Source organism: Scardinius erythrophthalmus, assembly GCF_964197995.2.
Source record: "Scardinius erythrophthalmus genome assembly, chromosome: 18".
Lineage (NCBI taxonomy): Eukaryota > Metazoa > Chordata > Actinopteri > Cypriniformes > Leuciscidae > Scardinius > Scardinius erythrophthalmus.
In genome coordinates, this window is record NC_138238.1 from 7,903,018 (window position 1) to 8,047,196 (window position 144,179).

The 144,179-nt window shown below is 38.3% G+C and overlaps 3 protein-coding genes across 3 annotated transcripts in view; 1 reads left to right on the forward strand and 2 right to left on the reverse strand.

Annotated features, from left to right (window-relative positions):
• Positions 1 to 28,550: 28,550 nt before the first annotated feature.
• hs3st3b1b (heparan sulfate (glucosamine) 3-O-sulfotransferase 3B1b) lies at positions 28,551 to 48,546 on the reverse strand. The gene is made up of 2 exons (XM_081393599.1): positions 47,670 to 48,546; positions 28,551 to 31,509 (listed from the first exon to the last, which is right to left on the reverse strand). Exons 1-2 carry the CDS (start codon positions 48,245 to 48,247, stop codon positions 30,891 to 30,893), a joined length of 1,197 nt encoding a protein of 398 aa, XP_081249725.1. The 5' UTR covers positions 48,248 to 48,546; the 3' UTR covers positions 28,551 to 30,890.
• Positions 48,547 to 52,946: 4,400 nt separating this feature from the next.
• cox10 (cytochrome c oxidase assembly factor heme A:farnesyltransferase COX10) lies at positions 52,947 to 93,511 on the reverse strand. Its single transcript, XM_081392588.1, has 7 exons — positions 93,370 to 93,511; positions 92,579 to 92,721; positions 92,006 to 92,294; positions 91,521 to 91,645; positions 63,721 to 63,791; positions 56,576 to 56,808; positions 52,947 to 54,274 (listed from the first exon to the last, which is right to left on the reverse strand). Exons 1-7 carry the CDS (start codon positions 93,422 to 93,424, stop codon positions 53,850 to 53,852), a joined length of 1,341 nt encoding a protein of 446 aa, XP_081248714.1. The 5' UTR covers positions 93,425 to 93,511; the 3' UTR covers positions 52,947 to 53,849.
• Positions 93,512 to 143,746: 50,235 nt separating this feature from the next.
• Positions 143,747 to 144,179, forward strand: part of LOC308707278 (heparan sulfate glucosamine 3-O-sulfotransferase 3A1) — a 35,022-nt gene continuing 34,589 nt past the window's right edge. Inside the window, exon 1 of the mRNA XM_081393604.1 lies at positions 143,747 to 144,179. This exon is cut by the window's right edge and continues 553 nt beyond it. Within this exon, the coding sequence (XP_081249730.1) occupies positions 144,146 to 144,179 (34 nt within the window). The 5' untranslated portion in view covers positions 143,747 to 144,145.

A 144,179-nucleotide genomic window follows, 5' to 3' on the forward strand; every position in this document is an offset into this window, starting at 1 on the left:
ATTCGTACGAATTGGTCGTGAGATAGCGTTGGAAAATTCAGAACACACGTCAAACAAACCACCTTTTGTGGACTCTTTCTGGTCATTTTAGATTATGACAGCCTCATTCCTCATTAATTTTCATTATAATGAAATTACTGGTAAGGAATATTCTTCAAAAAAATCACCTTTTGTGTTCCACAAAAGAAAGAAAGTCATACGAGTTATATTTGGGAATGAATAATGATGGAATTTTCATTTCCGGCTGATATATTTCTTTGAAAACATACAAAATATTTGAAGATGCATTTAGTCTGGACTTTTCATGTTTCACTGTTGGAAACCAAGAAGAACAAGTGAATAATCCAGATCAAGTACATTTCAAAAGACTGGACGGACTGATAGACATTGATGGGATACAGCTGGTTAAAGGGTATTTGGCTTTCTCTTGTTCTCTCTTTCTCACACCATTGTGCTGGCTCTATTGACAGAACATGAATGAGTTCATCAATCAATTGACTGCATTATTAAGCAGGTCTTAATTATGCCTCGAATAACAACCCTGCAGTAATGCGCAATTAAGACAGAATACAAAACAAAAGAACATATGGATTCCAGACACTCTTTATATTTACTTTTACCAATTTTTTTTATTTTTTTTATTCAGTTTGGAACTTGTGAACAGATCTTTATTTATTTATTTATTGACTTACAAACCATGCAAAATGGATTTATTCAGCAGTCTGAAACAAACACTTTAATCATGGTTGCAATCAGCCCTAAACTTCCTCTTGGCAAGTGGACTAAACTTTTTGGCTTCTTTACAAATAAAGAGAGAGAGAGGAAGGTACAGATGAGTACTTTTCCATTCATTTAAATCACAGTGCCATTTTCCTTGGAAGGTAGGAATTTCCCAGCAAATGAGCCAATAACGGGCTGGTGATGCACTATTGGTGTGATTCATTGGTTGTTGAAAATTTAACAGACGTTTCGTTACCAGGACATTTGTCTTGTTCAATGCCTTCCTAATGTGCCAAATTTTGGTTTGTGGCACTCTAAATGTGGATAGGCAACTTAAATGCCAACTTCAACTTCAAATTCATCATGCTTTGCTTTTTGCTTGTGTATAAATTCACAAAAGAAGTTCATTTCCATTCCTCAACCTCTCAAGCATTTGAGATGATAATAAACATTGGGGTCATTTTAGGTACTTTAATGCTGTCATCTTACCAATTACAACAAAAGAGAATGAGGAAGATTTTACATGAATCAAAACAATTTGGTTTGATGTCACTCACATTAAATTAATTGTGAAGTAATGTGGGATTTCCCTCACTTTTGATGATGATTGACAGGTCCCACCCACGTCCCCTGGCTGTCCGGCACTTCACTGTGAAATCACACAGATACAAAGGAAAATTTAATTTAGCATGGGCTACACCAACATTCAGAGAAATGTAGTCTTTTAATTATGTGCAGTATTTCTCACTTACGCATACACGCAAAGTCACATAGAGACTTTTTTAATTTCAGAAATAACCTCTTATTTCAAAATGATTTTAAATTGTCATTCTGACAGATTCATTCAAACTCCTTTGACCAATTATTTAAGATTGAAACCTTTTTGTACCACAAAAGATTGTGTTGTTGTTATTTGGTATATTAATGTTGCTACTGTTGAGTTGTTTAATCCTGCAAATAGACAAATGGCTAAACTGTTCATTTACAGTGAGTACACCAAAAAGAATGAAAATAATTTCATTTAATCATGCTTTTATACCTAAGGGACCCCAAATAGACATATTTTTTTCATGGAGGATTTGATTTATCAAATTTACATTTGGTTTATAATTAGTTCTTAGAAAAATTGGAAAAGTCATGAATTATCAACCCAATACTTACTGATGTTAAGTATATATTTTTTTGAAAATAGCTTTTTGGGTAATTCAGACATAATATAAAAAAAGCATGAGGGTTAAGAAAATGTGAACAATACACTCTAAAAAATGCTGGGTTGTTTTAACCCAATGTTGAGTCAAATATGGACTAACCCAACGTTGGGTTAAAAAGTGCAGTTTAAAAATGGACAAATTGCATTTTGGACAAAATCAAAAATGGACAAAAATGCAATTTAAAAATTGACAAATTGCATTGGTTACATTAAAAATGTAACCCAACGGCTGGGTTTGTCCATTTTTAAATTGCCTTTTTAACCCAACGTTGGGTTAGTCCATATTTGACCCAACATTGGGTTAAAATAACCCAGCATTTTTTAGAGTGTATCATACCGTATTCTGTAGAAAAACAATTAAATTAAAATTATACCGTGCTTTCAAACTGTGAACTTCAAGTGGATATAACTATGGCTACTAGAAAATAATAGTGTTCTAAACAGATTTCTTTCTTTTTTTATGAACTGTTAAAAGCTCTTTAGATAGGACTCTGTGACAGCCAGTGCATTAAGCTCAGTCGCACCTTGTAGATTGAAGATTGAAGAAGGCCATATCACTTGGTGCCCTTGTGTGGATGCCAAGAAACCGACAGTGGCCCCTTGGTTCAGGCTGTTACAAGAGGAGAGAAGGGTAAATATAGCAAAGCAAGAGCCAGTGTGTCTCAGGAAGGATAAGGGTGGAAACTGTGAATCCATTGCTTTCACCCTCCCAGTGAGTCTTATCTGTCCCACTGAGGGTGACAACGGAGAGGCTAATGGTACTTACAGGTCCAAGCTGAAGTTTGGAAGAAAATCCAGACAACAGACGCTGCAGACTATAATCTGAAGTGCGTTGGCCTACTCAGAGGGATTTTAAAGCCCTACTGCTTGAGATTAGATAACAATGAGTACAGACGATAAGAGGAGATGGACTTCAGAGGCAAGCTGGGAAAGTGCTGTAAGGGGCACAGGAAGATAATCTGTGAGGGGTTTGAAGAGGTTCACTAGGGTAATTAACAACACAGACAATGGGTGTCATTCACTATCCATGCATACACACATATTTGTGCAAATCATGATTCATCAATATACACTGTTTAATGTTATGCATTTAAATGCAAGCATTAAAACATTTGCACCTGTCCAACTCCTCATATGGAAATGGTTTGTGCGTGGAGCATACAATTTACACCATTTTAATTCAGGCAGTTCAGTGGACGTGGTGAAATGTCGGAGGCACATACTGAAATCTGAAGAGCCAGTTCTCTAAACCAAACCATCACAGCCACATATAGAGAAACAGATGAGTGAATTGGTATGCTGCTGAAAGATATCAAGACAACATAAGTGGCTGGATTTCAGAACTATCAAAGTTGTGCCTCGAGCAAAAGAAGATGGTTTACTTCCTTCCGAAGGAACCAGCTTTTTTGGCAATGCTCATGAGAAAATACAACCATGTGTGGATGTTGTGTGATGTGGATGGTTTGGTGTGCGTGTGTTAGAGACTAAAGGAGGGGAAGTATGGTTCCATCTGTTTTGTCCATCTGTCCGTCAGTTTCGGTTCATTCTTTTAGACTGTAGCCAGTCTCTCTTTTTTCTCTTTACTGTCAATGTTAATGTTTATATGGCGATAAGTCTAAATTTTTGGGTTTGTGTTCTTTTTAGTGCATGATTGCTACTTAGTTTTATGTGTGTATTGCACTGAAGGCATCTGGCTTTTTAGTGTTCTCATATGTACTGTATTTTTGTGTATGTAATTGACGGAATATCGGTCTCAACATTCCAAACCTATTCTTTTGGAAGAACAGCTCTGATAGGGGAAGTGATCGCCTGTGGCCAGGAAGTGCTCCTTCAACACCAGCTCTCTTGTCATCAGTCTCCCAGACTTTTTGCTCAGTTGTGGCTAGCCTTAAATGCCCCATTCCTGCATTGTGTTTCTGCCTGCTTGTGTCATGGTTGCTCTTGACAAGAAACAACTTGACCCTCACTGTGGGAAATTAAAAAGAGGAAAAAAACTAAGAAACCAATATTTCCTCAAAAAAAAAAAAAAGAAGAAGAAGCTAACAGCTTGTCCCATTTTCCTTGAGCATGGATTGTTGACAACACAAGTGTAACTCAACAAGGCAAAAAAAAAAACAAAAAAAAAAAACAGGAACACTGACCTGACTAAATGTTCATCCGTCCATTCATCTGTAAGCATATTAAATGACAGATTTTTAAGAAAAGTTTTGCCAGTCACTATAGGAGCTAATATCACTCAATACTCAATTTGGCTGCTGTATAAATTCTGTAATCAATGAAAGTTTTGATAGAAGCATTGCCGGTCTTTACTCTAGAACATGCATTAGCTGCACCAGCCTAAAAATCTATGTTTTTGTTAGTGTTATTTGACCTTAAATCTATGCCCAAGTTTACTGCTGAGATGAAATCTATTATTGAAACATAATTTTGACACAATTTTGGACATTTCATTATTTCCCCATTCAAGTAAATAAGAGCTGTTCTTGTATGCCGGTTGCTTACATAAAAAAATTGCTTCCTGAGGGTGTTACCAAGACAGTCACCGAGTGACTTTGGTACAAGATTCCATTAGACATGAAGGAATGGTTACAGCCAGACAACAGCTTGCTTAGTTGTCCTTCTGTAAATGAAAAAGGGGAGGGGTGGGAGTGATTGTGCAGGCATTTTGCATGCTGTTAAGGCTTTTGTATCATTATTGTCTAAGCTCATGTGTTTTGCTGTTCACTGAAGCTTGTAAGCCCCAAAGACATTGCATGTATTTAATGTATTTGGGTATTACGGTCTTATCAAGCCGGATATGGAGACACATTAAAGGGAAATATTTTAACTGCTCTTTAAATCCGGAGGATCAACAACCATATGTGAAGTCCACTAATCTTATTTGAAAAGGCCTGAAGCATCGAGAGCAACAGTATGGTTTGTATTAGCCAACTGAAACTGATTTACCAAACGCTCCAGCCAAATGTACAGGAGATTAGGGGAAAATAAAGAAATGGGATTCACGGGCGGGGCGTAAGCTATGGTTTTGACAAATCCAGGGAACACAAGCTCTGCTCTGTGTATTAAACATGTTTACATTTGTGAACATGTTCAGTTTAGCGCTATAATCTGCAATAAAGTAAATAAATAAAAAAGCATTGGAAATCTTTACTTAAAGGAAGTTATTTTAGCACAATCCTCCTACTGGGAGAAAAATAGAGAATGAATCAAACAAACGTAATTCATCACAGACTTCCAGCCTTCTCTTCCGAACCAACTGGAAAAACTTTGTACAAAATGGAAAGCCTAAGTGATGTCAAAACATCTAAATGAAGTGGCCTGTGAGCCTACTGACAGTAATGTGATCATAAACCAAACAATAGTAGAATTAAATATCTATGATATTTATAGTGAATCTGAGGCTTGCACAGCGGTGTTTAGACTTCCCATGTGGAGGAATGGAAAATCCTGGTAGGATGAGTGTGCCTTTTGTGTGCTGCTCTTTCAAACATGAAAGGGACTCCAGGGATTCCACTCCAGATTCAGCAATATTGAGCATCTGTGAGCATGAAACCACAGAAAAAAAAAATCTTTGTGTTGACAAGAGTTATTTAATGTGAAGGATGGAGTGCACTTGCAGGCGCATTTCAGAACGGCGAAGAATTGACTTAATGCAGAGTCAATACAGAAAGAGGTAATGAAAGCTACATTGGATTTAAAGCGTTTGGGTATAATGTCAGAGTTTTGTCAAACAGTCTGTTTAAATGATGGATTTAAAGCACAATGTGCAGAATCTGATATTATAGTAACTACACAAGGGGTTGGCAGCTTAACTGATCGAATTACACGTCCAATAACCTAAATGTCTAGATTAGTGGTCTCAACTGGTTTGTTTTAGGATTCAGATTTTACGTTGGACATTAAGCGGTGACTCAACACAGCAGAAAAATTGTTTACTGTATGAAGTGCATAAAAAAAGTCCTAGATATCTAACATACACTACCGTTCAAAAGTTTGAGGCTGGTAAGAATTTAGGGGTTTGAAAGATATCGGTTTCACTTACCAAGGCTGTATTTGATCAAAAATACAGTAAAAACAGAAATATTGTGAAATATTATTACAATTTAAAATGACTGCAATTTATTCCTGTGATGGCAAAGCTGAATTTTCAGCATCATTACTTCAGTCTCTAGTGTCACATGATCCTTCAGAAATCATTCCAATATGCTCAAAAATATTAAGCAGTAAACTATTCTCAACATTATAATAATAAGAAATATCCTGCTTTCTTGTGGAAAGCAGGATACAGTTTTTTTTCAGGATTCTTTTATGAATAGAAAGTTCAAAAGAACAGAATATCTTTGTATTAGATTTTTTTTTTTTTTGTAATAATGTAAAAGTATTTACTGTCACTTTTGATCAGTTTAATGTGTGAAAAAGTATTCATTTTGAATATTTTGTTTTCAAAAAACAATCTGATGCCAAAATTGTAACATTATAGTGTAAATATGAAGAATATATTTGTATATAATATTGCAATGAACTGAACCAAGCAATATGCATATGTTTCTAATAATAAAAGTTTATTTTAAAAGTAAAAGTCCTCCTCAGTATTTTGTTCCAATCACCTGGATTTGCTAATTAGCAGTTTTTTTCAGCCAGAAGATTAATTAGTGAAATCAGCTGGCTGAGTTAATGGGTAGAATAAACATATGGCAGGACTTTTACTTTCTGACCCCTGGACTTTACACCTCTGATTATTTAACAATCCACACAAGACGAAAATCATTCGCCATGCTGGTAATTTCAGTAAATGTGGTACTACTAAAATTAATTCTGTAATCGGTTTGCAACGAACTAAGCTTGATATGTGAGATACTCCAGAATTGAGATATAAAGAACAGTGGAAAGAATCCTTGGGCTTGGAAGCTTTGGCTTTATCATTGCAAATTTCAATATATCATTTTATACAGACATTTATGGCAGTATTAATCATGGATAACTATTAGAACAGAACGTCCATACATCCGGCATTCCAGAAAAGGTCTCCATGCCGTTTTCATTGGATGTGTACATTCATGGGCATCAGTGAACCATCCATCACTGGAGCACAGGGAATGAATGAAACATGGCAAACAACTGAAAGAGGAACTACAGTGAGAGCAGATGGATGCCAATAGCAATGTGTTGATTCGATCGAGGAAGTGATTCTGGAACGCAGTTTAGTAGTGAGGAAGATGTACAGTAGAGGTTCAGTAAAAACCGTAGAGCCCAGACAGCTGGTGCTGCTGTTTCGAACCGAGACCAGATTGGCGGAGGGGGGAAAAAACTAACCCACGAGACCGAAACCAGGCAGTTGTTTAAGACATTACCGAGGAATACACTATGAATGAAGGGATGAACTTGATTTAAAGCATGACACTTCATGACACTTGTTTTTTCCATCATCTTAGCACTAGGAAAGACAAATGAACCTTTGTGTATACAGAAGACGACATTCAGCCATTAAAATCTAAATAAACATGAATTTAAAGGATGCATGTCTCGAAATTCAACTGATGCTTTCAGTACATGGTCTGTTGGTTCCTGCTGGTGTATTAAAGAAATGAAAAGTGCTGAGAACCAAATATTCGCTCCGCAATTAAGCGGAAAACATAATTTCTCAGCCCAGATGTTCTGGCCATTCCCAGAGCTCATGCCTTTCTAGAACTTACTGAGACACTGAAATGCCTGCAAAAAAAAAAAAAAAGACAAAACTATAAACAAGCAAACAGTGAGTATAGACTTCTGGTCACCAACCTTGTCCTCATCTGGCCCATAAGGTTGGATATTCGGCTATTATAATTCATTTTATATAATAAATAATTCTTAAGTAATATTATTAAAACATGTCTCCTCCTGGTCAATGATTTTACCTTACATATTATAAAATCCTCCCATCTCTCATACTCCCTCCTTCCTTTATGCTTATACATCCCACAACCCCCTTCCGCCTTCTCTTTGCTGACCAATGTTCTTCAGGAGATGCTGACCTCTGACCTCTGTCTGCTCTGGTGGTCAGTGTTGAGGCCGTTGAGAAGCCATTGTTTGGCCCTGAGGAGGGGGCAGAGCTTTGTGCGCCTGGGACATGACTGATGCTGCGTGACCCCTGTAGTAGTTGACTACGTACCCTGATGCCGGGGGAAGCTTCTGTAATTAGCTGGGATTAGTCCCCTGACAGGCCAAAGTCACGGCCCTCCCACGCTCCGAACAACATTATGCTCTCATTGCAGAAGTGCAGGGACTGGGTGATCATGATTTACACTTTTGATGCTGGCTCAGGGTGTTAGGGTATGCACATGAAGAGGTGGTGAATATGATTAAGACAATTGTGTCAATTTCACTGAGCCTAGTTACCCATCAAAACCATCCTTTCCATAAAAACACCAAATTAAAGGGATAGTTCACCCAAAAATGAAAATGATGTCATTAATTACTCACCCTCATGTCAATTCAAACCCGTAACACTTTGTTCATCTTTGGAACCCAAATGAAGATCATTTTGGCAAAATCAAATAGCTTTCTGTACCTCCAGCTATGCAACTACCACTTTGACACTTCAAAAAGTTCATAAAGAGATCATAAAACTAATCCATATGAATTGAGCTTAAATAAATACATTTTGTCTTTTATTCACAAATAAACATTGATCAGCGAACATAAGCAGAAGCTCAACCAAACCTACTTGACACACGAGAACAAACCTCATTGGTTCTTGAGGAAGCTCAAACGTGCTGCGTAACACGAGAATGAACCGCATTGGTTCTCACACGTAAAGAAAGCATGCTTGAGCTTCTGTTTACCACAACTGATGTGTGAGTTCATGAATGTTTGACGAACAAGTCTTACGACATGAGGGTGAGTAATTAATGACAGAATTTTAATTTTTGGGTGGACTATCCCCTTTAATACAATTATTGCTACTATAAAATAATATATTGAAATCTCCGTCAAACAAGTTAAGCTTTCAGAATCTATTGTGGAAAAAAAGTTGTTGTTTTTTAAATCAGCAGAAACAACACTAACTTTCTGTGTGCCTTCCTCTTAGAGAGTAGTTGGTATTTGGTAGATATCTCTTCTCCTCCTCTCTTCTGTCCATTAGGCAGTTTTCCCAGAGCGTCAGCAGAGTGGCATCAAGCCGCCGTCTCTCCGTTTCTCTCCGCAGAGCTCTTCAGAGTTCACGCCACCCAGGCAGAGCTGTGAACTGATGAAGTGGGAAACATATTCAGCATATGGTGTTTTAGATGAGACACTTCACTTTCCAGTCATCACAGCCACTGTGAGGCGTTGCCTAAGGGTATGAACACTTGCCTGCCTTCGCTCAATTTTAGGAACAACAGGATTCTCCTTGTTAATTTAGATGAAGTTTTAATGTTTTTACATCTTTTAATCTAAACAACCTATGCTAGCCTACTTTGGAACAGTTTATCTGTTCAAACGTGTCTGTTTGGATGAGTCAAAGACAGTCTTTGGACAGTCAACGAATTAACTTCCAGTTCCAGTGGGAAAACACATTCTGGAGGGATGCCAATTTTGAGAAAGAGGATATTGATTATTAAACCAGTTCTCCACATGAACAATGCATGTTCTGCAGATGGATGGTTTGTATCGTATGACCCAAACGTGTCGAGGTGATTCTTATACAATAGTGCTATACATCCAAACAGAAGCTGTCATGTGCGATGCTGACAGCCCGTCCAGACCCCTTGAGCTCCTGAAGAATGATTATGTAAATGCAGGCATTCCCCACTCACGCCTCTTCTTGTGCCATTGTTTTTGTCTTATATGCAAATGATAAATAATCTATTGATCAGTCATTTATCCTTCAAGCTGTTCAGGGCCTGACAGGGCACCTAGGGCACGAGTCGCACCACCCCTTGAGGTCAGGATGGGCACTGATATCGGTTACTGGGTAGGCCTTGCAACAACAACATGTGCAAAGTTACAAGTCCGCACGTGTTTGCAAGCGGGTGATTGGGCGTGTAAGTGTGAGCGAGCCCATAAAGAGAGTGAGAGTGTGTGTGTATGTATTAGACCATGCAGAGAACAGACTGCGTCTAGAAAACAACAGGGTTCCAGTTGGGAATTGATCAGTTAACACCAATAAACCCCGCAGGACTCCAGAGACGGCAAGCTACTACAGACAGACTGAAAAACGTCTCCGCAATGTTTATTCAACCTGCCTCACCTGTCTAAACTCAATTTCAAAATGTCTTTTTAAAGCTTAACAAATGTACTGTGTCCCAATATAAGAGTAAATCTGACCCTAACAAGAATGCTATTAAAATTCTACTTCTAATTGGATCAAACAATAATCCTCTTGTAATCCAATAAATTCCAGCTGGAGTTAAGTTTATGTTTTTAGGGGTGTCAATTGATTGCATTTAAATAACACATCAAATTAATGATATGCAAATTAAATAATTAAATTAATCACAAATATAAATATTTGGTGAGAAAAGCCCATATATATATATAAAAAAATATATATAAATATAAATATATATGTATATATATTTCTAAATAATAACATTAAATTAATGTTAAATTAAAAGCATATCCATTATTTATTAATTATTATTATTCTGCTGCTTTATTTGAGGAGGACTCTTTAGATCTTAGTAAATACCATTAGTATTTATTTTAAATTATGAAAGTAGCATTAGCATTCATTCCGTTACATTATTATTGTTGTTATTTTTTGTACATGAATGCCTTGTGTTATCAGATACTGAAGATCTCTTCAAAAACGTAGTGAGTTGCCCACCAAAACATAATTTTAAGGCACCAATTTCAACTAATTTGTCCAAATTGACTATTTTATCCAATATTATTTGTCTACTAATGTCTTTTTTACACTTGGCAACATGCTAACTGTGAACTGTAATGGAAAAAACTGTCTTTAGAATGCCTTATAAAGTCGCTGCCAGTGTATGGGGCAGACTAAAGTCTCCGGTTGTGCAGTATATCTTTGTAATTGTGAACGTCAAGCACATCATACTAGATTAGAATGGAGATTCGGTTTACATTAATGGAATAATTGATTTCCATGGGAGCGGGTCATTTATGAGACAGAGAACCTGAATTCCCTTGTCACGTTGTCACGCTATTACATATAACAATCTGAGAAATCACAGAGTAGATTTCATGCATTTTACAACAAATGGAAAAAAATTCAATTACATGCAAATAAGCACAGCGGAAAACACACCCTAACATGAGCACATTATAACAAATGAGAAGAATCTGGCCTCAGACGGCTCCATCGCTGGGGAGAAGGGCCCAAGTTTTGTCATAAATGCCTCCTCTCCTTAAGGGGCCCTGAAAAACAAAAGGCTTCAAATGACTTGCATACGACTGTGAAATTAGGTCTTTTGGAATTAAAAAGGAGAAGACACGCTAAAGAACCACTAGCCCCCTGCACAATCAGTTGGAAATGAGTAAAATCCCCTGAACAGATGGTGAGGACTACAGACATGTGTGCTCATGCCATGATTGGATTTGTATTATAATTCTATATTAACTGCTATAAAGACTGTTAATATGGCACTATAGTCTTATCTTTTTTATATTTGGACCCACAAGATTCAAGTCATAACAAGCATCACTTTTACCTTTGCAATCTGCCCAACATATTGCCAATGTTGGCACCACCCATATGCAACCATGCAGAACACCCTACAAGCACCAAAATTTCCCAACATCTTAAAATCCACTCTGAAAACCTTACCAACCACAAAATATTAGTATTTATTTTAGACTTTGGACAAAATACACTTATTTAAGATAAAAAAAAACTATCTATAGCCTAATATCTTATGCAGTGATTCTCTAAAGAGATATAAATTATGTTTTAAGGATTTGTACATATTTATACAAGAAAAATAATATATTATAATTGAATAAAATATTTCAGTTTTCCTGCTTAAGATATATTCCTGTATATCTAAAAATATGAAAAAATATATTATGAATATTTGATAAGGATAAGAGGAAGAAACAAGACCCGGAATGATGCAAGCTATTATCTTACATACTGTACAGAAGCAACACAACCCAGCATGCCCAGTGCTAGACTTACGTTTTTATTCCAAGGTCTTCAGATTATGAATTGGACAATTCAAACATTTAACAAAACAAAATACCCAGTTTGTTGCTATCCCATCCTCCCTGACTTGTTCTCAGGAGTCCAGAAGGGACAACATTATCTTCAAGGCCAGTGGGAGTTGAAACATGGAAAGAATGTCTTTAAAAAAAAAAAAAAAAAATGACTGTGTGAGAAAAGAGAGAAAGCTGGAGTCTCTGCACCTGTTGTCATACACTGCTGGGGTCCAGGTCGATCACTGGACAGGGCTAGCCAATAGTTCAGGGGGGCTGGGAAGGCCAGTGGAATTCTAAACCTTAAATGACAGCTATGGCTGGGTCAACACCCCTCACGTTACTGACAGCAGGAGTGTGTGTGTGTGTGTGTGTGTGTGTGTGTGTGTGTGTGTGTGTGTGTGTGTGTGTGTGTGTGTGTGTGTGTGTGAAAGAGAGAGAGTTTCACCTTGTTCATCGAGGTGGCCCAGGGTTGAAGTAATGTTTGTGGCATGTTAAATATTAGCTTAGCTGTTAAAGCCATTAGCAGTGATTTCATTTAGCCACCTGTTACGCTGTTACACAGTTAGAGGGTGCTTCAGTCTGCCGGCGTGGAGGGAATGTAACCCAGCGTCCTTCTTTTCAAAACAGATCCTGCATGTGAAAATATAGGCTGGGGTTCTCCATCTGGACGTCTTTCCTTTGAGTTTATCAGTTCAGATGTTTCACAAGTTCTTCTACTTAGGTTATGGTGTTGCCACATTTCAGAATCCCAGAATAAATTTTCTCTCTCAAATCAGTCCAATCCAATTAAATATGGATAGCATTGGCTAGGCATAATTAAGGAGTAATATATAGATTGTATTTTAAACTACAGTAAATGTTCACATTTTCATGTGGTAACACTTAACAATAAGGTTTAACTTGTAAACATTAGTTCAATCATGACAAATAGGTTTAGCATGTAATTGAAATGGCAATGTTAATGTATTTGGTCTTGGTGGACTAGGGCCACATTTACACATAGCCGGGTATTTAGAGAAACGAATATTTCTCCCCCTCCGTTTTCAAAAATAACATCGTGCACACAACATCGTTTTCAAAAAAAGTTGTCGTTTACATCAACCCGCATAAATACAATGGGCGGCAGTGTAGGGAGAAGGATAAAGCCATGCAAGCCAATCAGAATCCTCAAAATCGACAACAACGAATAGCACGAGCGACTTCCTGTTCCTTTCAAAACAACAGACATGGCGCGAGGTTCGTTCGTGTGGACAGACAGCGAAGCAAATGCAAACAGGCCAAAAGTGTTTGCACAAAAGTAAAAATGAGTACCACTTTAACAGCATCCATGATCAAATAGTAGCCAAACAAACTCTAAACATAGGGCGCTCACATGACGTAAGCATTTTCTGGCGCATAATGTGACGTTTGAGAACCTAAAACCCCGTTTCTCCCAGTTGACACGGCAACACATAACCGGCGTTTTCAGAAATCTCCACTTTGGCCGGAGTTTTTAGAAATAATCGTTTTCTGGGATAAAAACGGCGTTTTCGTGTAAATGACAGGCCAAAACGCAGGGAAATATCTGCGTTTTCCCATCGTGTAAACGGGGCCTAGATCTGCTATGCTACTGCTGCTTTTGATTATTTTTGCTGCATAGCAAGTATGGACTTGCTACTGATAACAGATACACAAACACACTGCAGTGAGCATGCAAGATGTGCATACATAGCAATACATAAATCCCGTAGCATCCAGGCAGGTGGAGCTGGGGGAGGTGGAGGGTTTCAGAAAAAAATCTGATAGCACACTGCAGGACTAGCCTACAGCAAACAACGAACCAGACTATTTAAATAGTGAGGAGCAAGCAATCACATTGGCTGCAGGATCAGCAGAGGCCAATCAGCTTGTGCCATGCAACAATGATGTGATTGCTTGGAGATTGCTTGGAGATTGCATGTAAAGGACCAACCAGCCTTTCAAAAAGAAATCTCATCTATACTTCTAAAACCATCTGACAGATTTTTTTGTGAGAAAGGAAATAAATAAAGAAAATCCTTGACAGTCATGGTCACTATTCACTTTAAAGGAGAACTCTGCAACTCTAGCGAACTCTAGTCACTTCTTCGCTGATTTTCCCTTTTGTTGTCGCATGTTTTCCCCACGAGCTCCCCCTACAGCTGTGGGGGGGCGTATATTTCACAACACAGTCGTAAAAAACTCACTTGCGGCGACCTACTCCCCTTCTCTACCGCTGCTCATGTGCGTTTGTTTTGATCGGAGCAAGCCAACTGTATCGTGTGGAGCTATGTCTACCGAGGTGGGTAATCTGGTAATACATCATACATGCGTGTTTGTTTATGTCGAATTGCAGTAAAGCAATTCGTGTTTCGCGCTCGTTCTCATTCTCGTTCTCACTTCTCACGAGACTTCCAATTTCTATCTTGCCGGGACGGTAGTCCCCAAGTTGCAAGGTTGGTTTTCCGCCTGGGAACGCTGGGGGGAGCGGGGAAAGTCACCAATATCACCAGAACAGGTTGTTTAACCATCCAAATGATTTCTAGACAGTTTTATTAAGTTAAAAAGGTTACCAAGTTCTGCTTTAAATAAAAGGAAAGGAGCTGCTTGGGCATTCTGCTATTAATAACCCCTAAAAGAATGAAAGTCATTCAGGTTTAAAGACACGAGGGTGAGAAAATGGGTAATTTGGGTAAACTATCCCTTTAAATGAGTAAATAAGTATTCAATTGTTTGTTGAACTGCTGTATTTACTATTTAATCAATCATTTTCATGTCTTTGTTCCTTTGTGCTGATCCTCTGCGTGTCTTTTGCAACCACATATTTAGAGATTCAGAGACTCCAGGCTCAATTATTCATGTGTGCTCAGCGCTGTGCTGTAATCCTGGCCGACACTAAAAGTCTGTCTAGATTTAGCATCATGAAATTTTCATGGTTAAAAGAGAGGCTCTTTCTCCATCTTTTCACATCTCCGCTCTACCCTTTTCTCTCACTCCACGTACAACAGTCTGCGCAGACTGTTTTATGGTTTCATATTCTCCTCTCACTCTCTCTGTCAGAAACACACGCCCACTTGCACACCTTACACTTCTTTCTGCGCTGATGATGGACAAGGCCTTGAGCCCTGAGGCGAGTAAACCAGGTCACTGAAACACATCTGGGTTTATTTAGTTTCCCTTCAGCAGACACACTGCATTCAGCTTCACAAGGTCCTATATATTTTAATTAAGATGGCCTTATACTCTGTGAAGTCCACTTTCAGGGTATTATGGGGCAATCGGAACACATATCCTGACAGAAACCGAAGGGAAGTTTTCAACTAGTCATAAATAACGTAATGTGTGTTTTTGTTGAAACTGCACACCTGGTTGGATTTGTTCTGCTTCTGTCTTTGGTTCCCTGAACTGTCTTTTTCCCTGAGCAGCTTTAGCGTGCATTAGTCTATCGGAGCAACATATCAGATCATCAAGATCCAGCCAAGTGGTTATGTGGCACCCGTGTGCTTCGCTAACTAGAATCATTCAGTTCTGATTTTGTCTGTCATGAAGACATCTGCTTCCTGTTCTCCAGCTCATCAAATGAAGGGGAAAAAAATACTCTAGGTTTAGGTTCCTCTGTAAAATTCCTAAGGATGAAAGGGTAGATTCTTCAAGTTTACTGGAAGGGTTCACACCTGTAACAGCCATATATCTTCTTTGTCTTCTTTTTTTTTCTTCACAGAAAGATAGAACATGCTCTTAATTTCCCTGAACCCAAGAGCAGCAATCCCCCCCATCTCTTGACAAATCATAAATACATCATTTATCATCCTGAAAATGGCTCCAACTGAGCACTTAGATGGAGATCATTTTTATGATTTAGAAGTGCAGCTCATTTTTGCTTTTAATATGAAGCTCTAAATCAAACCCAGCTGCCTTTTCCTAATAAAGCTCATTTTCAGTGTCTTTCTGAAAACCAAATCACAATTTTCACTCTTTTTTCCTCTTACCTCAAAAGAAATCCATCACAAGTGAAAATGTACACATGAGACCATTGCGAAGTGGCTAACAAAAAATAGTGACATTTCATGGTAGCATTATTTTTTCAGTACCTCAGTGACGAATTCTTGCAATTTTTCTTGCAACTTCTCACGGGACTAGGTTGCCTAATACACAAACAGCTCAAAACCAAGCAAACTGAAAAAAAAAAAAAGCCATCAAATTCATTTTCAGTGCTAATCATCTGACATTAATCTCTGGAGCGATGCCAATATTAGCGTAGCATCATTAGCAGTTTCTCCTGTTATCTCAGTGGAAAAGATTGTGTGGGAGAAAAACAAGGCCTGCAATTTGCCGCTATTGTAATTTCACTCCTCAAACTCCAGAATCGTGGCGCAGAGCAGCAATGGAGATCAGCCGATAACTCACAATGAGTTTTTCTAATTATAACACGAACCCTCATCTGCCTTCCTCATCTTCCTCACCATCATTAGCCCACCCACTCCACAGCAATCCAACGTAATTGGAAAAAACCAAGACATGATTACGGCGGACGTTTGGTTTAAACAGAAAATCCGCCCTTTGGATAGTTCCGTTCCAAAACCTAGTGAGTCGCCAGGAAATCCTGGAATTAAAAAGAGATTTTCAAGACTTTTATGAAATTAATGAAATCTTAAAGAGTCATGGAAAAAACATGAGCAATTTGAGAAGTTATGCTAAGCTCTAAAATATTTAATCAGCTAGAAATTCCTTTTTGTGAGTAATTTATTGAAATTATTTAATTGATTTATTTATTTTAAAGAAACAACTGCATCACAGAAATTGGTTAGGCAGTTTTTGGAAGTGAGCCATAGTTTCTAACTTCTGTACATGGCCATTTTCATAAACAATTTCATATTTCATTAATATGGGAGGGCTTTTAAGCTAAAACAAGTTTATAAAGTTATATTTCTCTCTTCTAAACCCAGTTGAGTAAAGAAGAACAAGTTTTCAAGGGTGTTTTTGAGCAGTTTGTTCCTCTCATTCCATTTCCCAGAAGCCCTGAAGCCTGTGAATCCATCTCACCGAACCCTATCGACAGAGTTAAGTATGCATGGTCAAGCATTTTTTCTTATGGCTGGTTTTATAGGCCACATTTTATGCAGGTTCATTTTGCACTTAGCAACACAGAAGAAAACCAACAGCCTTCACCTCTCTCCATCTCTCTCTCTCTCTGTGGCCCTCCTTTAAGAGACCCATTAAGCCTCCATTTTCTTATTTAAAATGCTAGGTGTAGAAGCATGTCAAGTCTACACCTAAGATGTGCTTTATGAGCCTGGATATACAGCAGTGCATCTACTGTCACGGCCTTGTCACTTCAACTGTTTAAGAAAACGCCTCGGGTTATGATGCGAGACTGAGCCACAAAATGCTACTAAGCAAGCAATTTTGCAGGAAAAATATGAAGACAGGAATCCCACACACAATAGCTACGTTTACACAAATACAAATAATCTGGTCAAATTGAGACTAATAGCTCAATGAAAATGGAAAAATATCCAATAGGAAAAAGTGATCTGACTGAGTTTGATCCGAATGAAATTTCTGTGTTCAGGAGGTGGTGCAGAATCTTAAATAATCAGTTGAGAAGAATATAACTGCCATGTAAGCATGACTATTTGACTATTTTATTAAATTAAGATTAGCTAATCATGCAACCCAGATCATAGTCAAAACTAAATTTTACTGTGTGCATTTTTATTGTATTTATTGTAGTTTATTTATTGTACACTGTGTTTAAGTACAGTGAGTCACCATGCAGTCCAAACTGGCGATTCGTATTTTTTAACCCTTTCGCATGTAAATTTAAAATAGTTTGCACTGTACGTTCTAATACACTCCAGTGACCAGCCTAGAGTGATCACGTGATGGTGGGTTTTGGAATATTGCAGGTTTTGTTATAAATGATTTAATATACCTGTGCACATCGTTTTTTTGAAAATTCATGTGCCCTTGTAATCTATGATAAAAATAACTCTCCCACAATGATATCTCTTCTCTGACTTTGATGACATTGCGCAGCATTTAGCAAACAACAGTGATCCAACAATCAAATCAATTCCCGATACACAAAATCAAGCCCATCCTACATTTTTTTTCTTGTTTATGAGGCCGTTTCATTCAATATACACGTCACTATAGGGAAGAAAAGACGATCGCAATTTAGTTTCATGGTGATTTTAAGAGGAGCACTAGCATGGTCTAATTAGTTCAACTATTAAATATGAAATCCTTATAAACAGTCACTAACATGAACTATAATAAGCATCTAACTGATGCTAAATGATATGTTTACTAACTCCCTGCGTTAGTGTCTGATCATAGTTTGCAGGATGAGTACAGATGTCAGTACACACACACACACACACACGGTTTCTAGTGAGACTAATCCTTCAGTGAGACACACAACATGAGGGATGAGGCCACCCAGAGCCTCTCTACACTCTTCTACAAATCATCAGGTTTTTCTCTTCTTCTTGCCATTTCACAAGCCTTGTGAGCTCTTGAACAACAGTTTTGAGGTCTGAACTCACTCAATTACAGTTTAAAATATTTCCACATAGAAAACAGTTATTTTAAATTGTAATAATATTCCACAATATTACTGTTTTACTATATTTTTTATCAAATAAATTCAGCCTGGGTGAGCATAAAAGACTTCTTTCAACAAAAAATCTTAATTATTCCAAATTGTTGACTGGTAGTGTAGCATGAACTTACCATTTACGTCAAAAATAGGACCTCATCCTATTTCTTTTCTTTGATTTTTATTTGTATTTTTTTTTTTTGTACATGATCATAAAAAACAATGACGTGAATGTATAAAAAAATATAAATATCACATAAAGGCCCTGTATTTGGGTTCCCTCGCCTCCAAAATCCCAATACTGCATCTACAGGACTACTTATATCAGCCAAATCAAATATTCAGTCAGTTAAGAAATTCTATACATTTCCTTTCTAAATAACATCCAATCTTCTCTGTATTTTACAACTGTAATATATTATTAAAATATACCCAGGCTATTTATGCTAGGAAGATTCAAAAACGTCCAATTTTTTGCATGAATGGAAGCCTGCCAGCACGGACTCTTATCATAAATGTTTATGCATATCTAAAGTGACTTTGGCCGTGTGCTATAGTTATGGCAGGTATGTAATGATGCATGCCTGAACTAGTTTTGGTTGAGTGATGACATGCCATTTCTGTAATTTTCACAAACCTACACATGACTGAATACACAATCTCACCCAGTCTGTAAACATCAGCAACTGTCCCCTTATTGCTTTAGGTGGTTCGGTCAATAAAGGCCAGGTGGGAGATGCAGATGTTAAATGGCTGGAGGTAATATATCGACTTCATTCTGTCCTGAAATGGCATTTTGATGGCACACAGCCATGCATTGGTCCCAGGATGGGGAGCATTGGGAGATACACACACACACACACACACATACACATACCCAAACACAGGTTTTTGGGCCCCATTTCCAGCAGTGAAACTTCTCCCAATCCCAGTAGTCCGATGTCAGTAGCTTATTAAAGGGGGGTGACCAGCCCTGTAGGCGCAAGAATATATGAATAAATTTATTACACTAATGCAATGACCTTCAAACTGCAAGAGGCATTCACACTCTCAACCATCTATTGATGTAATGGTTATAAGTTTAAAATGCATAACGTCACAATCACCTGGAGAAACTGTAGACCACATTCTATCCTACAAAGGATTGGGGGATTAAAATGCAGGAACAAAGAGAGTCATGCAATGAGAGTGAACATAGAGGAGAGAGACTGCAACAACCATTGTTTCTTTTCCATTTATGCTGAAATGTGAACAAAAACGCTAAACACTATTATTCCGATTTCATTATTAGATGTACTATTCTATAGCTATAGCTATGGTTAGTGGTTTTTAAAAACTCTATAACATGAACAGAAAATTTTATGATGTATCTTATTCTAAACAGATGTCCGGTTGTTTTTTTAAACAATTAAATATACAATATCAAACAATACAGAAACACTATCGTTCAAAAGTTTGGGGTTGGTACGATTTTTTTATGTTTATGAAATAAGTTTCTAATACTTACCAAAGTACTATACTATTAAATTAAAAAAAAAGTAAATAATTAATTAAAAATCTTATTCCTGTGATGGCTAACAGTTGTGCTGGTTAATATTTGTGTAAATCATGAATTTAATGACGGTATGAAGTTAAAAAAAAAACAGCATTTATTTGAAACCAGCTATTCAGATCAACCTAGGATTCCCCAAGACACCCTAGCATGAAGACAACCTATTTTGCATGGGTAAATAGTAACAACACTCAAATTTTCTTCAGAAAGTGTAAAAGTCTTAATGCTGATAATGTGATCACCATTACTGAGCATGAGTACTAGTGAAATCAGAAACAATAATGGACAATGAACTATTGGAACAGCGGGGTTTCTTTACCTATCACACACGCACAGACTGCAATGCATCAACGGCGATAATGTGCTTGATAGACTGTCTAATACCTATGAATGTTTTTACCATTAGATGTACAGCCACACACACACACACGAATATGAACCACACACTCCACTCGATCCGCTCATTAGGGCTTTGCTGAGCCTCCGGCCTCTGAGAACGGATAGAGTCTCATCAGACAGTAAATTAGACTCATCCATTCGTCTGTGCAAGAGAGACTTCCTGCGGGGACACAAGTCAATTGTCCCATCACCGTGCGCGCACACAACCAAAAATTTTCCTGCTCTCTGAATTATTGATGGATGTCAGTCAGTGTGTCTGACCACATTTAAGTGTTTCCACGGGGGGTCCAAAAGCAATCAAAACACACATGCACACGCACGAGCACAGCTGGTCGTTTGCTATCTTCAGTCGTCTTTTGTTATGACCCCACGCCACTCGTTGCTATTGATGTTCGCTAGTAGGATACAAAATTAAACTTGTATTTGACACGTGCTTCAATATGCCATCTTAATCTGATAAGATAATCATGCATGCGCACATCATGCATGCACGTATACTGCCTACTGTATTTTTAAAGATAGTAAGCACTATGCGATGATAGATGTAGTATACTAGATTGTTGTCACGTGACCTCATTGTCCAATTATCATTTTGGAAATCAAATTATCATTTTATTTTCTTTCTTTCTCTTTTTTTAGACAAAAAGTCTTGAAGGAATGCTCTTATTTAAGTACGTACAGGTTCAACTGACAGCATTAACAGAAAATTATTTTGATACATCTATGCACCATACGTCTATTCACTTGCAATGGAAGAAAACAGCCAATAAATATTAAAATACATACTGATTAAAGACACAAGTACAGTATAGCAACAATATTTTTATAGTAGGCCATCCAGATATCGACTTCCAACAGAGATGTATATTCATGCTGAAATATAATTCATTATGTGTAATTGGCTTTCGTGATTTATGTTACGTGCTTCAGAACGTCCGTTAAGTAGTGAGCATCAATGCTCCCTGGTTTACAATGTGCAATGTGGGACTTTTTATGGAGTGAACGTTTCAGTGCACTGGAAGGCATTTTTGCGATTTAGACCGCCCTTAAAATGGCCGACTCCCCGGTCTAGTGCCTTGACTACTGAACTAGGGAGCTTATTGAGACACACCCAAGGTCTTACTAGAAAGGTTGGAGCTAAACTCTGTAGGAAAGTGGACCTCGAGGACCAGAGTTGAGAACCCTTGGTGAATACTGTGCAGTATTCCATTCCAAACACAACCAGAAAGAAGTTCTAAATTCTAATTTATTTTTTTTAAATCGCATGCCCTAGTCACGCTGCATGTGTATAATCCAGTCATCATCTTGAAAATAAAAATGGTTTTGTTGTAGCCTGGGAAAACCCAGACTACTTCCGGCGAATTTTAATTCTCTCTCCAGGATAGTCTGGAGAAGAGCCCATTCAAACTCATTTCTGTGCCGCCGAAATCGCGGCACCAATCAGAAACGTTTGGGGAGGGATTTACATGATGACCACAGCGCAGCGACGCTGAAGGAGATTTCATTACAAAGATGGATGCCACTGTGGAACATCACTCGTTCGAATCAGTTATCGCGTCTGTTTTGAGCGATTTAAACTTACCGTTTTCGTTAAAACCGGAGCAAAGAACAACACTCGAAGCATACATCATCTCCTTCATCGATCTGATTGGTTTTAAGACTATCCAATTGCGCCCAGAGGAATTTGAGCTACGTCGGTTGGTGACGCCCCTTTGGAAATGATTTGTCTACATAGCTTCGCCAGACCCTACACTCAGTTTCAACTGAGAAGGGTCTGGTTTAAACCAGGCTAGTTCTGTTGTGTTCTTTTAATGCAGTTTTGTGTAAAAATGACCAAACTTTTGTCAGTCCAATCAAAAAATAGTCAAAAGAGGCAGTGGCTGAATTTGGAACAGCACTCTCATACTACTAAGATATAGCAGAAATAGTAGGAGAAGTTTGCTAGTTGAGCACATTGCATTATAGTGATATCTACTGCACTCTATGTAGAATAATGCACATTTTATCAAATGTTGTAGGCCTTCCAGGTATTCAATGCATATAGATGTGTACATACTGCACAGAGTTTAAATAAATACTGCATACTGCAAAAACAGTATGAGTAGAGAAAAATAGTAAGAGCCTCTCTCGTTCTATGTCTGAGCTGCAAAAAACGATTGTGGGAGTAACAGCAGTAAGGTTCATGCTCAAGGTTAAAAATCACACAGCTCCATCTACCTTTCATTTTCAAATCCTCTTTTTTCTCTGTCCATCTGTCCCCAAATTCTTACATACAATGCCATATGTTTATATTTCCTCTCTTATGTCTGCACTAAAACCAACTCCACCATATAAAAGACAGTTGCATGATCCAGCATGCTGCTTCCTTCAATAGTTACCCAATCCTAAACCTCAGTGAGATCCTGCACAGGTAACGTACACTGTTACCTGTCAATCTGTTTAGCCAAATCGTCCTCAATAGTCCCATATACATGGACATTTGATATTTTTATAAGTAAGAGATGTTTAATCTGGTTGGCAAAAGGACCTCGTGTAGGCCTAGATTTTATCCTCTGAAAGGAAGTACGCAAGCATATTAAATGTAGTAACACACATTCTGAGAGAGCCAAATCTAAGGAAACACCTGTGGGTGTTGAATGTCACATTGAGAGGACAGTTCCTTTACTTCTAAGTGTGATTCACAACAAACACAAACTTCTAGTGGAATTTCAAAGACATTTAGAAAGCATTATTTAAACTCCAGGATAACTTATTTATTTGCTCCCTCACAAATTTTGAGAAATGCAGCCATAAGGTCTTGAACTGAATTAGCCAAACCTTACTCGAAGTTGAACTGGAATTTGAATGAAATTAAGTGTTCTTCCACCCCATCCATCGTCAGAAAGATCGCATTTATGAGTCGAACACACATGAAGGCCACCATCTTTGAGCCCCAAGGTTGTGACCAGAGAGAAAATAACAGATGCAATGGATGCAGTGTCTACTCTGTATTGACTGTGTGTTTGTTGTAATTTAATTTCCAATAAAACTAGGTAACTTGCAAGTACAAAATATGAGAGCATTGCATAATTACGATATATAACGATTCAGCACCATGGTTTACAGCACCATGAATTGGATTAAAACATAAAAAAGCAAAACCATGCCTGATGCGCACTCTTTATTCATTTTAGATGTGAAAATGTGATTTTTAACGCACTTGACGTCGTAATTACGACTTCCCAATGCGGAAATGCAAACTTTCCAGGTGGACTTGAACACACCATCTATCTAACATTTTAGTTCATTTCAATTGAAATTCAAATTGCTTTTCTGCATCCAGTTTGCTATCTTAAATTTAGAAATTCTCTGTTCACTTCTGAAAGGCGCACAACCCTGATGTGAACGGTCCTCCTGCCCTTTCCGTGCTGTCATCATGGAATTTACAGCCAGTTCTCTTTCGCTCATCCTTGACACATGTGTAATAAAATAAAGACTAGGTCAGTTACATTCCCAGCCATAACGTGCCACTTTTAAAACATAAAATGTCATGAAAGCGCACTACGTATGTACCACTCTTTAATAGAAAGCAGCATGTAGTTCATGAACTAATGTGGTATCAAGGGGGCTGAGCGGGCTGAATTATTGATTCCTCCTCTTTTCTGTAAGGCATGTTTTCCTCTGTGGTGGACCTTCAATAATAATTTTAGTCTAAAGCCAGCCAGATCAAATATGCTAGAAAGCAACCATTAAGGGGGGTCTATAAATGAGGCATAGGGGATTCGCGTGTCAAGAAAAGGTGTTTGCACCTATCCAAACCTCGAAAACAACAGTAGTCATACCCACAACAGCCCCGCGGCTGCTGTGACGACAGCAAGTCATCGGTTAAGAGTAAAGTAGCAATTACTGGATCCCATTCAGTGCTCAGAGCTTAACAGCAGCAGCATAAACACTTCCTCTGAAGGTGTATTGGCTCTGAGCCCTCATGTCTTAAAGGAAGAGGCCTAATCAGGATCATCATTTATCGGGATAGGTCATGCCAACAGATTTTTTTCAGAGGTTTTGAATGCATGCCAGTAAAGTCAGAATGGTGTAAACAGACTAACCGGAATGAAGTCTACACTTCGGCTTGCGATGAGCAATTATCTAGTCTCAGACATGCCGGTGTTGTCTGTTCTCTTGATGAAAGGAAAACAATTATGGAAAAACGCAGAAAAATGGAAAGCCGAGACATGTTTGGCTCTTTACGAGGCCAAGTTCGTTCCCTCATGGCGTCATTTTCGGCTATCTCTAACAGGGATTGTCAATTAGCTAAATACGTGACAAGTTCTAGCAGGAATGATTTGAGTTAAATATTCGAAATCTTTCCACCTAGCAATTACCGGAACAATAAGCAAGTGAGCGATTTTCAGGATTAAATTACAATGTCGTAGATTCACAAAAACAACGTGGATGTGTTGTCGTGTGTGCCACAGTCTCCCTGTTGTTTACAGTAGAGCATATGGCTTTTGTCCTCGTCTCCGTTCCCTAGAATGCTTCGCTCCCGGGAGGACGGAGGAGTCACCCAAGGCTCGGCTTTGCTCTATTCCAGCCAAGGATCTCTAAGATCGGGTAACACCTCAGCCCCATAGGGGGTCCCCAGGGCCAGCTGTGTTTTCAGTTCATGTCAACCCGACCGAGTGTCAGCCGGCCCTTAGAGTGGAAAAAGAGCTGGAAACACAGACGATGACAAGGGTCACTATGGGAATAGAGTAGTACGATAAAATGTAATAGGCAAGTATTTGATAAAAAGGGTCTGTAAACAATCTTAAAACAATAAAAAAAAGTATATATGTCTTTAGACTTTACATTTTTTATTCAAGCATTTGGCTATCATAAGCTGGGTTTCCATCCACATATGTTATGCAATTTTTGAGATATCAACAACCACAAAAAAAGAATGACTACTTTGACCTTTATCATCCCAGATGCTAAATACAACTATTGAAAATGGTCTAAAGAGGAACAATACAGTAAAAACATGTTGGCCTTTTGTGTCAGTAGCTATTTTTTTGGATTACTGCATAAATGTTTTTTAAATGAATCACCAAGACACAAATTTGACATAATTTCCAAAATTCATTTAGAAAAATATATGCTTGCTTGCATGAGGTGGAAACATGTTTTATTAGGTACAAACAGGAATATAAGGAAAACAAATTAAATTGGCCATGACATAAGGAATCAAATTTGCTTTGATCTTTTGACATAGCTTTTTTAACATTAAAACATCCTGCAAGTTCCAGAGCTTAAAAGATCTTCCTCATTATAAACAAAACATTTATTTAATCAATCTCCAAAAACAGTTCATTTCGATATTTTTGCGGGATCTGTGTCGTGACATTGGCAAATAATACATCGTTGCACAATAGGCCCCGCCCACTGGCGTTCAGTCACTTAACGACTGACACTTGCCTACACTGGCAGGTGTCGCATCAAAAGTTAATATAACCCATTATAATCACTAACGCTGTCAACACTGGATACAGTATACAGATGCGCGTTCAATGTCTGACATACTCCACACACTTTAGTCTGTCGACAAATGGAAGAATGTGAAAGAATGTTTGCTTTGACATGTCCATTTCAAACCGCTTGTTTACATCTCTGTACAGATTTCAGATGGATCACCTCCGGATCACGTCGGAGGATTATATGTTTGTTCGGAGCATTTTGTTTTGTAAATGAGGCACAGTTTAATGAAGAGTTTGCAAAGAAACTTTTGTTGAAAGATGAAGCCGCCAACTGTATTTTATCTGACAGCAGCTGCATCTAAATGATTTCATAATGCTTTACCTGTAAATCACGGTTTTATATGGATAATGTTGTCAAAAGACTTTACTAACTTAACGTCTTCACTCGCGTTTACTAACAAGCCTTAAAGGAGACGCTCCTTAAAAACAGATCATTTCAGATAGATGGTCCGAATGAAGGTTGAAAATAAATGTCATGACCCCTTGAAATATCAAAAATATGCATCAAAGTCATGTGATTTTAAGTCATGTGAATAATTTCCTCAGATTATTGGCTACTATGAGCTCCCAGAACTGTCGGTTTGGTTGTCTTGAACAAGTAAAAGCTGCTTAGCCTAACTGACAAATGAAATATACTTGGATGAAAACAAAGCATTTGATTGCAAGTAATACAATATACTGGCCAGTAATATATTCAATATTCCCACTTTTGAACTTTGAATCTGCCTATAGATATGGCACATACATTCCATGACAAACTTTTTTAGGAAATAAAGTAGTTTGAGGCAACCTGCACCACCAGCATAACTCAAAAGATCCCTCATACATCCTCAGGTGACCCATATAGGGCTTTGTAAGGTTTTAATGTCCATGGCAGATGCTGCTCCACCACACTTTCTAACCCAGGTGCAAATCACCTGTCCCCAGAGACTGCACTGCCCGAAAAAGTAGAACTGCAGTCTTGTTTGATAGGCTGGTGGCTCTGACCAGCAATAAACACACCAGTGTGCTGGTGGATCTCACCACAGGTACATGGACAGAGATCTCCTTTCATTAGAGGGTCAGTGGGTGGGCTACAGGAATGTATCCACTGACTGTCTCCTCTATTTATGAGGCAATATGGAGAAAGAAGCTGTAGGCCTACTAGGTGCTGAACTACTTGATGCTGCCCAAATCCTTCTCTGAATCATTTGGAAAGAAACTACAAAAACATACAGTGCTTTTCAGGTGCTACAGCCTGATTTAACTACATCTTAGAACAACAGAAACCATACTGTAAAGACTTGCTACAAACAAACAAACAATAAATACAGTCCTTCACAGGTGCTGAGGACAATATACAGATCGTTAGTACAAAATGTTGCAGCAACATTTAAGCAACAAAACGAAGTCAAACTGTAAAATGGATCACAAAGCAAGCCATTAAGCAAAACAGCGTTCCGCGTTAATGAATCTTCAGCGTCACGGCAAAAGAAATGATATCTTACCTGTGTTTTGAATGTGAATTCATCATCTCTAATGAATTTGATGCAATAACAATATTATACCCCAACATGGCAAGAAAGGCATTTCTATGTTGTTATCCTAGCGTTTTACACTAGCAAAAATAACATAATCTACAAAGCGACCAGAGTAGTCACCTGTTCATTTTAGTGGATCAAAAACATACAGAGCGATCAGTGTCCGATTCCCGAATGAAAGACTCGTAAGAGCCGATTCTGTTTAGTGAATCAAACATATGGATTGACCGATTGACCAGTTCAGTGTAGACCGGTTCACAAACGAATGACTCTTATGAGCTGGTTCTTTAGTTTGAATCTTCTGATTAATCTTTTACTTGACTGCATCAGAGCGGTTACTGAATCAATATTTGACTCACTTTTTGAACATATACATATACATTATAGTCTAGATTTGCTTCATTATAGATTTTTTTATAGATTTTACTAGGCCTATATTTATTTTATATTAGCCTATAGGGTGAAAGGGTGGATGGGAGCTCAAAAGGGTCATAGGGTGACCTCATATGACCTTTCAGTGATGAAAAAGATTTTAAATATTCAATAAATCACATAATGTATAATTGTATAATTAACATACGTTTATTAAATAATATGAAAAAAGTTTGACTGTATATGGTTTGCACTTTTTTTTTGTCCACAAACTGAATTTCAAGTGCCTAAAAAAAAACGTTAATTCTTAAAGAAAAAGTAGGTTAAGAATTGTAGTAAGTCTAACAACTTTGTAAAATGCCAATCAAAACTTTTTCAAAGTTTTTTTTTCATTTTTTTTTCTTTCAGAAGGAACCAAAAAAAAAACTTGTGAAGGAACAAGAATTCTGACAATTCTGTCAGAAACACATTCTCATATAGTATAATAGCAATTTTTTTTATCTCGTCTCACACTACCAAAAGACACATTACTTAACATCCGAGTCAAGACAGAGTCAATTAGTTTGGTAAAATATATATTTTATTTTATTCTTCATACAAAGCAAAAGTATGAATGTTCAGTATTTAATTATCTAGAAACATCTGTTTCATTTTTCTCTTTCATGGTGTAAAATTAATTTTTGATACCACAAAATACTTGGTTTACATGCCTTCCTCATCATTTGTACATAAAGCTCATTTCTAGTCTATTTATTTCTGTTATACTCAGAGTAAGACAAACATTTTTTTAACATCTGGATATCTCTATGAAGTTGAATAAAACTCAACCATTAAACAGATGCATCAGCACACACTGCCTGACCATGAGCGAAGATATGAAGCTTTGCTCACAACAACTTTTGACAGATCAGAATTCATATGCAGTTCACATGTAATCAGTGACTAACTTTACCCAGAAAATGCCTTGACATCTTGGGACAGTTGTTTCTGAACCAAAAAAAAAAAACAAAAAAACAATTGCACTGGTAAAAATCACAGGAGGCCCCATGGGTGAGCATTTGATGACAATTTGCTCGACCCTATTCAGTATCCAGTTCCATAATCCAACTGATTTGCTTTTAAATGAAATGCGAATGCAAGAAACAAGCTTTGATGATTTGATTACAGTTGGAGGAGAAATTTCACATTGTTTCTCTTTTGACTCCTCAGAACATCTGATTACTTGATGAATTGAATAAAGTAGGAAAAATGCCCAAGGAAATTTCCCTCAGCTTCCACCGCTTAATTCATACTTGAAGGCCAACAAGAATCGTATGGCTGTGTTCTCACAGCTGATAAATATTACAATCTCCTCTCTAAACGAAAGGAAGTTGGCTTATCATAGCACAGGTTTGAGGCACAGCATGTTGTAAAACAAACCAAAAATCAGTGAGCTGATACAGAACGCTTTCTTTTTGTTTGTTTTCTTTTCAAATGCATCCATCCGTCCCTCTGCATTTCATTTTCCAGTATATTAAACAGGGGTGAAAAATGGGAAGTTTCAGTACATTCGTAATGCAATATTCTGCCTTGAAACCTCCCGGTGACCTCACCCCTTGAATTCTGGTCCAGGTACAGCATCTCAGCCTGACGTTCAAGCTGAGGCGTAAAAAGTGAAATGTTGGCTCCATGCACCCTTCAAACCCTACACCTTAACCTGACATCGAGAGCTGATCCTGAATCAGGTGCTCCAAATGAACAGTAACCAGAGCTGTACCAAAGCACAGTCATTCATCTTGCCTTCGAGACAGCCGCCATGGGATGAATTTCACAGATAAAGAGCGGCCGACTGTTTCTCCTCGCTTTCAAGTAGAAAGACAAACAAAAGCACATGGAGGCTTGCATGAGAAAAAGATGAACAATGAGGCATCTCAATGCAAGCTTGTTAAAATTTGGCAAGAAGAGGAGAACTGAGATGTAGTGGAAAACGCGCTTCGATGGGATGAATGAGAAACGTTACCCTTCACGTTATGGGGTTTATTTTCTAGTATGAGTCACATTTGGGTAAAGCTTCTTAATACAAATGCGGGCCTGCCATCTATGAGGCGCATGACATGTCATTTGGCTCTTGCTTTTTAAACAAATCCAGTTCCTTTCAATGCTATCTTGACCTTTGAACCTTTCAGACAGGGCAGCAAGCCATTTCTGAGGCTGGAGAAACACAATCGATCAGTTCAGATATGTTACGCGATTAACATAATGTCGACAAGCTGCTTTGCTGTTGTCCAAGATACGATTTAGCCATCGATGGATTGGTCATTTATTACAGGAACCTGCGAGTGAAAGCCCAGCGATTGACTCTAAACATGAGTGACACTGTAAGTAGCAATTAGGGCTATTGATCGTCATGTTATTGAGTAAAGGGACACATTGAATCAGCTCTCTTGCTTATCAGATGACCATAGTAGGACTTGGGCCAATATGGAGTGTAATGAAACACGAAATGCGGTCGGAGAGTGAAATATAGTTCATTACCCTCTGTCGCAAAGGTACATATTATGGACATTCAGAACTGAATGAATTGCAAATGTCGCTATTGGTTTGTAAATGCACGATACCCGTAACAAACAGTTTTTTTGTTTGTCAAACCATGTTCTAATTCGGAAGCACCATTAAATTCATTGTGAATGGAAACAAGCACAGCAAATCAAAAACGTGGAATGTCGGTGGTGAGACTAGAGTTGGGCCAGACGTTATGTACAATATGGTTAGGCAGCTTAGTGAATTAATTGCTTAGAAATTAAAAATAAATTATTATAAAATAGATTTCTGTACATTTTACATATATATAGCAATCATCTCAATGTCTTTTTGCCATTTCAAATACACAGAAAAAGAAAGAAAACAACGGGTCCTCCATTCACGGTTAATCCCAACCAAAGTTATGCCCAGTCATCTGGTAGAACTTCATGTTGAAAGGCCTGTAGAAGTCTCGAAGTCTCTGCACGACCTCAGGGTCAATGTTTGGGTGGGTCCGCCCTTTGGTTTTACCCAGGCAATGGGGCTTGCTGCTGCCCTCGGCCTTTTTGAGACAAGGGAAGCCCTTGGTCTGGTTGAAGTAGAAGTGTTTGTCTGTGATGATCCTCTTGAGCCCCAAGAAGTCCTGCACGCGGCCCAGCTCTCCGGCCGGGTCGCTGATCAGCCGTTCTCCGCTCACGAACAGGATCTGGCTCATGGGGAAGAACTGCAGCCAGTTGTCCAGGTGTTTGGCGTAGATGCCGATCTGAATGGCGCTCCACGAGGTGTCGATCAACCCTGTAGTCCTGTTTTTGAACGTCAGGCTCTCAAAAGTAGGAATGTCAGGCTTCTTGGACAGTGTCTGCGTGTAGTCAGAGATGGCCCGTGTGACGGGGTCCCGGACCACCACGATCAGTTTGGTGTCGCGGGACAGGGCGTAGATCCGAGCCGGAGCCTCGCGGGTCACAAAGTAGCTTGGTGTTTTCTCCATGGTGATCTGGCCCTCCAGGGTCTTAGGCATCAGGTCCCTATGGGGAGAGAGAGAGAGAAAGGAGAGAGGGTTAAGAGTGAGGTCTAATGAAAACTAAACTTTGCATAATGCAATCAAAACAGATGGAGCATGTGGTGCTCCTCAATCAATGAACCAATTCAAGGCCATGATTCTGAGTCAAATATGATTAGCATCGGTTGCTAAACAAAACGTGCATTCAAACGTCACAGATGCACAAACCATGTTAAATGGCATGGCTCCTTAATAGCGAAGGCTTTCTAATATAATACAAAATCTTTCAGAAGCTTTGGAGAAATGTTATTCAGCAGATCTTTTGGCTTTGTTCTCTCTTAAAATCATGTTCCTGATTATGCCTACAGCTATAGGTCAACCAATACTGCATTTTTAAAACAAATTTTGATACAGACTACAACTACAACAACAAAAAACATATGTTTGATTATCAGTCTGTCTCTACTTGGTGACCAGCAGATAGAAAATCATCGTCAAAACAAGGTTACTAATTGGTACAAATTGGGTAATCCACTCAGTACATAGCCAGCTGTGCTTTAAAGCCCACTCTGAATCCGATTCCAATAGTGTTCTAATGTATGACCTCAGCGATGGTATTATACTGCTGACCACCCAGACCTAAACAATGATTTATACTTCAAAGGGGGGCTAACGCAAATGACCATACACTAAGCAAAGCAAAAACATTCCGCATGAAAGTTCTTCAGCCTTGTTTATAGAGAGAAAGCAGCTCTTAAGGCAGTTACAGGGTGAAATGGATAGGGTACATGCAGGACCGCAATCAAGGGACATTTTTAAATGAAAAGTGAACATGCATGTTAACGCCAAACAGGCTTGGGTTTCACAACCCTGCTCGATCAGGAAGAGTGGATTATACTGGAAGAGGCGATAACAGAGGACTTTGATGGACACATGGGGGTATGGATCCCATTTCATTGGCACACGCTCTCACAAACATTGGCATGTCAAAATGTATGGAAACTGAAGAAAGTTCAGCTTCCGCTGTCTGAAAATTTCAAGGCATAAAATATATGTGATGAGAAACAAACCAAAGAAAATAGAGTAACAAACTTAATGGGTAGGGATAGCTAAAGATAACAAAGTGTGAATTTCAGCCACATTTAGATGTCAACAGACGCAGAATGAGCCTCTTTAGGGTATCAGTGTGCAGAGAGATAAAGCTCTTGTTGGGCTGTTGTCTCTGGAGTATCGAGCCCTGTTGTTAGCACCAGCGCTAATTTACTGCTGTATTGTGAAGTGCGCTGTCAGCATCTAGTGTAATCCTGCTTTGCGTGTTTACACCCTGCGGAAACGAGGCTACGAGCAATTCAAGAGTCTGCAAACAATTTGTTGAAGGATATCACAGGCACTTCAGTGGATCACAGTTTGTTCTATCTCTAGGCAGTCTTGAGTAAAAGCCTATTTTTAACACTGGTGTTCACTAGTTAGAGGTGAGAACCCCTAAGCACCAGAGCAGAGAGTGGTGTTATGATAAACAAAACCCACGGAGAGCGTTTCAATGCGGACATAAATTTCAAACCGATGTGTGTGTGTGCACCAGGTGCTGCTGTAGACCTAGATTTTTGCTGCATTCTGCTGTTTTTTGCCTAACAGCACCTGCAAAGCACCAACTCTCTACGCTAAAGGATTTTTCAAGATCACACAACTGACACTATGTGCGAAAAATCCTATTTTGCAAGTGAAAATCAGGCAGCGCTCAATTCAGAAAGCGAGAACAGCCTAAAGCTGCGGGAGGTAACGTGTTGATTTATATGATGGAAAACTGTTGGCAGATTTGTGTGGTTACATGGCTTCTCTAAAGAGCTGGCCACAGATCCAATTATGATAATATCAGTTTGATTACTGCTCTGTCAGAACACTGGAGTGAGAGTTTGAGCGAAAGAACACAGGGGGAAAAAAAACTCATTAATCTCTGTGAAATGAAAACAGATTATGCAAGTGCCTTTTTATGCAATGACACACTCACACCCGCATCTGCACAGTTTAACTGTTTATTTCTAGTATGGAGGTAATATGAATGTGTTGGCTTACTAATATTTAGCCTGTGTGTGTGTGTTTTTTTTAAGTTTATTTAAGTTTTGCACAATATGAGCAAACCAGCAGTATATGTGCATGTGTGGTGCTAATGAGGCGAGAGATAACGCAGGCATTTACTGTTAAATGAACCACCCACAAATACTGTGCTGGGGAGAACCCCACCCCCCACCCCCACCAAAGCACCAAAAAATATATATATGCCACTACTAATATTAAGCTGCTCTGCCTAAACCTGAGGTTATAAAGAATACGGTCGAAAAGCATGATGCTGAGTAAACTGCAGCTTTAGGATGCTTTCACATTACAGGTGCATTTGATGTTTCACGTCAGAATTTGGTTTGTTTGGGTGGTGTTCAAACTCAAACGCGCACGTGAAACATGTGGAGTCCAGTATGCTTTGCAATTGGTGTAAAAGCAATCCAGACTTACTTTCTAATGTGAACCGCTACCCATGACGCAAAAGGACTAAACTACCTAGCTGCAATGATAAACAGCTGCCGAGAAAAGTGGGAGAAGAAAAAGTTAAAAGACACAAAAAACTTAAAAACCTGCAACAATCCCCTCACCTCACTTTTACTTTGGCAAAAGAAGAAGGGAGGGAGGGAGTTAAGGAAGACAAGTAGGCAAGCTCTAGGAAGAACAATAGCCTTTCTTGCCTGTTTTGATTTATGAGGTGCTTCTTTTTAGACATTCCGCCAGCAAACAGGCAATGCTTTGACACCGAGGCCCTCTTTTTTCCCCTCTTCTTTGAAAACCGAGCATTGTCCTTCAATGATCTGAAAGAGCAAGGGCCGTGGAGAGGCCAGAGAGGAAAGGGGGAGGGTGACCATTGAAGGATGAGTGGAAAGCACTTCTCCAGCTCTCAGGGCGAGGCGAGAGGAGGCTGTGGAGAGCTCTTGAGCCGAACGTGTGCCTCAAGTGCCTCGCCGGCACACGCTGCCACTGGAGCAGGTAAAGATACGCTGCGTATCAATTATTAAAACAGGGATTAGAAAGTGGATATGAGTGCTCGAAATGATTCTACTGATAAAAAAGGTCAGTCCTCTCAAGTGATAAAGCAAGGTCAAAGATTGCTCCTGCCTCTTGGGTTTTCTGTCGTAATTCATTCCTACGACTATTCCGCACATGGCCTGATGGTCATCGCTGCTCTGGATCAACTTTGTACTGCCGAAGACTTGTTTAGGCAAGAGAGAATGATAAATCAGGAAGTTAGCTTTCTTTTAAGATCAGAATGGCCCTGAGGGCCATGTTGAAAGACTTTTTATCCAGCAGAGATAAACTGACAAAGGGAGAAAATGACAGACAAAAGCACAAGAGAGAACAAAAGACACATAAGGGAATTTTTATAACAATGTTTTTGTCTTCTGTCGAATTTGATTTGTTAAGAAGAGCCTGTTTTGCTTAGGATAGACACAGTAGCCCCAAAAAGCCCCCTAAGCCTGCTTTATCTATGATCTCATTGCTTTCAAGTGACAAGCGTTTTAGAATATCTGTCTTTCAACTCTGGCATTGTTATGGTTATATTCTGGCCGGCATTTTTATTCTTTTGCTGTGCGTTTTTTCTTTTTGTATACGCAAACTGATATAGACTAGAAGCATGTTTTATATCTAGGGCTTTAAAGTCTTGGAGGGATCAGAGAAACACAGCCGTACCTGCACTTTGGTTCTGAAGAGCAAGTCAAAACAGACACAACCTTGGAACACCTGTGCGTGCATCTTTGATAGACATCTCCTAAGCGTATAGAACTCGCCGATGTTGCAGTGGCGGTGAGTTGAAGAGCTGTTAGAGTAAGCTGCAGTGTAATAAAGTCTCAGCAGTCAAATAAACTTAAATTAATTGCCAATGATTTTAACAGCTCAGCTGCTTGGGCTTGGCATACTAGAAAGATAAAGAACAGAGCCGCAAAGCAGTTACAATGATGTAAAATGGCAGTCCTTGTGCCAGAATGGTAGTGTGAGAGTTTGCCTGTGCATGAGAATGAAAGAGTGTCATAATCAAATGACTTTCAGTGAGCACAAAAGAAGTTAAGCAGGATGTTTGTGCTGCTCATTCAAAGAAAGTGATACTGGATGGATGATTTGAGCACCAAAAGAAATTCTAGTATCATAAAATAATTTATCTAGGCAAGTTTGAAATGTTAACAATATAAGAACAACAGATGTCTCTTTCTCTGGAAATTTTGGAACAGCATGTGGGTAAGAAGACAAAAAGTTATCTGCATCTGCAACCAGTAGTTCACACACTCTGTTTCATAGTCAGACTATTGATTGCAGTGTTCTAACACCAGACTACCAGTGTCTCAAGGATCTGAGCATTTGAGTGACACTTCACCCTACCAAAGGCTACAGCGCTAGCTTTCCGACCCTGCCACTCTTACCCCTTGCACTTTAGACTATTAGAAGTGGAGGATGGAAAAAACAACAGACGTGACATTCATGCATGAACAGATGATGGCTAATACAAGAAAAGAAACAAGGCTTGTTTAGGAAAAGGTCCACTGCTACTTCATGAACGAGTGAGACTGAGTCGATAGTGATAAGTGATTGTCTCTCTTTGGGCTGAATCATCTTATGACTCAATAGTGTTTTTGACCTTCTCAAAGTTCTGAGGCACTAGTTTGACACTTGAAGTAGCTAATTCTGACATCAAGCGGCCACTGGAACATTACTCTGTGAGATCAGGGTCAGTTTTATCCCGTGTCTGGAGATCATGCCGGGAAATATGGATTCTGTCTTCAATGGAGGCCGTGTGGCTACATCTGGTAAATCCAGGCACCTCCCAGGTCGCTCCATACAGACAATATTTTCTGTGCTTTGTCGTCATAGAGACCTGAGCGAGGCTGTAGTTTTGAAATACACCCCGCGGAGTCTGGAGCCTTGACATTATATTTAACCGCAGAGCAAAACTGCAGCCGTAAATCTATGGAGCAAAAGCTGGGTTTTATAGCACAAGCACCGAGAGAATGGTAATGGGGTGGCGAGGGGAGAAAAGAAAGAGAAAAATAGCGCGAGACAGAGCCAGGATGAGCATGTGTGCAGCAGCTTTAAGTTACCGCTATATTTTAAGAGGTACACAGCCACTTAGAGCCTCCTGACGGTTGGTTTCCTTAGTGAAAATTTCCAGAGATCTCCTCTTAACCTGGGATGCTGAAGCCAAGAGCCATTAGATAGCACATGCGAAAGGGTTTTATGAATATCCCAGCTTCTAACGGCTATACTTTACCTTTCCTCACCTAACCTTTCTCGTTCTCTGACTAGCTCTTCCTCAGGTTTCTCCTCAGCCTCTAATCTTTGCCATGTAAACCCTGACATGAACATAAAGTGGTGTAAATGACCGTCTCAGTCAGGCCTGTCTAAGGTGTTGGTGTGTCTTAGCTTCAGTTTCTGACATTCTCGCTGACGGATCACGTCACTGGATCCACATTCAATGGACGGAGAAAGCCTCTCTCACGTGGAGTGACTGCTCTGATGGATAAATAATAAAGGAACGGGGAGGATTGCAGACACTTCTGACCTGCCTTTGTCTGGAGATTAGACACACTCTTCCTTTAGAGTCATCTCTAAAAAGGGTTATACCTTAATGCTGATCTAGTTTTTCATTAAATTATTATGCCCGAGATGGACTTTCTGAAAACTACTTTATCGGTGCTTTTAAAGCGAAAAACATCTGCTTATAACTGAACAGTTGGACCCCCAACACTAAAGAGAAACATTGCAATGTTTAATCTATAGATTTTCTCTCTCAGAGCCGGGGGCTTTGGTTTTGGGAAGACTGGTCTGCTTTAGGGTGTCAAGGGCAGAAAAATATATTTATGTCTCCCTGCAGTGCTGTATATATAAAGACATTCGACATAAAGTGAGTATCGTGAGAGAGGGTATCTACTCAGCAATCATACTGAGGTCTAGGCTCTTCTTGTGCCAACCACAATTTCAGGCCCATTTTCTTTCTTCTTTTCTTTCTCTCTCTCTCGCTCTCAAACTCATTCAAAACCACAGCAGCCTCTGAGAAGGGCAGAACATGCATAAATCACAGAGACCTCGGGCTCTGTACGTTGCAATCTGCCCAGACTCCGTTTCAGCGTTATTTGCTGCCATTCAACACCTACCAAAATCTCTTTAAAACAAGGGGTAGGGTGTGTTTTCTGCTGTCTGGGCAGCACATTAAGTTACTGCCCTACGGGTCTGCCAGCTGAGTGGAATTACTGTGTGTTAGGGACAAGGCTGCGCAAGAAGAGGCTGCCATCAGCTCTGAATAAAAGATGTAGGGATGAGACGGGGTAATAAAGTGCACTTTTCTCTTTCTCACTCAGGTTGTGCATTTTGCAGAGCTATAATGTGTACTGAAGAGATGTTTGTAGGACTGGCTACTTTGAACCTATTGAACAGGTGTTTCTGTGATATTACAGTCAAACCTAAAAAAAATTATTATGTGATATTAGGGTCATATCTAAAAATGTAACTAGGATGAATTTATCACTGCTCACCTGGCCCAAGTCAAAAGAGTCCAATCCTAAGTCTCTATGATATTCTAATATACAATGCAATTTATGAGATTTTTTAACGTCTTTCGGATGAAAATCACAAGTTTGATCACTTACAAAAGTAATAATTTAGCATACAATGTCCTGCAAAATGTGATGTTTTGGACAATATTAGCATAAATCCTTATTTTGTAAATGACTCCATTGAAAGAAGACAAAAAAAAGTGATTTTTTTTAAATTAAATACAAAATAAATTCCGAAAATATAAAAACCTGAATTTCTAATAACCAAGTTAAATCCAGTAACCCTCATAGCTGTCAAAATTACTCGCCTGACTGTGACATATGTATATATATTACTATTATTACGAAAATAAATTTTTTTTATTGCTGGCATGATAATTGCATGCTACTTTAATGTATTTACAACAAGAAATTATAAGGATTTATGCTGATTTTAACCAATGGTATTTTCAAGTGCCTTATGTACACTTGCAGTAATTCCACAAACACTAGCCTTCCCATTGAATCTACCCTTGAGTTATTAGCAGTGATCAAGCCAATACCAGTGTTTATCTTGCTCTTGCTAATCCGCAGTGATAAGCTTGTTTACTTTGGGTGTTTGTAGAGGGTGTTAACGGACTCAGTCCCACACTTCATTTACATTCCCACTGAGTGACACAAAGAGTCTCTAGACTGTTAGTGGTGTTTAGTGTAACTAGCCATGATGAGGTTTTAGCTTGTTTACCAAGCTATAAAGGCTATTAACAAAGCTACAAAGCCAAAGCATCAGTCTTGAAATAGTAAGGGACGGGGTAAATATGATGTATTAGAATTTATAAAGTTGCATCATTTATATCTGCCTTTTGTTTTAATTAACTGGCAAATGTTTTGACTCACTATGAATGACGTTGGACATGCCAAAAAGATAATCTCATCTGACAGTATAGGATATCTCACTCACTGAATTGTTGTAAAATTGGCACGAAGACTTCAAAAAGACTTTTTTCCCCACTTTTCAAAGCCATCATGCTCAGACACAAGAACACACATGCATGCACCTATTACATCCTGTTTTGCTTGGCACACAGTCTCCTCCAGCTGAGGAGCTTTTGAAGACAGGTGAGCTTTAAAGAGCTGGGAATTTCCTCCAAGTCTGTCAAGCCGTTACATCAGAAGCTTACAGCACAGCTGCATTACTTTGACGCTACGGGTTAATGGTTTACAAATTCCTCCAGACTAGTATTCTTCATTGCTAACCCACAATTAGCAAAATTATGTGGTGATAGCACCAGAGCTGACAATTAAACTGCACATATAAGACAAGAAGACTAACAAGAGCGTACAGCTCTCTCCTGAGGCAATTCTGCGAACGTTTTTTGGATGATAGCCTAGTTACAGTCCGCTCTGGTATCTCAGCGCCCGCTGAAGACAATATAACTGGCGTGAAGCACAAAGAGATCACTGTCAAACGCTTCTGCTGAAAGTAATCAGCCGAGTGCGGATGTCACAGGTGTAATTTGATTTCAGGGGCTGCTATTTCAGCAGGCATGTTGATGTATTGCGAGTACGATGACAAATGTTTTTGCTTTCCATTCTCTCTGCTGTCTGTGTTCCAGAAGGCCTTACAGTCCCACAAGAAACACAATCTGGAGTCAATGTGCCAAGAGAACAAGCCATTCAACCACATAATGCAGATTTGAAGAGACATTTGAGAAATGGGCTATGAAACTAAGAAACAAAAAGTGACAATAACTCGGTTTGTTTTCAAATAGTAAAAAATATTTTCCTACTAATCCTGATTTGACTACAACTAATGATAAAAACATACAGTACTATGGAGTAATGATGCAGTTAGGCATGCAATAATACTAAAATTCTAATAAATATATAAGCTGATAATTATTTTCATGTTGTGACCAACAAATGAATCAAATGTTAAAAGTGTCATCAAATTATTCACATTTTTAAAGAATAACTGACAGAAAAGGTAATCTAAACTTGAAAATCGGGAAAATCAACGTACATAATTGAATATCCAATATTAAAAAATAGTGATTAATTAAAAACTAATACTGGCAGATACATAGAATACATAATATATATACAGACAATGTGGAAAAGTAAAATTATCACCATAAAAAAGATGACATACAGACTTTTACCACAGTTCTTATTGTCTAGCTGATCCTTTTCCTAGAAGAGCGAGAGAGAAAGCACACAATGCAAAAGGCTAACAAGAGAAAGTGTGAGGACAAAAGTAGTGACAGTTCCTGGGCTACGGGGAGAAACTGGCTTTGTTGCCCTGGAGCTCAGCTCATGCTGTGCTCCTCTGGGCACATCAGCAGTGTGTGTGTGTTCCTTTAATTGTCTGCTCTTTTCTCACTGCGGTTAATGGAAACCTCAGGGGGTCTCTACTTCTGCCTGATCCTCTACCTTTCACTTTTTTTTCACAGAGAGACAGACAGACACACACAAACAAACAGTGTCTCATAGTAAATATTCATCTACGATCAGCTTTTATATTATATCATCAAGTTCCTTTCTACACTTTTCTCACTCCTAATTATCCTCCTTGGGGTTTCAAACTTTCAGAAAATGAGCTCTGATGATCACACACTTGGGAGGAAATGGACCTGGTGGGAGACATGGGCCAACAATCACCGGACCATACAGACAGCCTTGCGCTGGAGCTCCCAGGCTCCTGTAAATGCTGTGTATTTACCAACAATGGATGAGCATTTACTTTATGAAGGCGAAGGGATAGCATTATTCTGACATCCGACATCCAAATTATCACCTTGTTTAAAAAGAGTCCAATTCAAGGCAAGCACAGAGGGTGGGTCTGTACACAAAAGACCATTGAAATAAAAGGTGAAAGGGGAAGGGTTTTATTATCTTGTACTTTTCTCTTTATCCCTCATTTTAGCTGTCCAATCAACCAGAGAAAGTAGGCCTATGCATAAACAATTTCCCAATACAAGGAAGAAAAAAGTCGAATGAACAGTTATAAACAAGCTCCCTTCCCTTATTGGTCACTTGTTGCCTATGTTGGGTGTTTGTATGTGTGTATGAGAGACAATATTTCAGTAGGAGGGTAGAAACACGAGCGCTTGACATCGAGTTCCTGTCTGCCTTGATTTTATCCTTCAGCGGGAGGTTCCTGCTGAGGGCGGCCATGTTATTTTGCTTTTCTCTGGAGGAGACCGTAGCTTCTCAATGGCAGACCACCACAGTGGGCCTCTACTGTCTGTCTCTCCCCAGGCCATCCCTTTCACAATTAGCCAGTGGTAATTTGATGAATGAAAGCCCCTTTCTCCAGACTAAGACCCACCCTGCTTGGTCTACCCCACTGGTAAAGCCATGCCAGCTCAAGTAGGGGCCCACTTTCACTCTCGTCCTCTCTTTGCTGACCAGTGTACCCAGTTGGGGGTGGCCTTATGTGGACACTGAGGCCTACAACAGCCCCGCCTCTGATGGGGGAACTAGAGCTTGATGTGGAGCCCGGCTCTAATATGGAATACAAGGGGAGAAGACACAAACACAGACACAGAGGATCGTTGTATAAGCTCTTCTACAATCACACAATAATATTAGAGACAAAATGTGTGGAAAAATGAAGAGACCAAGAAATGCAAGAGAAGTTAAGCCGGACAGAAATAGGCAATGCAAGCAGTCTACTTCTCTGAAATGTAAGAGATGATTTCCAAAGCTGAGGCCGAGCACAAAAGCAGAGTAATCCTGTGGTTTAAAGGATGCTGAGCAGTTTAGCCAACACTAAAGCATCATTCGGAGGCAGTCCATTGAATGTCCTCACTCAGCTCTGCGCAGGCTCTCAATAGAGGATGTCAACCTGCTGACTGCTGAATGGATGACCGGTCAAGGTTCAGATCCAGCTGAGTGGAGGAAGTCTATTCTACCATGAGACTGAACAGTTTTCATGGATGCTGCTCCTTAATATTGGGACCTGGGATCAGTTTATAGTTTCAATTTACAGCAATCACCAAATTAACTGCAGGCAAAAAAACAAAAAAAGTAAAAAGACAAAATAATAATAATTTGAAACAAATGTTTACGATTTGCTCTTGCATTTAATTCCCATTAGTTTTGGGGTCTAATGACCAGAGACCCCAAAAAAGTGTGTGTGTTCAGCAAGGATGAGGGGTTGATCGGGTCTCACCTGCAGTGCAGATGGTCTTTACAGAGACAATGTTGCTCAACTGATTTGTAGATAACCAGAGCCACAAAGACCTTTAACCCTACACCACACAGTGCCCGCCACAGCGTAAACTAATCAATACATGTAGTCCCACGCGGTCTAAGCTGGCTTGAGTCATTACTTTGTGCTTATCTGAAGCATAAAGGCATAAGTTTCTGCTACAGCAGTCACCAACCATCATATTGCACACAAATCATACTGCAACAACAACAAAAGTCAAAAACAGTAGGGTAAAACTGGTTTTGCAATCATTCGCAATCTTCATTTAAACAATGGTGATTTCTAAATCCTCAGAATGATCTATTACCTCATGTCAGCGTGGCAAGAAAACACATTTGTCCTCATGGACTGCACGCAATTACATACAATAGTGTACACCGATTCACAAACAAATGACTCTTTTAAACTGACAAAACAACACAAAATAATAAATAAACTGAATGAAATCAGTAGTCAAGTTTTAAGATGAAATTTAAAAGTACCTATCAACTGTGCTTCCCAAATATAATATAATATAATATAATATAATATAATATAATATAATATAATATAATATAATATAATATAATATAATATAATATAATATAATATAATATAATATAATATATATGCAAAAAAATAGACATTAAAACTGAAATATGCCCAAATGAATGGGCATATTTCCTCTGCTAAAAAGGTATGTATATATATATATATGTATATATATGTATATATATATATATATATATATATATATATATATGCAAAAAAATAGACATTAAAACTGAAATATGCCCAAATGAATGGGATCTAATTATATTGAGCGCTTGTGAATCAAAATCGGAAAAAAATCTGGATATCTGTATCAATACCAAGCCCTAGCAGTCAACCACAGCTCACTGTTTATAAACACACCCTGTATCTACAGCCAAACTTGGGTTTGATCTCATCCGGCACCACTTAGACAATGCGGTCCCTTGCTTTGTACAAGCAGGAAGGAGGGGGTCACTGGCCACAGCGTCCGTATGGGTCACCTACACGGTGGCGTGAACACCCCATGGAGTGTGGGTACAAAAGCTGAGGCATCCATCCAGAACTAGCCATTCCATGGATGGAAGTGCTCATCTGTACAAGGTGGCAGGGGGTCGTAGCCCTCCAAGCACTTCAGAACTTTCAAGTGACATGCTTCCGAGAACGTTCCCCGGACCAATAGCGGAACAGGACTTTCTGCGGAGGATTTCACTCTTACAGAACAATGCTCCACTTGTCCTTTTGTTGGTCGGCAGTTACGGACCATGTTGTTAAATGGCTGCTATTCAGAAAACACACCCTTAATCTCAGGATGGACTCGGGGATTGCACACTAAAGAGTGAACTGCATTTTCCTACTACATACCTTTTTAGCAGAGGAAATAAAACCTAACCTTCAAACACAGATGGGAAAAGATGCTTAGAAACGCAGACTAAATGTTATCAGTTCTATGAAGACTGTAGGTTTACTACCATCAAGGAAGAGTCGACTATAAAAACTGCTCTGGTAGATTTGAAAATTATGCAACAATAAGACAAACGCAGCGCCAGGGCCTTCACAACGTTCACCGTTCCAGTTGGGACCCTGTCTGGCTGGCTGGCTGGGTGGGATTTTTGAGAAGCAAACTTAACTGCTTATTAAATCATCAGAGTCTCCGCAAAAAAACGGTAAAAGCAAAAAAAAAAAAAAAATGCAGATTTTGCAAGGTCCCACAAATCAGAAAAGCAGTTGAAACTGAAAACTGCGAAAAGAGAATTGCCAAAGTTATTACTCAACAATTCAACCCACTACGACTCCAGCTATTCATACTGTAATATATCTTACAAATAAACTGGCACTTGTTATAAACTCTACATTGACCAGACGTTCTTGAGAGAAGAGCATAACAAATAAACAGTAGAAATGTGAAGCGCCTGCAGATAATCCTTTTTGACTGTGAATCATACTCTTACAGTGTCTAAAACAGGTCTAACCAGTATTGAGGAACAAAAGCTCATCTGCCATGTCTTTCTCTGGCTCTCTGTAGCACAGAAAGGTCTAAAAAGGTCAATCACGACTTTTGATAAACAGAGATTTTAAAAAACTACAGTAAAACTGACTTGCATGCTTACCATGCACTATACTTTAAAATGCTATAAACTATATTTTCCATTACAAAGCAAATCACTTCAAGTATTAGACACTCTAAAACTGAGAATCAGAGTCATGCTCAGTCCCTTGAGAGAGACAATTCTAAGAAAGTAACAATTTGAATATATCACTTCTTTAAAAAGACAAGAAAGGACCAAACGGACATGTCAGCGTTGAGGGTCTGTCTGGACAAACTGTCCAACACTGTTTTAGATTAGGTCACATGGAGATGTCGTGACAGAATAAAGAGCAAAAGTTAAAAAAGCAAGTCTGCATTTGTTTGTGCCCTGTATATTCAGCCCAAACAGCAGTGGCCAGATATAGAATTTCGCTGTGGCATCGCATGTCCAACTCAGACCAGCTGCAATGGCATGTGAATCCTGTAAAACTTGAGACAGAAAACTTTCTCGAACGGGTGGAACACAAGCATTATACCCTTCAACACCCAGTGTTTTATATATTCTGGATTTTATATGTAATTTATCGCTTATTTTTAACCAACAGAAGCTTTTGAAAAATTACTTTCAATCAACGATATAACTTGGTGAAAGCTCATTTTTCAAAATTTTGAAAGGGACAAATTAGGATAAAAAAGCATTTTAGAGGAAAATCCTCGGGTTTCAAATACTGACCAGACAACTTCACTTTTTCCAGGCTAAAAGAAAACTAAGTTGAATTTTAAAAAAAACGTACTAGTGCTCTTTTCAGCAAAAAAAAAAAAAATCTTACTTTCTGGTACAACTTTACTAGGAATAACACATCTGACCAATTTCTTTTCTTTTTCTACTTCAAAATCTTAATAGCATAATCCACGCAATCAATTAATTCAGTTTGAAAATGAAGGACATGTTTAAAGAATCTGAAGATTTTTGGGAAAATCTTGCCTGATTCTGCTGGACCAGCTTGAATTTGCATTAGACTGAAGTGAGGCCCCGCATTTAAATAATTAATCAAATAAATCTTTTTCTCTCAACATGCACGAATATAATTCCCTTTTCATCTAAGCTGGACTACCAAGCATTCACTACAACGCCCATTCTTTCATCCGTCCTGTTTTTTTGTTATAGGGGCCCTGAAATGTTGCATATATTTAAAAGCACTGGGCTTTCACCCCCTCAAACCTTTGCAAATCCATTTAGAGAGACAGGCGTGCAGTCCAGGACTGTTTTATAAACTTATTGAGGGTTTCTTTCCGCTCGGTGTCTGGGGTAAACAGGGACAGACTCTGGGGCAATAAATCCCCCTTTCTCAGCTATTTATTTCAATACATTTTACTGTGGAACATTAATAATGTTAACAAATAGTTAATCAAAATGTCATCACATTTAAATAACTGCAACACATAAGTAACAAAAAAAAAAAACACACACAAAAAAATAAAAAATAAAACTAAAGTTGATCTGAAACAAATGTCTGGAGTTCTGGGTGAATTGCAGCTAGTGTAGCCTAATGAATTCATGAGCTCTCACTGTGTTCTGGCAGTTGATAAAACAAAATGGGCCAAATAATAATGTCCAAAACACGCTCAAAAGAAACAGCAATGCACTCTTAATAGAAATGCTTTTTCAAATACAAGCCGAAATGTTTAACACATTTACGGTTTGTAAGAACAACACAAAAAGAGAAACACAGCTGCACGGAACTAAACAGACTTTAACACATTATTAACAAGAGTAATTCACAAGCTATTCATTTTGTTGATCCCGTTTTTCTCCTGATAGACTGCCATTACTTGCGCAACGAAAATTAAGGTAGTCACACTACTACTCTCGGTCACTCATTATTTATCCAAACCATTTAAATCGACAGGTCATAATTTCAGACATTTCCACCCATGGGTTTTCAGAAGAAAAAAAGTTTCCAAAACTGCAATTAAAGCAAAGTAATTTGATTTAGGCTAGTTAAAACTGAGACATCAGCTAAACTTCACTTTTCCATTTGCTTTAATTCTGTTGTATCCGTATTTTAGACAATTGTAAAGTAAAAAAAAAAAAAAATGTAAAAAAAAAATACATTGAAAAGTTCTAAAAGACGGAAAGCAGAGGTCCGGTAACCTGCAATGATCCAGTGTGTCCGACAGAGATCACTGCGTCATCACGCGGTCGGATATGAGTCATCTCTCAAGATATTACAATCACAAATACATACATACCGAACTATTGTGTTTATTTGAAAAATATCCGTTTGAATTAATGTGTATTTAAAGGACCGTGTTCAATATTTCAGCCCTCAAAACTCCGAGTCTGACAGTTCGACAACAGCAGGAACAGTGAACCCAAAGTAAATGTTTGAACTGGAATCTGAAAACTAGCGCTACAGCAACTCTGCCTTTCTAGATGGCTCAGTGCAAACCATATAGGCTACAGAACATCAATTTACATAATAATTAAATTTGATTTCCAACAAAAAACTAGGAAACACGGGGTACTATGGTGTTTTAAAAAGGAAGGTTTGAGAACAAGCCAAAGGGTAAAATTACATAATGAATGACAGATACAAAAAGGCCAACTCATGACGGAGGACAAACTCCATTCTTCAAAAACAAAATGTGAAAAAGGCGCCTATTAAATAACAGTGTATGTTTAATTAATGTTGTTTATTAGGCCTAATGATAAGCAACATGCAGAAGCCAAACTATTAAAACATGAATTGAGTAAATAAATAGAATGTATGAATCATAAATCCGTAGCCCATTCTATAGCCTATGAATTGTATGAATATTTTGAATATCTCGGATTTCTTATTTCATAGAAAGAATTAAAAAGTTGTATTTCGTTCTTTTTACGTAGGCTATCACAACAGGCTATTCAGTTTTAATTAACGATTTCACAAGTTTTCAGAGTTTCAACTCTGAATTTTCGTAGTAGTTAAGTTCAATTCAAATTGACAGAAAAGAGGCAAGTTATTAATGTAGATTGGTCGATATAATTGTACTTAAATGTAGCAATTAAACTCAAGTTAAATTATAACGGGCTTGTAATTTACAGCTCAAGTCTCGTTTTTCTCGTGGGAATTATGCCAACACGAATATTGCAATAAATAATAAATAAATAAATTTGAGAAGCACACAAATAATGCCTTAAATTAAAATCCATTAAATAGCCTGCTGAAAAAAGAAAGAAAGAAAAAAAAGAAAGAAAAAGCTAGTTAAGGATAGGTCAGTCGTCAATGTGTCGTTATTGTGCTCTACTTCACTGAAAAACAATACAAGTCAATGGAAGTATAGGACGTATAAATTAGTGTACTATTTATTGTTTACGCTCTTACCTGTACCAGTCCAGTCCGTTGTCATAGTTACGGTCGAAGAAGTGCGGCTCCGCTCCGACCGCGCGAATATCTGGATGCACGCGCAGAAACTCCAGCAGCGCGCGCGTCCCGCCCTTCTTCACGCCGATGATGATCGCCTGAGGCAGCTTCTTGTTGCCCGAGCCGTTGGAGAAACTTGACAGCGAAGAAACTCTCCGCCCGTCGTCCCACTCCTCAGCTCGGTCTACGTCCCCTTCATCTTTAGAGAAGTCTCTGGGAGCTCTCCTGACCGAAGGCTCATCATAATCTGACTCCACGTCCGTCCACGCGCTCTGCGGTCTGGACAGGAGCTTGGACATCATCAGGTCCGGCCGGCCACTTTCTGCCTCAGCATATTTCCCGAGGAAATCCGTCTCCTTCGCTCGATTATTATTATTATTGTCCACAACTAAACCTGGTGGCATAGTGGCACAGTAGCCCACGCAGGAGTACAGCATGTAGACCCAGAGGAGCAGCATGATGAAGAGGAGCCCGAGTTTCTTCTTCACGGGACTGACGGAGAGCGCGTAAAAATGGTGACAGAACAGGCTATATTCCATAAGCCCTGTGCATGCAGACCATCACACTCCAGCTGGACATATTGACAGGTAGGTACAGTTCCGTCCAGGTCCAGGCTCGGGAATCCTTCTCAAGAGTCTTTAAACGCCATTGAAGTTCACAATAAAATCCTTACACGTGAAATGAACTAGCCCAAAGTGGATGGGGACATCTAGGAATGCGATTTTAGTCAGCTGTCCTCGTTCATTTCTGCGAAAGAATACGAGAAAACTGATGAGAATGACCGGTGCACTTGATTCCCAGCCGGAGAAGCTGCTCCCGGCCGCATCCTCGAGTGTCTGAGCGCTTTCGAGAGAGTGGATCTTATACAGCGCTGATGTGTGTGATTGACAGCAGGGCCAGCCTACCGCTGCGCACTGATTTGAATAAAGGCGGGGTTGATTAAATATGCCTGCCAATCAGGGGGCGACGTAGGCGGGGATTTTAGACAAGACACTTGGTCGCGAGCCGATTAAACGCTCTTATTGGATAGAGGAACATTAGACCGGAATCCTTTTATTCCAGTTTTTGGGAGTTTCCAAAGAGTTACAAATTTTACGCAACTGAACGGTTTAGAAAGGAATCAGGATTTGGAATGTCATACAAAGTTTCCGTTCAAGCTATAGGCTACGCCTGCATGTGTTTGATAAAGTTATCATTTAAAAAAAACGCATATGTAATTCATATATTTAAAAGACACATCTATAGGCCGGTATAGGGCCTATATTTGTATTTTTTTTTTATTACACAATTTTCAATGAATGAAACGACAGTATTTTTTTGTAAAATGTCTACTTCAATAGGCTAATCATTGTTTTATTTACAACTTCGAAAAATATGTTTTTTTTTTTTGTGCGGTGTGGGCAACGTCTTTTATCTACTCAAATTTGATATCAACTAGTTCATCAATTAAAAATATATTCAATTGGTTCAGACAAACGTAAAATGAACAAAGTAGTCTACATTTTTAAATGTGTTTTTAATAGTTATTTAGCTATATCCAAAAGGCTTTAAAAGACAAAGCGTCGGGGAAAAAACATTTAAACGTCTTAAACAAGAGCAGGGCAACAAGAAAATCTGCATATCGCATTAAAATAAAATAAAATAGCCTATATCGTCACTTTAAATCTGTATCTGCAAAGTAATGTGAACTAATGCAAGTAAAAAAAAAGTAACACGATATTTTCCCCCCAAATGTCTTAACTCTAAAGAAAGCTTTCGAATTTTGCAAAACAGTGATGACATTTTAAATTAGGCTAAATCAAATAAGCTAAAAACTTTATTAAAATATGAAATAATAATTTTATCATCACTTTTTAATGTAATATATATTCACCGTGTATTTTTTTTATAAGTAGGCCTACATATTATAGTAAAGGAGTTCAATGAAATAAAATGAAATAAACTTTAAATCCACATTTAGGCTAATTAATGCTGAAAGTTGTGTTTCCCTGCAGTAGCCTATATATTTTGCTGTTGATGGATATGATAATGTATGTCAGTTTTTGTGTAGTCTTGAACAACGAAACAAGCGGCGCTTCAGTTCGCTATTAACCAGGTTTGGAAACATGCAGCTCTTCAGTGAAGAGTGTTCGACTAGCCTAACGCAGCACTCTCCGCGTTTCCACACACTCTGACATTACTTTTTCCCAGTTGCTCATGATTATTTCAAACATAACTAGAAACATTTCAAATTGATTACAGAGCATTAATCAGAGCATAGAGTTTTTCAAGACTGGAAATCAGTTAAAAAAGTCCTGATAATTGCAGGTTTTACAAGATCTTGGGAACCCACTTCACTTTAATCAAACAGACTTTCATATACAGTAGTCAACATTTGAAGTGGATCAAAACCTTTCAAAGTTATAAATGAATTTTGAACAATACCCGTTCTTGTCTTAGGACAACTTTAACTTTTTTTTATCAAATTCAAATGTTGACTACTATACATATGTAGGCTATGTCTCTCTCTCTCTCTCTCTCTCTCTCTCTCTCTAGATAGAGCGAGCAGATGCTTAATTATATACATGCGTATTTAAGCATTATAAATAGTATATAATGTCATAATATGCATGTTGTGTTATTAATGAGAGTTCAGAAAGTACTACTGACTCTAAACTAATTTGAGCCAATATTGAAACAAAATTGTGTTTAAGGCATCTATTTGAATCAAGCAACGTCTGAGTTATGAATTATGTCCAGCATGGACAACAATTTAGAAGAAAAAAAAAGGAAAAAAATTTGGATTTGCCAGTATATGGTTAGTAAAAAGAACACAGGGTCAGAAAAAGAAATAAAGTCTGGACCTTTTTTCTGAACAATGAATTACCACTGAATAGTGTCAACAACTGGAAAGAGCAGATTTATACTTTTTACGTTTGATTTTATGTCTCCAAAAATCCCTGTAGCTCAAACGCTAGAGCATTGCGCTTACAATATCAAGGTCGAGTTCAATATCCAGGGAATACATGAACTGACTAAATGAATGCAATGTAAGTAATTTAAATATGCATAAATATAAATGTATGAAACAATGAAAAAATGTCTAAGTTTCCTCCAACTGATACCGGATGGTGAAACAAAAATGAACATTATTTAAATCAGCACAGCATTCTTTGTTATAATGTATATTTTTCAACATGACTATTGACTCCATCACAGACTCCTCTGTCGCCTTTCACAAATATAACATAAGAACTAGACCACATTTCTGAGATTGATGTCACTGTGCGTGTTCGAGACGGAGAGACTCCCTTAAGACAAATATATCTGTGCAAGTTTAAAGAAGCTCAGGGAATATTTTGCCCAAGAAACATTCGTCCACCCCATGACTTATTTCAAGCAAGTGGCGAGTAGAAATAAATCAGTTTCAAAAGCCTTTCACTATACTGTTTTCCTTGCACACTTCGTGCCAGGAATACTTGATGCACTGCTGCCCAACGTCTGCCAAAAATGTTTGTCATTCTGCCTAACATGCTTAAACGGCAGTTAAAGAGTATTTTAGAAAAACACAGTTTCTAGCCGTCACTCAAGAGTTGAGAGTTCAGAATGTTGAACTTTCATTTATAAACTTAACCATATCTCCTCTTTAACAACGCCGAATGAAATCATCCCGCATTTCAGTGTAAGATTTCAAAGCGTTGCGTTGCATGCAAATGAAAAGAGAGGAGAAATCCACCTGTTGCTGTTGTAACAAATGAAGGTCTGGGAGGCTGTTAAAAACTGTAATGAGAATCCAAGCTGGATGAGAAAAAGCACAGAGAGCCAAAGATCATTATGGGAAATGTGCTCACCTCCTCAGGGTTCACAGAGCTCATAATGAATGAACGCACTGTGAGAAACTCTCTCCGTGACACTCAGAGTCAAACAATATTTTTCTTGAGAAGAGGATTACTCACGCATTTATGATGTATCCGTCAAGCCTGGCCTGATAAAGGAGTGGGGGAAAGCATTTAAACAGGAAAATTAAACCATTTTTGCAATACTTATAAGCTATAAGCAATACCCTTAAAAGTAAAAGTGTGCAGGGCGTCCATTCCGACTCTTGGGGAAGTCTTCGTCCCACACAGGGTGTCCATCACGACAAGAGCGGAAGCTGTAAAATCATGGTGGGAGAGTCCACGGACCCCAGGAGGGCTGGAGCTGCCATTTAATCTATTGACATGTTGGGAACAGCTGTTTCACTCTCTTTTTTTCTCCCCCCCTCCATCCCTCCATCGCCTCTCTGATGTGAAACGCACTGGCCGCATCCAGACCAGATCTTTACGAGGGGAAGAATGCCTCGCTCTGCCGCCCCGACTAAATCTCAGCACACAGTATATGTGGGCATCTAATGGAGGTGGTGAGAGAAGTGGAATCATAGAGGACAACTGGGAAGGAAACAGCGGAGTAGTATCGAGTGTTGCAGCCGGACAGGTGCAGAGGTCGATGCTTAGGAGATTATATAGGCTGATATCTTAGCCAAATGTGTCCAGGGCAGCCAGACATTGTTTCCAGGCCTGTCTGGAGGTGCAGTGGGATTCTTCTGTCAACTCAGCCATGCATTCAATCGCATGGTGAACTAAATACAGCAGACTACCTGCCACACACATAAACAACAGAAATATTAAAACGCATAAAATACAAATTGTATTGGCATAGCAAAAACATAGACAAGAAAAGTTGTGGGTCGGCAAGATTTTTGTTGTTGATCAAAAATTTATCCAAAGTGACTTTTACAAAATGCTGTTCTTTTTAACTTAGTATTCATCAAAGAATCCTGAATAAATTATCACGCTTTTCGCAAAAAAAAAAAAAAAAAAAAAAAAGTTTTCAACAATGATAAGAAATGTTTCCTGAGCACCAAATCAGCATATTACAATGATTTCTGAAGGATCATGTGACACTGAAGACTGGTGTAGTGGAATAACATACATTTTAAAATATATTGTAATAGAAAAGTAATACCAATATTTTACAACATTATTGTTTTACTGTATTTTTGATCAAAGCAATGCAGCTTTAGTGAGCATTAGAAACATTTCAAAAACCTTTGAATAGTAATACATATTTATATATTATATAAAATATTTTAATTTACAATGAATTAATTATAATCACACAAACTAATGTAAAAGTGCTTCTACTGGCAGCATAAAAGTGAAGTTATATTGCATTTCAACAATTTCAAATAAAAACTCTTGATCACAGCACATTTTATTTATAAGAATTTTTATTTTATTTGTGTCTTACACAAGTCATTGGTACAGTGAGGTCAGATGTGAAGGCGCTGAATAAGCAAACGTAGTATCGGACAATGCATGGCTGCGTTCAATGATATTCTGCACTGTTACATTCAGTAATGAATCAACAGTAATTCAGTTCTGGGGACAGTTTATTTGACTAGTTCTGAAATAATAAAGGATCTTTGATGGAGCTGATACCCGAGAGCTCTCCAAAACGATCAGCCTTTTAACATCTAAACTCAAGACTCAGAGGGACGGAGTTTCACGTAGAATAAAGACTTCTGGGCTAGCAGTGAGACTCAGCGGTTTCTTTACTGAATCATTTATAGCTGAAATGAAATATTAACAGACTTAGAAAGAGAAAACTTTGAAAATGTCATTTAGCAAGTAATTAGACGAGGCCAAACTTGGAAATTACTTGCTAGGTGCATTAAACCAAACCGTTCTCCATTATCCGCATCGAACCAAAATGTCCACAGTAATGGTGATGTTAATTGCAAATTCTAGGCAAAATGTATTTGTGGTCTTTAATTTCAGTTCAATCTACTTTGCACATAGACACATCAGCCTACAGAAAGTTACAGTCTATGGGTTTATAGACAACAGGGGGCTGCGTCAAATAAATATCATGTATTTATACACAAATAGCGATGATTTGCGTCCAAGTTACCAGAGGGATTTTTTAAATAACTGCTGCGCATTTACATATACATCAATGTCATTTTTCCCTGAAGGATACTTTTATAACAATGGAAAGAGGCTATGTCTTCCCACTCCAAAGTACACAACATTTGGTTCCTTTTTAGCTCCAAGATAACTCATTTTGAGGCTGACAGCAATTATCAATCCAGTATGAATATGTCAGAGGATTGCGCTCGCTCTACAGAGCCAGAGACGCCGTGCTGGGAGCTACAGCTGCCTCGTCCCGTGACACGCGGCTCTTCTTGCAGGTGAGGGCCAGCAGCAGCAGCATGGGCAGGTGCCAAAGACTGCAGAAAAACAGCTTGCGGGCGTTCTGCCTGTCACCACTGCGATAGAACCTGAAGGCCAGGTAGCTGATGTAAAGGTTAATTGGCAGGGAGACTAAGGGGAACGTCCATGTGGTGACGTCCAGCACGGGGGCCAAGGCCGAGAGGCCGATCAGGCCTACGCTGTGGCGCAGGGCCACGCGTTTACAAAGGCCGGGATGGGTGACGGACATCATTCGGTACCCACCCCGCGAGTAGTCCTCTCTCAGGTTCCAGCTCAATGCATTAAAATGAGGAAACTGCCAAGAGAACAGGATACCTCCCAGTAAGAGTGCTCCTGCAGAGACAGAGAGAGGAAGAGAAGGAGTGAATAAACAAACAAGATCACACAGATCCTTTAAACACCATTGGTGGAGGAAGTAGGAAATGAGAGCGCGGGGAAAGACTACGACTGCGTTCTATCGTCCGAGTTCCTTCACAGGAAACAAACACCATTCACCTGCATTCAGAAGCTGGCCGAGTGGAAAGGTGACACCGCACAAACAGCGGCCCGTGCAGAGGTAGTGGAGCATGACACGTAGGGCTGCCTTTGTGTGTGTGTGATCTTAGAAAACACACTTGTAGCTAAATCCACTGGGAAACAGCGCCTGACAGAGACCTCAAACACGTAGGTCATCTTTTAAAGCTTTGTGTGTTTTTGAACGCTCTCAAACCTGGTCATGAAAACCTGATGAATTGCTTTGAGAAAACAGAAATGACACCAGAGACTCCAAATATAAGATCAGTGTGTGGTCGAGGGATTATTTTGTAGTTTTTGTACTTTTGTCAATGTAATTTTGTCAATGTTAAAATACTTTTTCCAATTCACGTTGGAGCCGCTAATGGTGCATAAATTACAATAAATAAATAAATAAAATAAACATGCTGCTATTCTTGCTATAACTGTGTTTAAAAAGGGAAAAGATTAACAAATGTACACATTAGGGCCCTATAATTTCTGTGATGCAAAAAAAAAAAAAAAAAGGGGGGGATAGAATCGCAAAATCCAGTCATAAAAAAATAATTTATTGTATGACACAGAATGTCACAGAAATGGACCAAATTTGGATGAATAAATCAAAAGTAGGGCTGTACAATTAATCATTAATAAAACTATAGTCACATACAAACAGAAAAATAAATACATCCTAATATACACAGGCTTGAAACGCCACTACTACAAGAGACGCATGGGGTTCTCAAAGCCCTGGGGAAAAACATAAATATGCACAAAAACACTTCAGTCGTTCGCTCCTGAGAAAACAGATCTCATGGTTGCCACAACAGCACACTTTTAATAGTTTGCAAAACAGGCCAAAGACCCCCTACTGTCTTCCACAAACACTTGATCCAAGCGCGAGACGTCTTTGGGAAGAAAAAAAAAAGAAAAAACACAGGATGCTGGATGTATATGTAACTACAACACTCATAAGTGGACAGGGACCTCGGGTCTGGGAGAGGAGTCAGTAAAAGTCAGAAGTGTCATCTGGAACATGAAGTTTCACTTCTCTGGGATGGCTACACAACCCTGAACTGAACCCTGGGATAAACCGTGACAGAACAGAAACTATCACAAGGATGGCTTTAAGACCAAGGACATATTTCAATGTGAGCCTGAAAATAAATTCCTGTTGAAACACTAACGTTTAGCTCTGTGGCAAAAGAGAAGATATCACATGATGGGGATGTCGTCCACAGTGCCATATATGGTGCTATGAGGAGAACTCTACAAAAGGTCAAAAAAGGTCTACGAGAATCAGTGAGAGTTGTCCTTAAATGAATAGTTCAGCCAAAACGGAGTTTGGTTGCACTGGAAACTGGCATGATTCACATGAATGTGAAAGCAACTCTGGCACTTGTTCAGGAAGTAAAGTAACCTGCACATGCATTTTAGCCGATGACGGCATCATTAGTTCAACGAAACACGTGTAAGGTATGACACTTGCGATGATTTACCTTGGATACAAGCGAGAGTGAGCGTGCAGCTTAATCGCGCATAGAGAGTGCAAAAGAATCTCTCACAATCTGCTGTCTCCTCAGAGTCCGTTTGCAAGCAGCAGAAAGCGCCCTTCATGTGACGCGCATACAGTAAACCCAAGTGCCGTTCACTCTGCTGTGCATGATAGCACCAAATTAATAAAAAACAAGGTAACACTATTTTACAGTGCCCGTTACATGTACCTACCATAGTAACAACAGTAAATTATGCATAATTACATGTAACTAACCCTCAACCAAAGCCTAATTTTACCCTAACCCTATAGTAAGTACATGTAGTTGTTAATATTACTCAGTACTTAAATATATAATTACACTGTAACAATGACACCTTAAAATAAAGTGTAACCAAAAACAATGTATTGACCCACGTCCAGGTTTTTATAATGCGCTGTGCACGTTTGTAATTACGCAAGAAGTGCGCAAATGCACCAGGGTTCGACAGAATCAATTTGAGTGTATAACCAGAACAACGCTTTGGGGTCCACCGGGAACAATCGCGCTCGGACCGCAGCAAACGTGCCCAGTGTGAAACTTGCTTTATCCAAGTCATTCCAGCAGGAACTGTAGTCACTACTGTATGTGTGCAAGAGGACTGTACCTGGATCAAGAGCACCGGTGGCTGCTGTCCAGCCCATTATAGGTGGGATGGCGCCCACCACGGAACCCACCCATGTGTTGGTGATGCTGAGGCGTTTCAGAGGAGTGTAGCAGCACGTGTACAGGAAGATGTTCAGAGCGCCCAGGAAGCCCGTCAGGGGATTCAAGCCCAGGGTCAACAGGGTCACACCTGGGATCCCACACGCCAGGGCGAACGACACGGCATGCAGAGGGCTGAGAGAAAGAGAGAGAGATGGAAGACAAATTCAGAACAACCAAAACACAGTTCCTATGTGGGGTTTAAAGATATCATATTTTTATTTCCCCTGAGGTCCACTTATACTCTTACTGAAGGTTGTGGTGTCAAATACAGTCGGTTTATTTTTCATAACCAAAAAAATAGGGAAATATTTAACCATTGTGTTAGAAAAACAGAATTCAATCTGGCTCAGATTATGTCTTGCACTTGTAAACAGCAAAACATGTCAACTGTAAAACCAGGAGGCCCTGTTTTAATATTGTCTGATGTCAGTAAGTTTCAACAGAATTTCGGTTTTCATAGCACACTGAACTTTTATTTCAAAAGATCAAGGAATGATGTGATTCCTCATGTTAGACCCTTACAACCATCTTACAGATCTGAAACAACCACCAAAAGAAAAGAAATGATAAATCAAACCAAAAAAATTATGATGCATAACAAGGCGCATGTATAGCATTCGTTTCTGAGATAAGCTTTAGTGTGGTTCTATGAGTCACATCAAAACAAAGGCTTGTGGGTCTCTGCTACAGATTAAACCTCTCCTGGCCACAGACGCTATTCTCTGTGCTCCATTGGACAACCACTTCCTGGAAGGTTTATTAAAAGCAGTCAGTTCCAATCCTGCAGAGGCGTCTGGTTCAAATTCACAGCTAACTGCTCCATAAATTAGAGGAGTATTGAGACAGAGACCAAAGCAGAGAGGAAAAGAGGGCAAATTTTCCGCCCAACAGCAGGAGACTCCATTTTAATGTTATTATCATTGTTATGGCTGTTTTATGTGGTGGAGGGGTTTTAAAGTCTATATGAGTCCCATAAGTTAACGGTTGAGATCAGTTGTTTGAGGGATAAGGCTGACTAACGTTAGGAGTAAAGCCACTGGCATTTCCTACACTACATCAATAAAAGTGCTATTCTAATGCACCATAATAACGTAGATATTTAAAGTTTGTTCATTATTGAATTTATCTAGTGTTGCAAAGGTTTTGTTCATCTTATGGGCCATTTAAAACAAGCGCATGAGTTATTGAAATAGCCGTCAGGCCTTGACAATTCAATGTATTCAACGTCATATGGCAGAAACCCAGGCAAGGCCTAAATCATGACGTCAACAATAACTCTCAGTAGAAACAAATAATCAGCCACTTTAGTCTAGTACTTGATGTTACACAGAATTGTTAACTGAAGCATAAACTGTGGTTATTTACTCACCCTCATGATGTTCCCAAATATATATTTTCCTTTATTATGTGTAACAAGCATTTCAGTAAAAAAACGGGTAGTGCTTTGCTCAAAACACACCATTAAAAGGGCCATAAAAGTGTGACTGAATCATTATTGACTGATACGTGTTATGACAGAGGGGAAAATTTGAACTGAATAATTCCATTATGGTCTGTTCATCAAGCAAGCTATTGTATGGCTTCAGAAAACTTGGAATATAGCACATCAGTTTCATTATTTGTTTTTGTTCATTTTTTTTGCTTCACAGTGCAAATCACTTTCCATTTTCATTTTGTGGAAATAATTTGTGCAAGCATTCAGCATAACTGCTTCTGTCAAAAGAAGAAAATTCATGCAGGTTTGGAACGTCACAAGGGTGAGTAAATGGTTTTCAGAAATGACATTTTGAGAAACATACACACATACATACATACATACATATATATATATATATATATATATATATATATATATATATATATATATATATATATATATATATATATATATAAATAAAACACAATTTCAAAAGGAATAATTGAAATTGATTAAAAGTGACAGTAAAGACGTTTTTACAAAAAAAAAATCTAAATTATATTTCAAACAAATGCTGTTGTTTTGAACTTTCGATTAATCAAATAATCCTGAAAAATATATAAATCAGTTTTCACACAACTGTTTTTTTTTTGTTTTGTTTTTTGGTTCTTTTGATAAGAGAAATCAGCATATTAGAAGAATCGTGACACTAGACTGAAGTAATGCTGCAAAAAAAAATACAGCTTTTCCATCACAGGAATAAATACATTTTAGATTTGAAAATTAAATAAAATTATATATATATATATATATATATATATATATATATATATATATATATATATATATATATATATATATATATATATATACATATACACACAGTGGGGGAAATAAGTATTGAACACATCATAATTTTTCTCAGTAAATATATTTCCAAAGGTGCTATTGACATGAAATTTTCACCAGATGTTGGTAACAACCCAAGTAAGCCATACATATAAAGAAACAAACAAAAATAAGTTCAGAAATTAAGTTATGTGTAATAATGTGAAATGACACAGGGAAAAAGTATTGAACACATGAAGAAAGGGAGGCGCAAAAAGGCATGGAAAGCCAAGACAACTGCTGAAAACTTACAGTAATTAAAAAGCAATCCAGCCCCCTGTCAGTGGAAATTAATAACAGCTGGTTCAGTCCCAAATGGTGGCCTACAAAAAGGTCTCATTGCCAAGGTGTCACACAAGACGCATCTCATGATGGGTAAAAGCAAAGAGCTGTCTCAAGACCTTCGCAACCTAATTGTTGCAAAGCATAATGATGGCATTGGTTATAGGCACCATTCTAAGCTTCTGAATGGTCCAGTGAGCACTTTTGGGGCCATAATACGGAAGTGGAAAGACAATAATTTCACCATAAATTTGCCTCGACCAGTGCTCCTCGCAAGATTTCTGATAGAGGAGTGAAAAGAATAATCAGAAGAGTTGTAAAGAGTTGTAAGTAGTTGTCTTGGCTTTCCATGCCTTTTTGCGCCTCCCTTTCTTAATGTGTTCAATACTTTTTCCCTGTGTCATTTCACATTATTACACATAACTTAATTTAATTTCTAAACTTATTTTTGTTTGTTTCTTTGTATGTATGGCTTACTTGGGTTGTTATCAACATCTGGTGAAAATTTCATGTCAATAACACCTTTGGAAATATATTTACTGAGAAAAATGATGACGTGTTTAATACTTATTTCCCCTGCTGTATATGTATATATATATATATATATATATATATATATATATATATATATATATATATATATATATATAAAAGAAAACTATATATACGCAAAAACACAATGTGAAAAGCTTTCTGATAAATAATAATAATAAAAAAAGAACATACAAAAACTCCACACAGAGACCTTGCGAAAGAAAGGATTCACAGCTGTGAGATTCTGCTTTTCTTTGTCAAATGCACATCTCTGCCTTCAGGCTTACATCATAAGAATGTGACAGTCACACGCACACAAACATCAAAGAGGACAGTGTCATCTCAAGTCTGGGTAATAACATACTGAGAGGCGTACGAGTGCTTGTGCAGGCGTAAACAGGTTGCGCTAGGACACATCTAATGCGTGTAATGACATGTTTTGGTGGGTGACTCTACTGTTAGCATTCAGTGCATTTGTGTACGGGTCTAGAGTGTCTACATGGGTGTCAGGTGAAGATAAGTAGTTACGATGCATTCCTCTTGTCACTGACAGTCAGGCTGGATCTGTGTTCATTGTTGGAGTGACAGAAAGAGAGTGCATATGATGGCTGTCAAATCACATCCATCCGCTTTGATATAAATGCTGCTCTGTAATCCACCTGCGTAGACCTCCTACAGCGCGGCTGAATTAGTGTCGTGCTCCTGAGAGGTTAAACCCTACAGTAATTAAGCAGCTTCTGGGGGGATGTTTCCAGAAGTTTGAAATAGAGCTCCATTTATCAGCTCACCTCTTTATCTTCTGCTCCAAAACGGTTTTAGAAAATGAGCCTGGATTTAGGCTGTGAGGAATGTTGTGTTTGAAAGGGAGTCAATTGCACAGCTATACGTTTTCCAAACCAAGATAATGCATGACATAACAATGGCCTGCAAACATAAGCTTAAAAAACATAATTTGGAGACGTGTCCTGGCGATTAGTGTGCACACTATTCTACTCGACTACCTATTCTTTCTAGACTATAAATAAATAATAATTGGCAATAAACATTTTCATTTAAAATATATATATATATATATCTTTTTTTTAATCATTCCTGGTCTTATTGTGCTTACTGTGGTTTATTGGTGCACATTAATCAATTTATTAAATATTTAAAATGTATACAAAATCAAATATTTTTATATTAATAAATAAATACATTCACTATTTATACAAATCTATTTTGTTTATTTATCTGCTCCGCCTCAGACACAACTTTCCTTTTTAGCTGTCAGCTGACAAAACAAGTTGTTTATGATCCAATCATATCTCGATAGATAAAGTCGACTTGATAGATAGAAATGTCCAATTCCGCATTTTTTTCTTCACATTGAACTTCCTCTTTTAATTAAAAATGTCATGTTATAGTATTTAAAATAAAAAGTAAAAAACAATTTTACAATTATTATGCATTAAATAATTACCATGCATATACAGTTGTGCTCAAAAGTTTACATTCACATTGCAGAATATGCAATATGTTAATTATTTTAACAAATTAAGAGGGATCATACAAAATGCATGTTATTTTTTATTTAGTAATGCCCTGAATAAGGTATTTTACATAAAAGATGTTTACATATAATCAACAACAAGAAAAAAAAAAAGCTGAATTTATAAAAATGACACCGTTCAAAAATTTACATCCCCTTGATTCTCAATAATATGTCCTTACCTGGATGATCCACGACTGTTTTCTGGACAATTGAGGTTCAAACATTCACTGATGCATTTAAGAGCCAAGGGGTGAAAACTTAATCAAGGTAAATTGTACTTAATTTCTCTTCCGGGGAAACATGCAAGTATATTCTGTTTCTTCTGAAGGGCAGTACTAAATGGGAAAAAACAAATATATATATATATATATATATATATATATATATAAATATATAAATATAAATATATAAATATAAATATATAAATATAAATATATAAATATATATATATAAATATATATATATATATATATATATATATATATATATATATATATATATATATATATATATATATATATATATATATATATAGAGAGAGAGAGAGAGAGAGAGAGAGAGAGAGAGAGAGAGAGAGAGAGAGAGAGAGAGAGAGAGAGAGAGAGAGAGAGAGAGAGAGAGAGAGAGAGAGAGAGAGAGAGAGAGAGAGAGAGAGAGAGAGAGAGAGAGAGAGAGAGAGAGAGAGAGAGAGATATTTAAACGAAATAAGAACAATTTGACGATCTTCATCCTGTTCAAAAGTTTTCACCCCCCAGCTCTGGGACTATATGTAAACATCTTTTATGTAAAATATCTTATTCGGGACAATACAAAAAAATTATGCATTTTGTATGATCCCTCTAATTTTGTTTAAATATTTAACATTTTGCAGATTCTGCAATGTGTCTGTCAACTTTTGAGCATGACTGCATATGTTTGGAAAAAAAACTGTTTGCCTTGACCATCACAATACCATAACATTACTTTTCGCAATCTAAAATAAAAGCAACTAGGGTGTAGAATGAGCCGGAATGGGTTGACATAGTTGATAGTGACATTATGAAACCTCTAATGTATCCTGGAGCTGGACAGCATCTTTGTTTGAGAGTGTGTGTTTGAGATGCACACACCACAACGGGATAAGCCGGGGTGTTTGGTTTGGGCTGTTTGGGTTACTTTGACTGCTCGAGTCATTCATTATACCCCACGTCAACAGATCTGCCCCTTTTGTTGTTGGAAAGTGACCCTCGAGGGAGTGAGAGAGGGCAGGGGTCCTGTTCAGTTAAATTCCACTAACACACCCAATTAGTAAGAAGTAATGGCTGTCAAATGTGTGTTATCACACTCAAAAACGTGTGTAAAGATGCCTGAGATGGATATAGAATGCTTCCTGATTGTTTCAATTGACTATTTTAATCAGAGCTATAGTGTAGCTGTTCCAGTAGTTGCGCTATGGTGCTCTGCATGTCGTGTCCAACATGCCCCATAGAGTGAATCCAGCAGAGATTACATATTTTTGTAGGTCAAACACTGGAGTCATGTAACCATGGTGTAGGTCGTTTATAGCCTACATTTAGCTTTTTGACTTCTGCTGATTGCACTTAGGCTTCAAAATTCATTAAATTTGTTCAATTCTAAATATTATCATGATGAACTTTTGTTAGACACAGAGCTTATTTTCTGCAATAATCCAAAAGCCAATGAAAAAAATCTTATTGTTTTTTTGTTGAAGGAACCAGGGTGATGCTAATCTCCGGATTGGCCTACAAAATGTCATCACTGCAGCACTATATTCCTTGTCTTTTAGCCTAAATATAATGACACTCACAACGATCTAAAGAAAAAACCCCACAAAACGTCTCTAAAAAAGATGCTAGTCTGACAGCATGAATAAGTTGCAACTGTAAATGCCTCCACTTTAAAGCACCCAAAGCTAAACCCAAAATAAATTGGGTAACCTCACTACTAATCGTCTAGTCTGTTGGTGGATGGATGACCATACTGGACCGCCCTTTGTCAGCAGTGGAGTGAGACGGGCAGAACAGAGAGAGGCACACCTACACACACTTGGATCAGGTTACACAGGACAGGTGCGCGAGCGGCTGGCCAGCGCTACAGATATTAAACAATGGTGTTTCTGATATGGCAGGCTCAGATATACACAAACACTGGGCTATGAGAACAATGTAGAGAGTAAATGATGTACATAATGAGAGCAAGGAAGCCATTTTATTCTGCAGTGGCTCTTTACACATATCAAGAATGTGTTTCAAAACCGAGTGAGCTGCCTACCTTAACAACACAATCATGTTTGAATCTACATACAATGCCCAAAAAGGCAGTCTAGGTAGGATGCTCACTAATTTTTAAAACTGCCCAAGAATGAGATGCAGGTTTTGAAGGGTCTTACCTGATCTGTCCTCTGACCAGAGGTCTGTTTTTGGTACGATTCATGTTTGAGTCAAAGGGCACCTCGAAGTACTGTTGGGGGAAAAAATGATGAAAATTAACACAAGGTACATTAACAGCACAAAAAGTCTCTTTAACACACATACGAACAATCCTAAATGTAAGTGTGCATATCCCTCTCTTTTCCAATCCAGATCTTTTCCAGTCTAAATATCACATTGTCATTCTAACATACCTTAGACAGAAGAAACAATATTTTATGTATTTTTTTTTTCTTCTTCACAACAATATTTTTGTGATATTGTGAAATGTACTGTGGCATTACGACAACACACACTTGATCATTTCTAATACACAAGACAGAGAGAAAAAAAAGAAAAGAGGGGAAACATCGCAATTCCACAATCACATTACACTAAAGAATAAATCGCAATATTGTATTGTGACCCAGATATCAAATTTTATTAGATAGTACTTAAAAGATAGTAGATAGTAGTAATAGTAGTTAGATAGTAGTAATTTTAGAGATAGTACTTTGGCAGAGAAAAACTCCAGTATGAAAAATTCGGTATGATTTTTTAAATGTTTTTGAAAGAACTTTCTTGCTGCATTTATGGGATTAAAAACACAGTAAAACGGTAATATTGTGAAATTACAATTTAAAAGATCAGCTTTAATTTATTTCAAAGTAGGTTTTTTTTTTTTTTGAAACGGTGATACTTTTTTTGATAAATCTTTGATGAAATGAAAGGTCAAAAGAACAGCATTTATCTAAAAATGAAAATATATATTTTTTGTACCAATGTAAAAGTCTTTAGTTTTTGACCAATTTAAGTATTAAATATCTTTTTTTTTTTTTTTTTTTTTATCTTACTGACCCCTAACTTTTGAAATGGAATAGGTTATATAAAATTGTTATTGAAGTATTCTAAAACAAATTTAATAAAATTCACGCTGCTGTAGCAAGAGCACAGCTAATAATTGGTTGCACTTTTCTCTTTGCAGCATACAAAAAACCTCAAACACTTTGCGAAGGATTTTCTCTGAAACATCTGCTCAAGATATCCAACAAATGCATGAAATTCAAACCCTTAAATGGATCGATATGAATGCATATGTGTCTGAGACAGAACGACAGAGGTTGCTTAGGTGCAACGGGGACGATTAAGGTAAAAAAAAAAGTTGTGTTTTGGTGTTTTATGGCTCCTGCTGGGGAGTCTGCACAAAATTCACTTCGGGGAATCTACAATGTGAGACTAAAACACAAACACATGGGGCATTTAAACCCAGGAACCGGTTATTCAGTCTGTGAGAGACAGCACATGCACCTAATGAAGAAAACAGATAGCTCACTTTTCAACTGAAGAATTTCAGGATCCATTTCTCCTAAAATATGGCCCCCATAAAATAACTAATAAACAGATAATCCATTTCTCTTTTCCTCTCTTAATTTACTGTCCATTTGACATCGTAAAAGAGTCCAGGCTTAAAAATGTTCTTGTGGTAGGTAATACATTTCACACAGATTACATTTATATTTTGTTAGATACCTCAGAGAACAGGACCGTACCACTGCGGAGGACAACGGGGGGAAATACATAATTATCTGTGACGGTGCGTGTCTGTTTGGCCTTTCTAAGCGTCCCCTCGTGTTTAAAGAGGAACCCTGCTAGTCCTATTTGCAACAAATAATAACATCCATCAATTACATGAGACTTCCCAGCATGCAGTTTTACATAAGGATAAGAAAAAAAAGAATAGAACTTCATATTTAGATTAATGTAGGACAAACGGACAGGTCAATAAAACATCTCAAGGAGGTAACAAACGGACTCTGTGACAAACGTGTCTAAAAGCCGTCACAGAAGATTGATGCTTTTTCATTTTGTTTCAGCTATTTTTGGCAGCGTTTTCAAACTCGGACCAATGTCATCCAAAGTGATAAAGTAGCCTGATACAGTGCAGAGGAAGTTGAAGCCCAAAGTGTGTTGTATAAAGTTGAGTGGAGGGTCTGCTGAGTCTCAAATTTATTCTCTCGGCCGTTAGTGTTATTGCACTCGAGATCCCGGACGGGGCAGGGCACAGATGTGGCCGTAGCTGAGGTCCCTGCAGTTTTAGGGCCGAGGTGTTAATTCTATTTCCTGGGTCAGGAAGTGCGTCAGATGTTCACCACAGAGAGAACTGGAGCGAATTTCTAGTGCTGGAACAGTCTCTGAAGTATTAGCCGGATGCTAACCCGATTGTTGCGGAGTGTATCTTGGCTACGACTGCACATTTTAGACCTGTGAGATTTCAAAAGTCTTGTTAACCTGCAAAAGGACAAAGTTTACATTAAAAGACTCCCAATAGTCAGTATAAATGCAGCCTGGGACTGAACACTAGCTTTGGAGCAATCACAAGAGTAAGCAAACTTGACTAAATCTATTCTGCGATACTGAAAAAGCAACCAGGGTTTTGAGTGTTCAAGACGTTTTCGGTGCCTGTCAGAAACACTTAGTTCTCAGGCATTGTCTTTTTTTAGTCTATCTTTATGCATTTTTTCCCCTCTCAGACTGGTACATCATCTGCCTCACATTAACACCCCTTCAGTACGCTTATTGCTGGTGAAGATTGTGCTTTTTAAAAAAGAAAAGTGAGTACAAGTGTTAATGAATATGAAGTGCATGAGATTACGGGCTGTCAAATCTACATAACTTAAGTCCTGTATAATACGATTATTTTATTGTTTCTTCTGTGGATCTGTGCATATCAGAATGTTACCATAACTTAAACAATGACTAAGGATTCATATTGTTGTGTTATTAAAGAGATAAAAGACACTGCAAGAGTAGATCTGACTTCAGTTTCAGATATACACACTGTTCAAAACTTTGGAGTCGATAAGATGTTTTTATGCTCACCAAGGCTGCCTTTATTTGATCAAGAAATACAGAAAATAAACAGTAATAGTGTGATATATTATTACAATTTGAAATAAAATAACTAAACTAAAATGTAAAATCACTGTTCTCTATTTTCAGCATCATTACTCTAGTCTTCAGTGTCACATTATCCGTCAGAAATCATACTAATATTTTGCTTTGGTGCTCAAGAAACATTTCTTATTATCAAAGTTGAAAACCATGGTTTTTTTTTCAGGACTCTGATGAATAGAAAGCTCAAAAGAACAGCATTTCTTTGAAATAGAAATCGTTTGAAACATTTTAAATAACTTTACTGTCACCTTTGATCGATTTAATGTGCAATTTAAAGTTTTTTTTTTTCCTACTGTCCTCAAACTTTTGTAGGGTATTGTACATTTGGGTTGCATATAAAAAAAAAAGATAAGACTGCCAGGGAGCGCACCAATCAACGAAGAAGTGGACATAAGGCAGAGGGCAGAGAACCAATGTCAAAGTACAGGCAATTTTTTCTGACTATGTGATCAGAGGCTTGATTATGGCAGTGGCTGCTAAAATCTGCTTCTAAAATCTGAAAATGGCAAATATCAATTTAGCGAAAGGACATTCAAGCACAGAAATATTTCTACAGTTGACAGCATCAAAGAAACCCTCTCATATATTGATTCAAAAAGAGTACATTTTTTGCTGACTGCATAAAGGTACGTTCAAACTTTTCATTAGGGATGTATAGGCCAAATAATTAGTCTTTACTGCAAAGCGATTTGTTACAGCAAGATTCCTGTGTATTCCGTGCGTGTATAAAGGAACCGTTGCATTTAATCCTCATTCAGTTATCCTTATCGACACCACAGGGTCTCAGTATATTTATAAAATTGCTAAATCAGCACAAGAGCGATACTGCAGAGTTCACTGTACTCACAGTGACAGGGCTCTGGGTTCACTCACAGTGAAAAGCACTGTGACTGCAGCAGCGTGGCAGGACAAAGTGACACGCACAGCAAACAAACGCTGCCTGGACTATGAGACCGTACTAACTAATGCTGATGAGAAACTTACTGTAACAGTGACAAGTGTTTACTGAAGGGAAGTGCATCCGAGGGTAACACACACTTACATAAGCATGCAAACAAACACACAAAATTCAGCCTAAATATTCTCACGGAGAGAAACACACATGCATGGAGCCCGAGTAAATACACACTTACAGCGCAGCTGCTGTATATGAGAAAGACGTTGGCGTTGATCAGTAGAAATTGGTCAAAGTAAACACCACCTGCTCAAACACCTACTCAGCAACCTCAACTTTTTTCCTCCACCTTTGCAAACAAAAAGTACAATCCCAATTCTCAATCAGCGCTGTGTACATTGTAAGTACATGCATTCAAAGATAATTCCTCATGCTGTCAAAGTCCAGGTGCAGAACCAGAGTTCAGGAGTTGACGAGGTAATACTCTATCGATTTAACAAAATTACCTGACAAATTTCTAAAGAACAGCAGCAGAAAACTTCAGCTGCAAATCATCTCAAGTCCTTTTGAAAGAGAAATTCCTCTTTAGTTACAGCGACCATTGAATCATTGTGGTTCAAGTTCAACTTGAGCTACGTGAGTTTTGCCAGGACCCTGCAGAAACTGTTCGGTAGACCACTATGCTCAGTCATGTAGTAATTATACAGATTGCCTGCAATATGATTATGCTTTAAAAGGTGCATGACTGGATCACAGTCAGCTGAATTACAATTATGAACTGCATTTCCTATTTTTTGGAGAACAAAGGAGAACGAAACCAACAGAAAGGACCTCTGAATTCATCATTTATGATTACAATTATTCGACAAGTCAACTGTATGGACTGAATCTTACCCTCCTGACACATCTGAAGAACTAATGTAAATGAATGAATCTTACAGACAGGGATGTTTATGATGCTTTGGACAATTATATATTTTTTTTTAATTGTCAAGATGCCTTCACTTCAAACCTCTGAACAATGGTTTCACTACTCGTGAACTTATGAGGATCGAAAACATATTTAGGAGGATCTCAATATGGGTACAAAGCTAAAACACATTTTAACAATCTTAAATTGTGTTTATATCCAAATCAGGACAAGGTCAACCGTTACGGTAACATTCAGAGTTAAAATCAAGTAACAACGGGTTTTTGCGTAGTTGAGATACGATATTCATATTTGACATATTCCAGTAAGAGAATTATTTTATTTTGCAATGACTAAGAAATGGCCAAAATAATAACAATTCTGAAATAAAATAGTTACATAGTTAGGCTACAAGAAAAACAAGATTTTCATTTTGAGATCTGCGAAAAATTACATTTAACAGTGTTATTAAATCATTAGTGTTTTCTTACAGAGTGCTAGATGATGTTAAAGGTAATATAAACTTAAAAAATTGGAAATGAGCATGTACATTTCAATATCCAATACCAACTGATACCAACAATAATAATAATAAAAAAAAAAAAAACATTGGCAGATATGGTGCTGGTATATTGTGCATCCTCATTCTGGGATACCATGAACAAAAGACAATAAACATTCAGTAAATACGACCAATTTTAATTTTAAAATGACAAAGTTTGAACAGACAGCAGGTAACAAACAAGTAACAAAGTTGACAATCATCTAGATTCAGATATCTAGCAATGCAACTTTGGAGTCCACTGAGTCTAGGCTCATCCTGAGCCCTATTTAATATCCCTACTCCCTGCTATCTCCACACAAGAGCAAGGATGCAGGTCCTTCTCTCCCAGCCTGGTATCCGAGCTGTGATCATTTGGCCTCTCCAGCTTGGAGCACTGCAAGGAACCTGGCATTAAGTCAGCTGGCACAGCGACAGGCTTGATTAATGGCCCGTGCAAAGCAGAGTTGAGTGCTAAACTGTCCACATGCTAATCAGCCAATTATGAATGTTCTGCTCTACACTAGCGCTGCCTCAGTGCAAATCAATGTATTTAGTTCTTTTGCCAGTGGGCAAAATTGGATAGGGAGTCTGGGAATGCTTAGAGATGCTGTCCTGAAGAAGAAAGGATAAAATAGCATACGGAAATATATGCATCATTAGTTTAATCAGACAAAGACTTGCGTTTTGGTCATGTTAGCCACTCACACCCAGGAAAAGGCGCCATGATCTGAAGCCCTTCTTTTTCCAAAGCATCTTGTTTGGTTCCAGCACTACCATTCGCAGATATTTTTGCAACGTTTCTTCCAGTTATTACGACAACATTAAAAGGCCATTATTTCATGGCGATGACATAAGATGGGTGAGAGCTGTCGAGGTCAGTTGAGAGTTGGAGACGAAGGCTAAGCCAGTGGTTCTAGAAGCCGAGAACCTCCTGTGGGAATGACAAGCTAGTTCATCATCTTTGGCCCAGTGTCAGTTCACACAACCCAGACCATCACTAAGGTGAGCCCGAAGTTCGCCGTCATGATCTTACACCACAGCACCTCCCACTGCGATGGGGCTTCAAGTTAAAGAGAAAGAGCCCAAATGGCTGATGATACTGGTTGCGGTGAAATAAGACAACTGTGATGGATTGAAATTCAAACAACTTCATTATTGGTCATGTATTTTGTGCTACAACAAAAACAACAAGGCCTCCCTGAAAAAAATGAGGCAATTATAAGTTAATCAAGTCATTTAAAACCAAGCCAAAACAAGCCTTTCTTCAAAAGATCTGGCATATAAGGAACAATCAAAATAATAACTGGCCTAAAAATTTTAGGCAGCCTTTTTAAATTTGGTGATTTGAGCAATTTTTGGGAGCTACGCCAAGTTCCTTGTTCATGATGTTAAATGAAGAAACTTCCCTGAAGTAACAGCCTTGCGAAGGCATGTTTATGAACAGAGCTTTCTACTAAGAACCCTCATTTATCATGACCCCGATAATCAAAGCTCAATTTAAGTCTCTGGCAAACTAAACAAAGACACATTTGAGTCATACAATTATTTTAGCTGAGGACGCAAACATACTCAATGCGCCAAAAGGCCACGTTTCGCTTTGATAGGACTGGCTAGCCAAACGCGTGATTTACCAGTGATATATTGGTTAAGATTAAATGTTGACATTCCCAGATTACCATTAAGACCATGAACTGTTTGTGCAACTGAGTCGTTTAATATCAGCATCTGTGAGGACGTCAAGCAAGCATGTGTTTATACAAGAATGCATGAGTGTGTGTTTAGATTATATCTGGTGCTTCCAGCTGTGTGTGACAGCAGAAGGCACATGAGAAAAGCAGTCTTGCAAATGCACGCTTACTAAGTGTTTACATACAGACCTACAGTTTATGTCTTTATAGAGGTTGAACTCCATTTCCAACTGCCCCAATTCCATTGTGTTGAGTTTGTCGCCATCAACAACCTGTGGCGAAAATGCACTTTTCCTCTAAACATTCTTGCCAACAGACATCTAAGTTTACTTCTCAAGAGGCTGGCTCACTTCAGATGGACACGGTTTGCTTGAACTTTTAACATTCCACCTCAACATAAGTTAACAAAGATGTGACATAAGACTAAACATTCTTCATTAAGCCATCACAGCAATGGACATCTGAAAGAATTGGTTTTCTTATCAAATGTTCATGTCAGCACCCTCTCCCATCTACATGATCCGTGAGGCGGGGATGTTAGATTTTGAGCAGAGGAGATTTTGTGCCAGACAAATATTCAAGCATAACACGCAAAGCATACACACATTCCTAGTGCTATTTCACCTATAGAAACTCTTTTCAATGTCTAATCTGCCTGTTTTATTCTCTTTTCTTTATCAGCAGTTTGCGGTAAGTGCTTAGACATGTCTGGACATGGGTCATAAGATCTGTTTTCTCTACTGCAACTGCATCTATCTTTCTGTAAAAACCACAGGCTGCAGTTAACACCAAGACCCCAAAACAGTGTTTGCATTCCATAATTAGGACTCCTTTTCACATCCCAACACTTCTGTCTGTCTGCACATCTCAGAAAGGACATCAAGAAGGGAAGATGAAGGAATGAGTTGATTGCAGGCAAGAACAGCTATTGATTAGAGTTGATTTAGAGTTTTAAACTTCTAAAATAATCCCTAGCGAAGGTATCTAATGTGGACGGCACTGATATTAAAATTCTGGTCAAAACCGATCCTATTTTGTCTAAAAAATAACTATAAATAACTGTAAAATAACACTATAAAATGCATACAAAAAAACTAAACTTAATCTCACTTAATCTCAATATCAACATAATGAGAAATACATTAAAATTATATAAATAGGTATAATATATAAAATAAAAATAAATAAACAAAACTTTGATTTATCAATATATCTGACCAATACATTGTGAATCACTAGTATCCAAGATATCCAGCACACTGAATTTACTAGTTACACTATAATTTGCTGGGATAGGATGACAGCTGAGCTGCTCAAGATGGCCATTTCAATCTGATTTAATGCATATAGACACTGCAAGTAGACAAGAACATGTTGAAGACCAAATAATGAGAGAAGAACATATGTATTCTGTCAAAACTGGTCTGTACCAAGCAAATATCCAAAAAACTGGAGGTCTAGACATGGATGATTGTCTGAAGGGCTCTAGCTCCAACAAACTTGGATTTGATCACCATCCTCTTCCAGCATTAAAGTTGGTAATTACAAAGCAGACACTAATTGTGGTTTTCAAACCCATATGACAGGGTGCCGAGCAGCAGCATCCATAGAAACCAACCCTGTTATTAGCCCGAAGGCTTCTGACAGATGGGGCATGGATTGAGTTAAAGATGCAAGTCTTGTTTTAATGGGGGCCTCAGATTAACCTCTGTATATATAAAAAAAGAAGAAAAAAAGAAAAAGGCCGCTCATCTATTCGGACCCATTCTGAAACCATCAAGGCACCATTGGAGAAGCATTTGAATTATTCATGCCTGAAGAACGGTGCCTTCTATGCTAACAGATGGAAGCAGGATGGTTTTGAAGAGCTTGACTACGTGCAAAGTTCCTGTCAACCTCTGTCTGCTCTCGCTTCATGCCTTCGGCCCTCGAGACCCTTTCCGCTCTTCTTCTCATCCACTAGTCAAGCTTGTCGAAAGTAATGTCAGACTGTTAGCTCTGCTGTCAAGTCCTCTGAGTAAGTCGTCAACCATCTGTCGCCATTAAAAGAAGCAAAATGGTTCCTGTCAGAGAGAAAACAGAGTAGTAGGGACGACAGAATGACGCTTCGCTATGGAACGATGGAGGGAAACAGGACCCGCCATTGGACAGTGGACAGTAGGAATCAAAGAAAGATGTGAAAAATGGTCAACATAGCATATGAAAGAAATCAGCTGCCAGGATGCTAGGTGGCATTGCGTATCACCCACACGTTCTGAGGTTAGCCACCTTTGGGCTTATTTTGGGACTTAATTAATAGGTTTGGTGGTTAATTTATCCTCCATAAACCTCAAAAGCTCAGCCACACACAGGATATGGTTAATCTGCAAATCATAAGCAGAACTAATACCTTGACTTCGATACCGGTTCCTGAACGACACTTTTTTCAATACCAATTTTATGAAATTCGTTTTAACAAGATTACATTACATATTAGCAGGGTTTCCCATACATTCATTAATTTGTGGCGGCCCGCCACATATCAACGCTGACCGCCACGGATTGATTCAGATTTTTTAACTATTTAATATGGGTAAAATTGTATTTTATTCGCGCTGCTTGCTCCCCCTCTCTCTCACAAACTGACAATGGAGGCACGACTAGCCCCTCCTTCTCTTACCGCACGATCTGAATCAAAACATGAGCATGTAGAGGGCGGATTGTTGCCGGTGCTTAATGCTTATTCCCCCAGCGAAGATTCCAGAATCAATCCGGAGTTGAATGGTTAGTATAATGAACACTGTTGCTCCACATAACTCTGAGAAGTTGTCTAGATGTTAAGCGCTGTCGCGTTTCATTACAGATTCGCGCAAAACTTTTGCGATTTTTTTTTCTAAATATCCGTTACAACTATTGCGAAATGACGGCGTTTCCATTAACCGATGTTTTGCAACTAAAACGTAATTTGTTCCTCTCGCGATCAGTCATTCCAAAAATCATTGCAACGGACGTTGGTAGGTTCATATCACAGCCACCAGACTAGACATTATATTATTATTATCTCCAGGTTCAGGTTGGTGTGTGTTGGTTTTTGTCCACCTCAATCTCCAGGTGTGTGTGTGTGTGTGTGTGTGTGTGTGTGTGTGTGTGTGTGTGTGTGTGTGTGTGTGTGTGTGTGTGTGTGTGTGTGTGTGTCAGAGTCTGTGTGTGTCCACCTCCAGGTCCAGTTTGGTGTGTGTTTGTGAGCCTGTGTGTGTCTGAGTATGTGTTTGGGTCTGAGTGTGTGTGAGTGTGTGTCTGTGTTTGAATCTGTGTGTGAGTCTTTTTGAATGTGTGTGTTTGAGTGTGTCAGTAAGTTTGTGAGTTTGTGTTTGTGTGTGTGTGTGTGTGTGTGTGTGTGTGTGTGTGTGTGTGTGTGTGTGTGTGTGTGTGTGTGTGTGTGTGTGTGTGTGTGTGTGTGTGTGTGTGTGTGTGTGTCCAGTTCCAGGTTTGTGTGTGAGCAAAATTTGCAACAAAAAGTCTGTGGAGCAGTCATAGCATAGAAAGTGTAGCAATGGCAAAGTCTTTAAGTTATCTGACACTAAGTGTTGGCAATGGGAATGTGTACTTGTCAATAAAAATATATGATATATATATAAAAAGTTTATATATATGATGTATATATAAACATTATATATATATATATGATATATTTAACTTAATCACCCCCCCCCCCCCCCCCGTCCCCAATACCACACCACCGCAAATAGAATCTAATTCTGTGGGAAACACTGATATTAGCTAAAAAAAAAAAAAAAAAACTTTAGTTTTATTTTTTCAGTTTGTTGACTTTTTTTTGTTACAGACTCAATGACTCATTTAGGCCACTGGGGGCGGAATATACGCCTCGCGCTCAAGCGCACTCTTAAAGCTTGCCGCAAAGCACTGGCAAAAGCAGCCTAATGATTATGAATGTGTCGGGAAAAAATAGCAAGGAGACATTTTAATTGTTTATTAATAAACTAGTGTTTTCTGAGTCAGTGTTGGCTGCAAAGATAAAGTTGATGTTGCTGACTCGTCATCTCCACAGTATAGAGAGAAATGTACCTTTCATTACATAATCAGTGTATTTGTTTTCGATTCAAATTGGTTCGCTTAAATGTAGACATTTCAAGCTTTCTACTGTATATGCCTATTTCTATATAGCAACTTTCTGCTCTTAAGTTTATTCCGTGCACTCTCAAGTGATTCATCAGATTTGTTGTGAATGCCGGTCTTGGCCGCAATTATCTTTTCGCAAATATTTATAATAACTTTTCCACACCTATGGGGGCTGGGACGCTTACACACTACAACCTCAAATGTGAGCCACGTCTCTGGACGTAACCGGCGTAAACTAGTGTTTTTCCTTGATTCCTCGCCACAGCCAATCATGCTGCATGCTTACTGGCTCACTGACATAGACGAGATTAATCCCTTAGGAATCAAATTTTGGTACCGAATGACAAGAGATTTTCTGATACTCTATTGTATAGAGGAAATTTGGTCGGTGCCTAAAATTTAACTCAATTAAACTCAAATTTTTTTTTTTGTGTTGCAGAACATGCCCAAGAGACTTACCCAATGGTTAGCCAATTGATGCAAACTACAAACTTGGACTTTGATTCCAGCCTTGTAGTCCTTGCATTTCCTGTAATCTGATGAAATTATCTAATATTCATCAAACAGGCTTTTTTCTTTTTTTTAAATAGTACACCACTGTCATGAAATCAATGAGCAACATGTTGAAGAGCCAGCGGGTAGATTCCACTGATGTGAGGAAAAGCACAGCATAGCCGATCCCCCCCAATGGATGGAGAAACCCGAAAATGCTATCATCACCTGCCTGTAATGAGAGCAGCGTCCTGAAACCAACGACAGCTGGCTGTTTTGTGCTTTTGTGTTCTCTGGATTAAGTGAAACAGCAGATAAAAGACAGAAAACCTTTCAAAACGAGCAAATAAAAGAAATGGATTGGCATTCTAAACCCTTTCGGCTTTGGAACGAAGAAAGTGGTGGAAGAATTTCAAAGAATTTAACTCAAAGAAACAGTTGCCAAATGAATATTTAGATATAAAACATGCAAATGGAAAATACGGTAAAAGTGTTCTTAAGTGTCATCCATGAATAAGAGGCAGAAAGATGAGAGATACAAGAACACTGCCTTTACTTCAAATGAAAGACAAAAAAACAAAAATGAGAAAACAAAAATGCAACAGCCAATGCATCACACTAAAGAGGGCGAATACATCTGCATTTGACATGTAGTTGGGAAAATAATTTCTTCCAAAGACAGTGAGATGAAGCCAATCCTGCTCACTGTTATGCTTTAATCCCAAAGACACATCTGCAAAGATCACAGGAACGACTTAGCACATGCACAAGTTAGCGAAGAGCTGAAAAAAGAGAGCAAGTGATGAGAATTTTCTTGAAGGTATTTACTTTCAAATCTCTAGATAAGAGAACAGTCTAGCTGCAAATACAGTCCACAAAGAAAATAAAGCTGAATAAAATAAAATAAAAAAGATGCTTTTTTTGTGCAAATGAGAACTTATTTTAATGCTATAACAATAAGAAAAAGAGGAAGAGATGGTTAATTGCAGAAATAATTATTGAAGAATTGTAACACTCAATATGGCAGCTGTAGGAATAAAATTTCCCTTTTCAGCTAAAACCATTTTTTTGATCGTAACATCTATTGCACATCCTACGCATTAGATGAACCAGCCTGAAAATATATACAATTTATAGCATGACTGACAATTAGACATTGTAAATATCGAAACGTATTCAAGACTTCAGACTTTAAAACTCTGGAGTCTAATAAGATGGTCAAGAAGGAATGTTGAGTAGTAAATACCTAGCTATCGGTGTGTACATTGAATGGGACAATGTTTCTAATAAAAGCTTTTTTTCCCCTTGGCTAATAATAGTTCAGAGTGGCATGTGAGAAACAGACATTGACTCAGAGCTAGTCTGGAGTCACAAAGTATCACCACAAAGACAGGCCAGCAGGTGAATCATGCTCTAAAAACACAGTCTAACAATGGCCTCTTCCGCTTAAAAATCACTACCACACCTTTTAAACCACATACACAGACAGTAATCAACAATTAGGCTATACCACTCAAGTCAGCCAAAAGAGACAGTTTCATGACAAAACATTGCATGTCAAAAAAGCAAAGTGAGCTTTAACAACGGATGTCAAGCTGATGAGGGAGGCTGAATCGCATAAATGTGGCTTTTGATCAATTTAAACCCTAAGTGTGTGCATTTGCAAACTCTTTAAATGGGTTAGAAGGATGTAACACCTTTAAAATGAGTCAAGTGTAGTTTGAAGCTGGATAATTCAGTGGTTTTATCAATCCTATGTTTTGCTACTAGGGCAACGTCCAATTTCAATGGCAACGCAACACTTTAGAGATGCCTAGTCATCATCACATTGTAATTTTGTAGCATTGGCAGTTATCTGCATGCAACCAACTCCTCCAAGTTACAATTAGCATTCAACACTAGCTTGTGAGCATGGTGCTAACAGGGCAGCTTTTGTTAATTAGTAATGCATCCCAGTACTAAACAAAGTGTTCATATTGCTGTTGGCTTCTACATCCATCTGGTTTTAAATAAAAGTAGACTTGGTAAACATCTAGTTTTAACCAGCTAACCAGAGAACTCCTTTGAAATGGGTAAAAACGATACTTCCAATAAGTGCTAAGTGCAATACATGAGAACCTATTTTTTACAGTCTATGATGAGAACACAATAAATATGTGAACAACCTCATATCCCTGTTGAGACAAAGAAAAACAGTTGTATTTTCATAGAAGCCAAATACTGAAGCACCAAATGCATGCATTATATTTACACCCTAAAAAGTTACATCACTTTAAATAATGTTTATTGAAAAAGACAGGTAACAATTCCATTAATAAACTTCTCACATCAATAACACTAGGCTATAATAACAACACAATATATGATTCTCAAATCATATAAACAGGGGTGCACATAACCTTTTTGGTCTGGTTCTCAAGGGAGCTCCTGGAGATGATGCTTGGTACACACGCTTTAAGCGGCACACTTTTCCTACAAGCTGCCTAAATGTAAAATAACACTATTTGTTCATTGTGGAAATTAAATATAGGTTCATCTTTGTAAAAGCTGTATTTTATTTTTATTTTATTAACATTAATAACACAGACAACAGCAGGAATATTAGGCTGCTCTCACTTTAAGACCGAATGAACAGAATATACTAACACACATCTGGTTTCTTACTCAATCGTTCACTTATGACATAGCCTAACCGAGAGAATACTTGTCGAGAAGGGTATTTTGAATTAATTTTGTGTGTATGTGTCCGTTCAAGCGCGAGTAAACTTGAAAGAGGAATCAATTCGGTGTTCAAGCACAGTCTTGAAACAAATCTATGATGGTTAAACTCAGTTAATTTCCGAATCACATGCATGCCAATCAGTGGGGCCTGGTCCATACGGATCACGGATCAACTGCGATCCGTTGTACCCATAGACTGTAAAAAAATATGGACGTAGTGTCCGTGACGTCACCTGTAGGTTTTCTGAAGACCATTTTTGAAGCCTAAAGTGGGCGTAGCAGACCGTTGCCATCTTGGCAGCGCGTCACTCCTGAATTTATTTATTTTTACAGTCAGACAATTAGCTGAGGTAAGGTGACGGCTAACAGACAGCAGACAAACGGCTAATGATGACTAATGACCACAGCAGCGGGAATCCACCTGTCACTCAAAAGTGGACACCCGTAATTATGCAGAAATATAAGGCTTAATATAATTTAAACGGATGAGTTATAAAAAAAAAATCACCCCCCTCACAGATGTCATGAAGGGCAAAATTAGCTGTATAGACCAAAGCCACTTTTTGCTCCAGGCTGTAAACATGTTTTTTTCTGCTGTAAAGTTGGGCATTTTAACATGGGGGAGATGCAGATTTGACTCACTTTTGCAGCCAGCCTCAAGCGGCCAGTTGATGAATTGCCGTTTTAATTCACTTTCGTGATGATTTCAAGAGAGAGACAGGGAGGTTGCGCTTGGTTGTAACAAATAATCAATGAACACACTTATAATCATGATTGCCATCTTACCAGAGATGGAGAAAACTCCTACTCCAATAACTGTGTCCCTGTCCCAAAAAATTGAACATTTATTTATTTATTTATTTATACCACACCTACGCACCAGTTATGTATAAACGCTCCACTGATGTAAACAAGAAAATGACTGCTAAGATTACATTATTCTTCAAATGACATGTTACTACCCTTAATTTCAATTTCCTCCAATATTTTTGCTGCCCACTATTACATTAAATTACAATGTTGTTTAGGAGCTTGGACCAGCATACAGGCTACAAATGAAACGCCTCATTTTTTTAATCATTTTGTTCTAAGCAAGAACATTGGAACCAAATGGAAATCACAAAAATAGCAGCAGCTAATTTAGACATATCCACTACCTGCTTTTCTACTAGTAGAAGATGTGGTATAACATATGGGTTTTGAGGGGTTTTCAACATCCAAAAGATGTATGGCTGTATCTTCTTACCCAATTAAGAAAAAAAGATCATTTAAAAGAGTGATCATATATAATTAGAAATGAACAGTCTTCATTATCCAACATGAGTGTGTGCTATTAACATTGAGTTTTTGCACTGAATTATTCACCTGAAAATGTTAATGAATGTGCTAGGAAACATGGAGAGAGAGAGTCTAAGAGGGAACTAAACTGAAATGTCATTATAGCATTTATGAACTTGAGCCTCAAAAGTGCATAAAACAATATTCTGGTTGATCAAAGATGACCAAAGCTCTCCTTACACTCTTAAAAATAAACGTTCTTTATAGGCATCTATGAATAAACTGTAACATCCATGGAGCTGTTCACTAAAATGTTCTTTGGGGAACCAAAAATGGTTCTACTATAGCATTTCTACGAAAACACTCTTTTGGAACATTTATTTTTATGAGTGTAGCATCAAGAATTGCATAATGGACAAATTTGCCCAAGGAACTGCCTCCACATTTATCTCGGCATTTGTGGTATTCCTAATCACCAGAAACTGCCTTACATGGGTGTTTCCCCTGCATTTACTGAGATCCACTGAATGCTGATTAATTGGTCAACAAAGACCATGTAATAGCAAAACCATGTCTAGACCTGTAACCTCTGCTAATATGTACATGAACCGCCTGCCAAGCTCTCCTCTGTGTTGACGTGTACTCATCTGAGAGTATTGCGGTAAATAAAAGGATGATAAAGCGATGAGAGCGGGGTGAGATATCTCGCGTGCGAGGGTGCCGGTGCTGTGTGAAAACCCCTTTGATCAAACGCACCGACGATGCACAGCTCCATCTCACGGAGTGAATCCCCTGGGGAAGGTTTGTTGTCTTTCTTTTATCAAGATCCAGTCTGCCTTTGACTACCTGTGTGGCTGGTGACATGTGAAGTCAATGAAGCCTCAGACATGCAAACAAGTCTCGCAAGGGTGAATGCCTAAACCACAAACACAAGGACCATGAGAAAAGACATAAACCACGAGAGCACCAGCAAACCCACAAAAGCTTGAAAGTCTGAATAAATACACAGTAGCCCAAGGCTGACCAAAAGAAACACACAAAATTGCCCATTGCTCAAGACAACAAAACCCACTATGACTAGCACTTCATCAGAATGCAAGATAAACCCTGTATAAATGTAACATGCCTGAAGGTGAAAGGCAATAGCTATTGCACAATTCAAGCCAAAGGAAAAAAAAAAAAAAAAAAGTATAATTTTTTGGCCTGACCATGACTTTAGACTTCATATAAGGTCAAGGAATATCAAAACTGACAGCAGTGGAGCAGATTATCATTTCCAAAAGAAAAACTGTGATTCTGAAGACGTAAACGAATTTGTATCGCCATGACATGACATTCATTTGGCAAGACCTTTAAGCAACCCCTAACCCACAAAGAATTTTCATCAAGCCACAATAAACTGGCTGCAGTGCGCATGACATGCAAATATTGATAATGCCAAGGTGTGATCTGTAACATTACATGTTATTTTATTCATGTGCTGTTTGAGAAATTTATTCTTGGAAAGCTACAGGGGTTTCTGGGGGGTTATCATGGGTTATTTAGAGCCTGACAGTAATGCATAGTCATGCATACTGTTACATTGGTGAAAATAATATCGGTGCATCCCTATTAATGCGTGTATGTATGTTAAAAGAAAAAAAATGAGATGCAAAGGAAAAAAATTATGTGCAAAATCTTCATCTCGTAGACTTTTCCGTAAACAGCCTGGTTGCCGCTAACGCCAAAAAATTCATGTAATATCCTTCATATGCTTCTCTTATTTCAATACGCAAAAGAAAATGAAACCCAACCTAACTCGAGAACAAATTAAGGTATCAAATTTCATGTGAGAATACGATGTTTTGTATCTGACATTTACTAGAACAATGCCACAGCTCAAGCACTTGTGTCCATATGGAGCCTGTGGCATAATATCCCATAGTGTACAGTTTGACATAGATTGACACCCTACGGATCACCGAGACAGGGGAAATTAACTATTAAACGACTGCCTCTGTTTAAATATTCATTCTTATCCTGAACACCGTGAAATAGGCCATTGAACAGCCTGTGTGCCACCGTGCCATCTGATCAGAGATCACCCACTGATTAAGAGTCTGTCTTTTCACGCCACCCTCCCCAATGGATTCAAAGCTTACGGCAGAAATGAAAGCGGAGGTGACTCATCCCTATTGTTAAAGAAGAAGTGTTAAAACAGGCTCTTAATTTAAACATCTATTAAATGGAGGGATCACCTTGGTGTTAATTCCTTCCTCAGACACGTTTTCACCTCTGAAAAAAAGGTGGTCTCGCTTTAAGCGTTCAATCGCCAGGACGGCAAAAATGCACTTTCAAGGAGCTGGTCACATTGTACGGTGGAACTAATGTGATTACCGACAGAAATAAAAGATTCATAAATAATTGATATAGAGCAGAATGAACCCCTAAGCAAGCATCAATGGCATATTTTGGGCAATCTTAACAGAGTTGTCATTGAGGTTTTGGAGTCTTACCACGCAAGAAAAAAGCTGTAACATTAAAAAGGAAAAAGGATAGAACAGGACGTCTTTAAAGAGCCGCTCTAATGCCAGCCGGTCTTGCTTTGAGGATGCAGTGGCAGTAAAACTACAGACCACAATGTCGTCATGCCGGTGGAATTTGCAACCCGTTTGAAAATGTATCATCTGTCACTGCATCTCAAGGGGCAACAGATAAAACTGCAGAATGGGGTGCTTCAAAATGAGACGGGCTGGTGTGATGTCTTAGGGGGCATCTGGTTACAACTTATGGTTCCAAAAATAACAAATGTTACTTGAGCAGCAAATCAGCATATTAGAATGATTCTGAAGGATCATGTGACACTGAAGACTGGAGTAATGATGCTGTAAATTCAGCTTTGCTGAGCAAGTGTTCGCTGGCAACCAAAATGCATACAGAGATACAAGATGTGTTTCTGAAAAGGTAATTTCAAGATGCAAAACAATTTTGAGACTAAATCAACGTTAGATTTTAATGATAGTCATCAAAACATAAAGCCGTTCATTCCTCTTAATGATCATGTTTTATGTTCCAGTATTTCCTTCCAATTTGCTCTCTCGCTCTCACTCGGTTACAGTACATTGCTTTTGAATCAGCCACCCTAAGCATGCAAATATGGATTTTAAAAATGCATGGAAACTACAAGCAGGCGACAATCACTCTACTGTCTATGCCACACAAGATTAAGGGTGAGGTGCCTGCAGTCAGAACAAGAAGCCTCATGGGATAGTGGTTCCCTTATCTACAGGAACCCCTATGCAAAAAAAAAAAAAAAAACATTCAATGCTGTCAGATATGGAGATGTGATTACTTGGTTTTCTTGTGATGAGTCCTGTTCTAGTTGATCCGATGAAGTTAGGTCGTCCCTTATCCAAGATGTTTTTCTTTATAGATTAGGCATTAAAAATTCATAGCTGAATCCTTAGAGAAGACACAATCAGTCTGAATAGATGCAAAAACATAACAATGACAAGCCGATGTAAATCATTTCTGATTGTATTGCTTTCTTTTCAAAAACTATTACAATTAACATTATTAAGGGAAACAGAAACAGGGATGTTAAGCACTTGTACAACCCTGATCAAACGAGGGACACAACAGGAATTAATGTTTTACAGAGCCATAAATTACTTCAAAGGGGGATTTGATATGCTGCTTCTCGGAGTCACGCATTTAAATTTGCATCTGAATATCTCCCGAGAGCTCGTCAATTGAAGTAGAAGGTGCAGAAACTCCTGAAGGCTTAGATAATTTAATATCAGCGGGAATTTCCGAGACCATTTCAACATAGAAACCCCAGAATTAACTATGAACGCATGTTAAAATGTTTTTGAGATGATTAACATCATTGCAAAAAGGTCCAAAATGTATTGCCTAGAATAAAAATGTTGCCTAGTGGCATTTAAAGCAGTAAATTCCAACAAAGTATGTTGAGGAGTCTGACAAAAATTACATGTTAGGGGTACATCAATTCAAATACATATAATTTATAGAATAAAACTTAAAAATATAAGAACAATATATTATTATTATTATTAAAATGTAATTTCATAATTCATACATGATGTATAATAAAACTTATAATAATTAATAATAATAATCCTGTATTATTTAAAACTGTATTATTAATATTATTACTTTAAGAAACATGTGGACCTGAACCTAAGTCTTTGCAATTACACAGGGTTTCTTAAGACTGTCTAGTTGTTTAGTCTTTCAAACAACACACCCACTAGTTGAAGATAATGGGTAGTTTTGCACATACCTAAAAGAAGACAGGCAACAAAAGCGAGGTGAGGCATAGAGAAGGGGGTCAGGGAATTAGATGTGTTTTTCTTCGGCTTGTCAGACGCTGTTGATGCTCTAGTGTGCATGCCATCCTCTGACGACCCACCGCACACTCAACAGGGGATATGACACAAAACCACCCCTCAAATACCAGGACAGGATTTACAAAAACAACACTGAGTTGACACCTCACAAAAAAAAGGTGGTGGGAAAAATGTGACTGTGTCCTCGTTGGTCAGAGGCTGCACAAAAAGTATTTTCATTGCTGTGGCCCCTTCACCCGACTGACGATTTTTAACCTTTACCTTGGGGAAAAAGCCTCTTTTAACTCAATTATCAAATTAAGTGGAATTCAGGGTAAAGTTTTCATAGCAATCAACAGAACACCCATGAAGCTCTATTTAGGCTGACCCCAAAGCTACATCATCACAATAGCAGATTAAGAGTGTGCTGGGTTAACGCAAGTAAAATCTATCATGGTTTTCACAAAGAATATTAAGAAGCATTCAATTAATAATTAAATTATAATAATTAAAAAAAATATTCCTGAGTAGGAAATCAGAATTTTAGAATGATTTATGAAGGACGATGTGGCATAAATATTTAGCTTTGTCATAACAGGAATAAATTACATTTCAAAACATTAAAATAAAACAATATTTTAAATTGCAAAAACATTTCGCAATACAAACTTTTTTTACTGTATTTTTGATAAGCTTGGAAAGCATGAGAGATTTATTTCCATAAGAGTATTTGAGTAGCATAAGCATTCGAGTATTTGATTATCTTTCAAAAGAAAAAAATAATTGTACAGACCCCAAACTTTTGAACAGTAGTGTATATTAGGCTTGCTGCGGCAGTCTGTGTTATCGGTGTTACACATTGTTCGGCTGTATGCTGATTACATTACTTGGCCACCTGGCACCTGGCACCACAGCACTGCCCCCACTGTCGTTTTGCTTTTTTATAGAAATAACCATTTAGTTCAGTTAAACAATTGACGCTACAATTATAAACTGAAAGTGTCTGCTCTGCGCCATACAGCACAAGTGCAGCAGGAATCAGATTTCAATCATCACGTTGCGAGTCCACCAAACCCTTTTTGGCCAGCTGAAGCTGAAAGCACTAGGTGTCTGCTGAAAACGCCTAGTTGTGGGCGCTTGAGAGCATTTTGGCAGCGTAGCGTTTTTTTCAGGTGAGACGCTTTGCTTGCTATGATCTGGAATGTCCACGCAAGTGTTCCTAGTATCTCATTTCACAAATAGTTTGTTTCTGTATTGTTTCTATATAAAAATGTCGATACAATGTAAAATATTTGCTCTGGCTCTTGTTTAAAATTAATTTGTTCCGTTACTATACAAGATGTGGCGGTCAATCGGTGTGGTATTTGTCCCGCCCTTCATCCACTGTGATTGGATGGTTGTGTAAAAAGTGACAGTGATGAGCGCTGCGTTTTTCAGCGCTCATCACTCAGAGTGCTCAGCGCTTCAGCCTGAAATAGACGCTCAGCACCTTGTTATGCTCATAGCGTTTTAAAAACGCGGCGCTCCCATTGAAAATAATTTGAAAAATACACTAGCCGTGGGAAAAAACTCTTTGGTGGACACACAGCCTAAAGAGAGATGACTGACCAGACGATGGATTTGGTGCGCAACAGATCCTGAGCGGCATTGGCAAAAACCTTACCTTGTAAAATGTGTCAGTACCGCCGCTCCCTAAACACAAGAGTACGCATGATCACGGACATACCAAGTGTATATGTAAATATAATGGAAATGACAACCTGTTTGTCCATCCATTGAAGAAAAGGGGATGCATCTCAGAAAAAAAAAACACTTCTAACATTTTCTTCCTATGTATTATTGAAAGGTCTAAATCCAAAATCACAAAAGACGTAACTGTATGTGAAATATAAAGATACAACTGAACATTGTGTCCCTTGGCAGAATGCAGTATCAACTTTGGATGGCCATTGTTAGGGGATTCTGGGTTTTTACAGCATTCCTGACAGTTTCCAAACAAGGTTACATTGAAATAAGAAACCACAAAATTGCAATGTAACTTCAGGAAATACTCCAAGGAACCAAAGGCTAAAAGCTACATCCACTCATTCCCAAGCCTGTCTTTCTAGTCTCAAAGTAAATCTCATCATGGCCACAAGTAAACACAAACAGAGACGAACTCGACTGGCTCCTGAGATACCAAAAATCAGCTGCTTGGTGTTTGATGTTCAATCCACAGACAGCAGAGCTTAACAGGATACACCTTAACTTTGATTTGTTTGTCGTATGTTTAGTGGACTCTACAAACTTGAAAAGGATCATCTTTGATCACAGCAAACCGCACGGGGGTGGCAGGGATGTTTTATAATGGGGGGAAAAAAACTGGCACCACATCTAAGCAAGTCATTCTTCTTTTATTTTCCTCTCTGGAGTTATAAAAACCAAAAAGATGAGTTAAGAGCGGGGATCAGTTACCGCCAGGTATGGGTGTGCCCAAGACTTGTCACATTACACAAGATGAGTCAGGTCTAGGAGAATAAGATCAGAGAGTTCCTACAATGACCACATGGCACATGATTTGTGGCGTTCCAACAGTTGCTTGGTTTTACTATGAAACAACAACAAAAAGCTCATCTTCACAAAGCCACCGAGAAAGAACAGCATTCATCGCATAGACGGCACTCTAAATAAATGCAATAAAATCAGAATGACTTTCATTAGACAAGTGTAATGCAAAACTGTATAGGGTATACTGTACACACCAGGAATTCGTCTTTGTACAAGCTGCTTTGTACAATCACGTCACAGTTTCTGCATGCACACAGAGCTCTAAGACTTTAAAAAGTGCTTGAGGCTTCAGGAACAAAGAGACAGACTGTATACTATATCACTTATTCTGTTGCACTGTGTTTGAACAGCGTAAACAAATCTGCCATCAGATACCCAGTGTAATTTACATCCAAAACTTGCTATTTAATCCACACTTACAAATAAAACAATACACCCTGCATTATGTTTATTTCTAGTGGGAGATGACTGCATCCAATGCAACTCCAACATTTTACCAGTTTTCTCTGGGATTAAAACCTAGGACCTTGGTGTCACTAGTGCCATTTTCTGCAGGGTCTGATTTACATTATTGACAGCATTGCATTTTGGGTGTATATCCCAATGAATGTGTCAGCTAGCAAAGGTGTTGCTAAACTAGACTGCTTTAAACAATTTATATGCAAAGGTAACAATGAAACATGGAATAATGTGAAAATACAAAGCGAGATGCATCAAAGTAAAGACAAGAATGTTATGTTATTATGAATTATTGTTCAATGGAAAGTGGAGCTTGTTTGTGTACAGTTGGCAAACAAAACCTGCAACATTGTATCAACACAGAATTCAAATGACTTAGTCTATTTTAGTGCCCTTTTTGAAGACAAAAAACAGTCATCCAATCAGAATTCAGTCTAAATTTTAGAATTACGGTTTTGAATCTTTCATTTTTAACTTTGTTCTGTGTTATTATAATATAATTACAGTATATTATCATATTAACGTGATGAAGTGATATATGATTTTGGTCAGACCGCCTACCTTTACAGGCTACTATGATGGCAACTAAATTATGATGGCATGTACACATCAGTGGATGCGAAACCAAACGACAGCTTTGAGTAGGAGGCGAGACAGAGGGGCCAAACGGTTTCTTTCCATACTGTAACGTGTGGAGTGAAGACTCCGTGCAGATGCCAACCGCTTGCCACAAGAAAGCCTATGGATTAAATGTCCTCTGAAGCCCCAGAAAGCCTATTAGTCTCAGACTGAACCTTCAGAAACACTTGCGGAAGTCAAAGGGCCATCTAGACAGCAGAGACCCCAGCAAACCAAAGTATGCATCAGAAATACTCACGTTCCACTTAAATTATAAAACTAACATCTGATATCTGTGTTCCAACATGCTTTTTGGCATATAAAAGCACACATGATTGATGGACCTGTTCTAAGTACTCCATCCCTCCTCACTGTTCCTGCTCAATTAGAACTTCAAAGACGGCACATCAAACGCAACAAATTTACAGAGCGCCCATCTGTCCGCCTTCACTCGTGCCATATTCGCCCATTACCTCAGCCTCTTCAGCCTCTTGGACCTTGTACCAGTTTCATTGTTCAACACGCTTAAATAGCAGGTGAGCCCTGCGCAAAACGTATAATTGACCTAATCAACCTTTTCCCCATCTTTAGAACATCAAAAACGACTTGGAGAATGAGTTGGCTTCTTCGCTGTAAGATTTCTTTAAACCTTTCATGCCTATCCAAGTTTTCCCCCATGTTTTTTTTTAACTCATCTATGAATTACTAGTTTAGCATCAATTCAAATGTGCAGTCTGTTATTCAGCACGAGGGTTCACCAATCTCGGTCCTGGAGGGCCGCTGTGCCTGCAGAGTTTAGCTCCAACCAGCTCCAACACACCTGTTTGAAGGTTTCTAGTATGCCTAGTGAGACCTTGATTAGCTGGTTCAGGTGTGTTTAATTGGGGTTGGAGCTAAACTCTGCAGGACAGCGGCCCTCCAGGACCGAGATTGGTGAACCAATCAATGAACTATTAAAACTTGTAAATTCATGATTATTAGATGATAAAAAATTTTTTTTATACAGATCACACAAACAAGAAAATGATTTCTGTCAAACATAATAAAAAAGTAATTTAGTAAAATAGAAAAGTTCTTATTTAAATAGGCTTAATTTCCTTTATGCAAAAATATATATATTTTTTAAACTTGCATAAAATATAAAAATACACAAAAGGTCAAAAGTTTGGAGTCGGTATTTTTTTTTAAAGAATATTATTCTTATATTATATTATTAGACTATTATTATATTATTCAGCAAAGATATGTTCATTTGATCAAAAGTGATAGTAAAGACTTTTACATTATAACAAAAAAATCTGTAAAAAATAAATAATAATAATGTTTTTCCACAAAAAAATATTAAGTTTGTAACATTAATAACAACAAAAGTTTCTTGAGCTACAAATCTGCATATCAGAATGATTTCTAAAGAATCATGTAATTGTGTGACACTTAAAACTGGAGTTATTGCTGCTAAATACTGAGCTTTGCCATCACATGAATAAAATATATTTTAAAATAGAAAATAGTTACTTTAAATTGTAATAATATTTCACAATATCACTGTTTGATCAAAAAAAGTAGGCTTGGTGAGACTTCTTTCAGAAAACTTTTTTTTTTTTTTTTTTTTTTATCTTGCCAACCCTTTTAAGACTAATCAGGCAGAAGTGCATAATCTAGTCAGAAACATTGTCAACCATACACACACCTATGAGATGTAGACAGATCACAGAAAAAGGTTAGCAATCAGTCATTAAACAACTGGTCTATGAAGAAACCAAATGGTTGATGGCATTCATGTACAACCTGAGGAGCAAATATTTGCTTGTTCGTTTCTGCACCATCTAGTCCACAGGTATGACAGGCCACCAGCATGAGACCTCACAATGAGGTCAAGCTAATCTACCAACGCAGTAATGAGTAAACACACTGCAGAGATGTTGCCACTAAAGAGTTAAAAGGGCCAAGTGTAGGATCTTCCTGTTAAAAATAGGTTGAGCCAGTGGTGTGATCGTGACCTTCTACAAATTACAGGCCACACCTGTGTTTTGGTCAAGGAGCTGCAGGTGTTGAAAAGGGTTGATGTAACAGCTTTCAATTTCACTAATACTCGTATAGTTGGGGTGTAAGAAAATATAGATACACTTGAATAGCGCGATATTATGTTTGACTTTATACAATAGATATAGATGCTTTATAGCTAGCAGGTTTTCAGTAATAAATATATAAAAAACAGTATCATGCAGTCATGGAGTGGACTAAGCATTTTCTGTTATTAAATACTTGAGAAATAAAAAAATTGCTATTCTGTGAACCTTTAAAGCAGGATTCAAGTATATATATAAAATATATTATTATAGTTAATAATATATTTTATATATATATAACTATTTTCCCTTTACTTACATATCACAAAATAGTGATTAGTGATATGCAAATCCAGATATTGATTAAATTGAGATTTTGCTCAGTTCTTTATGACAGTTCATCTAAAATTAGATCCTCTTCCTAAAAAAAAAAAACAAGAAATATTGCAAAATATCACCTTTCTTACTGTAATAATCACAATACATCATATTGTAACCCCTGTATCTTGGTGATGCACAGCCCTACTCTTGAGTCGTGAAGAGCCTTACTGCACAAAACGTGCACTTCTTTGAGCATAAAGCTGATTACGGATGGAGCAGAGCACATACAACGTGCGTCTCACGCTCTCTGTTTCTTTTCATTCTAGCTCTGCAAATGCTTTCATCTGAAAAACATCAGAGCAACACAGCTAATCTTGCCTAATGTATTATTTTTTTTTTGATACACAGCAGGAGCGGAATGCAAAAGACTCTACTATTGGCTCACTTAAGCACTGATTTCTTTTCTCCCTCTCTAAACGAACGACAAAGTGCACTGTGAGAGCCCATATCGACTGTTTGTGTCCCATGTTTGTGTAACACACAATGAAACTCTGCTGGGCATTGCGGGACTCCCTGAAGTCAAGCCAACGCTGCAATGAGACTTCATCCATCTAGCTGTACACAAGCAAAACAATAGCAAAATCAACAGGCCGCCAAGTAGGCAATTACTCTGGCTGGAATGCTTGTGCAGAGTTGAGGTTAAGTGCCAAAACTAGCGGCTAATACATTTCTAACCATCTACAACAGGATTTATGTGGTCTGCCGTGGGCCTGCATTATCACATCTAGCCAAACTCCGACCATCACATTTTTAGATGTCACATCTACTTTTACAATTTATGGATAATAAACCAATATAAAAGCCACAATGCAAGTGCATTTATGCTACTGTAAATGTAAAACCCACTACTAGTAGTGTATCTAGAGTACAGAGAAACAATTCTTCACAGTACACAGTCCAATTCAAGTCAGTAGGTTGATTTCAGAAATTACTGATCCACTTAACTGAGTAAATCTCATGAAAACTGAACAGCAATAATTAATAATAAACACATTTTGTATATATGTTTTCTACTATTAGGACCGATACATGAAATAGAAAGCACTGTACGATTATTTTCAGCAAAACTAAGCAGATGTTACCTCCAAATTCTCATTACTATAATGTGTCTATTGATGATTTATTATGGCATTATTTTTTAATCTATTACAGTCAAATTTATTTTAACGTTTTAAATAAAACTAATAAAATGTTAGGGCAGTTCAACAATCACTACAAGGATGTATAATTTATAAAGTATAATAAATTTTTATATATTTGAATTATTACTTATTAAAATAATGAGAAAACTGTTACAATAATGCAAATTTGTAAAATATGTTAATTGTTCTCAAATTAATTTTATGACACACAAAAAAAAAACTTAAGGGTCCTAATAGAAGATAATACTAATTTTTAGGCAAAACATATTTCCCTACAGATTTTAGGAGTGAAATGCTTTGTGAGATTGACCCTTACCAGGTGTCAGTAATCCAAAAATCTCCAAGCACATGGTGATTAATCATTCTGGCTTGATTAATTAATCACAGTATCCACACGTACCATGAATTTCAGGTATAAAAGTACACAAGATCAGACATGCAAAGCTTTAAATACACACATGTGCATACACACACACACACACACACACACACACACACAAAATGAAATGGTCTATCAGTTGCTAGCATATTCCAGCTGGATGTCAGGTCGCTTGGCTTTATCTGTTGTGTTTGGTCCAGTCACGTTCTGCTGAGTGTGCAGTTATTTCATGAAAGTGCATGAGGTGACTGACCTGATTGATGGAATTGGCTGTACAGGAAGAGAGACCTGTTCCGACCGAAGCCATCAAAAAAGTGACGGGGTCAAAGGGCACTGGAGCCATAGCAAAGCCAGCAGCTGCCGTAGTAACCACAAGAGCTACGGGGGGGTACAAGATTTAGTTGAAATGGTTACTTGAGTTTCTACAACAAAAATAAAACCAAAAAAATTATTCAGAGCATACAAGTTGAATTCTCATCACAAATATATTATTGTCATTTAAAAGAATTAGGACATTTTTAAGGATGAAAACTGCAATTAATCTTAATATAAAATAATCATTAGGCAAGTCAGCGCTAACTTCTTTTTTTTTTAAGATTAGAACTTTCCATGAAATTCAAGATCAGCAGTTTAGCTTTGATTACTGCAAAAGTCATATGTTCAATTAACAGTATGTATCTTATATTGCAATATGGCATACAATATATCATAAACACAAAATATAAAAACATATTATACCTGTTAATTTAAGTTTGGAGAGCCGTGCGTAAATCCCTGGTAAATCACTGTATTCAACCCTCGACTCCTTCCACTGCCGAGCCTCCAAGCGGGCTGCTCTGGTCGCCTCTGGTTCATCCTGGATGTTCTTCGAGTCACATGGCGGCACCACAGTACCTGGCTCAGGCTTTAAGGCTGGGATCTGCTGAACCTGTCTGACCAACGAATCATCTCGATCCTCCAGTGCAGAGGCGACAGGCTCCTGCTTGGGGCTCGCTCTCTGACACACACCACCGATGCTCTTAACATACTGTGGGAAGATGGAAGAATTAGATAAATACACAATTGATGTAAAAAACATGAATACACAAATTTGATAATTCTCAATTTCATCAGTTAATTCTGTTAAAACATGATTTCCAATTAAAGTTAGCAATATTACAAAGAAAGAATGATTCTCCAGCAATGGTATTATGGAAAAGCAGACATAAAAAAAATTGCATAGAGTCTATAAATATATCATATTTGACCAGAATTGTCTTGGTCAGCATATTTATGATTATGCATACATAAAGGTAGCACTTCATAGCCTACCTGTCTCTTCAGAAAGCAGAGATGCTGGAACGTGAACCATTCTGCTTGATTCTTCCTGCAGAGCTGAATCAGACTCCTGGTACTCATGTGACTCCTAGATGCATTTGCAATGAGCTTCTTCTGCACATTGACACCTACCAAACCTCCAACAAGAGAAGATATAACCTCATATTAATCGTTATTTTAATGAATGCCTATACTCATGTATACTAATAATGTTGTAAGCTCTAAATGCATTTTTACCTTTATACAAATAAAACATAATAAAGTTAAGATATTTTTAAAACTAAAAAATTAAAACTAAGATATGCGTTATCTTGATCAATCCAGTGGTCATGTATCTGACAGCCTTCAGTGACGTCATGACAAACAACAAATGGCATCATCACATGAAATCACTCCTGCTGCTGCAGCACTCAGGACCCAATACAGCAGTTCTTCATATATACAAACAGTTTATGGACAATATACAAATAAAGACTAATATATAAACACACACACTAGTATGTATAAACATTAAAATACCTCACATTATGGGCAATGTAAGTCAAATGATGAAAATACACAGCATAGAGCAGACAAGTACTTATACATCAATGTCAGTGCATGTAATTAACGGAAATCCTTAAAAACCCGGTTCATATCATGTAAACTGTGTTGATATTTTAAGGTCATGCTGCTGCAGTAGCGCTTCAGTGGCTAGGCTAACCGGCTAGCATTCTTATAAAACGTCCACCCGGAATTAACGAAAGATCAAATATGATTCATTGACATAGCATAGTTATTAATACCACATGGAAGGCATTTCCAGACTCCCGTCAGTCTACTACATGGTGTTTTGTACATGTTCTTCAGGCGAACGACCGGCTACCGCTGAGTCCCCTTCACATGATGTAGCGCGCCATCTTGACCTCGCTTACGAAAGCAAAGTGTTTCCTCTGACGTGTGTCCTGCTGTAGAAAAGCATGAGCAGATTGAGCACGCGCACGGAGCAGTTACAGGCTTTTGACTATCCTAGTGTATCACACCAGGAAAGTCCGCTAGTTCACTTGCTTTGGTCCGGACCCAATACAATGTTGATTATTTTTTTTATTTTTTTTGGTGTGGTTCGCTTTCACTGCCTTTTTTAGCAAGTGAACCAACATTTGTAAACAAACCACAAGTGTGCTTTAGGTCATCCATTCATTGGACAGAAATTCTCAAGCAGGGAAAAGCAGGAAGTGCAAAAACAGGCTGATCATGAAGATCTTTCGTAGTGCAAGTTTTATTATTTTACTGATTTGGTGTTATCAGCTAGGCTACTAACGCAATATGAATAAACTTATGAGCATCATTATGATACAGTGTCTATAGAAGGCGGATTAGGGGCTAGCAGCTATGTTCATACACACAGATCAACATATTATCACTAATAATATTAGCTAGTGGTGCAATGGATCACAAAATTCACGGTTCGGATCAATTACGGTTTTTGAGCCTCGGATCAACAAAAAAAAGATAGATAGATAGATAGATAGATAGATAGATAGATAGATAGATAGATAGATAGATAGATAGATAGATAGATAGATAGATAGATAGATAGATAGATAGATAGATAGATAGATAGATAGATAGTCATTTCCACAACATGTAATTTTCACCACCACACACATTAAAAAAAAATGTACAATTTAATCACACATTAAAAATGTATCCACAATTTATGAGATCAAGCTTAATATCAAAATTCAAGTTATTTGTTTTCTAATAAGCTCTTACCCAAACCAATATTAAATTTCACAGTGTGCCAGGTGTAACAGTTCACCATTTGGTCCTTAGGACAGTTAATTTATCTCATTGACAAATGTATAATTATTGTATATTGTGGAAAAACTGGTAAAACTAGTTAAAAATGATCTTAGACAATTCTTGAATGCAAGTTATTCTATTTTTAAATAACAGCTGTATACTGAGATGTGGTAGAAATTACATTTGTTCATTGCAGGTCGGAAAAAATGTAAAATATTAACAATTTCTCCTGTAATCTAAGTTTGTCCTCTTACAGACCTTAAAACTAGACAAATTATTTAAACTTATGAGACTGTGTTACGTGACTTTTGAACATTTTTTTTATTTTTATTCAACTTCACAAGGCTAGAAGTGCCCCTAGTTGAAGAAACACCCATACATAGAGAGAGAGAATACTTCCCGAGACGGGTATTTAGCCAAGTTTTTTAGCATTATTTTGTGTGCATGTGTCCGTTCAAGGGCAAGTAAACACAAAAGAGAAATCAATTCGGTGTTCAGCGCTATCTGAAACACGCCTCTCTCTCTCTCTCTCTAAAATCTCTGCCACCTGATATTAAATAAAAAATGCAAATAAAATCCATCATTAAATCTGTGGCACAAATGGGATTTGTTTAACTCCAAATGGTCCATTCCCGGTCTGTGCCTCTCTTCCCTTCCCTGTCCTTCGTCCAGCCTCTCCGCCTGCTCGATTATTTATGTTTGTGATTACACTCGTGCCAGAACTGCAATGGGCTTCTATCTTATTGCACGTCTCATGTGTGATTCATAATTTCCCAATACCAATACAGTAGTTTGCAATATCTGACTTGCTTCAGCACCCTTTGTAGAAGCAACAGATATACTGTTCATAGCGTCGTAAAGCACTGTTCATAATGTATTAAAGATCGACTAAGAAGACCAATTTCCATTTTATCAGTAAATACACTCAGTCAGACGTTCCTTGATTATCTTGGATATCTTCCTCCAGTATTAAAGGCCTGATGGTCAAAACACTGCATCCAAACCCATTTCCTTGATTCATCTCATTCATTATGGCCGCTTCCTGGCCAGCCCTCCCATCCTCTCCTAGATTACTGTACATGATCTAATCTCACCCCCTATCCAGATGCAGCTCTGATGAATGTCAGCAATGCTAGCGGTATATTCTAGCAGCCACAGATCATGAGCTCTATTCAGCTCCCACAGACAGGAGTTGTGCAACAAGACGGGATTGCAGCTTTGACCCTGTGCACTTTTTGAGACTGGTTTGATTTGAGATGCATGCTTTGTGTTGGTAGGTTTGGAGCATTTTTCAACAGCACAGTCTATTTTCTATGTGATTTAGATCTTGTACATGTGTGTACATGCATATCTTGAACTAATATTCAAACCAGTGTCATGAAAAAAAGTTTCACAGCCAATCAGAAGAACTTTTATATTTTATAATAATTAGTAGTTATCATCTGGATTTTTCTTTTTTTAATGTAAAGTTTTTTTTTAACCAGCCACAATATATATATATAATACAAAAAAAAAGTCATTCAGCAGTGTTTATTATTTTGCTCCACAATTTGCAGCAATTCATGTAATCTGATTCCCAAGAATAACATAATTTGTGTGCTTGTTGACAATGCATTGAATGGAAAAACGAGGATGAGAAAATAAGATCAGGAAATTGTTTGTTTATTATAATAGATGTCCATAGTGACAAATCTGATTGTACACTTGCATATTATCAGCAAGAAATATTCATCATTTATAAAAAGAGACTAGAATTTATGTCAAATGTGTTATTCGCTTATGCGTTAAACCAGAGCTGACTGTGAATTGCCTTCACAAGGACACAGCACAAGTATGGTAAACATGTGGTAATGGTTCTCACTGTGTCCTCAAGTGCCATTTGTAACCAAGGATGCTAATCAAGTATGCTTGCACCCTTTGTTCTTTTAGACTTCTTCTAAGTGCTGCCCTCAGCCTTCAAAATAGACACCTACAATGACTATTGTCATATAGAGAGGTGTGTGATAATTAGATTAGATGCTCCACGGGGTAAAGACTAAAGATATGAAAGGTCATAAAGCTAGACATGCCTGCACATCCTGCTCACCACAAGGTTTTCAGCATTGACCAACCTGAGAGCAGATGGCCTGAAGGGCTTCAGAACAATGCAGCCTGATTGGATGGATCTGCTCAACACACGGCGCTTTTCAGGACACACAAACAGAGGTCTCATCCACTGTGGTGGTCTTTTATCATGGCAGAATGTAGCATCTTGAGGTAGACTGTTTTCTTTCAAGGCAAGGAGAAAGAAAAGTAGACAGATGAGATGAGATGAGATGAACAAAGGGACTGTGACTGAAATATATTGACAGGTTTCTGTCGGGTTCATGCATTGATGGAATAGATAGGCCTATACAATATGATGTAAAAATTTCACAGCATGACTTGGAAATTAAGCAGTAACAATTACTTAATATTTTGAATTAACTTGTATTTTATATTTTTAGTTTTCAATAAAATTTTAGTTTATATTTTGAATTAACCTTTATTATTATGCTTTTGGTTTTCATTTAATTTTTATTTAAATTTGAGTCATTTTGTTATGTGCTTTTGTAATTTTATCATTTATAATATATATATTAAATATATATATAGAAAACAACTGAAAAGTAAAGTGAAATAGAAAAATACTAATATATATTAGTATTGTTCTATTTCACTTTACTATACAGTTAAGTTTTCTAAGTTTAATTTTTATTTATTTAATATCTTTATTTTATTTCAGCTTTATTTCAATTGACAAAAACTTTTTAAAAAGTTTTAGATTTAGTTAACTAACAATCCTGCATAAAGCCATCATAAAAAAGTCTATACAACATACAAAATTTATCACATATAGACACAAATATTGTCAGTCAAGATTGGTCGCACCAGGTTTGACCTCCATGACAAGGGCACAAGAAAACATTTTATGTCATTGACTTCAGATTTGCTGTGATACACCTTACAGCACCATATCTGAATGAACACAACTTAGCCTACATTATTCCTTTTGTTCCTAATACGGGTTTGGAAGACAGATGGTAGATCCATTTTTAATCAATTTGTGAACAATTACTGTAGAAATAAAGTAGGTAGACTGATGCAGGATTAAATCTCTGGGTTACTTTAAAATTTCAATTGTGAATCTTTGAACCACACTCACTCTTTGTTGTTAATATCAGCACAGGACTTGATATTTGTTGGTGCAATGGAATGGTGACATGCTGAAACAATTGAGAGTAACTACGGGCCCCAGGTTGTGTAAGCCGAGCCCTAAAGGGCCATTAGAGGACCTTAAAGAGTGGGAACCCATAAGACCTCTGCGCAAACTTGTCTGCACCCCTTTTTAACCAGTCAAAGTCATTTTTTATGATTGTTTACTTGTTGGCAACAGGAGGCCAGGCAAAGCAGATGCAATGAAAAACACCCCAACTGCTCCCATAAACTGCTCATCCCAATAAGCAGTGGATGCCATGACCTGTCATCACTCTAGCTCACCCGTTCATGATTTACACCCTCTGTCCCTGTGGGTTTAAAAACTCGCAGTAATCCTTCAGGGATGGCCGTTTGAACCACAGTGGAAGCTGCCCAAAGAGAGGGAGGATAAAACCGAAATCCAAGACAGACAGCCCCACAAAACTGCGAGCAGAAACAGATGCAGGGAAGCTCCTGTGTTTATAATTGATTTTCAAGGGCAGCGTCTTGTTGTCAGAGTTTGTCTAACAAGCTTTTGCCTGGCGCCCTGGTGCTCGTCAACCACGGGGCGTCAGATGCACCGGCCCCTCCTTTCTTCACTCGGGATGGCACCATCCAGAAATACCTGGATCAGGCTGTGGAATGAGATTATTTTAAGAGATACTCTTGAAGTCTCATCTATAGATAAAACAAAGGGGTGTTAAAGGGATAGTTCACCCAAAAATTATGCCCAAAACTTTTAAGATCCAAAAAGCACACAAAAGTTTGGGGTCGGCAAGATTTTTTTATGTTTTTGAAAGAAGTCTGCTCATCAAGGCTGCATTTGTTAAAATACAAAACTGTAATATTATGAAATTATATTACAATTTAAAATAAATGTTTTCTATTTTAATATATTTAATATTCCTGTGATGATAATTGTCAGCAGCCAATATTCCAGTATTCAGTGTCACATGATCTTTCAGAAATCATTCAACAATTCAAAAGTTGTGCTGCTAAATATTTTTTGGTGGAAACCATGATAAAAATATATCAAGATTCTTTGATGAATACTTAGTCAAAATCTTTTGTAACATTATAAATGGCTTTACTGTCACTATTGCTCAATTAAATGCATCCTTTCTGAATAAAATTATTAATTTCTTGAAAAAAAAAAGAATAAATCTTATTGACCCCAAACGTTTGAAAAGCACTGTAAAGGTTGAGTGAATTTAATCCATATGACTTGGCTGGTAAAGACAGAAATTTAAGCCCTTGTTCACTCTCAAATCAAATCAAAATACTGATTCATGCATGCACAGGATACTTCAAATATGGCATCACAAACAGGTTTCTGTCACCATATATGAAGTAGCCTTGTATGTGTGTGTTGAAGAATGTTTAGATTTTATGTGAGAGTGATGATACTCTAGTCCAGACAGATTTTTTTTAGTAAGAACACTTACATATTGTCGAGACACAGGTATTTCTCAGCCACTGCGTCTTTGTCCTATGTGTTTACGTCCGAGCTCATGCTTTCTTTGTGAGACTGAGGGGCTAAGGCAGTAATTGGCCATGGATCATCAATCTTACAAAGCTTCCCAAAAGCTTTTCACCCAAAGTTGTGAGAAGACGAATGAAAGCGAGTCGCCTCCCAGTTGCCAGTGAGCAGGCCCAGGGTGGAGCGATCAAGTAAGCCTGTGGTCTCTGAGAAACCACAATGTTGGGTCCTACTGAAGAGTCCATCTGGTTTATGTCACATAACCCGTTCTTTGTGTCAAATGTATATGAGACACTTCATGTCCCTTTGAGGATGCATGGCAGGCAGACAGACAGACAGGCACATTGTTTGCGTAAAGCTGGGTTGAACGCAGACCTGTCGCGATCATCAAAAGAGTTTTTCCCTGCTTATATTACACAAATGTCTTTAGTATGGTTTCTGTACTGTGCATGAAATTGAAAATGTCTTGAGAATTTCCATGTGAAGAAAAATGACTTCAATCCAGTCTGCGTTTATGGTTTCCGCTTATTGTTTCTGCCTGATTTATTGACTGAGTTAGAGTGTTAGGCAGCGTTGTCTTTCATTTTGCTTTTTTTTTTCTTAATGGATTTGAGGTTCTTGTTGTTGGTAAATGAAAAAGAAGGCATTTTATTTGTCAGAAGTCATATAATACAAAGCTATCAAGCCATTTAGTCCAGTGTGAGGTCAGTTGAACCCTAGCATTTGCTTTCATATTGTATTGGGTTTGGCTGAACTTCGGATGTCCATGGTTTGGCCTACTCGGAACGCACACAGGAAGACTCACAAATTTGTCAAAACGAAAGGGATGGAGTCAAGCGGCTCCTAGCGCAAGTGTGGTTTCTGGGGTCATGACAATGTCTCTGCATTTCTCGTCGACGGAGATACAGTATGGGTTTCCCATCAGTCTGCGTATGTTATTTATCGACTTGAGCTCGTCCAAGTTAGCCTGTGTGTGTCCATAAACGAACCCTGGTGCCTCTGCTACGGGACAAAGACCCAAATCTAGGCCCAGGGACTCAACCATGCTCAGCTCAGCCCAGGTCTTAAAGATGGAAAGGGGTGAAAAACAAACTGTGTCCATTTCTCCTCGGCGTCCGAAAGTAATCAGTGGTGTCATTGCACCCGTAAATCTCCTGTCCGGCAGTGGCTGGAGTCCCAGATGGGAGCACATCCCTCCACGTCGTAAATCATGAAGCATCCTTGCAGAATCAGACTTCAGCTGTATATTCCTCAAAGTGAGGGGTACAGAAATACTGCAGAACTGTGGCCTTCGAAGTCAATTTGCAAAGTGGACCGCATCTATATTCCTGTGCAGAGATAAAAGTACATTTCTCCCTCTTACTCTTTCAATATCTCTCTCGCTCACCCTCCCTCTGCCTTTCAAAGCACTGAGCACGCTTTCTTGCAGTGCTGCTACAGAATGCTGTGAAATTTGATTTAAAATAATCCTGTTTATGTTATAGCAAAGTGGCTTCCTCCTGTGCCCTGTCCTGGGAAATGACCTGTTGTTGAGCCTAGGACACACACACAGAATGAAAGACATAGTAGTAAGTGAATGAAAACAGAAAAAATACAATACATATATATAGGCAGAAAAAAAGTATGCTGCTAGTCATGAAAGCACATTGAAAAACAATCAAACACAACTCCAAACCTCTCTGACATTTATTGCTGTTTTAAAAATGTAAGGCAATTTTCAAATTTCCTATCAATAAAAACAGACAAGAAACAAATTCTTATCTTAGTCTGGCTGACGGCGACATCTGTTTTCATCTCCGTAACTGTATATATTCCACGGTCAGGCATTGATTTGGGATTTGAAACTCAACTCGATTGTGTAGACGTTGTGCAGCCTTTTTTTGCTTAAGAATTTCAATATCAAAAAACAAGCAGATGTTTCAAGTATGTGTGCCAGATTAAAAACAGCACAAGTCATGTGGTAAATAATATCGTCTTTCCAAAAAAAGAAAAGAAAAAAGAAAGCATCCCACCAATGCTATAGAGCAGAGATGCTCAAATTTTTGCTCAAAAAGGGCCAAAAATCACACTTTATTGAGAACTGTGGGCCAAAAGTAAAATTATGCATTCTACTTTATCCAACTATATTAAAATTATTTTTTTCTAAAACAAATGAACTCATATTCTCTATGTTTCATTGCAAACATAAAAAAAGTGTTGAAATACAAAGAATAATTTCTGATTTGGGCCACTTCGATATGTGGTCCTAAATCCGAAAATGTTTTGCAACGTGACCTCGATCAGTCTGAACAGTCGTACCGGAATTCATGCGACTTTCACGTCACTCTACAGCAACATTTGTCACAATTCTGCACTCATGGGAGTCGCTTCAAAGATTTTACTTATCCGAAGTTATCAAGAAATGTAGTCAGTGAAGGACAGTGACGTGTCAGAGCTCACAAGTATTACAGTGACAGCACATACAAGCAAAATCATAGAGTATCATAAAATAATGTGTAACCGCTTACTTTAATGTCCTCCGAGTTTACTTACATATGACAGTGTGCTGCATGACTTCTTTTTATCGTTTTATTGTACATGCGGGTCATTTCAGGACCATGATCTGTTCACACTGGAATCTGATATTGGCCACATTTAAAACAACAATGTGAACAGCTATACAAAAAAAAAAAACAGAATCTGAGCAATAAATCGGAATTGAGCACTAAAGCTCGCAGTGTGAACGTAGTCTAAGGTCTTCACAGGCCAACTTTGCCCCATGGACACGGGTTTGGGTGTTGAGGATCCAATCATGAATGACAGTTGCTTAAATTAAAGATACAGTTCACCAAAAATGAAAATTCTGTTAACATTTACTCACCCTCATGTCGTTCCAAACCTGTATGACATTTATTCTGTGGAACACACAATGTGTAAATCAGTGGTTCTCAATCCTGGTCCTGGGGACCCACAACTCTGCACATTTTATATGTCTCCTTTATCTGACACACCCAGTTCAGTTCAGAGCTCTTTCCTAACGAGATGATGATCTGAATCAGGTGTGTTAAATGAGGGAGATATACAAACTGTGCAGAGCTGTGGGTCCCCAGGACCAGGATTGAGAACCGCTGGTGTAAATAATATCCTTGCCACTCTTTTCGATATAATGAAAGTGAAAAAAGCACCATAAAAGTATCATAAAAGTTGTTCAAAGGACTTGTGCTCTATATAGTCCAAATTGTAGTAAATAATGGCAGATTTTTTTTTTTTTTTTGTAAATTATTCTATTAAATGGACCGTGTGGTAGTGTCACATTGGGATGGTTTATCTCACTGTCCCTGGTGTTTTTGAGATCCTTCAGGCAGTTTTGCTGCTGGACACAATGGACAGGAGGGCCCCAGCAGGACTGTTAATCATCACACACACTGAACAAGAACACTGAACGAACGTACTAATGAGACACCAAGGTCACTGTCTGTCGTGTGTGAGGAGTGATTCCCAGCAGCTGCGATACATTAAAGAGGTAGTGTCTTACACTGATAGTTTGCAGGCATATTAAATAGACCTTTCAAGCTAACATCTCTTGTTATGGCCTACATGTTTAACTGTAACTTTTATAATGACACTAGCTTGAAATTACATGATTTAAATGCGCAGTACATGTTCAACCTATAGAATAAAAGTCAGTTATCAATAATCAATCAGATTTTAGAGTTGAAGCTGTTAAAATATATGTTTTTCTGATTTTAAGCATAGGTTATTATTAGGAATATGGATATGGTTGCTCTAGGACGTTCATCCATTATCAAATGTCAGGCGTGATGTGACAAGATTCAACACAGAAAGCGAAAGTTCTGCATGATGCCAAAAAAAATCACATATCAGAACATATTTTATGTTTTATGTAAAATGGAGAGAGATTTTCGAGCAATGGAATTTCAGTAGGGGTGGAACTGCCAAGAATAACGCTGCAGAAACAGAAAACAAGCAACCTACTAACTGCAGTCGAGGCCAGTTTGGACAAAAAACATGGAAAACATTTTAACGTTCATTGGTTCATCTTGTATGGCCTTGTTCGAACACTGTGTAATACACACAAAAGAAACCACAAAACAAATACTCTTCTATAATATCCAAATATTCCAAAGATCCAAAATCACAGACAAGGTTCAACCTGAACCAAGAGTACTGTAGATCAATCCCCATTTATCAAGAAACCCACCAGCGTTGGTGGTCTCCATTATTTACTGCCCACTATTTCGTTAGACCTATGCTCATTTTTTCAGTCTCCTTCCTCAACCCCTTCCTGTCTCAAATGTGCCAAAATGACAGAGTGCAATAAAGGAGCACGGTGGCACAGAACGCACCAATCCCATCAGTGCATGACTTTAATTACCAGGCCACCGGTTTGGCATAATGGGGAAAAGGTGGATATGCAAAAGACTTTCATAATTCATCCAACTTTTTCTAATTTAAAACATTCCTTCATTTTATTCTTCAGCTCATTTCTCTGAAGCATGCCCAATCATTTCCTTTTAACAAAAAAACATTTGCATAAACGAAATTATCTGCGCACAGCGTGTCACACAAAGAATGAGCTGAGCACAGGTGGCTGAAATCAGACTTTATGGCTCTCTGTTGCTTTCTCGCTCTCCCTTTCCGTTTCTCCCATGTGCTAACCGTCTCTCTCTTTAACTATAATGGATATCAGTGTGGCAGCATCTCCCCGGTGATCATGACTACAGGACTAAAGCTGGTGTTGCTGCAAGTCTCTTTGAAGAATGAAAAATGCTGTGGGCCAGATTTCATCCATCTAGAATAGACCCTCGAGTCAATGCTTCTATACAGACTTGGCTACAGCTACCCATTATAAGCTCTAATGTGATGTACGCCTGTCGCCCATATGTTTGGACAAGGTGGATATGTTGTTTCGAGATTCAGATCACTAAATAAACAGACCATTTAAACACACATAGGAAATTATGTGAATCAATCAAATTCACATTAAATTACTAAGGTATTGTTAAAGGTGTTGTTATATTTTCTGTGCATTTTTTTTTTCTAAAACAATTAATTTAATCTAATTTAACAGTTTCCTTCCATCAAAATGTTCACTATCATTCCAATAAAATTTCAATAAAATCTTGATTTGAGTGAAAAGTTAAACATCTCTGATGTAAAAAAAATGTAACTTTATTTTCAATTTTAAAATTGAAAAGTAAAAGTGTAAACATAGTAAACATAAAACAAGTATAAACCTACACAAAGCTAACCTACTGAAAGAAGTAATCTAACTATACAACTAATATATATATAATCTAACTATACATTTAAAAATACTAACTACACGTATACTTAATCTAAATGCATATACAAAATCTAAACCTATACACCCTGGATATATGTGAACATACATATATAGAATTTCAAATATTTCTTATAGATTTTGTCTTTCCTTTATTATAAAATTGTCAAAATCCTAAAACTGTTTATTTTCATTGATTTAGACTTCGAAAGACAGATTTTCAGACTTTTCTATAGAAAAAAGAACACTGTAAACATGTCTCTGTATTTGGTATTTGATTTCTGTGACTTAATGTTTAAAGCACAAGTGGTGATATGAACTTCCAAACAATGTGTCATGCAAACATTATGGAAAACAGTTAATATTCTACAATATTATTGATCTGCCTGCATTGACACCATTATATGAGAACTTTTTCTCGTGTAATTTTCTCCAGAGAGGCTATATACAGGTAAAACTCAAAAAATTAGAATATCGTGCAAAAGTTGATTCTAGGTTTAACTAATATATTATATAGACTCATTACATGCAAAGTGAGATATTTCAAGCCTTTATTTGTTATCATTTTGATGATTATGGCTTACAGCTTATGAACATTTTCAAAATTTCTGAGATTTTGAATTTGGGGTTTTCATAAGCTGTAAGCCATAATCATCAAAATTATAACAACTAAAGGCTTGAAATATCTCACTTTGCATGTAATGAGTCTATATAACATATTAGTTTCACCTTTTAAGTTGAATTACTGAAATAAATGAACTTTTGCACGATATTCTAATTTTACGAGTTTCACCTGTACACAGTATAAATGAACTAAATTAATAACTTTTTTTTTTACAACAAAAATTAACCATCACTGAACGAACTTAAGCTGGACTATGACACTAATTTCCAGACTTTGTTGCATTATTTTCCTGTTATCACTGTAAAGCTGCTTTGAAACAATCTGTATTGTAAAAGCGCTATATAAATAAAGGTGACTTGACTTGACTAGCAGTTGATGAATCAAGTTAATTGTCAAAAATCTCTTCACAATCAGACTCTATGATAAGCTACAAGTAAACTGTGAGAGAACACTGTCATCTTACCATCACTCTGAGACGTTAGAACAACAGTCAGAAGTGCCGGCAGCTCTTGTCAATCTTCTGCTGGTTGTCCCTTCTCTTAAACGCTCCACTCATTTCGCTTTGGCTCCAGTTGACCTTATTATAGATAATAAAAACCTTCATTAGACTGAATTCCAGCACTCCAGTTATAATAAACACAAGCTGTCAGAAAACTAGCCTTTCAGAGGAGTCGAACAGACCATGTGTGGCAACAAGGCTCAGTCTACTTGTGCGTTAGAGAGAGTGAGAGGTCAAAGGTCAGCATTTGGAACAACCTGGGAGCACATGTCTGTCTGTTTGTTCGGAATTAGGTGCTACTTTCTCAAGCAAAGTGAAAAGCTTCCTTATGCCAAGTGTTTATCTACAACTTAAGAATATTAAACAAGCCTGAGTATAATATGTGAATACAGAAGGTGTAAGAGCTAAGATATTTAAATGAATAGGAGCCCTTACTTATAGTTAGTATACTTACTAGCTTGTACTGGTTGGAATAGCCATTATCTCCTGTTAAGGAGGAACAATTTGATGCCATTTTAAAATGTTCAAACTATGCAAGAGTAGCTTAGAGTCAAATAAAACAGCATGATGTGAAAAGTCTAAATATTGTTTCATCTCCTCAAAAGCAGTCTGCCATTAAAGCAGCTTTGCTATGTTGGCCCATATGTTTCTGGCAGACTTTGATCAGTAGTAAAATTGTTCATCCACAAAAACCATTGCATTCCAAGACTGTGCTTGAATAACAATGATGACACCAAAAGATAGACGTTGAGCGAGAGGGATAATTGTTGGAGAAAGCACTTCTGCACAAGTCTTTGAAGTGATAGAGCAAATTCTGGCATCTGTAGTTGTCACATGCCTGTCCTGTCTTGTGCTGCACATGGGTGTTTTGTTATTTTGGGCCATGTGCTCTTGTTATTGTCTGATCCCTCCCCCCTGTTATCTGATTATTGTTTGAGTTCATCCACCTGTTCCCTCCTGATTAGTTTCCCTTTATTAGTTCCCTCTTGTTTGCAGTCTGTGTCGGTACATTGTCTTTTGTTTCCTGTTCCCCGAGACCTGCCAGAGTGTTCTGAGTTTGTTTATTGTTTTTGTATTTACTTGGTTCTATTTTTCCCCCTCGTGGGTTTTGTTTTGCATTTTTGTTATTAAATACTTCTTTTTCTCCAGCGTTTGAGTCCTCACATTTTTGTTCTTAGTTTGCCGTGACAGAATGTACCGACCATTATGAGGACTCAGCGGAGAAGAGAGGCGCCACCAGTCTCCTGTCCGCAATGGGAGCGGATTCTCCGTTTTCAGGAGTTGGTCTCCCTCCGTCAGCAGGGGATGGAGGTGAGGGAGTTTGGTCAGAGGTTCCGTCGCGCTGCTGAAGGGCTGAACCTGGGCGAGGAGGCTTGCAGGGATCTGTTTAATTATGCGCTGGATGAACCGATGGACTGGCTGATCTGTAGGGCTTTTGACCATGTCAGCTTTGAGGCGATGGTGGAGGGTTTCATTCGCCATCGGGAGAGGATCGCCAGGGGAGTGGTCTCTGTTCCGGTGATCCAAGTTCCAGTGGACCCAGTTCCGGTGGTTCCGAAACGGAGGAGGAGAAGGAAGAACCCCTCCGTGGCTATTCCGGTGGACCCAGTTCCGGTCGACCCGAGTCCGGTAGACCCAGTTCCGGTGGACCCAGTTCCGGTCGACCCGAGTCCGGTGGTCCCAGTTCCGGTGGTCCCAGTTCCGGTGGTCCCAGTTCCGGTGGTCCGGGGACGGAGGAGAAAGAGAAAGGCCTCCTCAATGACCTTTCCGATGGCTCCTAACCCGGAGGCCATCCCGGAGGTGACTGCCATCCCTGACGCGTCGCCCTGGTACCTTGCCTTGCCAGCCCCGCCCGAGCTGCTCGCCCTGCCGGCCCCGCCCAAGCTGCTCGCCCTACCGGCCCCGCCCAAGCTGCTCGCCCTGCCAGCCCCGCCCAAACTGCTCGCCCTGCCGGTCCCGCCCAAGCTGCTCGTCCTGCCGGCACCACCCCAGCGACCAGTCACGTCTGCAGAGCCTGGGTCTTTGGACAAGATGGCCGCCACAGAGACTATTCACGTCACATCTGCCGAGCCTGTGTCTTCGGACATAATGGCCATCGCCAAACCTGTGTCTTCGGACAAGATGGACACCGCCGAGCCAGTGTCTGTTCCTGAGCCGGAGCCAGTGTCTGTTCCTGAGCCGGAGCCAGTGTCTGTTCCTGAGCCGGAGCCAGTGTCTGTTCCTGAGCCGGAGCCAGTGTCTGTTCCTGAGCCGGAGCCAGTGTCTGTTCCTGAGCCGGAGCCAGTGTCTGTTCCTGAGCCGGAGCCAGTGTCTGTTCCTGAGCCGGAGCCAGTGTCTGTTCCTGAGCCGGAGCCAGTGTCTGTTCCTGAGCCGGAGCCAGTGTCTGTTCCTGAGCCGGAGCCAGTTCCAGTGCCTGAGCCGGTGGTGCCAGTTCCAGTGCCTGAGCCGGTGGTGCCAGTTCCAGTGCCTGAGCCGGTGGTGCCAGTTCCAGTGCCTGAGCCGGTGGTGCCAGTTCCAGTGCCTGAGCCGGTGGTGCCAGTTCCAGTGCCTGAGCCGGTGGTGCCAGTTCCAGTGCCTGAGCCGGTGGTGCCAGTTCCAGTGCCTGAGCCGGTGGTGCCAGTTCCAGTGCCTGAGCCGGTGGTGCCAGTTCCAGTGCCTGAGCCGGTGGTGCCAGTTCCAGTGCCTGAGCCGGTGGTGCCAGTTCCAGTGCCTGAGCCGGTGGTGCCAGTTCCAGTGCCTGAGCCGGTGGTGCCAGTTCCAGTGCCTGAGCCGGTGGTGCCAGTTCCAGTGCCTGAGCCGGTGGTGCCAGTTCCAGTGCCTGAGCCGGTGGTGCCAGTTCCAGTGCCTGAGCCGGTGGTGCCAGTTCCAGTGCCAGTTCCAGTGCCTGAGCCGGTGGTGCCAGTTCCAGTGCCTGAGCCGTTGGTGCCAGTTCCAGTGCCAGTTCCAGTGCCTGAGCCGGTGGTGCCAGTTCCAGTGCCTGAGCCGGTGGTGCCAGTTCCAATGCCAGTTCCAGTGCCTGAGCCATTGGTGCCAGTTCCAGTGCCTGAGCCGGTGGTGCCAGTTCCAGTTCCAGTGCCTGAGCCGGTGGTGCCAGTTCCAGTGCCTGAGCCGGTGGTGCCAGTTCCAGTGCCAGTTCCAGTGCCTGAGCCGGTGGTGCCAGTTCCAGTGCCTGAGCCGTTGGTGCCAGTTCCAGTGCCAGTTCCAGTGCCTGAGCCGGTGGTGCCAGTTCCAGTGCCTGAGCCGGTGGTGCCAGTTCCAATGCCAGTTCCAGTGCCTGAGCCATTGGTGCCAGTTCCAGTGCCTGAGCCGGTGGTGCCAGTTCCAGTGCCAGTTCCAGTGCCTGAGCCGGTGGTGCCAGTTCCAGTGCCTGAGCCGGTGGTGCCAGTTCCAGAGTCAGTTCCTGAGCCGGTGTCGGTTCCTGTTCATGAGTCGGTGTCGGTTCCTGTTCCTGAGTCGGTGTCGGTTCCTGTGCCATGGCCGCCCGAGGGGTCGTCTCCGCCATGGCCGCCCGAGGGGTCGTCTCCGCCATGGCCGCCCGAGGGGTCGTCTCCGCCATGGCCGCCCGAGGGGTCGTCTCCGCCATGGCCGCCCGAGGGGTCGTCTCCGCCATGGCCGCCCGAGGGGTCGTCTCCGCCATGGCCGCCCGAGGGGTCGTCTCCGCCATGGCCGCCCGGGGGGTCGTCTCCGCCATGGCCGCCCGGGGGGTCGTCTCCGCCATGGCCGCCCGGGGGGTCGTCTCCGCCATGGCCGCCCGAGGGGTCGTCTCCGCCATGGCCGCCCGAGGGGTCGTCTCCGCCATGGCCGCCTGACAGATCGTCTCAGCCCTGGCTGCCTACACGATCTTCTCCGCCCTGGTCGCCCGAGGGAGAATCTCTGCCGTGGCCACCTGAAGGGTCGTCTCCGCCCTGGCCACCTGAGGGAAAGTCTCCGCCCTGGCCGCCAGATGGACTGACATTGCCGTCCTGGTCTCTCGAACCCTGTGGGCCACTCTGGTGTCACAATCATTTTGTTTCTCCCGTCCCACCCTGGTCTGTCCCTCCCGTCCCGCCCTGGTCTGTCCCTCCCGTCCCGTCCCATCCCGTCCCGCCCTGGTCTGTCCGTCCCGCCCTGGTCTGTCCCTCCCGTCCCGCCCTGGTCTGTCCCTCCCGTCCCGTCTGGGTCTTATGGAGCGTCTGGTAGCCGCACCGTAGGGAGGGGGTAATGTCACATGCCTGTCCTGTCTTGTGCTGCACATGGGTGTTTTGTTATTTTGGGCCATGTGCTCTTGTTATTGTCTGATCCCTCCCCCCTGTTATCTGATTATTGTTTGAGTTCATCCACCTGTTCCCTCCTGATTAGTTTCCCTTTATTAGTTCCCTCTTGTTTGCAGTCTGTGTCGGTACATTGTCTTTTGTTTCCTGTTCCCCGAGACCTGCCAGAGTGTTCTGAGTTTGTTTATTGTTTTTGTATTTACTTGGTTCTATTTTTCCCCCTCGTGGGTTTTGTTTTGCATTTTTGTTATTAAATACTTCTTTTTCTCCAGCGTTTGAGTCCTCACATTTTTGTTCTTAGTTTGCCGTGACAGTAGTAGTCTTGAGGATTGAGGTCAACATTAGCATCTTTCATTCTTTATTTGTTTCTGTCTTAATCTGCATGCCATCTACAATCATACTTCTCATTTTCCCTCTTAGACCTTCCCAGAAGAACATTTTATCACTCAAAGGCTGGTCTTTCATTGCTCAGAAGACATAATGGAGTTCCCTGTTATGTTTAATTTAAGCATCGACTTCATTTCTGATGCTAATTCCTAAGGAGAGATACAACTAGAAATAAACAAAACAGTTGTTGACTTATAGAGTAATAGTAGAATTATAATAATATTGTGGTATTGGAAGAATTTGACAATAAATTCAATCCTGAAAGATCTTTGCAAATCTGAGCACGGCAAAAAAAAAAAAGCTTATTTCTCTATTTAATTTCATTGCTAGAGATATAATTGCGATGTTGAGGGGATTTCATGTTCTTTTGACCTTTTCTCTTTCCACCAACGAGGTTCTTGGACCCACCAGCATGTTAAAGGGAGGCGGCTATAAATAGATGTTAGGTTAATTTGATTTATACAGAAATGGAAACATGCTGTGACCCTTTAAATTACAAACGGCTGCAAGCCAGGCCTGTTAGACACCTGTGAGCATTAAATGTCCTATCCACACTGTATTTTAATTGTCTGAATATTGTAATCTAATCATTCTCTGTAAGGGTAAATTGTGACGTGCTCAAAAGCAGTAGAGGAAGTTTCACTTCGTTTCACCCCATACTTTTTTTTTTTTTTTTTTTTTAAGAAATGGATATTTATAGCGAGGATGCATGAAATTTATCAAAAGGGGCATTTATAATGTTACAAAAGATTTTGGTCACACTTTAGATTAGGGTCCAATTCTCACTTTTAATATTAACTATGACTTTTTCCTCAATTAACTCCTTATTAATAGTTAATAAGGTAGTTGTTAAGTTTAGGTATTGGATAGGATTAAGGGATGTAGAATATGGTCATGCAGAATAAAGCATTAATATGTGCTTTATAAGTACCAATAAACAACAAATAGTAATGTGTATTCTAAGCATCTAGTTTATAGTGAGAATTGGACTATAAACTAAAGTGTTAAAGCTACACTGTGTAATTTTTTAAGTTGATTCTTAGCAAAAAACACTTTGTTCTTTCAAAATGATATGTGCTCATTAATGTGTAATTACTTCTACCAACTAATCAAGTATTCTCGTAAGCGTAGAATCTACCATTTAGAATACATACGAGCGAGCCGCTCGAATGGCGGCAGCCATGTTGAGCCTCCATCTTGAAAATACATTAGCCAAAGAGGGACATACCTGGAAATTCAAGCTTCGCCTTTCGTGTTTTTACACTCAGTGGCACCGTGACGAATGCGAGGGGGAGATTACTCGCGACTGCCGGCAGATTTGAATTAATACGGCCACCGTAGGAGTTAAAACGCCCTCGGAATGGGAGGGGCTAGAAAGTCATATTCAGTTGGTAGTCATAAACAATTTCAACAATTTCAATCGTGGAACGGTATATGCTATTTAACATGCAATGCTGTATATGTTTTTCTAAGCATAATGCTTATTTTAAGTTTAATTTATATTTGCAAAGTCCACTTATACTGCACGTGGATGATGTGCGAGGGTATCTGAACATGTTGCTAGAACATGCTAATGCTGGATTTTATGTGTAAAAACTCAAAATGTTAAAAGCATTATTTCCTGTGAACCTGTTTCCACCCAAATCTACATCTATGCTAAGAAAGTCAGTGATCTACAATGAAACAGGCCCTTGAATCGACAAAGCTTTTTAGCTGTCTGTGTGGTCCACATGGACACACATCACTGGTGTGTATGGGAAATCACTCTCCAAGGGCCGCGTCTACTCTGTCTCTCTGGTCCCAGGGGACAGAGCTCCACACAAGATGGAGTCAGAAGACTTTTATGCATTTTTCATGCTCTGATTCAGCTTCTGCCTGCTGGACAAGGTCTGTCTGTCATCTGCATGTCTCTGTGTGATTTATCCAGCTCCAGGAATGCTGTTCTCATACTATCAAAATTTGTATTTTTTTTTTGCTTTTGCCCTGAGTGATGGTATCAATCAATCCCAGAGACGTACTCACCAGTTTAAAGTGACTGAAAAAGCCCCTCTTCACTGGGGTTGTATTTTCCAGTTCCTCTAACTGCTGATCGAAACCTAAACATTAACTTTTTTTGGTTCCCCTTCCCCAAAGAACCTTTCAGTGAACCGTTCTTAAAACAGCAATTTTTTTTTTTTTTGTGAAGAATATTTTAATAATCTAAAGAAGGTTTTTTAATAATGAAGAAATTTTGTGTAAATGGCTTCCATGGCTGTTAGAAGTTTTTCACGGAACCATAGATGGCAAAAAATAACCTTTATTTTTAAGAGTGTACTGTATGTATTTTTGACACTGTATGCAGAAATCATATTGATTAAATTCTCTTGTACTTGTCCAAGTATTGACAAATACTTTATTCCACTACTCTTCTATTTACCTGAACCTTTTTAGCTTATGTAACCACCATAGGGCCCCTTAAGAAATCCTGCCGACTTCAATGAATTGATCCAAGCGAGTTTACTACAGTCCAATCAGAGAGCTAATTAAAAGGTTAACATGGTGTTGGTGAAAAGGAAACAGGGAACCTTACATTTCTGTGGTTGAAAAGCGGAAGCCCTCCACACTGGCCCCTGAACCCTTCCTCCAAAGACGAGCTGGAATCTTCCAAGTATTGTGTGGGCAGGCTGTCTTCCAAACTGGCTTCCTTCTGAAAAGCTTTTCAAGAGGATGGGAGAATGAATGAATAACATTGATAGCGTGCACTGCTTTTTAAGAATCAGACTGAGAACGTGGCGCGGTGCCTAAGCAAACCCTAAAGCGGTGTGCCCCATTTCAACGCATCCTGACACAATGCATCATGTAACAGAATGCCTTGTCTGAAGTCTAGAAAACAATAGCTTTCTTTGAGTATTATCAAACTCATTGTTGAAGAGCTTTCATTCCCAGTCGTATTGCCATGGCTGAAGGTGTACAGAGAGGTGATTCCCTCCTCATGTTGAAACTCTTTGCAATGAAACTGGAGACCACAAGCATCTGGCAGAGAGCTTTGGGTGTTCAAGAAAGAGTGCATGAGAGGTCTATGTCTTTCCTTGCCTGTGTGACACGAGTGGATTTTATTTTCAAGGTATTCAGCCGATGTCAGAGGAAGCCCTAGTTCGGTAGGACTGTAGGGGAGATATTGTGAAGAGTAAGGGTGGATTTCTGTTGACAGCACCATGTGAGAATCTCATCTGTGGCTCCGAGACACTTCATATTTAGGGTTCTGACAGCAAGAGTTCCCATGGAAATCTAAGAGAGGCCTCAGGGAAGACCTGTGTCAGATTCTCCACAGGACATTCACTGCTTCATACATCAGTCTCCTGTTCAAAGTGTGCGGCTCAAAAACTTTCAGAATCATTACCATCTCTGCTACATGTTATGTAACCTTTTTGAAGACTAACATACTGTGTATAGTATAATTGGGGAAAGCAGTGTTTCTTGAGCACCAAATCAGCATAGTAGAATGATTTCTGAATGGATCATGTGACACTGATGACAATGCTTTGCCATCACAGTAATAACATTTTAAAATATAGTAAAATACACAACAGCTATTTTAAATTGTAATAATATTTAACAATATTGCTTTGTCCACACTAATACGTTTTCGTATGAAAACGCCTCTTTTTCTCCGTTCTGGACGTTTGTCCACACTAAGACGGCCTTTTTGTCTAGCGAAAACTGAGCTTTTTGAAAATGCGCTTCTAAGTGGATAAATCTGAAAACGCAGTTTTCGCGCTGTAGTGTGGACAGTGAAAATGGAGCTGTTTGAAAACGATGAGTCATGTGACGCATATTGAACCGATAGATATTATACCGTTATTGTGCCTGTTATGTGCTATTCACTTTCACACTGTTGCTGAAGTATGTCACGTTACACTCTTCATATCGCAGTCCTGCAAAGATGACAGAAAATTCACTCGCAATTTGCTCTCCTGCGGCAAAACATAAGAGCAGTTGCGTTTTAGACCAAACATATAATGGTGACTGAGTGCGACCTGGACGGAAAATGTTTTGAAACGAAAACGCCGTTTTCAGATGTATCTGGATTAATGTAGACATAGCCTTAGGCTACTATTTTTACTGTTAGACATAAGATACTTCTTTCAAAACCAATAAAACATCATCAAAACCATCAAAATCTGCAGAAGAGACCACTTAGACATGTTGTGTTTTGGATGCTGATAGTATGGTATCCCCACCAGGCTGTTTAACTATCTTTACCAACATCACTAGCATGGTCAATCAGCTTCACTATAGAAAGAGTTTTGGTCAACCAGCTCAGCCCCAAACGTAACGTTTAGCTGTATCTGTCGCTGATGTTTTATTTCATTTTGTGTGTGTGTGTGCTTAAATGAGAAACTTCATAGGCACTTGAATCCCTTTGTCTGTTCCCCAGCCTCTGAGGTCTATAATGAGAGAGAATAAACACGGCTTTATCGCCAGGGAGGATTTAAACAGACAAGCACGGGAGGAGAGCTTAACGGTTTCAAGGACAAGAGGTGTTTAATTTTTCAGCTGATAATCATCCACCCATTTAGCATATGTCACGCAGTCCGCTAATCATCAATCACCTTTTAATGAACTACACCACATTTCCTGCACTGTTCAATCGTCATTTGTTTCAGAAAGCGTCTTTTATGATGGCCATCTCTTTATTGTTTTTGTGAATCATTATGTTAGCCTGTGTGTGTGCATGCATATATATGTGTGTATTGTGATTGTTTGCATGCAAACCCAAGGAGAACAGGCTTACCAAGAGTTGAGATTAATTAGACATTGTGGTTTTCCAATGTCCTCCAAGAGGTCGTCTTGTATCTCTATAGCTCTCTCTGTTTATGAGAGAAGAATAAGCAATTTGGCCTCAAAAAGAAAAGAAAAAAAGTTTATCTCTCACCTAATCCCAAAAACAATTAAGAATGACTGAATAATTACAGTAAGAGAGATGAGAGAAATCGGTTAAAAAAATTCCTTCTTGTCTCCATTCCTTTATGTGCTGGCATTTTTCTCTGGCCAAAGGTCAGATTGTAATAAAAAAAAAAATGTTCACTGACCTTCTGATGTGTCCAAAGAACCGTATGGCACCATAGTAATCGTATCCATTTTATGGCATCAAGACACATAGAGGAGAAACAGAGGCTTTTAAAAACTGAAATCCCCCTTCTCTCCACGCCAACCCATATGGTGCTCCTATTTTATTTGCCTGTTCACTTCTTGATATATGACAGGTATTAAACATGACACCTGTGCTGAATGAGTAGTCCTCCATGGTGATGTTTAACGAAAGTTTAACCACATTTCAGTTTATTCCCTGTTGTTGTTTATAGCAGATGTGAGGCAGAGATTACCTTGAGGTTCAAGCCCACCCACGCAGAACAATATCTGCACATTAGTCACATCTTTCAGTCCAACCTAAACTGACCATCCAGCAACAATTATTAACAAAAACAAAGAAGAATAACGAGCCTCAAATCTCTCAACAATACAAGAGATGTTCTTCTAAAGTAGGAACCTAAAAATGTTGCATTTTATAGTAAGAGTAATGTTGGTTTTTAGAAATGAAATAATATTCTGTATTGTTTAGTCAACAGAAAAGACTTATATATATATATATATATTTGGATTATATATATATTTATAGATTATATATATATTTGTATTTTTTTGTTGCAGGTTTTGTGAAACGGCCATTTTTACACAAGTCAATTAATTCTCATCCTGCATATTTATTTTTTTATTTTTATTTTTTACATTTAATATCCTTTTTTTTACCCACAAATATTTCAGAATGAAAACGCATTGGAAACGCCATTTGATGTTGAGTGTAAAAATTAAGAATTTGCTGGTCCAGATTGGATTGTGTTGGTTTTTGATCATGTAAATAGGATAATAATTTAAAAAAATATTTTTTCTCTTGTCAAAATGGTATTGCTGTATCTCTGTAACTGTTATACAGACCTGCAATGTGTCACAAGCTAAAATCACCACTTTAAGGGCGACAACACCATTACTTTTAACTATCTACTTTTCATGCTAGGTTAATTTTATGTTCAGTAAATGTCTAACATATCTTAGGAACATACGATTTGTGCCTGTATTCAACAAATCCCAGCATGTTGTGCAACATTATGTACAGAAATATGATAATGTGTATTCAACATTGAATTTCACTTTCATTGCTGATAATACAAGTTGCCTGGCTGTTATACAACATACCTTCATTTACAGTGTATTGCTAAACCTTGAAAATCCCTCTTTGCATTTTGGAGAAGACTGAAACTCCACGGCTTTGTCTGGGCTTTTCGTTCTGCCTGTGAAGAGGATGAAAGGATTAATCAGAGTGCCACTTGTCTGTTTAATGTTAATGATTTATTGTCGACTTGCCCTTCAACTGACTGTAACTGACAGACAGATTTTGACAGGAAATTGCTTTTAGCTGACTGTCTGTCCTGTGTCCTCTCTGTGTCTGACCATCATTTTTCATTCTGTAATGAAAGTGGAAGACAAAGAGAGCAGGAAAAAAGGGAAATACTTCAGAAAATTATGGAATGAAGGAGAAATATGAACCCCAGTTGAGGTGGCAGGAGAGAAATCATCAAGATCTTATAATAGACCTTAAAATATAAACAACCCTCATATTGAGATTTAGTTTTGCATCTTAATTATCCCTGACTGATGTTTGTTTTATTCTATTAAACTTCAAAATCATCCGACATCATTGTTTTACCTTTTTTATAAAGGGTGTTTGACATCTTTGAATATAAACACTGGCTCGGTACTTCCGTGTGACCTTCTCAACATGATTATGTAATGCGTGGTGCATCGCAGAGCTAGTGCAAGATGAGCATTTGTGGTTAAAAGGTATATAAATGTACCTTTTTTTAAGAAAACGGCCGATTGTTTCACTAGATAAGACCCTTATTCCTCGGCTGGGATCGTGTAGAGCCATTTGAAGCTGCATTGAAACTGCAATTTAACGCGTTGGCTCCCGTCGGAGTCCAATATATAGAGAAAAAACCTGGAATGTTTTCCACAAAATCCTTAATTTCTTTTCAACTGAAGAAAGAAAGACATAAACATCTTGGATGACATGGTGATGAGTTTATCAGACAATTTTAATTCTGAAGTGAACTAATCCTTTAATATCTGCTGATATTTTATTTTGATGCTCCCCCAACAAATTCTACTACCGACTATGTGATAGATGTGTAGCCAATGGTGTCCCATACTCAGAATTTGCGATATAAGTAAATTTGCAACTACATGTCAACTTATTCTACTAACCTGAACCCTAACACCTAACCCTAACTTAACAGTCTACTAACAGTCCACTAAGTTAGTTGACGTAGTTGCAAATTTACTTGTAGTTAGCAGAATGTCTAAGTTGACCATCAAAATAAAGTGAAAAGTGTAGTTATTCTAGTTAACTAAAACTAAACATTGAAATAAATATTGATATTGAAATAAAGCTGAAATAAAACAGAAATATTAGATGAAAAACATTAATTAAATGAAAATTATAAATGTTGCCTTGTGAATGCATTGAAATTACTAATTGGAAATATATAAAAAACAAACTGGACTAAATCCTAGAACTGAAAAAAAAAATTGAAATAATATTTAAAAAACTAAAATTACAAAAGAAAAAAAACAAGATTACAAAAAAATGAAACTATTAAAATATAATATTAAAATAGCCAATGCAAAATATTAATAAAAACTATAATAGCACTATGTAAATAATACTAAAATAACACAGCTCTCGTGATTATCGTTTGGTGGTCCGCATGGATGAGGCAGGTATGAATCACTCATCACAAACACAAATAAATCCCCAGTTTCCTCAATGTTACAGTGAGTCTGTGTGAGAAATGAAAATGATCCAGAAGAGAAATATTTGTACAACGAATTTCATATTATGATCTGATAAGATTCACATTTAGCATAACAAATACTGACTCCGATATTCTCTTTGGAGACTCTCACGAATCACAGGACAGACAAAGTTCAAAGTCAAATTCTTTTTGGATCCCTTAATTAGCGGGATTCTCCCCAGAAACCCAATCAAAACAATGAGTCAGTCATCCTGAAACACATCTCTGTCCATTAAAAATGTGCAAAATGTTCTCCAACAAAACCCATCAGATTGGTGGAAATGGTCACAGATACTCCCGATGCCACCTCATATCAGTGATCTCAGAAGGATATGGATTGGTGTTTATTCTTCTCGCGAAAGTTAGGAGGCATCGTTCTCCAGAGGTCAAAAGCAGTCCTGACAAGCCCAACTACAGATTCATGAATTTTCAAAGTATTGAAACTCTAATGTTGCTCCAGCAGAAAAATAGATTTTCACAAAGCTGGTGGAAGTTTGAGAGTAAGTGCAAAGACTCCATTTTGCTGATATTGGCAGGCTTCCATAATACAGTACATTTCTCTACCAATCTCTATTTTGCCCTCTCTTTACATAATGGCTTCACCCATTTCTGTCCACCGCCCTATGAATCATTCATTGTGCACTGTTCACTTATGTTTCTAGGTCTGATATGGGTGTAATAGAGTCCATCTACAGGATGCCTGATGTAATCCTGTGGAATATAAGCATGAAAGTAACTGTGAATGAGAAATGTCAAACAATGTGAGTGCAGTTTTGACAAAGCAAGAGTCACTGAGAGATGCCTGAAGGTCGTACATAATTTATGTCTAAGATGAAATGAGAAGTACTGGTGTTGCAAGAAGTTATAAAAAATCTGAAATTGTATGCTGAAAAATACAATTGCTCAGAGTTGCTCTTTGCTCACAGGAGACTAAATGTATGTTTCTGTATACATTTTGGCTCAAAGACGTGTCTCATGAAATTCTATAGGAGAAACAAAAACACAAACAAATAAACAATTGTTAGCAGTCAGAATACAGAGTTATTGTAGAGGTTTTGTAAGAATTGGCAAATCTGTCATATTCTCATCTGTGGAACACAAAGGAAGATATTTTGTAGAATGTTTTTGTTCATACAATGCAAATCAATGGAGTCCAAAAAAGCATTGGGAACAAAATGAACAATAGAACATTAAGGCATAATTAAAAATATATGAAATAGATGCTATTTACGCTAGTGAAAATAGCAATGTTTTTATTTTAACTAAGTGCAAATAGTTGTTATTCAGATACTATTTCCACCAATGTATTGTATAAAACAGTGCAATAATAACAACATATTCAGTGTATATGATTATATTTATCAAAATCAAAAATGGATACAGTCTCATTGGGACATTACTTGTCTCTGACCCTAAATCCACCCCTACAGTACATCTACTCCTAACCTTACCCGAAATTACCCGGGATTCCCACTATTCTCTACCCGTTATGCACTTTATTTTCACTTTTCAAATATTTTCTTAATTTTTATTTTAAATTAAATCCTCTCTGAGCTGATATGTAATGGAAAAGGGGAGAGGGATGAGTTTGAAAAAGACTACCATACATTACGCTCCATGCCACTGATCCTGTTATCAATGGGATTTCTTTTTTAATTTTGTCTGGCACAATCATACTATTGGTAGGTGGAGTTAGAGTAAATAGCATGTGTAAAATATCTACTTTCGCATTCCACAAAAGGAAATGTAATACAGGTTTGGATCAAAATGATGAGAGGTTTTGAATGAACTATCCCTTTAAGGGTTTGTTGTACGTCCAAAATGTTTTTATCGAGCGTCAAATGTCTTTGAACGTCCTTCAGGAGTTTAATCTCCATCCAAGAACATCTGACTATTACTGGCTTATTTCAAACAACACTTCTCACCGTCATTCATGGATGGACTCCTGGTGCGTTCAGAACATCATTACAGCTAATAACCTTCATTTCCTGCGCAGGATTCATTATTTATTTAGGTGTTTATTCATAGCTTACTTTATTTTTACAGGTTGATAATTGGACCTAATTGGACAATTTCTATGATTTTGCTCAGGTGAAAGATGTCTGCCAGTGCACAGCTGGGAACGCAAACATTCAGAATCAACCTTTGAATGGTTTCACATAAGCTGTCAGCATGTCACTGTTTATGACTGAGAAATTGCTTGTGAAACTGGAGGAATTTGTGTAAAATATAAGAATAATTTGCTTGAGTTTGGTGTGGCTTGGAGAATTTTCACTTGGCCTGACTGCGTTGTTGTGAAATGCATGTGACCAAAACGGACATGCATACTATGAGCTCTAGAGATGAACGTTATTTAATTACTGTTTGATGAACTGAAACAAAGAACTTTGTGGCGAAACTGGTATTTTTCCCATGTTTGCCCAGAAGCAAAGGATAGAAGGGCCTATTTGAGGTCTGGCAGAGGCTTCCTGTCCAGTCCAACGCAACTACAAAAAGTTATTTAAAAAATGAGAAATAGACAATCTCAATTTGCATAATAACCATCTAATTTAGGATATGGAAATGACTCCCCTACGGCACTTCCCTTGTCTGCATATATATATAAAACAGTTTGTAACAAATTGTTATAATATTTCTGTTTGTAAGGTAAGCAGAACTGTACAGATATTTCAGTGATATAGATTTGAGAATCGATTTAAAGTTCCACAACCCTATTTTATCGAAACATTACATGATACTTTTCCTCATAGTTCCACCAATAACTAGGTGGCATCAGATGGTACCTACAGCGGCTCCGGTTCAACATTGGCACAACATGGGTGCGGTTCTTCTGGCACTGACACGTGGCTCAGAGCCTAATAGAGACATCTCAGAGGCTATTAGCACAGATGGTTGTCTGCAAGTGTATGCAAATAAGGTGCACACTGAATCAGGCAACCCCATCAACACCACCTGTCTGCCTCTAGCGCGCACACGCACGCACACACACACACAAACACACACACACACACACACACCCTCGCCTTCCCTCAAACCCCCAGCTGAAGAACAAGACTGTACCTCCCTGTTCCTAATCAGCTAGCGCATATTAATTAAAGCAAACACATTAATCTTCATTCGCTGCGTGTGTGGAGCACAATATCAGAGCAGATGAAGAGAGAATGGGAGATACGCAGAGAAATTCAGAGAGGAAGGGAGAATCACATTGTTTTTGTGTTTTTGAAGATGTGTCCTTGGGAAGATGTGTTAAAGAGGTAGGTGTGGTCAAGGAGGATAGCTCTGTCTTTGAGTGTGACACTGCTGGCAAACGTCCCAGCAACAGAGGGGGGGTTTAAAATGTCCCCAGTGGGTATTTGCCTGTTTGCTACACCACAATTACCTCCAGGACGAAGAACAGTTGACTAGAGTCTTAAATGGACAATGTTAATGCCTGTCACAAACACATCCGTTTGCATACCCAAAGGAAAACCGTAGTGCTCAGAAGTTGCTCAGTTATAGCTTATGAAATTTCGGAGGTATCATTTACCAGTAAGCATAAAAAAAAATCAACGTTGTTCCAGATGTTACTATTCAAATTTCTTAGGGGCAATAATATACGAATGTTGACATACCGATGACATACAGTAAGAGTACACAGCTATTAAATGAAAGTAGAGAGCATATCAGCAGTGTTACTGTTAACTAAAACTAAAACTATTAAAAACATTTCGTTTACTGAAAAAAAGCTGAATAAGTGAAATAAAAAAAATATTTTTTGGAGGAGTAAGATAATACAGAGATCTATCTCATTAGTGTTTTTTTTTTTTACTACGGTTCCCAAATTCCCTAACTGTTGAAAAAAGCTGTCGGTTATTATACGGTAAACAGAAACTTGAGTATAGTATTTTAAGTGCAGTCAACGTACCTTTTACTTTGCAGTAAAATGAGTCTCTGTTTACACCAAAACACTTATTATAAAAAAAGCGCATTGTTACCACAGGGTTTTGTCATTTTTGTGTCTGACCTCTCTCGTGCTCCAGACTGGCATCTGATCTGTGGTAAAGTTCTGAGAGGAGGAATTATGTTTTGACCTAACAGAAATGGCACTGGCTAAAAATAAAGCATAAGGAGTCTCGAATTCGACTGGTGTTGTGTTTAATTTCCTCGTGCTAGTGTGGGTAGACTGTTACAATAGCAGTTAATTAAGTTTGAGGTGGCTGGAATTTGCTGTGTCATCAAAAATAACAGCAATAAAACAAAAGTGTTGAGTTCACAATATATAATTCTTACTCCAGGGCTGATATTTCATGCACAATTTATATTTTTGCATTTTATAAACATTGGAAAGGCTATTCAAACTTACGTAATTTTAGCCAGAAGCGTTCCTTGATAGACGTGACACAGCTGTGCTATAAAGTATGCAGTTTAAGCCATAATGCCTGTTTAATCCCCAGAGGGGGGAAAGATGTTGCAGAGATACTCATCTGGCTTATAAGAGGCCAATTACTCCTTGACCCCAGATTTGCATTATTGACGAGTGCATAAACACTTTTGTTCTGTATTGCTGTAAACACAAAGCCATGTCATAGAGGAGGCCTGGTAACAGATGGCATCCTTAAACAATATACTGTCCTCTCACTTTCTTTCCCATTGAGTCTCCTTAAAGTCTACAAGGATATATACAGTATATATAACACACACACACACACACACACACACACACACACACACACACACATATATGTATATGTACATATATGTATGTGTATGTGTATGTGTATGTGTATGTGTATGTGTGTGTGTGTGTATATATATATATATATATATATATATATATATATATATATATATATATATATATATATATATTTATTTATTTATCATATTCATTAACATTCAATGAATATATACAAAAAAAAAGAAAAAAAAAACATATATATATACCTTTGAATGTTACTGTATTTCCTTTTACCAACAAGTTTTGGGTTGGTAAATCTTATTTTTGAAATAACATTCAAAGTAACATTTCTTATTATTATAAGTTGTGCTGCATAATATTTTTTGGTGGAAATCATGATACATTTTTTAGGATTCTATGATGAATAAAAAGTTCAAAAGAATAGCATTTATTTGAAAAAGAAAATATTTCAAAAAAATTCTGTCACTTTTGGTAAATTTAGTTTACAAATAAGTTGTTATTAATATTTAGAATTGTGATAAAACTGGATAAAAATATTTTTTTTTTATAAAAAAAAGTGTGTGTGTGTCTGTGTGAAAAGTAATATATCATGTGCATCATTAAAAAAAAAAAAAAGGCATATCTCTAAATATGAAAAGTTTCCCACCGAGTTTTAATAAAATTTTTGTTTTAGATGATTTAATTTAGCATGCAACCCATTTATGGTCAAATGATAATTATCAGTTTTATTTAGCCTGGATGCCAGCCGAATTTAGCCCTGGCCACAACATTTGAGGTCGGGAAGTTCGGTCTAGACTTGATCCGTTGTGGAGCAACTATGCTCGAACCAGAGCTGACAAATCAAATTGTCAGGGCGGGCTTTTTATACGATGATGGACAGATGATCAACAGTAACGTAACCGCCGTTCATCCACGTCACCAAAGAGCGTTTGGGTTGAATTCGTTTACAACAAAGATGACTGCCGCTGGAGAATTGAGATGTGTAGATTCCGCCATCGCATTTGTTATAGAAGATATCAACAGCGCATTGATTTTAAAAAAGGAACAGAGAACCGCGATCAAGGCATTTGTCGATCGGAAAGATGAATGAAGAACGTACGTCACTTACTCCGTTGCTCTGATTGGTTGTAGGTCTATCCCATTGAGTACAGAGGCATTTTCTTTCCTGGTTCGGTTGAAACACCCCCGTTATCACAGCCCAATGGAGCAGTATCAGACTCATATTCTGACAAGAATCTGAGTATGACGATGTCAGGCTAAGTTTTATTCTCAATATCTGGAAAACCCTTTATATCCCATCATTCTTGCCCACATCAAACTACCAGCATTACTGCCTTGACTGCCTCTATGCTTTGCCTCATATCACCACACCATAAAACTCCACAGCGCTGCAGGGTCATTACAGCCCATAACGACAGGCAAATGTAATGTGATGTGCCCAGCATCTCCACCCACAGAGGGCCATAGCTATGTTTAATATCCCATAATGCCGACAACAGAGGAAAAGCACCCTAATGACTCATCACCCCAACACGATTTACTAAAGAGCCCTGCCACCCAGCAGGTAAAGGGCCACAGCTGAGGAACGAATCATAATGTCCCAGGAGGCCTCAGTGACTAGAGGCATATGTGTTGAATGAGAGAGCCTGCAGAAAGCTCTGGTGATTTATGTTTCTGCATTATCCACCTTGTTCCTGTTGGGTTCAGGGCTGACCTATCCTCCTATACCGTTTTTTTTTTATTTATTTTTTACTATTCTGAGATCAGAAAAATGTTACTTAATAGCTTTTGCAGAGGAAATATGCCTCTGAATCAGTGAACACTTGTAGACGCTAATTTTTAGTCTTGAGCAATCCCTTTGGATCACTTTTATTGTTCTTTTTTTTTTTTTTTTCAAGGAATATTCTGGGTTCAGGACAAGTTAAGCTTAATCGACAGTATTAATGTCATAATGTTGATTACCAAAAAAATATTTTTCACTTGCAAAAATTGAGGCTACAGTGGAAGGGAATTGGGCCAATAACATTAAAATGCTTTCACTAGTATATTCAAAAGATATAAACAAACTCTTTACAGCTCAATTACACAGGTTTTAACAGAAAAATGTGTGTTCTGTAAGTGTTTTTATAAAATGGTAAACTTTACATTTCTTCTGTTAAACCTTTTAAAAACTTGTCCGCTTTCTCTCCCAATGTAAGTGTCTCAGCCAAAATTATTCTTTGTGGTAATCAACATTATGCCTGTTGATTGAGCTTAATTTGTAATAAACCCAGAATATTCCTTTTTTCCTTAAATGTGCATTCAGCAAGTTTTGTTTTTGTTTGTCTAGCTAATATCTGCCATATTGCCATTTAATCAAAGAGAGAAAATTGTAACTTTAATTGATTAATTTAAAGTATAATCATTTGTCAAAAGTGCTATTAATTTATTTAGGTGTAAAAGTTTTTAAATGGGGGGGGGGTATGATGATTCCATTCACCTTTTAAAACATGAGTACAAACCCTGGCATTTGACAACAACAGCTTTTGACACTGCAACCAAGAATCAAATATAGTAGAGAATAGACCAGCTGTCAAAGGCTCTGAACTCAGATTGAACATCTACCCACAATCCCACAGGTGCAAGTTCGCTGCGGTGTGTCTGCCGTCTAAAATTCTCCGCCGAAACCACAGCTGCGTCAACATGTCACAAGTACGCAGCACACAGGTGTAGAGATCTCTCTGCTGCAGAGCTATGGTCAGAGAGGAGCACTTCAGAGCTCAAGCCTGAGGAATGTGGAGTCATATTCAAACCAAGAGGTTATGAAGACAGACTGCTTTAAATTCAACTCTGTCCGTAATCACAGTCGTCATTATTCGTCTGTGAAATCAGCTCACCTGGTGTGCCAAGTGCAAATTGTTGCTTGATTGAGGCCTAAGCCATGGTGTGCAAAAAACAATGTTATTCTTCCCGTTCCCAAGAGACCTCAATCAATCGTTGTCCACTTCAGTCAGAAATAACAGTGATCAAATTTGCCGATCTCAGAGCTTTACGTGTAAGACCTGATGGTTATACTTAGCTTAAGTCTGTGAAAGACATTAAATCAAGAGTTAAATTAGGACAAGCAAATGCCAGAGCTGTGGTGAGGCAGAAGTATTTCAAGACGAAGGTATTACACAGAAAATAGACAAGAAAAAAAAAAAGAAATTTATACTACTTTCCACAGTGATTGGCATCATTTGTGATGTTTAGCAGGCTCCAAATGTATCAAAAGCATGTTAACCGATACCAGTCACGTAACTTACTGCAAAACGCCTAACTAGCAACAACATAGTGACAAAACGAACCTGATTTGATATCTTAGGCCTGTGCATTTCATTCGCCAATGCTCAAAGCAGTTTCTTGGCTTAGTAGGTTGGACTGAAGGACTGCCTTTCCTCATTACTCCATCTGTAAGGCTTCTAATGACATGACAAAGACCAAGAACAAAAAGTGCTGTGAGGTTTTATTCATTGGGGTCTGAAGACAAACACTCAGGGCACAATGACTGCACTGGCCTAATTTCTCTCAAATGTCTCTCAGAGGCAAATTGACTTTGTCGCACTGTCTATCCGAGGTGTTCCTCGCATTTGTCATGAGCAGCATATTGCCAGATGCGTATTCATAATGTGTGTTTGTGCATATGAGTGTGTGTATGACACATAAAAGATTAATGGCCACATGAAAATAAGCAAATTTCAGTTGAATGTGCTGTCTTTTTGTATAAAAGACAGTGTGCCCAAACAGACTTCAAGCTATTTAAATTCCACCCTCTGTTTCTGTTATATAAACTAAGCAGTTAAGTGAATGCCAGGAGGAAATTTTAATCTCATCTCAACTTTAATGCACATCACGCCTCTTCTTAAAATGAAATGAGTCTCATTCTGGCTATTATAAATGGAAAAAAAGATAATTTAGATCATGCAGTCGGTCAGTGCGCTAGGTGTCACAGAGTTATTGATATGCCATTAGAGGAAATTTCTGACTAATAGCCGTGAGTCTGCATTGACCTGTTGTCGCGCTAATGAAAAATGACAATCGCCTGTAACGGCTTTGATTTATTATAGCAGGCAATTACTGTCTTAGCGACGGATGTTGTGTAAAAAAAAAACACTGCCACACAGCGAGATGGTTTGATCTACCAGCGGATGTGTGCTGGAGGAAACTGTACATCAGTAAGCCACAGTATTCCTGCCTGTTAAATCCCACATGGCGAGACTGATAGAGATTCCTGTCCAGGTCTTGCCCCGAATAGGATTTGAATATGTAGCCAAAAGCTTGGAAAAATATTGCTCTACCAGTCTCCAGTTTAACTGTAGTTGAAGCACTGCTCCAAGAAAAAACAGGGTACATGTTCATTAACGTTTGGTGTTTAAATGTTTTTGAAATACGTGTCTTATGCTCATCAAGGCTGAATTTATTTGATCGAAAATAATAAAGTTTTCTATTTTACTCCAGTCTTCAGTGTCACATGATGCTTCAGAAATGTTGAAAACTGCTGCTGTTTAATATTCTTTTGTGGAAACTGTGATATATTTTTTTCCAGATTCCTTTATAAACAGAGGGTCCAAAAGAACAGCATCTATTTGAAATAGAAAGCTCGTGTAAGATAATTATCATACAGTAATATTTAAAATGACCTTTACAACTATATATATTGCTTATAAAGTTTCTAGATCTAGCCGAAAGCACACAGACTCATCCAGGATTTAGTGCTGAAGACAAAAAGAGTTCTATAGTCTCCATGGACGAGAGCCACGCATCCACTTGCTAGCCATCACAGCTTTGTGATTTAGGAACCTCAAGGGTGGCATCCTTGGCTGCCTTGTAAACGCCCTCATCAGTCCTGCCTCTATTCTCAGCCCTGTTGCTTTTATAAGCTGTCCTGATATTGGTTCACAGCCTTCAGGGATACTAAATTCTGCTGAAGGTGCTAAGCGAAAGGAGGGGAAAAAAGGAAAAGAGAATGAAGGGGAAAAGGCTCTACTGCCCCACTGATTTACAGCTCGACTTTAATTGGGTTGTAAAATCAAATCCAGTGTTGTTTCAGGAATGCCAAGATGTGATTCCTGCGCTGTTTATGGGAGGAGTCAGACAGTCAAGGACACTGGGAAAGCGAGAGGAAAATATGAAAAGGAAAAAAGTAAAGAAAAGAAAATGGAAAAATAGTTTTTCTGATATTAAAGTGATACAAAGAACCACATAATGCTCCCTCACTACTGTATCATTACCACACAAGCCATTATTGTTCTCTTTCTCATGCCAACATATTTTGTGCAAGTCCTTATGGACAGGGAAAATTACTTTGTTAACAATCGTGATCATAAAAGTTTGGTCCAACAGAATAATATTTTCAAGAAAAAGGTTATTTTTATCAACCAGATTCATCTGAGCAATTACCTTATTGCCATAAACCAATTTTAAAAACAATCTAATCTAAATACACTTACGAAGCTCACGGCAACATTTTGCACATCCAAAGGAATCAAGTCCATAACATTTGCGGTGAACTCCCGAACTCTCATTATGCCTGTAGAAAATCACATTCTCCATAAATGCTGCTCTCTCAGCAATAAATTACATCTGTGTCTGAGATACTGCAGCATTATCTCACTCATTATTCTGGAACGGTGGGTTAGGTTGAATTATTAAAGGCAGTTTATCTAATTGGATGCAGGGCTATGAGGGTAATCCCATCTACAGAGTGATATACATATACTGTAAATGCATACTGCACTCAAATGAACCTCACTTGTAATTATAGGGATGTTCTCCATCTCGTTCCAGCTCTCTCTCTCTCTCTCTCTCTCTCGTTCATGCTTACTCAGTCTCTCTGTATCTGAAAAAAAGAGAGAAGAGAAAAAGGAGATCATCAAGAGATTGTAAGTCGAGTACATTTCAGGCCTGCACTCCTACAAATAAAGCTTCTTTAATGGCTTTTAGAAATGCCTTAGGTTCAGCAAAGAATCCTATTCTTACTAGCCCTTATATTCTTTTATGCACTGTATAGAATTCTCAAGTCGGCTATTTGGGTATTAAGTGAGCAAAAACTTCAGAATTTTTTTTCAGAATTTATTTTGAACTAGAAATCTTTTGTAACAATGTCTTTACTGTCACATTTGATCAATTTAATGCATCCTTGCTGAATAAAACTACTATTTTTACTAACCCAAATCTTCTGAATGTATGTGTAGCCTAATTGGTAAATTCACAAAATAATAGGCCAACCTATTTAACAGGAAATTATTATCCATATGTCACATATGTAATGTAATGAATTCAGTTCTGAGCTAAATGGATGCAAGCCGATCCGTGTTAACCCATCATTAATCTAATAAATTGAAAAATCATAGCTACTGTGACCATTCACGTCGCTTATGCATTAATACTGTACATAGAGCAAAGGAGTAGCTGAACATGTAATGGGATCTTTTACATAAGTCTAACAGGTAGGCTTAATTTAGTGTATGGCTCTCTTTCCTTTTGCTATCACAACAGAGGATAACTTCTGCAAAGATAGATGAAGGAGCAGAGAGAAGGAAAGAAGATGGAAAAAATGAGTGCCAGAGCTGCTAATTAGCCATGCAAATCCTCAAGCTGGCGGATTGAGTTTTGAAATGAAATTGCTCCTTTGAATCTGCAGTGCATATGTTAATCTCTAAGCATTTGCCTGGTTGAAGGCAGTTTGTCGTTCTGAACAGAGGGTTCAAGAGGTATCTTTTTGCCGTCTCTGTCCCTCTGACTGAGCCATTGCTAAACATTTATCCTCCACAGACAGCCCTTTCCCCCTCCTCCATATTCATCAGCCATTTATAAATTATTCTCATCTCCTCTATGACGACCAGATATGCCATTGTGTACCAAAGATTGCTGTGCAGAATTGGACCTTGCATTATAAATAAGCTCTAGTGTATGGAAAGCTAAATAATAAAACTATGCTGAAAATAGTAGGGATAAACAATATATTGGTGCCATATTGATATTGCTGAATATAGTATTGAATATTTAACTGTGCCAGCTCATTTCCCCTAGTTTTACATTTAGATCAGGCCCAAGACACAAGACTCCTTCTCTTCTTAGTCAACCAGCTTAACCAAAAAGACCATGGTGATCAACCAGGATTAACAGCTAAGTTTAGCTATCTGAACCAGTGAGAATTTATTCGTCAACCACCTTTAGAAATGCAATGGGTGGCTATGTTTGTCCACCAGCTAAACTTGCCTAGACCAGTATGGAAATTCACTATACAGGTCTTTTCAGCAGGCCATGTACTATAAAAAAAGAAAACTACCATGTAATTTGGACACCAACATTATTCCGAAACAAAGGTTCTCCCATAAACAAGATTTCCATGTGACACTAAGCTCCAACTGCTGTCCAAAAAAAGCACCAGGACACTGTGAAATCACTCTGGAAGTTTCATGAGATCAGAAGACGAATGCATGCGGTGAATTCCAGTTCAGTCCCTCCTTCATCCTGATGAATGTCCATTTTTTTCACCACCACTAATCCTTTCACTTCTCCATTTTAGCTCTCTGACAGCTCTTCAGACAAACCACATACTGTAGTGGAAAGATACCCTGAATATGCTGAGCCCTGATTGAAAGACCATGTTGTTGCCCATTCGTAAGGGCTCCAGATGTAACTGGAGCTGTTTGGATCCCGACCGGCCAGATCAAAAGGTCAGCGACACATGTACTAATTCACATGTCAGGGATTAGCTGGCTTGGACATGATGTAGCAATGTAATTTACAACGCAAGAATGGATAAGTGATGGATTTGAAATATAGCACCTAAGGTCTTGGAGACATTAACCAAAGGCTCCACAAGTTCTGTCCAAAGTTTGGTATTCCTAAAAGCAAATTCAGGGATTGGAGCTTATTAGAGCTCTAAATATCTTATCTTGGCTTGAGCAGTGAGTATTGTATTGTATGCGGTGACATAAGCAAACACAAGAGCTGAAGCTTAGCTGGAAGCAACAATTGTTGAAAAAAAACAAAAAAAGGTTGTCATCAGCCCACTAGCTTTTGGCTGTCATTGGACAAGGTTACAAAATAAATGACCAATTGAAAGAAAAGAAAAAACTTGGTGGGCCTACTTATAGACTTAGACTGTAAAAGTGTACAATTCAATGCTTTTTGATAAAAGGTGGTGCTATTTAGGCTAAATGACAAACACAAACTGCATTACACAAGGTAAGAAATGTGCATGAATCGCTAACAAATAATGGGTTAATTAGCTAATGAGCTAATCTTTATCCACTTACGGCCTTGGTCAAAGTTGTGTAAGTTTCTAAATGAAAAATATAATATTAATAATAATCCTGACAATAAATAAGGTTTCTAACACCTTCCTTACATTCTCTAAAGACAGATAATGCTTCCCTATCACTGACTGTGATGGGAAAAAGCTGGACCTAACACAAAGAAGCTTTGATGGAAAAGCTTTTACGATTGTTTAGGGAGAACTGACATCTTCGGAGTATCTCCGTGCTGCAAGATGTGGAGTGGTGATGGCTGAGTGCAATGCTTTTTGTATATAAAGATTCTGCATGGAGACTGGAGATAAGAATGGACACAAAAATGTACTATTTTCTTCGCAGTGCTTTACCAAAGAATACATTAAACACTGGTGAGGACTTTCCTTTGACTTCTGTTGCTTTTACTGAGCTACGAAATGTTCTATCCTCCAACCGCACTCAAAACTCTCACAGACATTTCTGCATTAAGAATTTCATTCAGACATCATGTTTACTAGGCCGTTTACCTACAAGGTGATTGCAGGTTTTATATTATTTCTGGGTACATTTGGTCTCCATGTAGTCAAAACCTGACCCACATAAGGAGCACACACCCATACAACTGAGTTTGCAAGGCACCTAAATCTAAAACATACAATGTTCCAGCCCTCCTTAGGATAAGAGAGAACAAACAAGCTTAGTCAGTACACAAATACATTAATCTATGACCTCATATCAACAGACACATTGCAAATGTCAATATAGGTGTGATTGTTCTGTATTAACATGGGTGTCAGGAAAAAATTTCATGTGATGGACATCAAGAACAACAACCTGATGTTCAAAACTTTAGGGTCAGTAAGACTTTTTAATGTTTTTGAAGGAAGACTCTTATGTTCATCAAGGCTACATTTATTTGATCAAAATAATACATTATTATCAATTAATATAAACTGTTCTATTTTAATATATTTTAAAACCATTTCTACAGTCTTAAGTGTCACACGATCCTTCAGAAATCATTCCAGTATGCTGACAGAAATAGAAATAGTAGAAATCTTGTGTAACATTGTAAATGTCTTTAAAATCTTTAATTTCTTTAAAAAAAAAATCTTACTGAGCTTTTGAATGGTAGTATATTTATAGGGTCAGATTTACTAAACATGGCAAATTATCATGAGAGAGCAATTCACAAAAAAAATAAAAAAATTAAAAAGCAGCAAATTAAAGAACACAGATGCACTCGGATCATTTCCATAATGATTAACGCAATCTACCAAGAGCAGCGCAAATTAGCATCTGGTTTAAGACATGCTTTTTGGGGGGGTGGCAAGTAATGGCACAAATACCAGCAAATTGACTAGCGCAAACCTTAGTAAATCACCTTGCATGATTCATTTAAATGCTCTCCTCCCATAAATTTCTCAAAGGGAAACTCCTACAAATGCATATATAATAAGATCAGCCGAAAAATTAACCATGTCCATTCAGCGCTCTTTTTTCACTGTTTGTCTTTAGTAAATCCTGACAGTAGTTTTTTAACGCCAATAAAGGGTTAGTAAAGCTGTTAGTAAATCTGGCCTTATGGTGTCAAGACATCTTATCTATCAGCACAAACACCACTTCATCTTTATGTTCTTTTTTACAATGCATAGCCTGGTAGGAATGACCCAAAAGGGTCATTTAAGTCCATGTATATAAACTCCTCTCTCTGCAGCCTGCTTTAAAATTATAAGAAGCCCTTACAGTAACCACATACAGTATGTCTTTAATACGCATGGCGATTGTAACTTTTCCAAACCCACAGAACAAAGTGTCCCTGTCACTGTTTGTGCTTTAGTTGGCATTGTTAGGTATGGGTCTCTAAATTTCCTTTAATACCATGATTTATGCTCTGTTAAATTCACAATTCAGCATGGTTTTTGCTTCTCATTATTTCAAATGCCACGTTTCTTACATTTGCCAAAGGTTTCTTATAGAGTTATAATACCAAAAACAAGTGTTGTACTGCAGATCAGGCCAGAAACATGCGCCACTGGAGGGTTCAGTAAACCAGAAGGGTTTGGCTGCGGAACAAACGAGTTTTATTAGGAAAGCTAAAAAACACAATTACTGCCTTGTCACAGGGAACTACATATCAAGCCTTTGTGAACTGTTCTTTTACTCCTTGTACTGTTTACACAGGTCAATACAACCGGTGGCAAGTAGACTGTCAAGAAAAGTGCAACCCAAACAAAGTGTGAATGAGCCATTCCAACATAAACTCAAATTGCCATAAAAACCAAGCATATGATATACCCAGACCTTAAAGGCAGCCCTGCAGCCACTCCGGCAAATCCACAATCTAATCATCACTTACTTTATGGTCAAGTCAAGCACACTGCAGGTGACAGGCTCTAAGCCACCCTCGCCCCAGCCAGACCCCCAATATAACACCTCTTCTGTTCCACAATTTCAGAGCCAGGCATTATGGCAGCCCGAATACCTCCAGACAAGGCATTAAATAAAGCTCAGGGCCTGTGACAGCTGGGATGTGGGTGTGCCACAGAGGGCTAGCTGGGCCAGGACATTGTTTAATATGGCTGGACTGGTTATCGGAAAGTTTTGACACATAGTCTGAAAGAGTTTGTGCTCCTTGTACATTACCGTTTAAACGTTTGGGGTCTGTAAGATATATATTTTTTATGTTTTTGAAAGAAGGCTGTATTTATTTGATCAAAAATACTGTAAAAACAAACACTGATATTGTCAAATATTATTACAAATTAAATGAAGTGTTTCAAATTTGAACATATTTTAAATTGTAACTTATTTCTGAAATTTCAGCCGCCATTAGTCCAGTCTTCAGTGTAACATGATCCTTTATTCATTCTAATATGCTGATTTGCTGATTATTATCAATGTTGAAAACATTTTATATATATACTGTATATACATATATACATATAACAGTTTATATATATATATATATATATATATTTTTTTTTTTTTTTTGATACTTTTTATGACTAAAATAATAGCATTTATTTTAAACAGAAAACTTTTGTAACATTATAAATGTTTTTACTGTCACTTTTGATAAAGTTTATGCATCGTTGCTGAATAAAAATATTAATTTCTTTTCAAAAATAAGTAAAAATCTTACTGACCCAAAACTTTTCAACTGTAATGTATAAAAACTGCATGTTCACTTTAACGCATCATTGGGTTCATACTGCGGACATACATTAGGTTATGCTAGACTAACCACATTTTACCCCACAGTTACACAAAAATTTGCTTGTGATGTGATGTCTGGTATGTCTGGAATTCTCTCTGTCGTGACTGCATTGTCTGTAAGCTGGTATTTTACTTAGATACAGGGTGTTAAAACAGACGCAAACACAATCTTATCATGAGCCAACAACCCGTGTAATGTAAAGTCTGAGCCATAACTGATCATGTGATCAGTATGGATGAGGCCTAATGATCAACCTCTAAAACCAATGCCAAACAACATCCATTACACAGAGACAATGTACCTCAGTCTGCACGTAAAGGGATCAAACTCAATATCCCTGGTGATAATGAGTGGAGTCACTATGTCTTATTGCCCTGTACATCTACTTAACTCTTATTATAAACTCTTTACAGTTTGAATGGGTGAAACTTACAGCTTTAGATGCTTGTTGTTTAAAGCAAGAGCGGATGACAATAGTGGATAAGTCACTAAGCTAATGATACTAGTTGCATTCATCCCCGGTGTAAGGGAGCTTTATGTTAACAATTGCCAGTTTAGATCAATAGCCAAGTATTCCTTAGAGAGAGAATTCACCGTTGGAACTTGGCATAGCTGTGCGTGGTAGAAAGTTTGCTTGTATGAAGCTAATGTTGTTCTAGCCCAACTGGAGCCTTTATAGACCAACCTGACTGTCTCCACATGGCAGGGGGTCTGTGACCCTGTCATGGCAACAATTAAATCTGACTGACCGGAGGACTCTCAAAGACATCCCGTTCAATGTGCTACAATAGCTTGACAAAACTGTCAAAACCAGGGAGGTAAAAGCAGTCATGTTTGATTACTCTACTGGCAAAACTTCAACAAAAATAATGGTATTAAAGCAGATTATGAATGCCTTTTGCCTAAAATTGATAACATTTGTCAACGAAAAGGCATGCTTGATGTAGTCTGAAAATCAGCAGAGCAGTACTTATCAGCAGGCAGCCATACCAACCAGTACTTGTAACCCTGAGTTCAGCAGGCAGGGACATTAATCAGCTCGAACAAATAGGTCATCTCCTGCTATGCCGAGGGCTTTCAGCCAGCACACCTCCATACGTCTCATCTAAACATACTGTGACATGAGCTCCAGAGAATTCCAGGTGTCCGCCGCCCATGACATCACCGTTCTCGGCACACAGGGAACTTTGAGAGGGGCAGGAGAGAAAAGGAAGAAAAAAAGAGCATTGTCAAAAAAGATGGCAAAGAGTGAATAATTGTAAATACAGGCAAAGAGAGGGCAGTGTTGTATGTTAACACTGCACTAATAATTTTTTATTATTTTATCTTTTGAAGAAGAAAAATCTAGACTTTAAATAAATGCTCTTCTTTTGGACTTTGAATGTATCAAAGAACCCTACATCACGGTTTATACAAAAATATTAAGCAGCACAACTGCTTAAAACATTGATGATAATGAGAAAACACAGCAAGTCAGCATATTAGAATGATTTCTGCCATCACAGAAATAAAGTACATATATGAAGATATTTGAAAAAGTTTTTATAAATTGTTATATTTAAAAATATTACTTTTTAACTCTATTTTTGATCAAACAAATGTAGCATTGGTGAATTTTTTTTCCAAAAACATAAAAAAAATTGGTAACACTTTATTTTACAGTGTCCTTGTTACATATGTTACATGTACTTACCATAGTAATAACAGTAAATTATGCATAATTACATGCAACTAACCCTCAACCAAACTCTAATCCTACCCTAACCCTATAGTAAGTACATGTAGTTAATTAATATTACTCAAATATATAATTACACTGTAACAATGACACCTTAAAATAAAGTGTAACCAAAAAATCTTCCCAGCCCACTTTTAAATATATAAAACGTTTAAATATTTGGGTTAATTTTGCACTTCATTAGCTAAAATGGTATTTTCATTTACTCAAATTAGATGCCATTTTAGTCACAGTAAATCTGACAAAAATGTATGAATATGGAGGAGTAGGAAGGGAAAAAAACCTCAATCAAGTGTTTTAAGTGTTATGTGAACATGCAAGAAACAATTTTTATTTCTCCCCAAAGCCACCCTGTATATCCTGTGCATATACCCAAACTTTTCCAAACACCAGTGTGCGATCTGTCAGCCGAAAGCTTATTAAAATTTCATTGACCCGTAAACTGCATATTTATGCTGTGTTAACTATGCTGATGCCAGAGAACCGCACACAGACTCATTGTCACTGAGCCGGGTTGAGTCAGACAGACTGTGGCAGTCAGAGATAAGCTTTATTGCACAATGTGTGCACAGGGTCCATTTGATTGATGCTTCTCCATTATTATTACGCCAATGCGAGGTAATACATTCTGGGGTGTCATAAAAGCCTGGGTCTAAATTAGTTGTGTCAAATTGTGGTGGCGGCCCCGTCTCCCCTATCGCACCATCGAAATGAGGTGACACTGACACAGCAACGACGGGGGGAGCGAGGGCAGCGTCAAACGCTACTCAAAACACAACTCAACGATTGCTACTGGATTTTTCTCATTAAATCATATTTTTTTTCTCTCTTTCTCACTGCCTTTGTAGAACGGTAAATGTTTTCTGCCCATGCTGTCAAAAAAGTGAAAGCAATTTGGAATAGGCAAGGGGGTTCAGCAGAAAAAGAGCTCACAGTTGCTAATCTCTAAAGACAACGCAGTATTCAACAAGAGGCTCACACCGGTGCCCGAGCCATCCTCCCTTCAAATTCCCAAGCAAACAAATGTGTAAATCATCCTGGATAATTAGTGTGTTCAAAGGGAAGGAGTCCATTCTGTGTCCCAGCTCTCCCTTTTTATGCTCATTATAAGAGATGCGGGAGGATGAGATGGCTGGCCAGAGTCCTACTTTATCACCTGCTTTTCCCAGGGGTGGTAACATGAGCGGTGAGGTTACAGTACGGTTCTGTACAGATGAGGGAGGCCTTTTCAGCGGAAGCATGGGGAGGAAGGAATGCTTGCCATTTGGATGTTTAGGGAGGACAGGAGGGAAATAGAGGTGTGTGTATATGTTTGTGTGTCAGACCGAAAGACAGCGAGAGAAAGAGATATGAGAGAGTGTGGGAGAGGTTTGGCTTTATGCCATCTTATCATGTTTATGTTTGTGTCTGCTAGGTGGGAGGGGGGTTTGGATATAGAGGGGGCCTGAAAAAAGGCATTATACCTAACTGTACATCCAGATGTGCAGTTAATTTTGACCTCTGATACACTGATGGACTGCTCACATATGGGTAACACAGGAAAGACTATGAGAGAGAAAGAGAAATAAAGACTCTTTTGGTTTGGTGTATATATTGACACTTGGCATATATACTGACACACACACAATCAGAGAACAAGAACAAAAGAACATCAAAATCACAAATGTCTGTGAGAAAGATGCAAAACGAAACTTAATTAGAAAAAAGGCCTTTTCTTCATCCTTTTTTTCAGGCTAGCGTGAAAGAATCCAAACAATTATCTCTGCATGCCTAAAGCATAACTATTACCTAAATAGTTTCACTATTTTTTTAATAGGACTAGACATACACTGAATAATCACTTAATTAAGCTGAACTAAAAGAAAAAAAGATTTGTGCTTTAATGATGTTGAGAACATAGTGAACAAGTAACAAAATATTAGTCTCACATTACTATTTTTAAGCACATATATCTTATCAGTTAGACCACACTCATACAAACACACAACCTATCTATCTCCTTTCTTATGCAACGTGTACATTCAAAAGCTTTATCAACCAACCTGGACCCCACCCAGAGTCACTAAGTAGAGTCTGTCGCCTTTGAGTCTTCGCCAGACTGTAATTTCTTGCTTAAAAACAATGCTCCATGAGACCAACAGGTCAGCACAATTTTGCAGAGTATCAATTACACTGCTGCTCTAAAGCAAACAAAACAGAAAACCCTGTCTCCACCAGCGCCTCCCTTAACATACCACTTTAGATACTGGTGGAGCCATTCAGGCACTTGCAAAACCTTTGGAGGTGTCTGATGTCGCACTCAAAAGTATTCTTAAATGGAGTCGCTGCTTCTGAAGTTGGGAACTTTTCTCCAATTATCCTTTTTACTTTAGGGGTACTAATTAAGATGACTTCACAGTCTTTTTGGCATCAGGTGATTTGAATAAGCTACATTTAAAAAACAAAACAAAAAAAAAAACAGATGTGAGTTAAAGTAGACAGCTGTGAAAATATGAAATATTGTAATACAATAAATGATAAAGACAACCATAACCAAACATTTCAATTCAGTCTGGTTGCCCTAAAGAGCCAGTGAGCTTTCTGTTGAAAGCCAAGGAAGCCAAAAGCCAAAAAAAAACAGCAACAAGCACCCTGTAGCCAACCTCTTCCCAGATGCAAAATCAGTACAATTTGTCATCACTCTTTGATTACGCAGTGTGGCTAACAAGGTATCTTTCATGCTCTGGCAAATATTAACAAGTCATGGATGGCAGAAAATGAATTATACAGTTTGGGTCGTGTAAAAAATGCTAACTGTATAAATGAGAGCTCTGCTTATGTCCTGGTTAATGGCATTAGGCTAGAAGCTGACATTAACAAATAGTGTTCATTACATATTTTCCGTGTGACCGGGTCAGATCTTCCTAAATGTAAATATCAGTGGGGGGAGAAGTTCATACTTAAGGATGAAAAATGCTACAGTGTGTGATTGCAAATGTTAACTGATTGTCTATCAGAAACAATAATAAAAATAGTCTTGCTCTCTCTGCATTACATTACCTTTGTTTTCTGGGAATCTGCATTTCAGCCTTGATTAGAGAGCAATCTAAGCTCCTCTGACAGTTTTTCTCTCTTCCCACACTTTTCTTTCCCTCTTTTTGACATTTATGACACCTATTTGAGATACTGTTACAAATAATACCATAGCAAATACAACAAATAGCACACCTTTTTTTCCCATATGTCAAACAGAGGATCAGCGAGTCAAGATGAGTGCCAAAAAGCAGTTATTTCTACATCCAGCTGTCTCGACTGTCAAAGGCTCATGAGAAGGCAGAGTTTCCACACTCTATCAAATTAAGAAAGATAGACTGTTTTTGGAATTGATGCAGGTAGTGTATACTCAGGTGGCTGACTGGGACGCCGGCATTCCCTAGAACATTTTAAGCACTAACTCAGAGGTCTTAACAAGATGGGATATACTGGGTGAAAAACCAAAACTAATTGTATCATCTATCCCTTGAGTGCCTCAGATGGAACCTTGGACAGTCATAATGTAGAAGAGAAAAATGAATAAAAACCTGTGTTACACACAGTCTCCCCACCTCATTAATAAACATCTGTATACTTGGAAACATGTACAAATGCACATCGTAACCAGTTTTACCTATATGCAGAAGCTTTCAGTGGTTCCTTTTCTCTTAGGTCTTGTGGACAAGGCAAGAGTGAGGAGATCTCTCCGGTTTTGCTTGAAAACTACGCAGACCCTTTGAGAGAAATCAGAGAACATGTCAATCAGCAGATATTAGAATGGAGTACTCCTGTATTTGTGGTACTTTAATTTATATTCTAACACATTAGCGGTGAAGAATGACATCTGGCTCAGCTCAAAATAATTATGGAGGAATGTAGTAAGAGCTGAAATGGTTAAATAAAATAATGCTTCTCTGCCTAGTTGATCTAAAATGTAAACTGATATAGCAGATTAGCTTTTAAGACAAAAAATTCACAACAAACACTTTTATGCTGGGGGTCAGCTGAGACTCTGATTAGTGGGTCTTACATATATATTAAAACCTTTAAATTAACAAGACATTTATTGGCAAAAGGGAATCACACATTTGTATTACTTTAATGAGCAGTTACTCTCTGCCTTTAATGAGTTGGGAGAGCTTGTTTAGGTCTCTACACTTCTGATATCACATACTTCTTCTGGTCCCACAGCAGAGTAACAGGGCGGTCGGGATCATGGCTGACATTTGTTTATGTAAGAAAGCAATCCATCTAATGACTGAGTCATCTTCTCAAAGGGCCTCTGGTAGAGGAGAGCTCAGATGAGAGTCACACAGGGAAGTTGCAAGGCTCATCTCCAAAGCCAGGCCCATTAGTGTGATCAATGTGAAAGAGAGAGAGAGAGAGAGAGAGAGAGAAAGAGACAGTCTGACCAATGCATTGTATTAGAGTGATATACACAGGAAATTTAACAAGTTTCAATATAATTTCTATCGGCTAGAATATCTATTTTGTGGACTGGATTTGTATCATGTTTCCATGAGTCCATTTGAAGCATTTAAGAATCTTCTCATATGTTTCAAATAATATGATTCATGTTTTACATGCACTAGTCATTCTCTGGATGACCCCCATCTCCTGTCTCTCTCTCTCCCTCTCAATTCTGCCCATCAAAACTTCCTCAAGTAGGATTGAGTCTTGCTGCCTCTTAGAGGTTGGAATGTGTCACACACTTATCACACAAAAATGTGGCACACACACAGTTAATCACATTTGCACTTAATTAGGAATTTCAAGTCTTATTAATAAACACTCTCTTGAAGTCTATTTTACATAGGGTCTATTGTTGGCATAAAGGTAGAACATTCTATGTAAATAAGCCACGGGTGGTTCATTGCAATCAATCTCGGTCTAAACATTTAAGCAGCATTTCAAATCTGACTCTTAATTTGACTGAGAGCATGATTTATTTGCATTTCCGCATTTCTTAATAAAAATCCCTCCTCTTCAGTACCGGAAAAACACTTTCCTGCTTGCATGTCTGAACCACAGATGTGTTTACCCTTACGGAACAAAAATGTATGGCAATATACTGCAATACATGTAATATTCACAGTTTTTTCCTTTATCGTGTACATATATTGCGCATACTTGTTCCCATATAAACGTAAATTCACGAAATAAGTTACAACAGATTTCCAGTTCCCAGCATGCTTTACTTCTGACTGTTAAAGGAGAGCTAATGTTAAAATGAAAGGTTATTTGATGTGTTTTGCTCAATATGAATATAGGTTGGAGATCTGTTAGTGTTTAATGTTCTATTATGTTGGATTTTAAAAGGTTTTCTGGTATGTCTGAGATTTTGGAGTTACCATTGTGCTAAAGAGTAGAGCCTGTGGTTCGGTTGATGATTGGCCAAGTACCATTAAGATTAAAAATTACTTTATTATAAATAATTTTAAATACAAGTAATATATTACATTATGTATTTCTCTATATATGTGTTTATAATGCATGAGTAAATATATCCGCAGTAAAGTGCACATGCAGTACACAAATACATCTATATATTATGAAGTGTATTACTAAATTTTAAAATCAGATACAATATGATATATTAGTAAATATATCATCACATATTTTTCAATTTATGAAAAACGGTCATTGCTTATGTATTATTCAATATACTGTTATATAATAACACAATATATTATTCTGTATATTATATAATTTAATATATTGATGTATATTGATGGAAATATATTTTATTTTCGTAAGGGTATGTACATGTCCTAACCTAAAATGTGTGTATAAATCCTCTCAGACAAACATGTATTACAGGAAAAGTTCACATATATTGTATAAGGCACACTAATCTATCTATCAACCTAATTATCTGTATTTCTGGAACAAGGTTTGCCTCATGTATAAACAATCAGAGTTGTACTGGACAGTTACCTCACATGCCCTGAGGTTCTATGACAGAGCTGCTTTACCTGCCCTGTATTTTTCCGACAGCACTGGCCGTAAAGATGTCTCTCTCATGCTGAGACGTCCCAAATCCACACATAAAGCTGTCCAGAGAAAACTGCAGCAAGCCATGGGAGCCCAGGATTCACATTTCTGATGCATAAGAAGTCTTTTTGTGTACTTGAGGTTTTGCTTGCTGACCATAAAAACACTGTAGATCCTAACAAACAAGGAAGAGTGATAACAGCTGTTAACCTCATAAAAAAACGTATTGCAATTTCAAAATGGATATATCTGAACTCTCTAAACAAATGACAACAGATACTTGCAATTATTTGTTGTAAATCCTTGAGTCGGTTTTACAATTCAGTACACTGTTAAGTATCCAGAGTAAATATAACAGAGATGAAAGAAAGTTATCTATTACTTGTGTATGCTCTTACATTTTTGATTCAAACCAAATCCTCTGTATAATTATGCTGAGATTTCCTCATTTTACTCAAGAAATGGAAAAAGCACATAGTTGTGCAAAAGTTGCAGTAGCAAAACTGCACAAAGACAGAACCCAAAAATACATAAACATTAGCATGATATTGTGCAATGAACAAGTTCTCTTAGCCTGTGTTGTCCACTCAGCAACAGCGTCTCTGCAAATTCCTTTATCATGAAAATAATGGTGGTGCAAAAACATTTGACCCAGGGGGCATCACAGGAGGATGGCCTTACTATATGGTTGTTGCCTCTTCTTTCTCCCGGGATGGCCGAAAGGACCAGGGTGTGATTTGTTAAATGCGAGTCAGCCCCTTCATTGTGTCCTCATCATGGGGACATCTGGCACAAGCAAGCCGGTGTTTTGACTGAGGTCTCCATCTCCATTCTGAAGCAATGGGCTGTACTGCATTGAAACACTCCTTTGGCTTTCACATGGTAATGCTGCAAACTACAGGAGCAGATGTGAAACATTTGGTTCTGTTCTTGTTCACTTGTAAAGAGATAATGCGCTGCTTTTACTTTCATTTCACCATGCTGTGTTCTTCTCCTTATTAAAAAAGAAAGACAATACGGTAACAACAAGGGGGGAAAATGACGGTCGTCCTTGGTGGCCTGAAGTGAAAAAAGAGCCAAATGTTTACGAAATCTGTCAGTGTGACATATCTGTAGAGAAATAAGAAAAATAGGGGTGAAAACTGTGATAGAATGAACACTGACATTTCTCTCTCTCTCTCACACACACACAACACTTAGATTTGGAGATAATGTTTATAGGTTTAGTCATGCAGTAAAGCATGTCTGAAATAATCTTATTAAAACATTACCATGACTGTTTAAACACACATTTGCACAAGAGATCAAACATCGTATCAGTTTCATACAACATTTTTCCTCTATCCAACGGCTTATCATATGTTTAGCATTAGTTAAAATTCTATATAATATTTTCCAAGCAAAATGACAGAGCATTTGGCCTGATTTCTAATTAGATTTAGTAAGGGATTTAATGCAAATTAATGTTTAAAATCTACAATTACAAGATATATTAGGGAGAAATTTAAGTCTTAGCAGTGCAGATTTTTTGAGTAAATATGCTGATGTTGAATATATAAACCATCTCTCTTGGATTCTTTACAACCACCTTGCGTAAACTACAAACCTACATTTAGTTTGGCAGTGGCCACAGGCGCTGAAAGTGACATTTGCTTTGAACACGAGCGTAACCGTTCCTCTTCAACGGAACTGACAGGTGGGCGGGGTCTGTCCCGCTCTTCCTGCATCCTATTGGTTACCGCAATGCAAATTACATGCGCTCTTGAAAAGTTTGGGGAACCTGATTGGGCCGCAGTATGTCAGTCACTTCAGGTGACGTCATTCTGAAGTTAGATACAAGGCACACACGTGTGAGAGTTACTAGTGCTATGAAAGTTTATCAGAATTTCACAAATCATTTGAAGAAAATGGTGGCCTAAAAAAATCGTTTTTTGTTTTACACTTTTGACTCGTTTAAGGGACTCAATTAGTTTTAGATTAAAACAAACTATTAAAGGGGTCATGATTAACGCTTACATAGTAATTAATAAAATCTCACTATTCTAATTCTCAGTTTATATAACGACGACGAGCTTAGGCTGCATATGCACGAGGGTTTTTTTGGGGAGCGGCGCGTGCGTGCGAACTCTAAACCACCTTTGATGCTCTCGAGCTCCAAACGCTGCTTTATTTTTTGATGGCAAGACCGAATAATGCCAGTCTAGCATGGCTGTCTCTCCAACTCATGCCACCCGTGGATCGACATGGCATTTAGCCGCGTCTTTTCGGACCCTCCGT

What these genes read in the sequence shown, in the direction of transcription:
- cox10 (XM_081392588.1), bottom strand. Translation starts at nt 93,424, where the DNA reads ATGTACAAAACACCATGTAGTAGACTGACGGGAGTCTGGAAATGCCTT. An exon ending in CTGGAAATGCCTTCCATGTG is followed by an intron (nt 92,722 to 93,369) that starts GTATTAATAACT and finishes CTCTTGTTGGAG; the next exon opens with GTTTGGTAGGTGTCAATGTG. An exon ending in CAGCCAATTCCATCAATCAG is followed by an intron (nt 63,792 to 91,520) that starts GTCAGTCACCTC and finishes TTCCCCCAACAG; the next exon opens with TACTTCGAGGTGCCCTTTGA.
- hs3st3b1b (XM_081393599.1), bottom strand. Translation starts at nt 48,247, where the DNA reads ATGGAATATAGCCTGTTCTGTCACCATTTTTACGCGCTCTCCGTCAGT. An exon ending in AACGGACTGGACTGGTACAG is followed by an intron (nt 31,510 to 47,669) that starts GTAAGAGCGTAA and finishes CTCTCCCCATAG; the next exon opens with GGACCTGATGCCTAAGACCC.